This window comes from Centroberyx gerrardi, chromosome 14 (genome assembly GCF_048128805.1).
Source record: "Centroberyx gerrardi isolate f3 chromosome 14, fCenGer3.hap1.cur.20231027, whole genome shotgun sequence".
In the NCBI taxonomy this organism is placed as follows: domain Eukaryota; kingdom Metazoa; phylum Chordata; class Actinopteri; order Beryciformes; family Berycidae; genus Centroberyx; species Centroberyx gerrardi.
The window spans coordinates 29,449,406-29,592,162 of NC_136010.1; the positions used below are offsets into that span (position 1 = coordinate 29,449,406).

Genomic DNA, 142,757 nt, shown 5'->3' on the forward strand with positions numbered 1-142,757 from the left:
GGGCCTTGGGGTGGTGTCTGGGGGGGGGGCAGAAGAAGAAGGAGCCGCGAGACTTGAAAGGGAAGAGAAATACGCATTCTTGCCCCTCTTCCCACCCCTCCCTCCCTCCCTCTCTCTCTCCCTCTCTCTCTCTCTCTCTCTCTTGTTTCCACTTTGATATCTCTCTCTCTTTTCCCTCCCCACCTCTTTCTCCCTGCACCCCCCCCCCACCCTCCACCCCCCCCACCCACCCCACCCACCCTCCACACCCCCCCTCCACACCCCCCAATACACAAACACGTCCGCCGCGCCGTCTCCTTAAGCTGAGACCTGATTGGATTTTTGAACATTAAACAAAATCGTCTCTTACACAAGACGCACGCACACACACACACACACATAAGAACTGCACGCCCTGTTACATCACCCGATGTGCATGCGCCGCACAATACATATAATAGATTGATTTCCATTTAGTCAGTGATAAGGTAGCAGGTGGTGATAAAGGACTATCTTCCCACCAGAGCTCCACAGCATGTGAATAGGCGCTTGTTACACTTCCTGATTGGCATACAGAGGCTTTGGTCAGCGTGACACATCAACTAGCAGCAAGTCTTTTTCCCCAGTGTGTAAAACCCATTCAAGTCTTTATGCATGTGGGTTTTGAAGCCTTTCCCAGGTACGCTTCACCACTCCAAAGTTGGTGTCATGGTGATCATACAGGGTGGTCATCACTGTTTCTGTAATGGGGCGATAATTCAATATTATCGTGTATTGTCTTTCAGTGGAATCGTATTGTGATAATACGATGATATTGTGGTATCGTGATACACAATTCTGCTGTCTAAATTGATGACAACAAGCACATTTTATTTAAAAACTGACAAAATGAGGTATGAAACATTTTAAGGAATATTGTTTGAAGATTTCAGACTTTGGTTTGGCATCACACCTTAACATTACCATTCGGTTCAATGTGATGAACATCAATTTGATTATTTAACATGTGATTTTGCACCCGTAAGCCATATTGTGATATATATCGATATACTGTATATCTGTAATAGTTTGTCAGTCTTATGTATTACATTGCAATGCACTTCTACTCCTTGACTACAGTTTCAGGTTATACAAGAACATAGTATTGAAATCAACTGAAATATCAAGTTAGAAAGGCAGATTTTGTTCAAATTTTTTGTTCATTTAAATGTTTATTTTCATGATTAAGTCTAGGGAGAGGTCTAAAGGAAATCTGGTTCAACAGAAAGATGTGTCATACGTTTTGATTTAATTACACATTTTATTTTATTTTATGGTAATGACTAATGGCTGTGGGCCATTAGCAATAGCACGTCCCTGCAATAACAGCTGCCTGACTGGCCCGGTTATTTAGTAACCCAAACACAAATACTGCTGTATCATATCAGCAAAGTCATTTATTGGGCACTGAGTTGTGAGAGCTTTGAGGAAGGGGAAGGTGTAATATCAAAAGCACCTTTACCTGGAATTCGTAAACTTGGCCCCATAATAAACGTGTCACAGATTTACTGAGTGACTGGGTGAATAAGTAATAAGTGTCTATGGGTTTGGCTGATTTTCCCAAGCGGCTTTTTGTTCAGTTGGCGAGGAGGAATACACGTGAGCGGGGAAGCTGTGGGTGCGGCCAGGCCGTCCAAGAGCGGGCAATAAAAGGTTACAATATTTACTATCTCTCTGCTTGTCCCCACATTTGCTTAAACGACAGATAGGAAAGATGGCATTTTCTTCTATTGAACAGAAAGTGTCCTCAAGCCGTCAGGGCAAACGCTGTCGTCTTGCTTTATGTCAAGGTTAAATACAATGTTTTTATAACTCCTGAGGCAGTTGGTAGGAATGGACAATCGGGTTAGACTGATGTATTGGTTTGCCAATATTGGCCTTTTATTAAAAATCAGATATGGTCCAGTCAGTGTCATTGACCTCTGATATGATGGATATGATGCAGTTTGTTTGATTACATATTGTAGAACTGATCAATACTACACTGGTTATGTATGGGAAGCCCTGAACCTGAACTGATTCTAATGGGACATTTTGATCAGATTCCACGCAAGTATGCATGAATATGTTTATGATGATGATGATTAGTAGTAGTGGTAGTAGTAGCAGTAGTAATAGTGATAGTACTGGCAGTAGCAGTAATAGTAGTACCAGTAGTAGCAGTAGTAGCAGTAGTAGCAGTAGTAATGGTAGCAGTAATAATAGTGCTACTACTAGTAGTAATAGTGGAAGTAGTTATAGACAGTTTAAAATGATGTTGCAACAAATTATTGCTTTCACATTTGTCTTATTTCAAACCTCAGCTGTTGATGACATACATTTATATATTCTTTCTCTGATGGATTTATATGTAGAATATTAGATAAACCTACATACCAAATATGTAACATAACATAACAGGGGAACATGAAACTCAGGAGACATTGCTCCGACACTGTGCACACCCATGGCAGAGATGCTTCAGTCATGCATGTAAATTTTGAAAAACCCTTTGGATGGATGAATGAGTTCCAGGAGCAACAAAACCACCAAGCATGTCCACACTGCATCTGCATTCATTTGAGCTTTGCTTTTTTTCAGCTTATCACCGTCAACAGGCAGGGTGTCAGAGCTGTGAACAGTGTTGATGCTGGAAGAGGGAAGGCCACTGTTGAAGAACTTTGTCAAACTTACATACACCTCCGATACTAAGGGCAAGATGTGGAAGTTCAGGTTAGGTTGCAAAGGTAGGTTAGAAAGAAAAGCTAGAAAGTAAGAAGTTTTGGGTTTTTTAGGCTTTTGTAGGACTGAAGTACAAGTGGACAATGATTTACGAGCTCCAGCTATTTTACTGTTAGCATAAAAATCTCTCAGCTGTAGTTTGTACTCGGGCCTCTCTGTGCCAACTGCAATCAATCACAATGTAAATAATTGTCTTACAACTGCAAATAACACGCAGGCAATTAGACACATGCTGTACTCGTGCGAATGAGGTTTCGGCCCAGTATGTCAGCCATTTTTCACATTGGAGACGCACAGAAATCTGGACAAAATGCGGACTGAGATCGTTTGTCACCTCGGTCTGACAGGTGCTGTTGAAGTTCAAAATAAGTACACACAAGAAATATTGGTTTACACGTTTACAAGGGCCTGTTGCGCAGTTTCCTATTATCCAATTTAGGTCATCCGCCTATCTTTATGGCTGCAGACGGGAAAACGGTCACGTTCTTCTGTAAATAGTCTTTGGCCCTCCTCCCTTAGCAGTCTCTGTGTTTTGTTGTATTTTAGCCCACGGAAGAAGGAAGTATATCCTCTTACGATCCCTGTTAGTCCTGATCAATAGCCGTATTGTAAAGAGAAAAACAACAATGTTCTACAGAAAGCGTGTTAAAAGATGATTAGCAGGACTAAAACTGTTCTTGTCCTATAAACTAACATGAGTTAGAAACCAAGCAATGCTCACTGTTTTCCACAAGTAAAATAGTTTTTCCATCATTTTTCCATCCTCTGCATTGTGTTCAAGCAATATTCCAGTTTTTTTAATTTTTATGTTGACTCTTTTTATTCAGAAGTGTAGATGGACAATATTTCTCTTAGAAAAAGATGACAGAACATTGAAAAAAAACAACACTTTTTTTGTATAGCTATGTGTATGCATTGTAGAAATAATGGATACAAAGCAGAAGGCAGCGAGTGACAGATAAGCAGGACAGGTAATATTGGTGACTGACTACTTTTCATAAGGAGATATGGATCCTGAATACAAATGTTAGGACAAAATGAAATATTTGAAAGGAAAGAAGTTTGATAAAGTGGGCAATGATAAACACAGAGCACTGCCATAATAATTACAACCTGTCAATTGGGTATAATTTTAAATTTCAAATAAATGGACTGATTACTAATCAAACAGGGGGAGTCAATTATGTTACAACTACATCATAGAAGTAGCAGCAGTTATTTTCTTAACCTTCATGTTACCAGGGGAAGTTGTGCTTTGAAAACGCCCTGCTTCACATTCAACTGCTACACATTCACAGGTGTAAATGTGGAGCAGTTGGGGGTTGAGTGCCTTGTTGAAGGGCATCTTGATGGTTGTTGTTGAGGTAGTTTGTCATTCACACTTCACACCCAGGTTTGTCCAGTTGGTCTGGAATCCAGACTAGTCAACATCCATTCCCAAGCCCAGCTCTCTAACTACCACATCCACTAGTAGCAGTAGCAGTAGTGTCAGTAGTAGTAGTAGTATTATGTATTATAGTATTATTATGTTATTAATGTTTCCATGTCAGGCTGGGAGAACAAATTTCCTATCTATTTATCCAGCCACACCTTTCATCACTAATAAACAACGTAATTCAGTGGTGTTCCAAGAAAAGGAACAATCCATAACCTTGAGCAGCTTCAAGACAATTAAATATGTTAGAGACTGTTACAGTCAGTTGAATGTAGTAGTGAAATAGTTTAGAGGGAGTTTAGCTTATTTCTCCCATAAAATATATGAACTGGTCACATATTCTACTAGTATAAGACTTATTTTTAGCTCTTCAAAATTATTAATACCACATTTTTCCTCAGATGAAGGTTGCAAAGTATTTTCACAAATGGAATCCCGTGACTTTTATATTTCATACTGCTAAAATTCTATTATTTGGGTTGCTATAAGTCACATTACAGGCCTTGTGTAATTTGTTAAATCCATCCTCAAGGTAGACTGAAGTCATTAAGTATGCATTAAGTGAAACTAAAGAGAAGTAATGAGTAAGGGTCTGACTCTCAGGAGCATATGTTTACAGAGAAAATGTGTTTAAATTGCCACTGTCAACCAAACCTCTAAGACATTCATTCATTCTTCATATAATCTCTGCCAGGTCCGATCATCTCTCAATCCATATGTGAATCAGTGTGTACATTTTGAAACTGTAATTTCATCCTGTGATATAGTATCAGACACCTAAAAGCCAGCCTGTATGGAAATGGATAAATAAATGCATTTAAGTGTATTTTCTCCCTATATCACTCATCCTGTTGAGTAACTTCCACCACTTTATCATTATGCCCGGATGATAAATATCCTCAGTATTTTGGCAAATACCAGACATATTACATTTAAGATGCTGATGTTGATGCATGAAACAGAAAAGTTAGAGGGAGACTTGACAAAGTGCTTAGGAGTGAAAAACACTCTTTTCTGATCCTTCTCCATCAGCACAAACAGATGGAGACACTGCCCCCTTGTGGTCGTGGTCGGGACATACTGTACCTGGATGGCTTTGCTTGTTCAGGCCTGCAGAAGAACCTGCTCTGCCAGAATCCTCCATCCTCCATCGCTATACTCTCAGGGCATGTTTTAAGAGGGAACATTCAGTACATTCAGTATATGGATCACCCCAGGATCCATTCCTCTATAATCTCAGACATTATTTCCCAACTAAATGATTCAACAGGCTTCTGTTTTTGGTTAGTGGCTCCTAATTCCATGAATTACCAGAGGTGGATAAGGTGAAAGATCAGGGATACATGCTGGAGGTGTTTTACATCATGTGCTGAAAAAGGCAAATCAGCTGATTTGCAATTCAGTGAACATTAACCCCAATGGTGTTTCGTCTGGGAAAATGTAATGTTTGATCAACTCCACATCTGGAAACCCTCCTTCACTTTGACTCAGGATGTCCTGAGTGTTTAGATCACACACACACACACACACACACACACACACAGGTAATTTGTACAATACACTAGGGGGCACCAAGATAAAATATTTAGGACTTGAGACAAATCTGCATGAAGTTGATCATCATCAACTGATGATGCAACAAAAACAGGTTAGACATGATCTGCTCTTCAGACTATTCCAATATGAAGTCACTGCGCAAGTGTTTTTTCTACATACCAAAAATTAGTACTTAATGAGTTAAGTTTTATCTGTTCAAACACTTTTGGATACCCGGAAATGGAAAAGCCATGGTAAATAGCATTATATTAACATTTCACACCCAAATTAATACTGTACTTCACTGTTTCACTTACACAGTAATACATCTCAACATTCAAGGCATGTGCATTACAAGCAGTGTGAGCCGACTCATAATTCCTGTCCCTGGGAACACATTTATTTAAAAATGATGCTGGACACGTCATGCTTACAAAAATATTCAAAATACTGTACATTGGTTCTCAACATTGTGCAAAACGTAAAGTAGATATGAAAGTATTTACAACTCCAGTTGATAGGAAGAAAGTCGATTCAGGAGAAGACAGACTTACGGTGGGAAAACATCATTTGAGCTTCCTCAAAATTTATAGACATTAATTTTGGTCAACTGAAATGTTGGATACTTGATTTACTGTTAAGTGTTCTAACCAGAGCACAGAAACCTCAATCAATCTGAAATGCAAAAGAAATAGAAACACAGTAAACATTTTTTTTTTTACAGGATGTAGGAATGCAACAAAATTAGTGGAACTGTAATTCAACAAACATTATCGAAACATGCTTTTGGCTGGAACGGTATAAATTATTTTCTTTGTCAAAAGTACTTAAAATATTGAAAAATTAAACATATTGAAGTTGCATTCACATGCGCTATAAACTGTCAAATGCATTATTGTGTAGGTGGAGCTGAATCCAAGTCTGGAGTCCAAAATGTTACCGGTATCTTCTTCCAGCTAGACATGCTTACATTCAAAAACAAAAAAAAAACAAACCCATCTATTTCCATAATACTTTGACCAAACAGTTAAACTGACTGAAAAGGACTTAGCAAGATTAATAGTTAGGTACGACAATATGTGTTTCAAGTTAATAACTGAGGTTAAGTAGCTGAAATGCTTTCTGTAGATTCATAAGGACATAGTGCCTGGTCCTAATGTCTTCATAAAAAACAATGCTAGAAATAAAATATATATAAAAAAACAGAACATTTCCAGTTTTCTTCCAATGACAAGTGCACTGCTTTCCGAGTTTCCGACTTAAAACCTTGTACTCTGATCCACATTCGTTTCCTCAGCCAGTCCAGCAGCAAGAAAGTGTTTTTTTAAAAATCACAAAGATTCCAACCAGGGTGCTGGCCTTGCTCTCATTTAATTTGTAGGAACTTCATCTTGCTCCCTGGAAGAAAAAAAATGCACAAAATAAATAAAGGATTAGCCCTTGAAAAGTAACCTTTTATGGTGAACTTTTAAGAGTAGAGTAACACTAACCCAGTCCTTTGAGGAATTTGTTCACACCGCTCGGCTCTGGTTCAGGGTATGAATCCAAATACTCTGCCGCTCTGACTTCAAACAGACCTGAGAGATGGGCGGAAAGGTTTAGTTACCAAGACACAACTGGGGCAGAGGTAGATATCCAAGTAAAAAAAAAAAAAAAAGCAAAATTTTACATTTCTCTTTACAATCAATATGTTTCTATTCTTCCTGCGTGTGGCTTTGTTAACATGCATGGAGTAACCCAGTTACTCAAAGAACATTGACATGGGTCAACATCATAACTCATTCAGAATAACCCAGGTAAGATACCAGGTTTACTCCCATATTAAAACCGGTTACTGTTACCTCCTTTTTGGTTTTCTTTTTGGTTTTATTAGAAAGCTTGTTAAGATGATTGGCTTTCTCTGATATTAAAGGTCCAATTTCCAGTGTTTTATTCTCTGTCTTGAGGTCCATTCAAAGCTGTGTGTGGTGTCATGAACCAAAAACACTCTCAATCCATTTTTACATGTTCATTTTCCAGCATCTCTCTGAGCCTTACCAAGAACAGGCTGTATATGTTGCTGTGTCTTTAAGGCTCATTAATATTAACAACCCTCTGTTCTGATTGGCTAACCGTTTCAAGAGTGAAACGTGAGACGCCCCGGCCCGGCAGCTACAGGTAGGGAAAACTCTCCGGTAATAAACAATGACAACCGCTCAACCGCTTTGAAAAAAACACTTTGTTAGTCTATTATTTCTTACAAAAATGATAATGAGCGAACCTTTGTGATGCCACAAAGTTACGGAAGTCCAAACGGCTCGTTTAGAGGCTCGCTTTTCTAATATGGATTGTGTGGATTTAGTTGGCGACCGTGCGTTTTGATACTTTCACCATGTTTAGATAGCACATCCAACTCCTTTATAATCAAAGAGGCAAGGGAAATCCTGTTTTCCACAATATGGGACCTTTAAATATGTTACTGTGGCATGTAAACATCCTAGGGTGCTTTTTTCAAACTGCCAGCACTGTTTATACATGTCAGTAAATAAGTATGACCAACAGCCAGGTTATTCCGTGCATGTGAATGCAGCCACCAGCACACCGCACTTCTTACCGTTGCCGCCTCCCTTGCGCAGCTCCTTGTCCTGGATAAAGCCGGCGAACATCTGGGTGTCCATGAAGAGCTGCAGGAACTGGCGGACGCCACGGGAGGGGTGGGACTTGCGGAAGCTGTCACGCTGCAGCTCCCTGCCCCCGCCGGACGTGTCGGCCATGTGGAGGGGATAGTGGCCCACCAGCTCCACGAAGAACCGCACGAAGGCCTCCGACAGCAGGCAGCTCAGCTCCGCCTGCTGGCCTGCATGGGCCACAGGGGGATTGGGAGGGGAAAAGTGAATATGATGAATATTAGCACACCTTTACAATAAGATATATACAGGGTGTCTACATGTTTCATCAGGTTAAATTAAAGCATTTGTAAGACTACAGATTTATGAGAATACAGCATGACTGGGCTTGATTTCTCAGTGGAAAAACCCTAAAAAAAAAAAAGACCTACAACAATCCTATAGTAATATTTAGAAAGACATAAAGACATTTAAATATTCATTATAGTCACTATAAAACTCACTATTGACTACTGCAGACACACCAGTGCCTATAGGAATATTATATTGAATCTTTGTTTGGGAAAAAGCGCATTTAAGACTTTTAAAGACATTTTAATGCCTTGCTTTTGCATAATGTTATTTGAGATATTTTAACGTAATGTTTTCACTGGGGCGCACCGATAAACGTTCTAAATAGGTCATGGGTGATTGGCTGATCAAAGTTCCAGCTGCCAGATAAGAAAAGCGGTTGAATGTATGCCATAAAAACTATGAGGCAATTTGTGGCAGTCAGCAGAACGTTTATGTTTGTGTTTTGAATTTCACAGCCTGTGATCAGAGATTAGAACCACTTTAATATACTGGCTTTTCTTGTGACAGGTTCAACAGGTGAGTAAGCACCTCAGTCATCAAGCACAACATATAACATGTAATTATGTTTGGATAAAACCTGGGATTTATTTACACATGGATAGGCATCCATAGGAACAATCTGTTAATGCTCGATTCAAATTTGACTATTTATGCTTGTTGTCCACCTTTTCATGATGTGCCGTTAGGTGAAATGTATAATTTCAATCGGCGATCTGATTGGTGATAGGCTGATCACATTGTTAAAAAAAAATAATAATAATCACCAATTGGAATCTACCTCAATAAACCTGATGGATCCCTACTTTTTTATGACACTGCCACATCCTGGATTGCTATAATACACAATTACATTTTCAGGAAGAATGAGAAGAACAAGGACCTTCATCTGGAGCAGTAGCGACTGTAAGGGCCTTATAATTGATGACTAAAGGTACTGAAATATATCTGAGTGAGACATCTTGCTACTTGGCACAGGCGATGTGTGGTATACTGACCTCCGGACCCGTCTCCCTCCTCCTGTCTCAGGATGTCCTCCCTCTCCTCCAGGATCTGCTGCAGCGCTGCCTGCAGCTTGCTGGGCAGGATGCAGTCTTCATCGCCCAGCTGTGGTGTGTAAAATGTTATTCCTTTACTCAATCAATTCAAATAATGATGGACTTGATGATGTAGGCTGAGGAGGCAACTTATTTGTTATTTGCTTTACATTATAATTGCTTCACAAACTGAGCACTATTCAAATGACAGTATAATAGACAGCCAATATTGCAGCAGCAACTTAATCGAGGCTTGTTTCATTTGTTAATAGTTAATAGAGGAAGAGATTGTGCCTGAACAAAGATATGAAGCTCGCTAAATGAAATGTCAATCAGCCTATATATATACACAAAAAAGAAGTCCATTATAATTTGAATAGACTGAATGACCACTGTTAACTGCCAACCTGTGGCAACTCTGAAGCAGTGAATCAGCTGCAAAACAGCCTTCATGTTTGCACCATGTCACGACAGGAAGAGTTTCTGCTCAGTTTATGTCTTTGAGAGTTTCAGTCTCTACAGTGGTTGTGCATGTAGTGTCATTTTGTCTCTGTCACTTGTAAAAACATCTTGGGTACAAACGGACAAGTTCAGGCAAAGCCATCCCCGGCTCCTATTGGAACCGCACCTATCATCCCCATTATACAACGCTGTGTGTACACACCTGAACGACAAACTTGTCTGCACACAGATCCACTATGAGCACCTGGGAAGGAAGCAAAAGCATTGTTTGGTCTTAACAGTAAATGTCTACTTGAATGCCTTTTGTAAAAAAAAAAGTAAATCTATTCAAGAGAATTCAGCATGAGCATTACCCAATTTCCCCACAGGGATCATTAAAGTTTCATCTAATGAGAAACCCGCTGCACATAAGGAGGCTGAGATGCTTAGTTCATTATATTTACAAGAGTTACACAACAGTGAACTGCTCCTGGAGCCTCTTCAGGTTAACTACACCATGACACCACAGAGGAAGCTGCGCACTGCTGTGGAGCACCCACTGCTTTTGGCCTCATTCCAGAGAATACTGATTCATCGCAGCCATACGTTAGCGCTATAACCTCTCTATCAAAACATTTGCAGTCAGACCAGTCTATTTTAAACTGCAAGATGGAAAATCACGAGTTGATAAATCACTATATAACATAATATATTGTAACTGACCTCCTCGATGGGCAGCTCCAGCAGCGGGGGCAGGCAGGGTGCCAGCGCCCCCATGAGGAACGGGGTGGGGGAGCAGCTGATGTCCAGCATGCTGGCCGGCAGCACGGGCACAAAGGTGTGCTGCCAGGTGAACGGGTAGAGCAGTGCCAGCACTGCATGGCCACACCGGGACAACACACTGCAGAGAGGGAGAGAGGGAGAGAGAGAGAGGAGGGGAGGGGGGGGAGAAACACTAGCTATTAGTCAATAGTTCTCACAGCTCATATGACAAAAAGAGATCAATCACCATTGCCTAACACGGGTGTGTTCACATTATTCCTGTTTTTTTTTGACGCAACCACATTTCCATGGCAACTAGCTGCAGCAGCTGCCATTATCAGCAAACAGTGTTTCTGTACACTGCCACAACACAGCCAATGTGCGCCAGTACTGCCTCTATATTACCAGAGTAATAATTACTACCAACTTTTCCACTGCTGCTTTCTCTATTTTCACTCTGGTTGATATTGTCACACACTCTCAATTACCTATGTACGATCAAATGTCGCCTCTGCTTCCTTGCAATTGGTTGGCTCACAAAAAAAGGGGTCGACTTCATGTGCGCTCCTCTAAAAAGCTGAATTTTTTCCGCTTTAGAAAGCACTCTGCACCGCCTACAAGAAGCCAAGCTCAGCACTTCTTCCGAAGCAGATCCTTTCCATCCACCTTGCGGCTGCTCCCCATTATCTTTAATGTTAAAAAAAAGCCACTGGCAGTTTGAAAACAGCAGAAAAGTGTGAACACAGCCTAAAAGTTATTGTAGTATGTTATGTATTGTAGTATGTGCAAAATAGTTTGTGACCTACGTTATTGCTCCACTTTGTCCCAAGAAATTTAGTCAATATAAGCAGGATTTGGAGGTTTTGGTGGCAAATAATTGGTGGCAGGATTTAGTAAACTGACACCCCTGGGTTAAAGTACCTAGAGAGAGATGATACTGGCTCTGCAGTGTTTGGTGTGTTGTACCTGAGTTTGTCAGCGATGAAGATGACCCTCCGCTCCAGCAGCAGGGAGGCGAACACCTGCAGGAGTTTCCCGACGCTGAGACACTGCAGCAGACTCTGGAAGTCCACGTGCTCTAGTCTGGAGTCCACCGGCCGACACAGGGTCAGTACCTGGCAGAAGATGAACAAGACACCCCCAAGTGTAAATACAGTGTTATCCCCACAAGTCAAAAAGACAACAGCATTGTTCACAAAATAAGAGGACCGGCATCCAACTGACAATACTGACTGAACTAAATCTTGCTGTATTTACGTTTGTTTTTCTTCTTCTCTAGCTGTTATGCTTGTTAATCAGCTGAAAGTGAATTTATTAAGTTTCACTGTTTTGTGTTATCAGGTGTTCTGGAAAAACAGACTCTTTAGTTACATATAAGTATATATTGCTGAAGACAATGGACTGTTTGAAGGCTGGCGTTTAGAAACCCAGAAGTGCAAACTTATGCTGAATTTACGTGAACTCACTTCCTTATGGCCACCAGTCTGCTGTATTACAACAATAGTGAGATTAGTTGTGAAGCATTTCCTTGAATTTATTGTTAAGGGAAGGGTTCATTATTTCTTATATTTTGAGTTCCTCAGAAATGTTAATGACTAAGACTGACCGGACTGACATAAATCCCAGTCAACAACAGAACAACCTCCTCCCTTCTCCGGTCAGTTTAACTTCATTTTTATACAGCCCCAATCTTTTGTGCAAGCCGTTACAATATTTATAGCTGTCCCAACCCTGGAACAGCTATTCCTATTGTGTACACAGATAGCCGCTCATGTTGAGATGTTGAGTCATAGTCAGTAAGGAGTGGTTAGGAGGAACCGGACTAGTAATTAACAGTTCCTCTTTTCGTTGCGGTGTTACCTCATTCCCAGAGCCGGGGAGGAAGCTCTTGACTGTGATCGTGCGCCCCGGGGCCGGGAATGGGGCCTCCATGACGCTCCGCATGAAGGGGTGAACGAGCGCCGGCGAAATCTCCCTCCGCCTCTCCACCTCCTCCAAGATCTGGACAGAGGGACACAACTTATCAAGACTTGTTGAGAATGGGTACAGAAGCTGCTTTTTGTCTAGGCCATATTCACGCCTACTGTTTGTACATTTCTCTTGGCCAACTGGAAAATGGGTGGAACACCACCGCATGCAAATCCCTTCTTGAAAAAAAAGCACACCCATTGATTTGCTGAGGATTAGCTTTTAGTGTAGCCTCATTCCACCCTAAGATACACAAAGAGCTTCAAGACAGCAGCTGTCAAACACTTCGGGGGGATTACCGCTGAATCTCAACAAATATCAGTCCAGCTTGTTTCGCTGAACATTCCCTAAACTCTTGCATAGTTAGAAACAAGACGGCAGAGTTCATGCCCCTGGTCTGTGATATCATGTCTAATAAAAGTATTCGATATGTCAAATGTCTGGTTGTTTTACCTTTGCGAACAGGTTGAAACAGCCCAGTCTGCTGACGATGCAGTGCACCTCAGGAAGCCTCTTCCCCTTTCCACTGGGCTTAAAGACACATGTGGTTTGATAAAGTCATAAAGCAGGTATCAACACTGTTCATTTATGGCAAAACCCATTACTAAAATATATTAACAATGTTAACATTCAAATGAACTTACTGTACCATCATCAGGACAACAATATATCAATATAAGAGCTTGTTCCATAGAGCAGGTTGTCCCTTTTAGTACGAGTCTAACAGGTTTTTTCAATGGAAATTTGAATAGAGTGAAAAAAACAAAACAAATTAAGAGTCCAGCCATGTTTATGAAAGCAGCAGGGAGCTTATCTAACAAAACAGTACAGGCCTAGCTGCATGTTTAATAATACTAATACTGATATTACTACTAATAATGATAATAACCATCATTTATAGAACACTTGTCAAAACAGACTTACAAAGTGCTTTACAAGATAAATAAATATGTCAATAAATACAGAAAAAAAAGAATAAAATACAAAGACAAATGCACCAAATAATTAAAAAAGGGACAAAAAACATTCATACATACATACATACATACATACATAGTAAGTATTATCAAGCCTAAAAAAAAGTGTGTTTTGAAAAGTGTTGAAGTAGTTCTCCTTGTAAGGGGAAGCAGAGGGGAGAAATGCTGAAATTCCTCTTTCTCTCCGTCATTGATTCAGAGGTCGTTTATGGTCTGTGATTCACATGCACTGGTCCTCAGAGATGTTGAGTAAGCACTTGGCCCGCTGCCATGTCATCTCACACACACACACACACACACACTCAAGGCGATGACTCAGACACAAAAGTTAACACATCCACACTCACCAGGATCTTGCGACAGTAACAGAACCAGCGGCTGCCGTCTTCTCCCGTCAGGACAAAGGAGAAGGTCTCGCTACAGAGACAAAATCAATACATATATTAGGATCTAAGGAGAGATCATATATTATCTGCAATTTATATGATGTCATTTGATTTAACTTTGCCTCTATGCACATGTGCTCTTGAATAGTTTGATGTCTAGATGAAAGATGTACTTTTTTAGACTTGTTTACGAATACTGCAGATGTAAATTAGCCTTTTACGGCCTCAAAACACGTGTGCTTTCAAGCTGCAGACCATGTGCTTGAGTCTCTGGAGAAGTGAAAGATGGGCACTTGGTTTTCTGTTAGTTTGCACAACCACGGGAAACCCCTTCAAAAGGCGAGGAGGCAGCAGAGGGCAAACAGGAGGAGATGTGCCAGCGTAGCATGAGCGCAGATCAAAACCCACATTAGAACAATGGTCCAACGCCCCAGAGAGCCTCAAGACTAAATTAGATTAGATGGAACTTTAATGATCCCCGTGGGGAGCTTGGGCTGTTGCAGCAGCAAAATGACTGGATACAGCTGAGAAAGAAATAGGGTGTAAATAAGAATAGAGAAAATGGGGGTATTAAACCTAAGTCAAAATATATGAATGGAAAAAAAAAAAAAGGAAAATACACGAATTACAGCATATATGCAGGGTGTGCAAACTAACAGCAGAAGATACTGAGACGAAGATATGAATGGAAACTATATGAAAATGAGAATGCATGCATATGAAAACCAATGAATATATTACAAATGAGAAATTCAGAGAATATAACATATTGTATGTAGGTATTAGCTGACCTTGGCATGTCTGCAGAGGGCCTCCAGTCCTGCGAGTCCGGGAAGCAGAACTTGGGAATGGCCTTCAGGCGATCCTCGGCCTCTCTGGAGTGGCGACATGACTTCTCAAACTGGAAACAGAGGGACTCCAGTTAGCTATAGCGCTGGTTCCTAGGTCCAGCATTCACTAGAAATGATCCCAATTAGACAACAACTATAAGAATGGCCATATTCATCACAGGCTATTTATCTCCCTGCATACAGTTTAAACTGTTATACTAAATCAATATTAATCAGCAACAATAGATATTTTCCCATATGGGTCCCTGGGATAAAACCTCATCCAATGGGGATCCATGGTCTAATTTGTATCTATTTGGGCATCTGTGACATGAAAATGTTTGAGAGCCCCTTAACTATACAGATACAAAAACGTATAAAAAAACAAAAACAAAATCAAAAGCTCTCTCTCATGAGAACTCTGAAGTCTTTTTATGTTTTCATGCCTTATGTAAATGGGGTGAATTCCCCTTTAAGAGATTCCTTGCAATAAGTCAAGAATGCATCATCCATTCATTTTGTCAAACAAGATTAAAGTTTGGACAGAAAATTGTCCTCAAATATCACTCAGCTAAAGCAATATAATCAGAGTGGAGTTTTTTTTTCCTATGGGTAGAAGAAGGGTTGGGTCGTCTTAAGACCCTCTAACCATTTTGGGGAACTGCTGCGTGATCTCGGGGGAGTAGGCGTTTCCTGGGGAGCCCTTTCTCAGCGACACCACCACGAAGATCTGGAAGAGCTGCTGCTGCTGGAGCTGGATCAGGTCCCTCTCCAGGGTGCGGTAGCCCGGCCGGCGCTTCAGCGTCGACTGGACGTAGACCGACCGCCTGGAGCCTGCTGGACAATCCCGCAATGCAATGCCATAAAGCAATCTCCCTTTGTGCCGTAAAGCAATACAACAGATTTCCCGCCAAATCTGACCCAGTGGCACACAGTGTAAAATTTAAAATGCAATGTATCTGATGGTCACCTCCTGACACACGATGAAGTCACCACTAAAGACTTTCCCTTAAAAGTAATGAGATTTTGATATAAAAATACAAGAAAATATTTTTTTTGGTCATTTCTTTTGGCATAAATTGTCAAATAGGTGTATGGAATGATAATTAGAATGAGCTAAAAATGCAAAAAATTAAACATTTTTTTTATTTCAGTGTGACGTTAAATGGGCATTATTAATGATTCCATATTCCATATGAGAAGAATATACTTCTAACATTTGACCTGTAAAACCAGACTCAACAAAGAGGGGCAATACAGACAGATGAGTTCTACAGTGATACCTTTAGTGTTGTCCTCAGGGTCACTTTCTGTCCCGCTGGTCTCCTCTGTGGATAAGAATTAAGAGGAGGAAGAGATCAGGGAGGGGCAGAGGAATGGAAAAGATCGAGACAGCATAATCAGGCGCAGACAGTCAGCCTTTGTTTGATAATCAGCGGCTGGCCCTATGGCAGCTGGCCTTGTGTGTATCATCAAATGCAGGGGTATTTCCACCGAGAGGCTTAAACTTAATCTGGTTGAAGTGTTGATGTGTGTGACGTTTGGGCATCTGCGAGAGTGCGTGCGGTGCGTGTCATACCTCGCACCGAGTTGCCCTGGCTCTTCACTCTCTTCCTCCCTCGCTTCGCGTCGAAGATCGTCTCAATCTTGTTGACGTACTGCGTTGCAGAACACACACAAACCCGTCATTTTGCAGGCATCATAAAATGAATTACAGGGAATCATGATATAACAGCCTCTAAGTACATAATGATGTTATGGATTTCCAGCATTTTTTTACCATTACATTCCAGCATTCTTTTTTTTATTGCACTGAAAGTATGCTAGAATAGACCGTGAATTAATACACAGCCTGGGAAAGGAGTTAAACGCAGCAGTGGGCGCACACAGGAAGCTGAAACTTATCTTGCAGAGGGCACACAGAGTGCTGCCAGTTGTGTAGGTGAGCCTGGCTGGACTTTAACATGAGCGCCTATGGAAGTAGACCAAGCTGTCACGACTGAGATAATGGTTTACTATTCTTGAGCATAGAAATACACAGTTGAGATATTATTAAGTCTATGCTTCATTGTGGTAACAGCTAATTAACACCCTCAGTTTGTCAGTACCATAGGCTTCAGCCGGAAGATGTTTATTTTTATAGAAGATGTATATTTAAATGTTACATTTTAAGTCATAATCTGTGACATTTTCATCTAAATAAGTGTCCAGTTTGATATCCTCTATGGCCGATTGATACAACACAATAGTGATTCAACCTATATCCACTTCATGAAAGCTTTTACATTTGCTGTTCTAAACACCTGGTAGCTCTTTCCTGGGGAAAATCCTAAGTTTCCGGTTTGTATGGAATCAACAGAAGAAGAACTGGGTAGTTAGCATGAGCAGTGATAGCCACCATGGCTGAACAGACAAAGAAAAGAGAAACTCAAACTGCATCAACAGAAAATCCAAGGAAACAAGACGTCACAGCACTGGACACACTGTTTGATTGACAGGTGATCTCTGGGAAGTGTAGTGCAGAAACACCACAGCAATGATCGCTGAGCACCAGAGATGGAGACAAAAAAAACAAAACAAAACAAACAAACGCAGAGGCAAGATGTTGACCAATGGCCTTCAAACTATATAACAATGGTCTAGTTTGTGTAAAGGAATTTAAGAGACACACTCCTCCGATCAAAATACTATCCTTCATTAATTCAAGAATGCACTTGTGAAGCAGCTTGATTAGTATTCCAGCTGTCTCACATGCTGGCAGGCTCGAGTCTCACGGGTTCGAGACTGGGAAGAGACTACTGTTCGGAAGCTATAATCCTTTCTAGCGTGGATCATATCTGTAACATTAGCTGTGCCTGCGGCATCACAAGTCTCACATACACAGATGCACATGTACTTAATCCCTGGTTTATTACTGTACCTCGTCCTCAGAGTAACTCTCTCTCCACACACTTCCCACCTCCACGGGTTGTACATTTGAATTCATGTATTCTGCTTGCGTTCTCCAAGAAGCTTTTTCTGTCGCTCTCTACTATCTACTTCTTTCAGTCTTCTCTCCTTCCTGCTCACCAAGGCGCCGCCCTCGTCTTCCTCTCCGACACAACACAACAGGGAACGTACCACTTTCTGTTTCTTGAGTAAGGCAATACTCACGGTCAATCCAAACTTTGGGATGCAAGCTATGAGATCCCAGATGCAAGCATCGTTTACCTGAGGCAGCTTCTGTGTTTTCTGAGTGCTTGGGCGTCGGGGTGTGGCCGGTTTGGGAGTGTCTGCGAGGGTCGAGAGGCCGGGTGACGTCCTCTCCACTTTGCCGGCGTAGCCTCGCAAAGTCTGGGGCTTAGGAGGGAGCTGCAACACATCAACTGAGCAGTTATCACTTGCTTTTAGATAACTGCATGGTGGTGAATTGCATTACTCCCTCTTCCTTCTTGGTGAGAAATGTCAAGAGTCTCAAGTTGAGGAGGGACCATGCACCGCAACTATTTGTTACAACCACACAGGCCCAAAGAAAAATACTTCTGTATTGTGAAATGCAGATATAAATGTAATTAGTTACCTTTGGGGCGTGAGGGCTCTGTCTCTGAGAAATGGTCCAGGGTCGGGGCCTTGCAATAGGGAGACACGCAGGAGACAGCTTCACATCCTCGTAGGGGTTATCTCTGGTCACTTCACCTGAGGGAAGGTCAAAGGTAGGTTAGACATCAGGAGATTTAACGTTAGATATGGTCTATAGTGAAAAATTCCATACTTGTTGCTAGCTTTTAAGAACATGCACACAATTACTGTCAAACCAATTGACTTTTCCATGACTTTCCACAACTAAGTTGGAACACTTCCAAGACCTAAATATTTGATTCCTTCCTGGTCTGTTGATGTTGTTTTTCAGCTCAGAAAAGTTGTAAAGGAGTAAACAGTCTGGTTTCCACTATAGGTGGGCCTGATGTGGAGTAAAACAGCTGAAAACCACCATCTAATGCAGTGATTCTCAACCTTTCATATCAAGGACCCCTAATTTAGTCCACATTAGTGCCACAGACCCCAATTTGATGAGATTTTGTCTCTCAGACCCAAATCTGAGAATATTTTTATTGTTAGATATGATTTTGTCCAGAATTCCATGACTATCTGTACTGTAGATAGAGAGATGATCAAAATAGTCATTCTTCTACATTCTCTAATTGTGTTAACTTCTTGTAAATGAAATAATGCTGAAGTTTAACAATTCATCAATTTGCTGGGGACCCCCTGGAACCCCCTCAAGGACCCCTGGTGGACCCTGGACCTGTAAAATAAATTCTGGTATATTCCTGTAAAGGGACCCATTTGTAAAATTCCCTGATTTTCCCCGACTTCCCGAGAATTTATCAAATTAACTGACTTTTCCTGTCTGGAAAATATCTCAAAATTCCATGACCAGTGGGAAACCCTGATTAAGGAACAGGGTCTTAACCTGTGAAGGCTTTTCTGAAATGCTCTTCACTGATTAGGATATACATTTTCTTGATTAATGCATTGATTCCTGTAATACCATCAGCTACAGAAAGCTTTCTCTCTAGGTCCCCGCTGTAATAAAACAAACTGTAAATGGAGCTTTTTCAGCAGCGGAACTGTACGTTCAACAAATGACTAGCACCCAATGGTCTTTATGACTTCCTGTCTTTGTCTGTTTTCAACAAGACCCAGGCTAATTTGAGAGGTCTAAAAGTTGTGACCATGTTTACAACAAGCCCATAATGTCCTCTTCAGTTCAAGAGACTCACAGACGATGTCCTCGTAAATATTGTCATCAGAGAAGGCGTGGTAGAGGCCCGAGCGCCTGGCCTCGCCTCCCAGCGTGCCTTGCTTGTTCGTCAGCCGCGCCGCATCCTCGTACTCAAAGGACTTCCTGTGGGAGGGAGGGAGGGAAGGGAAGAGCAATGAGAAAGAGGAGTCTGGCTGTTGCCCTAAAGATAGCCAGCATACTAACCCTAACCCTAACCCAACCCTAACCCTAAACCCTAACCCTAACCCAAACCCTAACCCTAACCCTAACCCATGAATACTAGACAGTACCAGACACCAGTAGGAATAATGGAAAAGGAGAGAGAAGATAAAGAGAGAGAGAGAAGATGTATACAGAAGAGGTGACGTGAAACTGTCACAATGCAAACTGTCCATCCTGCCAAATCGTACCCGGGGACACACAGTAAATATATAGAAAGCAACACGAAATAAGAATGAAACAATTTTCACCGCAATGGCCTCATTTTTCTACAACCATTATACTATGCTATCAAAATTCATTGGAATATTGAGGTGAAATTCTACACGCAAGGGCTTTAAAAATATAACTGCAATGGTTCGGCACAATGAGCAATTTAAGGTTTGAGTTACTTTTCCTTTGAAGACTGGACGCTGTGCAGAATTCAGTAAAATAGGACTTAAACTCTACTTGAACAGATCCTAATGGTCTTTGTTAAGGTATTCTTTTACTCTAATTTTATTAAAAAAAATTGTTGGCACATATTTTCTTTAAAGGCTGCAAATGGAGAACTGTGCTGTGAAAACTGAGAACTGTATTGTGATACGATATTTTGTCACCAACCCCTAGACCCCTATTTAGATAACAATGATAGACGCTACAATTGGAAATTACATCTTAGAGAACTACATTTCTGGAAGTCAAATCGCCAAATAAGGCCTGAGCTGAATGTGTATATGGGTTATCGAGTTAGGTCTTGTTTTACTTAGCCTTGAGTGAGTGTGTGTGTGTATGTGTGCGTGTGAAAACATCCAAATGTGACCCCTAGACCCGTGGCTGCTGAGGAACTAGGCCACGTCCAGACAATAGTGCACAATGCTGCCAGATATCATGTGACATCGCACCTGGAGCCCGGCCAACAGCTTAGACAGACAGTTCCCTCCCTAAAGCTGCTCCCAAACACTCGCTTTCTACGCTTTTCAGTAAACACCACAATACTAAACAAAGGCCAGCGTATTTTTAGCCAGAGGAGGTCTTTCAATGTGTGTTTTCACAAAAGGCGTGCTTTCTTATTCCATCAGTAGGAGTTGTTTTCTTCACATAATTCAGATGAGAGAAAAGTCTGGGAGAAATTTCCCTCCCCTTTCAATTTACTTTATAGTGAAAGACATTTTTGGAAGGACCTGTTGAGAAAAAAACAATACAAAATGGTTACTTGTGCCCTACTTGCAGTGCATCACCTCACCTGTTCTTTTTATGCCTTGAAAGACCGTCGGTCTTAGCAGCAGGACACAGAGGAGGCGGGAAGCTAGGTGGGTGGCCTATCCCGCCGCTCTTTGAGTGGCTGTTATGAGGAGATCTGCTATCCCATCGAACCGGCTGCCCCGTAGCGTCGCCGGTTCCCCGATATCGGAATGTCCGCTGAGGTTTGGGTGGAGCCAGAGTCTCCCCTGAGGACTCTCGACCTTTCTCCCAGAGTAATTTGTCCCCCTCGAGCCTCCGCCAGAAACCCCTAGAGGTGTAGAAGTTCCCCGAGGGCATGTTGTCCTCTTGGTCATCGGTCGGTAGAGGTAGAGGTTTAGCAACAACCTCGACATCCAAGACGCAAGCGATTTTTTGGTTTCCATTGGTGGCGATGATTCGTTTACCTGGACAGCTAGTAGTGTTAGAATCCACTTTAGGAGATGCGAATATAGGTGCTACAACTGGCTTATTTCCCAGGGTTGTGGTTGAAAATTCATTGGAACAATTCCGCAGAGGTTCTGACTTTCTACCAGCCGCTGTAAGTCCAGCTCGTGCTTCAGTTTCCCGGAAATCTAAGCCCAGGCTCTTAGCTTTGGAGAGGCTGGCTTTGCCTTGAAGTTCCCCTCTCGAGCCGTCACTGCAAAATCCGTTCCCCAGGGCATCGCCAGACAGAGTTCGGGATAAGACCGGAGGGTGCGCTTTGACCCCAGCGTCCTGGTTGCTGCACTGGGTACTGCGGCCTTCCCACTGGGAGATCTTCTGCCTGATGTTAATGCCCTGCTCATGACAGAGGGGCCTCCCCGAGGAAGGGGCCTGCCAGGCCACGGTGGCCCGTTTCTGCAGGCCGCCGACCCCTCCGCCTGCTCGCCTGGCCTGCTCCAGCCCCAGAGCCAGCATGTTGAGAGGGGGCTAAGTGCCAGCTCGCCCTCAGTTCCCCATTGGTGAATGCATGAGGGTTTTCCTCCGCAAAGACGGATAGAGACACTGCTGACCCAGCGAGTCCGTCTGCTATTAATTAATCCAGAGCAGAATGTGAGGACAGAGGAGTAATTGTTCCTTTAGGTTTTTACGTTGTCTTCTTGCGCTAGCAGAGTGTCATTTTCCCCCTCGTCTCCTTTTACAAACAACCTAAAAAGTAGACAAGACACAAAAATTACACATCAATCACTCCGCACTTCAAACAAGTTCAGACGGCACACCGTGGGGCCAAAGAGAAAACAGAGCAATCTAGGGGGACACTAGTAGCACACTTCTGAAGCAGCGTACGGGATGTAAGCAGGACCACAGCGAAGGTCAGGAAGGATAGGCTCCTGTCAAGGTCGGGCGCTAAAAATAAAGCCAATAAGGGTAAGGAAAGACAGTGACAGGAACAAGGTTGCTGCAGCATTGTGCTGTGATGTGTGAGTCTGTGTGTGTGTGTGTGTCTTTAGCTGCCCAAAACCTCCTCTAGCCCCGGGGGAACTGGCCGCCCTGTAGCTGCTGACCACATAGCAGGCCAGCTATGAAATGCCAATGATACAGTAAAACATTTAATCTAATTTACTGTTCTCTCAAAGCTCTCTTTCACAGGACTGGGAAGAATGGACATTTCGAGCATTTTTACGGCGGCTTCAGAGGGCTTTAGAGGCAAGAAAACACATGAATCTCCAGGCACAACAGTGACAAACATTTCGGGGGATAATGGAAAACATCTCAGCCACACCTACCTACACAGTGGAATAAAAGCTCTTCAAGTGGTTGAGAGGCAAGATACAAACATACTGTAGACTCTGTTTGAGACTGCACTGAGGGCTACGCGAGAGAAACAGGATATGTACACTATGAAGCAATATTCCAAATCAAGGTCTTGTTCCCGCTCTTCAAATGTTATCATGAAAAACACTGAATGTGAAATTTTGCAACAGCATCTGCTCCGATTCATGTTCCCTGCCTCGACATCAATGTGGTTACTGTACGCTCTTGTACGGCGGCTCCTGGCTTGCTGGAACCGAACCATTTGGACACGTTGCATATTACGACGAAGGCTGAAAGCATTTAGAGAAGGGGAGACATGGTAAAATTCCACAGCGCAGCTCATGATCATAATAACTCTATGAGCTGCATTCCAGCAGAGCTGTCTAGGAGGGGGGGCTGGGGAATAAATTTAACTAGAGACAGTCGGTCAGTCAGGCCTGCAAATGATGCCTTTGTTTGGTTTGACCTAAATCGAACGCATTTGCACTGGAATGCCACTCAATCGCTGCTGGATCCCGCAATGACAATGCGGCTACTACACTGACCCACTTGCATTATTTGTCCATGTGTGCAGTGCGTTATACAGGAAGTCCTGACTTGCGTTTCCTGAGATGCAGGAAGAAGGATCAGCAGACTGTCCATAATTATGGTGCGGAGAGATTTGCACCCAGTTACAACCGCTGATTTGAGCTATGTTTAGGTCAGCTCATATCCCAGCCCTGTGACAATAATCAAACGTTCTCTTTGAAATACGTCCACAAATCCAGCTACTCCTGTGAACATGTCTGAAGCTGTCCCATTCCGTCTTTCCCATGTCATCCAGTTGACATCATATCTCCACATACTTTTACATAGGCTAGATATTGCCTATGAAGCAAACTGTGAGGTGCTGTGATATCAGATGACAACTCAGCCAGAGGGCAAGTCAGAGTGAACTATCATAGAGGTTCGTAAGGCTGTCAACTCCGGGGAGAGGCATCCTCGTATTTTCAGTGAAACTCACTGACTCATCCAGGTAGAAACCAGACACAGAAGGTTTGAATCCCCAATACCCTTTCATCACCTGGCAGCTAAATTAAACCTAATTGCACCTTCAAAAACAGCCACAAAACGCCCTCCCCAAGAATTGCGACATGACACAACTTGTCCTAGGTGGGGTATTCTACGAGTGTGGTTTACCGTAAACAGTGACAGTTAAAGCTATAATAAAGCAAAAGTGGGGGTTTGCTAAGTGCCAAAATAAAAGGAGACACCAACATAAAGAGTCTTAATGTGGTACTGGGCCAACAGAACAGCTTCAGTGCATCTGGCACAGATTTGACAGTGTCTGTGAATGGGTGCTACACCATTCTAACATGACAAATTCCATGACTTGGTGTCATTTGGTTGATGTTGGTGGAAATCTCTGTATTGGCCACCGCTCCGGATTCTCTAGGTTAAGACCTGGAGACTGAGACAGCAGTAATGGCAAATGGTTTACACTGGTTTCTTGCTAAAACTATTCAGTATCCAGACTGTTGATGGAGGCATGGTGATCCTGGAAGGCATCAGGACAGAAATGCTTCAACATAGGATAGCGACTTTATCTTGCTCTCTCTATCTATCTTAGTGGACAATGCACCCCAGCTGATTTCAATATTATGTGTATTATACATTTAGTCCAGTATTTCCTCTAAACTTGGCAACACCTACAGAAGGTTCTAGTTAGATAGTAAGATCCTCTCAGAATTAAGGTTCAACTGTCCATGACCTGGAGATAGTTGATTGAAAAATATTGAAAGAGCCTCCCATTTCACTGCTTACTACCGGGTATTGAGTTGTCAGACTCGTAGGTAATCACTGACTAAAATTAAAATGAGATAGATACAAGGAAGAGAGGGATCTAGAGGATAAGCCATAATACGTGGGTCAGTATGGAGAGAACATCACTCCAAGCCCCTTTCAAAACTATGGCAATTTAGTGTGGTCTCGCTTATCGGAAAAAGCACTTACCGCAAACAATATGACTCAAGACCTTTTCTAAACCAATAGGATTCATTCTCCAATTCGGCATACATATATTCAACCAAGCAGCACTTTACTTTGGTAAAATCTCAACTTTTCTAATTGGTTCGTACTGCTCGCCACCATCCACCACGGTGTATTTTGGTGGAAGAAGATTGTGCGAATCACAAGCGGACCAATCATAAAGGTTTGTTTGTTTGTTTGTTTTAAAGCGGTGCTTGGTGTATTGGATGTGTGCCGAACTGAATAATGGACCCTAACAATACAGAAAAGGTCTTGATGCAAATTTTATGAGGTGTACACTTTTACCGAGAAGCAAGGCAGTTTTAAATCGCCATATTTTTACATGCAGTTTGGGCATCCAATTCTCTTCATACTAGACAACGGCACGTATCGGGTCCACGTTACACCAAGGACACATTTTGACGGTAAGTCAGTAAATTAATTGAATGTAAAAAATAAATAAATAAATATATATATATATGTATATATATATATATATACATATATATATATATCACTCACCTCTTGAGTCACAGAGCAGACAAGATAGCGTTAGCTATCAAATGTAGAGCAAAATAATGCAGCCCAACAAAAGCAAACATGTCTCTCGTACCCCTAGTAGTTTGAAGTGAGGAGCAAAGTTCATTTTCCTTGCCCACAGCATCGATGCAAAGAAAAACACAAATAAAGTCCCAGTTCATTCGCTTCCATCGTTCTTCAATCTGGAGGAAACTAGCAGTCTGACTAGCTTCAGGCTAACGTTGGCTTCTTCAGCAAGTTATCAAAGATTAAAAGTTTAACTTTCTAGGGGATAATTGTACTCTTGCGGGGGAGAAAGGGCTCTACCAAACTAATAACGTCACACAACAAACAAAGTAAGCATGCAAAAGGCAGGCAGATCAGTATAAAGTCCTCGCCCTCCTCCGGACTACAAGTGTCAAGTCAGCCAGAATAATACATATAACTTCCGGTTGTAGCTTCCAAAATAAAACCCTCATTGACAAACGCAATGTTTCTCCAAGTATCACAAAGTACCAACGTGAAAATAAAGAATATGTTTAAGAAGGAATCTGCAGAAGCTACTTTTTTTGTATTTAAGTCATCAAATGTTAACATTTTTAGTTTAAAATTTCCCCGACCATAAGGTCTTTCAAATACCCTGCACCCTAATAGAATTTAATCTATTTAGTATCAATTTTACAGCTACAAATGGCAAGTATTCAGTATTTCCCCCAGAATTATATTCTTGGCAGAGGTGGGAAGGCTCTGTAATAGCATTTATACTATAGGACACTAAAACTCTCAATTGAAACCAGGGCTTAAAATAATATCAATAAATGTTAAAATGTTTTATTATGCTACTATTATCAGTATTGTTATTATTATTATTATTATTACTATTATTAGGCCCATTATTAGTCATACCTGTGTGAAATCCGATCTAAATGTCACCTTAGAATCAATTCAGGTTAAGGGCCTCCCACAGACAACCAGTGAAGTAGGCTATTGATCAATTATACAATAAATATGTAAATCAAACAAATTGCATTACATCCATCATATTGAAGGTGGTCGACACTGATTGGTCAATATCTGAATTTTAAAAGTAATATCGGTCTGATATATTGGCAAACGGATATATTGGTCTATTCCTCTTCTGTACACCCTGTACTTGTCTATATTCTTTTTTGTGACATTTCACGCTTTTACTTTGAAGGTAATACCGTCTAAGTTCCTGTTTTATTGTGGTTGATTCTGTGTAACTTGACGCAGCTATAACTGTGAGAAAGTTTGGTTGAATCGGGTTGAATCTTCCACAATGATCCAAGAGCTGTTGAGAGAGAAGACGTCATCACATCTCCTGCAGCTGTCAAGGATGACTGAATACTGCTGCCTTCAGGTGCTGTCGGAAATATAGAATTTACTAATTGAGATGCACACGAAAGACCCAACAAGTTAGTTGGTAAATATGGCAGGGAAAAGTGTGTGTGTAATGTGTGTTTAGGGAAAAGTAGTGGAGAGTGTGTAAACCGTGTAAAACAATTGATTGTAAAAGTGATTGGGTGCATGTGTATTATACAACAACTTTATGCTAATAAATTAATTAAAACATCAATTAAATGCCTGATGTGCATTTTCTCCTCTTCATTCTGCTGCTGCAGCAGTGTGTAGCTCTGTGCAGCTTGATTTCTAAAACAACAGCCACCAGACTACTTTTGTTACAGGGAGTATGTTGTTGTTACATCCCACCAAAAGTACCAAAAGATGAATGCACAAGTCTTATTGATGACTTCCGAAGCCAGAGCTTATGAGGAGCACCTGAAGGCAGCAGCACTGCCAAGTCACACAACCAGACAGGATCCTGCTGTGCAACACATCATTTAGTTTGCCAAACTGGTTTAGTTATGAACAACAAATGAATCAATGTAACACTGCCTTAGGCTAATGTCATGTCATGGAAAACTAACAAAGACATTTTATTTTATATTTTATTTTATTAGTTTCATTCCTATACATGATGTTCCTCCATATGACATATTACAATTGGACGATTGGACGAGATGTACAGATGCTATACAGTGACAAGAAGACAATTACCAACCAAGGAGAGAACATCAGTATGTTAGAAGGCTTTTTTCTTTAAACTTCACTTCACTACAGGTAAAAACTAAAACTCTGCTGTTATCTGGTATATTTCTGAGGATGAATACCCAGAGTATTTGACCAAGTGTGTGTTACGTGTGTGCATCTAGTCAGACTTCAGGCCCTCCTTGATCATGTTGAGCTCGTAGCACAGGGTCTCAAAGCGGTATGCCATGCGGATCTGGGCCACATTGGTCTTGCGGATGTCGTTGCCCTCTGGACCCTCCTTCAGGTAGTTGGTACCCAGGAAGTGAGCCTTTTCCTATAGCCAAGAAGAAAACCAGGAGCATGTTTTGGTGCCATAATAGTATAGTAGTAGTAGTAGTAGTAGTAATAGTATATAGTTACCTCATCTGACAGGCTGCTCTGCAACACGCTGTTCCTTGAGATCTCACACATGTCGCAGGTACTTAGCTTGAAGACCTGGGCTGCAATGGCATACTCCTCCATCAGGGGCTCCTGTGGACTCAGAGGCAAAGATTTACTCTGGCTGATATGGGATCAGTTCTACTTCCAGCTGCTGAGCTCTGCTGGGCTGAAAGACGGACCTTGCAGACACACAGCTGCAACCAGCAATTATACACTAACATGCAAGCAGTTCATGTAGGGAGCAACTGTAGAGAGCATCATTACCAGAGGCTACCTTGTGTCTGTGTGACAGGCATGTGGAGCAGACTTGTCTCTCCACTAGATGTTAGGCTAAACAGAGTCATTTTAAATGCAATGAATGTATGCATCTTGCTAAATGTAAAGTTTTTTGATAAGGTGAACAGCCACTAATGCACATATGCAAATCTGCATGTTCTATACATATGTTTGATAAGGAGAATACTGCTTTATAACACACATCTGCACACCCAGACTTTTTCTGTACATATGCATGGCCTTCTGTAGACCTGTTAATGTGAATACAATGCACATTTTGCATATATGCTGTAAAAAAAAAATTCCACATTGCACTTTTCTTTTCATATCTTTTCTCTGTCTCAGTATGTCTGTTCATAATGCTGTAATTAACATTTTTTCATATTGTCCTAAATGTTTTCATTACTACATAATATGTTTTTGATATATTGGAATTGTGGGTTGCACCACACCGACCTAATTATCCCACAGGGATTATTAAAGTTTCATCTTTTCTTGCTCAATGTAAGAACAATATGCCTCACCTGTAGAATAAGAATAGAGAGATTTGCAATGGAAACTAAAATGCACACTAGACACCGTACACAGCACAGTATGCAACATTGCCTGGCTGCAGTATGCGCTCTGACCTTGGTGTAGTGGAACTGCATGGGGTCGTCGGTGGACAGGGAGACCACCAGGCCTTTCTTGTGGAACTCCAGCAGAGGGTTCTTGGCGTATTCCAGGAACAGACTGTTGTTGCTGAGGGGGGACATGGCGATGGGGATCTGGGCCAGGAAGTACAGGTACTGCAGCACAGGACTCTGGTGGTGGAAGAGTGGTGGATAGAAACGATAAAGCGATATTTCAATTTGAACATTCACACTTCTTAACACTCACACATCCTTAATATGAGTTCATGATCAGTCAACCTTTGACATTAGCTGTCCCGTAATTTCCAATAATTCATAGTTTATATCACTGGCATCCAAGCCTTTTTTTTTCCTTGTGTTTTTGATAACTGCAAACAAAATGACTTTATTGATGACTATTGCCGACTAGTAGGAATTGTAACAACATCGATAAGGTGAATCTCAAATCCAAGAATGGCAAGTCGATACTTGTGTCCTTGTGGAGAACAATCTTCCCAAGTTGTCTTGGAGAAAACAAACTTCTCAAGAAAACAAGAACAGAGAAGCATCTTTACAGTTTGAGATGGTCTGTAAGATAGATGTCACGCAATCAATTTATACATACAGCTGTTCACTTTCCCAGCTGTTTCAACTGGCTCTGTACCATAGACTATACACTACTATAGACTGTACTATAGTGCTGTGGACATGATGCATCTTTCTCGCAATGAATCCATTCGTTCCCATCAGCCAAGTCATCATTTCATGCATCCTCACTGGCAAGTATCCAACCAAGGATGCAGGGATCTTTATCCGTCCTCCACGCTTGCATTCTTTTGTTTTGGAATCGTACTTGGGCCATTAGATATTACGTCAAAACGCGCCACAAGAACATAAGACACAAGAACGCACAAGAAGACATTTTGACTACTAAACAGAGTCCGGGCCAGAAAGTGAGTTCTATATCATCCTTCTCGCACACGCGCAGGTCGAGTTGTTTATACCAACAGAGTCACCCGTGACCCAGGATGACGTAGGGCGCTACCAGGCCCACCGTATAAATGGCTCTGTCATCCTGAGTTTTGTCCCTTCTGTCTTCTCGTACAAATTCGCGAATACAGGTGAGAAGTAGCACAAAGCTACAGACAAAGACTAGCTGGCGGTTTTTCATGTGGAAGCCTCGTAACCAAATAGGTTGGAGCTACGGGTTCCATCCTCCAGAGGCTGCGACCTGCCGACAGCTGTCTGTTCTATTTATTTTTTCGTCAGAGCAGTGTTTTCACGAGCTGACGATCGCTTCAGCGGCCAGCGCTAGCAGTGAGTTAGCCCTGGCACAGGTGGGTATTATAGCCAGTTAAGTTGCTTGATTCATACAGTAAGAACTGTTTTCGGTTCTCGTGTAGCGGAGGCTATCACCGGGCATAGAGCGTCCCGATCGCAGCCATATGATAGACATCAGCGGGCAGCTGTCGGCGGGTGCTTTTGCTTGCCTTGGCAGATGAATACCGGCTCTGTCTCGGCTACGCCGGAAAAAGAGAGAAAGAGAGAGAAGGCCGCTCTGATCCCGGAGGCGGCTAGCACTTATTGGAGCAGCACATATAGACGAAGTGTTTCCGTTCTGTTTTCTGTGTTGTTTTAATCTGTTCGATATCATGCTCGGGGCTCATTCTTGCAGTACCTGCATGACTCCTCTTCAGGCTGATGATGGCCATGATGAATGCCCCTCATGTCTGGGTGTGGAACACCTGAGGGAGGGGTTGTCAGAGAACCCATGCATGAATTGTAGCTTCATGCCTAGGGCTCTGAAGTTGTCCAGGCTAGCTGGGGTGGAGGCTCTTTTGCTCAATCCAAGTGAGCTATCCCCATCTGGTGTGGCGGTGGTACTGGGGCCAAGACGCCCCTCAGCTGAGGCAAAGGGGGGCCCCCCAAAGAAGAAGGCGAAAAGAGCGGACACTCTGGCTGCTAAGGTGGACACTTTGTCGTCTGAATTTTCCCAGATTAAGGCTCTGCTTCTTAATCTCCAGCCGGAGGACAGGGCCCCAGCGGACAGCCCTCCTGCTAGGTCTTCCCTTGCCCCTGAATGGGATGATGATGTTCTATCCACCAGAGCCTCCTGCAGTCAGTTCTGTGGGATGGGAACAGAGCAGGAAGAGGCAGAGACTCCCACACGTCTGAGGCCAATTCCCAGGGGACTGAGCACGGTTCCAGGGAGGGCTCGGAGGCCGGCCCAGCTGCAGTTAAGCCGGTAATACGTATGGCTCTAGCGCGCTTGGGGCTCGATGTGGCCCCAGTGGTGGCTACTTCCTCAAGTGCCTTCTTTAGGGGAGCTCCACAGCCTTCGGCCTTCGGGGTGCCACCCTCAGAGCCTTACATTGAGGAGCTTCGGAGGTGTTGGCCGGACCCTATCCCTCTCTCACCATACCAGTGACAGCAGGGCCCTTGCCGCCATGCGGGAAGCAGGCATCTATGGACTGGACCGCATGCCTGCTGTGGAACCATCGGTTGCTTCCCTAATTGTGTCGCCGGATGAGGCCTTGAGACCTGCAGCCCGCTGCCCCAGGCCGCAGTGTCGCATCACTGACGATCTGCTCACGAGGAGCTATGACATTGCTGCCCGCATGGGCCGCATGGGGAACTCAATGTCCCACCTCATATTGGCCCTTTCCCAGTCCTTGCAGGCCTCAGGGACTCCTCTACCCAGAGCATTAGTGACACTTCACTGCAGACATTTGCATTTATGACAAGAGAGCTTGGCAGGCTTATGTCAACATTAACACTGGCCCGCCGGCAGGTATGGCTAGCACAGTCTCTGCTGTCGGAGCCATGTAGGAGGGTCCTCCGCTCTCTCCCTGTGGTCCCAGGTGAGATGTTTGGTCCTGCACCCCCCCCTAGGACAGGATAGCCGTCACTTCCGTCCACCAGCTGCCCTGGTGGCTCCTATGGGGGCCCACGGTCCTCTGAGCGACCAGACCGGCACCAGCGTTTTCCCCGACCACCGGCACCTAGGGCCCAGAGGGGCCGCATGTTCAATCAGCACCCCCACGGGGTCAGGATGACTGTGGTCAACGATCCCGCAAAATCTCTGGCGCTCAGTCAAGAAATATCTGCCCTCCTGGAGAAGGATGCCATAGAGCCCGTAGATCATCGAACGCAGCAGGGCGGGTTCTACTCAATGTACTTTCTAATTCCAAAAAAAGACGGCGGTTTGCGGCCGATACTGAATCAAAGGGGGCTAAACCAGTTTCTGAAGGTTTTGCCCTTCCATATGTTGCGCACTGCAGACGTTCTCCAGGCGGTTATGCAGGGAGACTGGTTCACGTCCATCGATTTGAAGGACGCGTACTTTCATGTGCCAATGGCGCTGCATCACAGGCAGTTCCTGCGTTTTGCTTTCAAGGGCCAGGCGTATCAGTTCAAGGTGCTCCCATTCGGCCTCTCTTTATCCCCTCGGGTGTTCACGAGGTGCATGTGGGCAGCTCTGTCCCCGATGCAGGCCAAGGGCCTTCGTATCCTCCCGTACTTGGACGACTGGCTAATCTGTGCCCCGACTCCGGAGCGTGCAGTACAGGACACAGCAACCCTCCTTTCTCATGTGTCCCAGCTGGGCCTTACTGTCAACCTGACCAAGAGCTCCCTCACACCCAGCCAAAACGTGGTGTTCCTTGGATTGTTGCTGGACTCCCAAAGGATGAGGGCCTCCCCATCGCTACGGCGGGTGGAGGACATACTCAGTCTACTCCTTAGTTTTCAGAAGGGCAGGAAACTGACGTACAGCCTCTTCCTCAGGCTGACAGGCATGCTGACAGCTGCCTCAGCTGTAGTTCCGCTGGGCCTCCTACATTTGCGTCCTCTCCAAATGTGGTCAAATGGCCTGCATTTGGACCCCAGACGGGACAGGCACAAGAAGGTCCGGATATCCGGGCGGTGCATCCTTGCCCTTCGGCAATGGAGGAGCAGGGCGTATCTGACCAGGGGCGTCCCCTTGGGTGTGATCCCCTCCCGCCGGGAGGTGGTGGTGACAGACGCCTCCACTTCTGGCTGGGGGGCGGTGTGGCAGCACAGAATAGTAAGGGGGCTGTAGAGCACACGGCAGAGGCAGGAGCACATAAATGTGCTGGAACTCCGGGCCGTGTTTCTGGCGCTCAAACACTTCCTGCAACCTCTAAAGGGCAAGCATGTCCTCATTCGATCCGACAACACTTCGGCAGTCTTCCATATAAACCACCAGGGGGGCACCAGGTCTGTCCAGTCACTGCGGGTGGCACGGCGGCTCCTGTTATGGGCCTTCCCTCGACTGGCGAGTATCAGGGCCATCTATCTACCAGGCTTACAGAACACTATGGCAGATTTCCTCTCTCACCACAAACCTCCTGCAGGGGAATGGAGGCTCCACCCAGAGGTTGTGGACACGCTCTGGGGCAAATACGGCAGGGCGGAGGTCGACCTCTATGCGTCGGAGGCCGACACATTGCCCCCTCTGGTTCTCCTTGGCGGAGACTACAAGCCCACTAAGACAGGACGCGTTGGGCCATCCCTGGCCGAACCGCCCCCTTTATGCTTTTCCACCAGTTCCCCTGATATTGGAGACGCTACACAGAATCCAAAGGGGCAACCACAGACTGTTGTTGGTGGCCCCGTATCGGCCCGGGAGACCCTGGTTTCCCATGCTACACAGGCTCCTCGATGGGGAGCCGTGGCCCCTGCCGAGGAGGCAGGACTTGCTGTCTCAGCTGGGGGGATGCATTTGGCATCCGAACCCAGAGCGTCTAAAGATGTATGTTTGGCCTCTAAGGGGGCGGACCCGCTTCTGAATGACTGCGACCAGGCGGTGGTTCAGACGATCTTGGACTCCAGGGCACCTTCCACCAGGCTGCTTTATGCAAATAGGTGGAAGTTATTTAGCGAGTGGTGTAGGGCTCAAGAGGTGGTCCCTGAGCGTTGCTCCGTGCCCATGGTGTTAAGGTTCTTGCAGTCCCTGTTGGAGGGCAATCGGTCGGTCTCGACCCTGAAGGTGTATGTAGCTGCGATCTCAGCTCGGCATGTAGGGGTGGGGAACCAGACTGTTGGAGCCCACAGCCTTGTTGGTCGTTTTTTAAAATGGGGCTCTGCGACAGAAGCCCCCACAGTTGATGAGAGTTCCCTCATGAGATTTGCCGTTGGTACTTGAAGGCCTTTGCCAACCCCCTTTTGAGCCCGGGGGGCAGTTGGAGTTGAAATGGCTGTCTGCTAAGACAGCATTTCTGCTGGCTATAGTTTCAGCAAAACGGGTGAGTGAGCTTCATGCCCTGTCTGTGAGTCAGGCATGCATGCGCTGGAACTCTGATGGTTTGGGGGTGGTCCTGTGGCCTAACCCCTCCTTTTTGTCAAAGACGCTGTCTACTTCCTATGCCAATCGGGGCATTGAGCTAGTGGCATATGATCCTGGGCACATGCAAGATGACGCAAGTGAGAGAGCAGTGCTGCTCTGCCTAGTAAGGGTCCTTAAGCAGTATTTGGAGGTGACAGCTAGCTTTCGCCAGTCTGATGGGCTGTTCGTCTGCTGCGGTGGGCACAGGAAGGGTCACGCCTTGTCTAAATAGAGGCTTTCCAGCTGGATTGTGGAAGCTATCGCTCAGGCATACAGATCAAAGAGCCTGCCTGTACCCTTTAATGTTAGGGGCCATTCCACCAGGAGTGTCTCCACATCCTGGGCAGCACTAAGGGGTGTGCCTCTAGGTGACATATGCGCGGTGGCCACCTGGGCTTCGCCGTGCACCTTTGCCAGATTCTACAGGGTCAATGTCGCTGCTCCCCAAGCGATTGCGACTGCTGTTCTACCTCAGCCCGCAGCCTGCTCTCAGTGAGGTGGGTGAGGGATTCCTCGTGACCTTGTTGGTAATAGTCATCCAGTGTTAAGCACCGCCTCTGGCGGTCAGGAAGAATGATATAGAACGAAAGTTACGCATGTAACTACGGCTCTATGAATTCTGGATGACCGCCAGAGTTCCTTGTCACTCAGAATCCTGACGAGAAGATTCTGTAGGGACAAAACTCAGGATGATGGAGCCATTTATACGGTGGGGCTGGTAGCGCCCTACGTCATCCTGGGTCACGGGTGACTCTGTTGGTATAAACAACTCGACCTGCGCGTGCACGAGAAGGATGATATCCAGTGTTAAGCACCGCCTCTGGCGGTCATCCAGAATTCATAGAACCGTAGTTACATGCGTAACTTTTGTTTTGAAAGCCAGAAATCTCGGCACCTGGCCAAGTAATCACTGATAATCATTGGTATTAATAAACAACCCTATCAACCACCACAGGTCTTTTTGTGCTATGGGGCAGTAAAAATCTTACTTATTGCCCCTTAAAGTTGACACAGAGCTCAGAAAACTATGATATGGGTTATGTTGCCAGAATTCATGTATGTGTTAGAAGTGTGACGTAGTTTTACAAACTGAAAGCAAGTGAGTGACACTGTTACAGATAACTGGGGTAGCTAGTATTGGTGGTTTGTAAATGAGTGTATATATGAATGCTAAATTACAATGTTCTACTAATGCTGCATCCAAGCTGGCATTTTATATACTCAGAAGGAGATTTGACCTTCTTGAGGTTGAGGCCGTGAGAGATGTTGTCGGCAGTCATGAAGGAGGCCAGCAGATGGGTGACAGCACCAGCCTCGCCACAGTGAGGCCTGAACATAAATGTGTTCATCCCCCTCTGTCTGGAAAGCAGAAGATAAACACAGTGAGCAGAGTGAGACTTTTATAATATATTGAGTTTTAGAATACAAAAAGGGACAGTATCAGCGATGTGAACACAAATTAGCAGTACTCACTTGCGGAGCTGGTTGAGCATAGCGATGTTGGCATACATGTAGTAGATGTAGTAGGTGTAGGAGGGGTTCTTGACAATGTCCCACTCCTCCGGCTTGGGGCTTTTAGTGCAGAACATGTGACCGCTGTGCTTGGACTCATCGTCCACGCTGTCGAAACCTGTCACCTGCAGACCAGAAGAGGTTGGGTTGGGGTAATCTAACACAACACCTCAAAAATTCAAAAAGACCTAGTCTGGAGTCTGGAGAGCAAAATAAGAGAGTTTGGGGGACCACTTCTCCTCTCCTTAGGCATACTGTTATTTACAGGCAGTTACAAAGTGGGATAGAGGGCTTTCAGTTGACGTAACACTCTGGCGGCCATATTGGAGGTCCTTAGCTCATGGGCATTAATGGCTGTGAAAAGCTGGTTGTGTTTCCAAATGTATGACTTTGCAGTGTCAGCAGAACTGAATAGACATGGTTAATTGTGGTACTATTTTTGACTGGGAACTAATCATTTTGCCACTGATATACAGTACATGATTGATTTTGTGTTTCGATAATGTCAGCTTGTTAGCTAGCTAACATCTGGTTAGTTAAGTATAACTGTCACACTAGCTAATGTATCTAGTAGAACCTAGTGTTAGCAGTGGCTAGTAGGTGCATGTTAACATTAACATTGGTTGCTTTGCTAAGTGAGCCAGTTTGTTTCATGTTAACTGAGCTGACTCTTCTTGGCTAGAGTGTTTTGTAGAGACAAGACAAGACAGTTTACTCTGTCACAGACAGTAAAGTTGGGCATAAATACCATATCAGACTATTCACTTGTTACTGAATGGATCTACAGCCACACCACAGCCATCTCTTTTGGGTAGCTCTCTTTTTTTCGTGCCCAGTATTTAGCATTATTTGCTTACAGCCATTTCTCCAGTGGGCCATAATGGAACCAGCCGTGGTTGCTGGGAGATATGATGCAACTCTGCAAATCAGTATTTCCATACCAGCCCAAATTGCACAAATACAAAATATACATTCAAAAAGCATTTGAAAAAGCACCTGCATGGCTAGGCAATTGACTGGAAAACACTGAGCATCTCCCTTATCTAATATCTGGCTTAAATATGTTTTAACTAATCTTGTATCCTAGTGCTTATCAGTGGTAGATCACCTTTAAGGGATGACTCACACCTGTTGAATTTCTCGAAATATTAATGTTTATCATGTTGTACTGTCTTGTGATGTCAGCTGTGTTCATGTTAACTTTTATGTAGGCAGGAGGAAGATTTGTTGTCACCTTTTGTATAATTGCTAAAATTTCTTCTACCTTTGGCCTGTTACCGTGGTTCCTTTTCTGCTTGTGACTCACGTGCTTGAGGAAGATGCTGAGCTCGGGGTTGGACTGTGGGTCGATGGTGGCCTGGAACACAGGCAGGAAGATGTTCTCCAGCATCTTACCAAAGTGGGGCACGAAGTTCCTGCCTCTGAAGATGTCGCTGAGATAGAAGACGGACACAACAAATGAATCTTATACCATAAAGTAGGCCCAGTTATTGAGTGAACAATAGGTAGGAGCTATAATGCATCCACAACATGATTAATAGCCCCTAATAGAACAGAGGATGAAAACTTACTAGATCCTGGGTATTTGAATCATCCATTTGAGGTTAGGGGAGAAGACTCTGTGCTTGACAAACCACCCAGAGAGCTTGGTCCACTCGTCGGGTTTGCAGCCGTAGATGGACAGACGAGGCTCAGCGTACTGGTACTTGGCGTCCTCCAGGTCGCTGGCTACTTCCTGGTTCATGCAAAGGTCAAATCAGGCTCAACTCACATTATGTCCAATGTATGATAGATGGTTTATTTTGCAGATCAACGCTAGGCTGGTAACTAGATGGATACGTGCATTCTGTCTGTGCATTCTTGTCTTTTTTTAAAATCTTGTTTTACCCTCTTGTTCTTCTTGGTTTTAATTTATTGTATGGGTGTGTTGTTTGCTTTTACTTGAGCCTTCACTTTGTAGACTCTGCCTTAAAAAGGTACCAAAAATTTTATTATTATATAGAATCTGACCTTGATGATGGTGGCGAAGTACTCTCCGTTGATGTGGTTCTCTGTCTTCATGTACAGGTCACGCAGCTCACTGGCTCCTACTGGGTTGTACTTGGCATTGAACTTATCGAAACGCTGGAAGGTTTGCCGGCCCTTCAGAGAGATGACAGAGACAAGAGAAGACATTCGGATCAGAGAAGGTTCACTTAGGGGATGAGAAGTCAATTAGAGTGTAATTTTGCCCTAAATGTTGCAATAAGGCCAGTTTATGAAGAAGAGGAAATGAAAGAAAATGGAGTGAATGAGGAATTACATTTTTAAAGATTTCCTTTAGATGTTTATATTTTTCTTGACTATAAGATGGGATTTTATATCCTTAAGGGTTTGTAACGCTATGGTGCCTCCTACAGCAGGTGACAGCAATGTTTTTTTAAATACTGGCATCTGATTGGTCTGTGGGCCCTGGCTATTTTGCATGTCACAGAATATATTTATTGTGTTGACTATGTATGCAATCCTGTAACCCTGACGAATTGCAGACAAAACACATTGGTTTTTAATATTAAATTTTTGACTGATTTGTTTCATTCTTTAAGCTCTACATCATGAAACAAGATGAAACATTGTTTCAGTGTAGTGGTCAGTTTATTATGGAACAAAAAAATCGAAATCAGTGTGTGTACTTGTATACTTTCAGCTAACGCAGGTGACTGTAGGATGGCAATGCTGTCGCCATTTCTCATCTTCCTTAAACATGGTAATTGTAAGTGTTGGTGTGCAGGTTTTGTATTTTTTGAAGATTATTTTTTATGCTATTTCTGCTTTGTGGGATGGTACAGTTGAGAGAGACAGGAAAGAGGAAGAGAGAGGGATGACATGCGACAAAGGTCCCAGGCTGGTTCGAACCCAGGATGTCGCAGTTAGATGTATGCGACCACCAGAACGCCCCAGGTTTTGTATTTTTTGTCTGAGGAAACCATATCTGTTTACTTCTAATGACCCATGGGCAGCATGTAACGTACGGCGTGCACGTCCAGGGAGTCGACGGTGAGGTCGTAGGGATGCAGGTGGAGGGACTGGAAGAGCTCCTTCATGGTGACCTCCCTGTCTTTGAGCTTGTGCACGACACGGTCGGCATCCACGCGGTACGACCTCTTGATGAAGCGCAGGAGGTGCTTCTGGTTCATGCAGGCAGCGGCGTGGATGTGGGTGTCAACCTGGAATGGCAGAGAGGTAGAGAGATGCATCACAGAGGTTGCTGGGTTGATGTTGCTGCGGTGTAAAAACTGGGCTTGGCCAAAAGAGGGAGCCGAACACACACAATGTGCCTGAGATTTTAGAATCATTTATGTTCCCCCTTTCTATTCACATTCTAACACAAGTCTCAAGTTAAAATGTTTTGTCATGTCACATCATTTATGTCCATCCATATTAATATATTTAAAATGAACATGACAAACATTTAAGTCAGGTAATGCTTGCTTTAATGAACTCTATTCTATTTCTGTTGTAGTATGTTGTAGTAGTGTGCTTAAAGGGAAAAAAAAACTATAGGTGCTGGTTATCAACAGCACAATTTTAAGATAGCTCAATTTTAGTTTCAATGTTTCTATTAGTATTCTTTTTTTTATTTCACACATATCCAACCAGGTTGTCTGTCAATCTGATTATGTTACTTAAACTTCTAAGATTCATTTTGCCCCACTTCCATTTGATCCAATGTAAAGACATTCTCATTGAGAACTATTGTTGCAGACAAAGTGCAAAGAAACTACTTCTTTTAAAAAAAAAATTAAAAAAATTTCTCATCCTCTAAAATCGATTAAAATAGACTTTGTGGAAACTGGAACAATGCATGTATTTGTGCAATAGTGATATTCCACCATTCCACAATGAAATGTCCAGAAATCTAACTCAGATTTATTTTTCCTTTTGTTTTGAAGCAAATGAAGTAGCACTAACATCATATGCTTTTCATGCTGACCTTCCTGCAGTTGTAGAAGTCCCTGTGGGGGTTCAGCTTCAGCTCCTTCAGCTCCTCCATCTCGTTCAGCATCTCATGCACGTTGAACTTGGACATGAGGAACTTCAGACGGCGGTGAGTGTAAGTCTTGCTGCAAAGCCAGAGAGAAGCATGAACTGTACTGTGAGGTGCTATACATGCAGCACTCGATAGCATGGGTTAATTATCTCTGCACTAAGCTATGAAAGACATTTTAAATGTTTGTATCTATAAAACATGTTACTAATGCAGCAGAGATGTTATTGATATAAATCAGGGGTTCTGAAAACATTGATTTAGTATTGAATTGTATGAGTGTCTACACTGTCAATGATGCAGATAATAGTGCTGACAGTGAAACATTACATTAGAATAATCACTCTTATACATGATGTAATTAGAGTAACTTTTAGTGAATAAAATTGTAGCAGAATTCCTCATTTCCTCATATTCCTCATTTTGCTGTCGACAGCCTGGAATCCCCTCAAGGACCTCCGGGTGTCCCCACACCCCACTTTGAGAACCAGTGATATAAATTAGAAATCACATATATATTCTATAGATACAAACAAATATATAAATTACATTGACTTAACAGTAGAAAGGCCAGTGGATTTGAGGGGTGTATGAGAAGACCAATAAGCCATGTTGATTGAAAGGGCTAAATATAATGATAAATACTATTTCTTGCCATGATTTTTGAACATCTTACAACACTTGATTTTATAGAAATTGGATCTAGGGGAAATCATGGAGGGACATTTTGAAAGCTGAGACATTTCAACTTTAAAATTCAAAACAGCTGCCAGTTGACCCCGGCTTGGCCTTTCCAGTGTTAACAATGAGGAACTTACGTTGGCCCCTGTGCGATGAGAGCGATGAGGAAGTTCATGTCGTCGATGAAGGTGTCGTAGTCGGGGCAGGGCATGTCTTTGGGCTGGTGCTTGTTGGCGGCCGCGGCGTCGTTGTACACGTAGATGACGCCATCCTTCATGCGGGCGATGTAGCCCAGGTTGTTAGGCAGGTCCTTGGTGTCGAAGGGGTCGTCCCCGTTCTTTGGAGGAGGTGTGAACACTGAGGATTGATGTTACACATGCAATATATATGCATTCATGTCATTTTTCAACATTTAAAACAAGGGTGTTGATTCATTAAACCCTATGGAATGACCCTGCATCTAATATGATTTGCCATTAAAACTTCCAAACTTGCTATTGGTTACATTTCTAGAGACAAAGAGACTGACCAGACATTATTATTTGGTCAATGTGATAAATTATTAAACATAGGTCACCAAACTTTCTGCTTAGAGGGAACATTGGTCCTGAATGCTCTCCTGGTGTGATCTTACTTTAGATATCGCAAATACATTTCTGGTGAGTTTGCTGGATGTTGTTTGATGGCCATGATTTACCTGGCTGCACTTGATCCTCAGGCTTGAAGGACTCTCCCTCCATCTCACGCAGGTACTGGGAGGCGGTGCGTGGGAAGCGCTGGTAGGCCAGCCTCATGTACTTCTCCCTGATGGTCATGGCACGGTACACACCTTTGCAGGACAGCTCAAAGTCATCCATGGTCACCTGAATTATAGATGTGGCCATTTTGAGTTGGGCTCTTTAAGTCTTTGCAACATGAAAAACACACAGGTTGATCACAAAGAAAAAAAACATTTAAACTTGAGATTTTTTTGTGGAAAAGTTAAAATTTAGGGCATGAAGATGAAACACCAGCTCTACACTCATGCAAAGACCAATGGCAACAGGAGTGAGTAAAATATGAGCTTCAGAAAAATCAACCAGAATCCATGTAAAACAAGGCTGCAAAAACTATTATAGCTGACAGTTTTCTGTACAGAATATTGTCTCTAGTCTTTTGTGGAAGTTGTTTTTTGTTTTTGGGACTTGACATGTTGCATCACAAGGGAAGCTGTTCTATGATATTATGCAATATGTTGCTATGAGGTAAGCACACTCATATTTTACTTTGACAAACGTGAGGTTGAGTGTAACTGAGATAACGCCCCTCCAAATGATTTCTCCCTCTTTAAATGTCAAACCCACATTCTTGAAACCTAAACCCGACCTGCTCTCAGCTCTCAGTTACTGTGAGGTCAGTGACCCACAGACTCATATGGTCGTTAGAGTGAAATTCAAGGATGCATCTAGTCATGTAAGGCCACCTCCTGCATCCACATCAGCTTGACCCAAGTGTAGGTTAGGAACTATTGTATAACATGCAGTGATGTAGTGGTAAACAAAAACACATGCAAAGTATGACAACCAGTCGGTGGTTATCATAAGGCAGACAGCCACCAATATGAAGAAGAAAAAATTAGATTTTCAGAAAAGCAATGATGTGCTGATATGCTTTTTTCCTTTAAAAGACCCTATCTTCATTTGACTGAAATCAGTTTGACGCTACTTACTATGATGATAAAGATTTATGTCAGCCTAAAAAGGTAGGTAAACTCTTCTGCAAATAAAATGGCATGGCACTAATAGCACTAAATGCTGGGACAAGTAACCTAATGAACCTCAAAATTCTCAGTTTAGTCACCCATTGAATCCAATTTCAACCGGGAACCCACAATAACATGGAAGGAAAATGGAGGATACCCCAGAGGCGTAGTCTCCCATGATGGCCACTCTCTGGAAATCAGGCACTTCCAGGTAGGTGGGGGTGTCCACCTCCACTGTCATGACAGTGGAAGTAGCCGCCTGGGTGGTAGCCACAGGTACAGCCATGGTGCGGCTGCGCTGGTGCCTCTTCTTACTATGGATGAGGAGTGGTGACAGACTCTCAGTATTTTTAAATTGTGTTTGTTGAGAATACCAAGCATAGTAAAATGAAATATTTGTACTGTTCTTGCAGAGTATCTGCAGGTCCTTACATAGCCTGAAAAAAATCTTGCATTAACGATCTAAATATAAGGCATTAAAAAGTATTAAAAAGTGGTCTTAGGTTTTTTTTTTCAACATGCAATGACAGATTTTGTTGCGCTGCACGTCTGCTTGAAAAGTCCTAAATTTGGCTTCCTCAAACCTGCAGAACCTGCCTGTCTTAATTCTCCAGTCTTGATGTTTAGGTATTCTAAAGTCCCAAGCACACTGTTCCCATCTCACCGTTTCTCAGCATCATCGTCCGTGTGCAGATGGTGGGCCATCTCATGGTGGAGGATGGGACAGTCCTCAGCCACGTCGAACATGGAGATCTCGTCGCGGGTGTCCTCGTCTTTGGCGTCAGACGCAAAGACCTGCTCCGCGAAGGCCCGCATCTTATCATCGGTCTCTGTCAGGCACCGACAAACGTGTCACGTGTTAAGGAATTGCCGTTTTCTAAATGGTCGGTCAAAATATGTTCTGCAGAGCCCTACAGATGCATAGGACAATAACATGCAGCACTAACCCAAAGGCCATGGGGCAAACCACAAACAAAGTCTTATTATTAATCTACTGAATAAATATGATGCACGGTGTATATTTGAAATTCATGGCGAATGAAATAATTGGTGGACAAACAATTCTACATTCTACATCTAGAACATAAAAGCTCAAAGGCATATATATACCTTACCTAAACTGATGTATACAGACTCCAGCACATGCGTTGTATACATGACCAAAGATAGACTCAGCCACTACAACTCTGCAACTCTGACCTCCAGTTTGGGCTGCAAACACAAAGTCCCATGCATATAGAGGAGCTACAGTGATGGAGCACCGACACACAGAATACACAGAAGGCTTTGACTCATATGGACACAAGACGGCAGGGTCTTCAAGGATAAATCCGGCCATTTTCAACCTGGACCCGATTTTCCCATCTTTTTCCATCATACTGATTGATTCTGACCAAAATCATTTGACACGAATTGACACGTCAGAATCGATTGATGTGATGGAAACTGATGGGAAAATAGGGTCAAGGTTCAATATGTCCAGAGTTATGCTTTACGCGACAAGCAATAGTGCTTGACGCATTCAAGTTCCACAAGAAAGACAATGACACCGCACAGCATTATCAGCACCACTTCAGGACTTTTTCCTCGTTCCAAGCTAACTGAGTCTCTAGATCAAACTCTACATGTTGCATGCACTTCCTACACAAGCAACATCCTGGGCCAATGATGGCCATCTGGTTCCCCTATTCACCGATTCATGTATTTGCCATTATTAGCATGTGTAGCAAGTTGTAATCAACAACAAATACATGAATGGATGAATGGTGGAGGAGTCGACAACAACTCGAGTATAGAGCCTATGACTAAAGTGAGTTTTGGTTTCCCATTCTCACCCTCCATACTTACTCTGTTGACCTGAGTACGCCCAGCAAGGGAGTAGGACCAACCAAAATGGAACCCAAAAAAAGAAAGTGTTAGGTTAGGAAAGCATGGGTTAAGTGGTGTTAAACACGAAGATGACATGTAAACCTCACCCCACTGCTGTCATCTATTTGAGTAACAGCAATAAGCCATTACCCCCATATTGGGACGCAACATATGAATATAGTATGAGATTTTAGGAACAGAAAATGTATCAATGATGTGACAAAATGAGAAAATGTAAAAACAATTACATATATCTAGAATATAAAAAGTAAATACATGCAATGGTAGATGTTTACTGAGGTTACCAATGCAAGCAAACATTAAATGATACACAGGACCAATACATACACTTCATAGTAAATGGATAAGTGGTTAAGATAGCATACAATGTGAGGATGGGTAATAAAGGAAGAGAGGACACATGACTGTTAAACTGCATTTACAGTTACTTTTTTAACATAATCAGACACAGTAGTTGGATAAAGTCATGGCTATTTGCATCTTGAGAGCACATGCAGAGATGATTTCCTGGTCTCAGTCCTCCCAATGGACCAACAGCTTTTTAAAGTACAGAGATGATCAAAACAACACAGGATCCAATTCCATGCCTCTGCTGTGTTTCCCTGGCATTCACAGAGGAATAAGATGTGTGCCCATCCATTGAGGGTTCAAACAAGTCAAAGGTCAAAGAAGTCTTGTTTGTGTACTTCTCTTCTAATTGTCAAGCATTCAGATGTACATTCAGGCATGGTGGAAGAGATAGCAAGCCACCTGGCCATTTATTAAATTAATATGTTCACTTTCAGTTCAGTTTTGATGGCTGATATGTCCAAAAAACGATAAGATGAACCAGAAAACCGATATTGAATGTGAAGTGAACAATAACTCAATAAATGGTGTCCATTTCCATCATATTCCTTTACATTCCACTTCATATAGAATAGACTTTAAATTTGCCAGGATCCAAGTTGCTAGACTGCATTCAAATGCACTTGATCACGGATGGAGAAAGGTTATATGGCGATGTGAATCTCTCACATCCAGAGAGTAAACCATGCGTTTGAAATGCTTCACATCTTTGCCCAACCTCCTTAGGTATAGTTTCTCGGCTCCATACTTACTGCCTCCCTCTGTTGAGTTAAGTCAGGCAGGGACAGTCCAGGTTAGAGGGAAACAAAACAAGTGTGGTTATCTCAAAAAGGGCAGCAATAGCCAGGAAGCAGGTGATCTGCTAAAAACTCCCCTCAACAACAGCTGAACTAGTTGCAACCTCCGATACAGTTTCTTCTGGTATAGATCAATTTCAACACTAAGACGATGTGGTTTCCGTCTTCACACCTGTTTTGGCTGATCCTAAACCTTGCCTGTAAAGACTGAATGACAGCATAGGTGGGAAACCTCACACCCGCTGTAAGCAGACTGAGAATGACATGTATGTTTACATGGGTCTCAAACGCATTCTCCACCCATACTTTACCCAACAGTAAACCATTACAACAGCCCCATTAGTTCTGATATCCAAATCAATGAGCTCCTCCGAGAGCAGCTGGTTGAACCATAGCATTTCTATTTTTTGCCTGTCAAAAAACTCTTGATGACATCAGTGTGTGATAACTCTTGCCTGTTGCTAGTTTCCCTGTGTCTGTTGGAGGTGGGCTTATACTTAGTAACCCATTACAATGGCCATTTAGAATGGCACTTAAGTCATATCTTTTAAAGAAATTTAAACTGTGCATTTTAGTTTTTTGCCCAATGTGTTTAATAAAAGTGTGTAATAACTTCCACAGGATTGCATCGTATAGCAAAATTCTTTACAAGCTTCTAAACCATTTTATACGGGCAATCTGTGCGACTACAGAAGGAATGTGATAAAAACTTAAAACTGCAGTATAAACTGAACATGAACATGACCTGAACTGATGACACTTGACCTGGGAGAATTCGCTGACAAGCCACAGCCATCAAACTGACTGCTGTGCATCAGCTTGTAACACGGTAACACATATCCAGGTTTCAGATGCTTGATACACAGCCCTAGGATGATTCTCAAGCACAGATTTAATGCTTATGACCAAATGCAAGCCCAAGTTGTGACTTGTGAAAAGTAAATTTGATGTTCGAAATCAGCTGTTTACATTGATATATGAAAAACTAAAACCGGTCAGTAATTTCCCAAGGTGTAAACGCTGATCATAGAGCGGAATCAAGGATAAAGGCAAAGCCTGAGAAGGTGATGATATGTCCCCCTTCCTTAGTCATTATGGACTTCATATTGGAACTATATGCATCTTACCCCAAGTAAGCTTGCTACTAAAGCTGTCAGGCCAATTCTCTGTGCCATCCATTAAAGTGTCAAAGTAGCACTGGCAAACAGATGGGAAGTCATCACCTGAACAAGTGCTGATGACCCCATCAACAAATGAAAATATGACAAAGTGAGGGGATTCAATCAGTACTCACTTCCATCCAAGGACAGTCTTTAAAAATATCTTAATAAGGGTGGTATTTTGGCAAAAGGGATAATATTTGCTAAATGAAAATTGAGCAACAGATTCCACACAAAAGCATGAGAATAATAAACTGCAATACATGGTGAAGAGTTAGCTGTTAAGGTAGAAATAGCCCTTTAACCATGACTATTGTTACCAAAACATAATCACTTCTGGAACAATCTCTATTCTGACCTTCCTTTAGGAGAAACTCCATTCTCCGACACGGTGTCACTCTGCCTATACTCACCTGGCACTAAGACTTTAGGCATGGTGACGCTCTTCCACAAACGCTCCCTGAGGACTGGCAAAGGCTGATGAGCCACTGGACCACTGTAGTGGGGAAGTGTGGAGCCCTGAGCCTGGCCTCTGCAATATTAAGCTCTCTCTGCCTCCCGTGTAACCGGAGCCCGCTGTGCCCACACGGGACACGCCTCAACGCAGCAGGGGATTCGTATGTGTGCAACTCTATTTTAAGTCGTTAACGTGCACCGCGGGCTCGATGACAGGCACAGCGTGTAGAGAAAGAGAGGGGTCTGGTATTATATAAGACCCTGATAGCTGTACAAGTGCCTCAGCACATGGAAGTTGGGTGTCTAGAAGGGTGGCCATGTGGAAAAATGAATGGAAACAACTTCTTGGGGAGGATACCCCAAAAACCACCTTTCTATCCAATGCTTGCTCAGCTTCAAGAGATGTCAGAACATATGCAGCTTTAATAAAGGTGCCCAAGTGTTGTTAGAGTGTTGTTACTAACAACACACCCTGAGCTTCATGCTGCTAATCCACAAACAGTGACACACATGGAAATTTGCACTGAGACGTGGAGTGAAAAAACACATTGGTCACATTTCTGATCCAGTGAACGCCCTTCTTATTATTAGAGTTTAAGTGGATATTTTGGGGCTGTGGATAGAGAACACGATGGTGGGGTACGTGTGTAGTAGGTCTAGCTCTGTTAAGCCTGACAGCCCAATTTTAAGAACTCTAGAAATGTTGGACTACCTTGCTGTCTTGTTCCTACAACACTAATGACAAATGTCCTTGGTGACACATTTATGGAAACGTATAGCCACCTGATACCTAGTGGACCTAGTGGACAGGTGAGGTATCATCCTCAGATTTCAGCCGCCCTGATTTACTAGGGGGTATCAACATCTTGAGGGAGAAAATGGCTAGAGGAAACTGAAAATAGCCTGAAAATACATGAATTACCCCGACTGGTTTTTGCTCTGGCCCAAGTTTTGACTTATTTGTCATTCCCTGCAATTCTCTGCTTGTTCAGACAAGCTTATCACTTGCTATCTGACTGGCTCAGATAATGACTATGTTGGTTACTCAGCAGGACAAAATCCCTGTTTTCTTGGCCCAAACTATCGTTCATGCCCACTTATCTACTAGACACTGCTCCTCAGTTCATCCTAAGACGCTGTGCAGCCTGAAGACACTTAACAAGCCATCTATTTTTAGGGAATGTGATCCTAAATGTCAAAGTTCCTCTTACGGTACAACTAGTTAAACAGATCAGTGATGGATGATAGGTGGCAGGGACACTGATGTGGCAGATTAGACGCGACCTATTAAAATGATGCCAGATCAGCTTCTGTAACGTCTGAGAAGCTATTGGTAAAACTGGACTTTTACGAAGCACTAGAACTTGCTGCTGAAACTACTTTCAGATTGAACAAGTCCCTTTTGCTTGGTGAATACAAATTCAATGCTACATCTCAGTCCTCGACCACAACCTTTGTCCAGCACTCACAGCTGCTGAAGTGAACTCCAGGAACAAACTATTCAAGACTAGTGCCAACAAATGCATAGGCCTGCATGAATGCAACACTCTCTCTGAACACTTTCTCCAGACAGGTCTGACTGTTCCTCACCTTAGAGCTAAGAGACCATGGGCAGCTGGACATGTGATTTACATGGACAGCAGGGAGCATGGAGTCCAAGTTCCCCTCTCATATTACCCCTATCATTATCACCTCTTGGGAGGAGGGACTGTCAGACACTACCAAATTACAACAGGTGCTCCCCTGTCCTGCTTTAACTCTGGCAGTTGTCTGGGTAGTATTTGGGCATACAGACAGCTTCCCAAGTTTTTATCCTTTCTAATCAATTTCAAGGATCATTAAGATAACCTAGGAGGAACACTAAAACATTGATAAAATGAACACTGAAACTGTGGACACCAGATTTGTCTGATTTTCAGAATCAGACAAATCATCCAACAGCATTTTTTCAACAGCAAACATGTATAAATGTTTCCAATTGGTGTCATGATGCAATGCCACCTAACAATGATTTGTTTGGTATCAAATAGAACTGGTGTCAAGTTCACTGGTGACTACAGATCCACCAAGTGCAAGATGGAAAAAATCTGAACCCTCTGCTCCCCCACTGTGGAGTAGCCCAACATAATCCAAGTTTATGTTTCACTGCAGCATTACTGTACATACAGCTTTAAGTACTGAATGTAAGTGTTGACTGTCCAGTATATTAAGCACAGAAGAGAATGGTTTTAGGGATATGAGCAGGACAGCACAAAAGACAAGAAACAATGAGCAAATAGACAAATCAGAAATAGGAGAAACTCTCCATTAGAAATGAATGGGAGGTGCTGTGTTCTTAAAAATACTAAATCCAGAGAAAAACCTGCATAATTCCATCTGAGTCTGTGCTTGATAGTGATGGCTCTGTTTTGGACAGTTTACAATACCAGCATGTTTACATGTTCTGTTTTGACTGAAATCACTCTTCCTGTTAGAAAGATAAAGAGGAACACCCAGGTCAAAAAAAAAAGCATACATACATAAACCTAACTAGTCACCACGTGTATACAGTATAGTTTTCAGGCAAAACAAGTTTATTAGGACCATTGAGGTTTCATTCCTGCTGCAAAGCCCCCACCTCCTCTCCGCAGCATGAAAACACACAGAACATCCCACAGACTCCATGTTTGCTCAAACTATACCTGCACATTCAACTGGCCTATTGTAAAAGTAGAAATTACAGTTCAAAATACAGTGTCACAGCTTATAAAAAGAGAATATATTGGAAATTGGATTGATCTTTTCCCCCGTCTTCCCATGCATATGCTGGGTCTCTTAACACTTGCAACTAAATTTAAATAATAAAATGAGGCTCCCAATGTATTAGCGGAAGACACTGTTTTTATAATGTAGCACACAAAAGTCTTGAGACATAATTGTTTGGACACTGCTTTTCACACCAAAGACAGTAAAATAAAAGCTGACTTAATGCATCCTCTCTGACTCTTGCACCCTGGCTATCTTTTTTTAATGAAAAAACAAAACAAAAACATTACAAACATTTTGAATGAAATTGCATAAGAATTTGTACTAATGTTAATGGCGTACCTTCACGACACGACATACTGCCGTGGCATTTCGTCTGTATAAGTTAACAGTCTGATTTATCATTGGTCATTTATCATGGTCATTTATGTACAGAGAGAGAGGTAGAGATAGAGATACAATTAAATGCATAAATGCTTTAAAGAGACAATGACAGTCTGGTGATTATAGATGTTGCATGGTCTCAGGCAGAAAATTACTTAATTGACTGTAATCTTAATTTGTCCAAATACTTAAAAGTGCCCTGAAATGAAGGTACAATGAGCAACAAAGGGCTGTAGCTCTTTGTACTTAAATTATTTTTGCTGTCATTCAAATTTCATATAAATTCATGTTAGTTCTACTTTGTTACTGAACTTTGCATAGTTCAAATAGGGATCTATGCAAGAGGGGTGGTCTCATACACTGTCCTCCAGTGGTAGATGCCTTTAGGAATTTTAATTGGTCTTAATTGCTCCACTGTTGCTCCCAACCAGACAGTTCCCCGTAACAGAGCAGTCGTGCAGACAGGTCCCACCATCTCTCCACAAAAAGGTAAAACTTTTTGCATATTTATTATTGAAAGAAATTCCTGATTTGAGAATTCTGTTACGTTGAGAGCTTGTTTTATGTTTCAGTACCATGAAGGGTTATTGTGGGTTTTTTTTTAAGTATTACTAGCCATCTTACAACAATGTGGTTTCAACTGCCCTCAAGCCTGACCAAGACATAGTGGGCAGACAGATAACAGTGAATGTTAATGAGGGTCATTTGGCTGTCTCCACCACTTCCCTTGTGGAGAGAGTATATACCCTTAGACAAAAAGACAAATATTTACAGAACTTTGCATTTTCTTATCACAGATTAGCTGCACAATGGAAGTGAAGGTATCTGTGGCTGGCGTCCCACGCGTGGTCTGTGGTGTTACCGAGAAAACAACCTGTCAAGAAGTGGTCATAGTGTTGGCTCAAGCCCTCGGTGTGTATGTCAGGGTTTCAACATGCTGACAAATTGATCAGATTTCTGGTTTTGAAATGATGACCAAACTGACGACTATACTGACTTCATTCTGTGTAGGTCAGCCAGGACGTTACACATTACGAGAGAAGTTCAAAGACTTTGAGCGGAGCATGATGCCCAATGAACGCCTTCTGGAGTCGCTTGAGAAGTACGGTCAGCAGGCCAGGGAGGTCCAGCTCACTCTGCTTCACAACGGACCCTCTCTCTGGGAAGGAATGAGCAGAGCAAAAGGCGGCAGATACCAGGCTTGCCCGCAGATGAGAAAGAAAGATGCAGGGGCAAGAATGCGGAGGGGTAGTGGGTCACTAAGTTTGCAGCGGCAAAGCTTGCCACCATTGTCCCGTTTGCGACATGGAGCTGAGCAGCCACCAGAGGACCAGAAAAGACCTAAAAGAAAATCTCTGACACTCATGGAGGAGGCCTGGGGATGGCTGGAGAGTCTAAGTAAAGGCAAAGTTCACCATTCTGCCTGTGATAAAGAGAGCAGTAAGAAGAGTGATAAAAGGAATCGTAGCTCCGTGGATGTTTCTGTCACTGTTGACAAGGATACCTCAGCTCCAGGTAGTTTTTTGAGCAGAGTCAGAGGTCAAAAAAGTTTAAAATCAAACTCGGATCATCAAACGTCCTGCTGCATGGGAAATCAGACAAGGGATAAGGAAAGCAAACGTTCCAAGAAAACTCCAGGAGCAAAATCTGATCATCTGCCCATTTCAAGCTGTGCTAAGAAGATTGAAGATGAGAAAAATAGTCTACGAGAAACCATAATGTGCCAACTCACTCGTTTGCAAGATTTACAGGTCCAGATAGAATATGTAGACAACCAGATTAGGGAGCTTGAGGGACAACAGAAGGCCAGGAAAGCTGAGCAGGAGGCCCACCAGAAAATTATTGAAGAAGAGACTGAACAGATCCAGTTTTGGGAGAATGAATTAAAGGCAGAGGAAGGGTATGAGAAAGATTTGCAGCATCAGTTCCTGGAGATGAGGGAGAAGGCTGTTGAGTGCAAAGCCAAATTGGAGGAGTACAAACGCAAAATGCCAGGGCTTGATTTCTCTGGGGCTCAAAAAGTTGCGCAAGAGGATTCAGAAATGATTCCAAGAAATGGCGGTGCAAATGCTGCCACTGAGATTCTGACTGTTTCAACTAAGGTCCTCAATCAGCAAAGATCTGATCCAGACGGTGATGTAAATATTGACAGGAAGTTCCCGCCCAGAGAGGACTCCAATGTTCCTCATGCTCTAGTTCCTCCCAACCAGATAAAGGAACGACGGCCCACAGGGCCCACTGAACTCAGGGAATGGTGGGCACGCTGGTCTGAAGCCCAAAGCTCCAAATCAGAGACCAGAAGGAAGGTGATGCATCGATCTGAGCTCACAATATATCTGGGCAGTACCAAGGTTTAAATGATGGCAGAGCAAAGAACCAACACAGGAAATGTCACAAATATAACCAAGTATTATCCATGGCTCATGGTACTACTGTTGCGTGGTAATGATTTAATCATAGTCAGAGGCATATTCCTCACAATGCAAAAACAGACCCTCCTGATTCAACTTGTGTCAAATGATGATACTTTATTTGGTGCATGCCATAGGGCACCACAATAAGCGCTGGGCTCTGCGTGCCTGCCTAGCCCCAATGAGACTCGATGAGATTGGACATGCAAGCATGTGTATATTTACTGTTGCCCTATTCCACTGCGTAATCACGCATATGCCCCAAGCACCTGAAGGGCACTAGCACACTTGTTTGTGAACTCCAATTGAAGCATTCATTATAAAGGCGTGGGACTGAAGGTGTTGACTGAGCTTCGCCTCTAGTATATGGGTCAACCTAACAAATTCACCAGTTACCACAAGTAAGTGACATGTTGCAAATTTTCTTATCTGCATAGGAAGCTTGATCTACTAGGTAATGTGTGTTGCTCTTGATGGAGCACTGAGTGTGAAGCAACTTTGCTGTTCTAGACCTTTTTTACCCTTGTGTTTTTCACTGTCTTTTTGTAACTAAATGTGATTTAGCTAGATTTTTGCCTAGCTAATTTTTGGTAGTGTGCAGAATATGCCTTTTGCTTGAGTGGTTTTCTTGCCAGTGCACCTACAATGTCATTGGAGTGCAACAGCATGCACCTAGAATATTATAATCAAGTCAGACAAAGATTTATGTTTTCACACTTGTTTTTTTATGCAGTGTAAGAAATTATATTTACTTGCATGCTTTTTCTAAAATAAAGAAAACAAGATGTTCATGATTTTCATAAAACTTTAATTCAATTGTTTCATTCAAGACCATTAACAAAAGTACATAGAACCTCTGTATGTGGTTCAACTGGAACCCCGTGATCTCCAAAGTTGAAATTAATTTTGACTGTAACTGTGCAGAGGCACAACAGTTCACCCACCAATGTCTCTAGAGCACAATAGTAGATATCTTGATTCTTATGCTTTTTTTTTTTTTTTAAACGCAATTATTTCTAATACTTTGTTACCGTTCCCCTTCTTTAAGTTAAATTTGTTTTGTTATATCTTGAAGTTTGAATCTTTCACTAAGAAAAAAAGCACACATTACATACAGTATATTTCAACCCACAGGTATTTGGGATGCATACCAGTATTATTTTCTACTAGGAAAAAAAAAAAAAAGAAAGAAAAAAAAAAAAAAAAAGCCACCCTAAGATTGTTCTGAATATTTTGGCGGTTGGCTGGGGACAGAGGATACATCTAATTTTTTTGTTTTGCTTGTAGTTTTTAGGCACCTTATTCTTACTTTATTCATTATTAGCAGATTGAGTTTCAATGAAAAAAAAGCAAAAATATGTGCAAGAAAAAAAAAAAAAAAAAAAAAAAAAAAATGTATAAAAGAACTGCGGATACAAGATGCCACAAGGAATTCTGCACCTGGGAAAATTGCTTAAGTGGAGCATGTGAATACCAAAAAGGTATCTAAAGGCTCCAGATTGGTAAAAGTAAATCCCATTAGATTATCTACTTTGACATTCACATACATCGCACACACACACACCATGCTTTCACTTCAGCTCTTGAATAAAGCATTTTAAAAACTGCTCAAAAAACCGAGCAGAGAAGTATCCTCAGTTTAAGCTCGCACATATGAGAAATATGATCCTCCTTATGGAGGGAACTTCGCTTTGCTTTATGTGTTTTGTAGGAAAGCATACAGTAGTGGAAACTTGACAATGAAACCATGTTAAGTTTCCATGAGTAAAGGAGCAAAACTATACGGGAAAAAACAAGAGCAGATGCTCAAAATACATGCCAACAATCACACTCATACGCCCACGCAAACTAAAGGACAGATTGCAGGTGCAGAATTCCAGACAAAGCAGATTCAAACGATAGGGACAAAGACAGCCACACAACCGTCACTCTGATTTAGAGGGACAGGGCCCTCAAAAACAAATACCTCCATTACACACTATAACCAATTCTAGGATACGTCACACACGCACACACTCAGAGATCCCATGTATACTGCAGTGCGGAACTCTGTATCAAGAACATCATACATGGGAAGCAGGGAACTGTGGAATGAGATAGTTCCCTTGCAGGTGTAGACAGGGACAAAGGTTACACATGCCGATTACTGTATGTGTGCGCATGTTTTATGTATATGAATTTGTGTGTGTACAAGCATGTGTCAAATCAAAAATCCCTTTTCCCCTGCTGTTGCCCACTGGGATAGAATTCCTTAATTTGAGCCCACCAACACCAAATGGGGTGGGGGCGATATTGCTCAATCAATGACACCGGGTTGGCGAGTCTTCCGCTCCACATTGAAGCCCTGTACAAGAAAGGATGGATTTCATTAGTTTATGTTTACATAAGATGCAAAATCCAAGTATTACCAGGGTATCTGCAGGTTTGAGAAAGGCACATTTAAGACCTGTTTAATGCTACCTGGAATTGAATTAAAGATCAATTTAAAAAGCAAAATGAAGAAACAAAGCTGGCAAAACCAGCCAATTTCACCAGGAGCGCTACTCAATACACATCCAGGAGGCCAATGCAATCTTCAACAGTCAAAGCCAAAAAGAGATTTAAAAACACGCTCTTTCAACAAAATAACACTCACACTGCAGTTAAAACATGTCTTTGAATAGCTGTGGGTGAATAACTACCACAGAATTTCAGTTATAATAGTCCATTTGATACTTTAGCATTTCTCACATATTTCCTTGTTTAAACTGCTGGCTTTGTCTTCTGCTACATTCACTTTGAGAAAAAATGGAAGAACGGGATTTTGTTGCTTCAGCTTGAAAGCGTTTATATGCTTTACCACATCCAAAATAATTTGTATATAAATTTAGAATCAACCATAAACAAACTGCAGCAGATATTTCTCGCTTTAGTGTGAACTGCTAATTTTGATTTGTAATACCTTGGACTACCAACATCAGTGGATTTGCCATTTACCACTTGTGCTGACACACTATATGCGAATTTCAGAGAGCAGACAAACAGAAAATCGGACGTGAGTGTTACTGTGTTGAAAGGTTGTTTTTTTTGGGTTCGACTGTTGGAGATTGCATTGACCCTCTGGATGTGTATTGAGAGCAGCTCTCCCTTGCGAACCTGAGGTATGTAAAGCTCTACAGTGAAGTAGGTGACAAAATATTGATATTAACACAATCAATTGTCCTGATGGCAAAAAACTAGGAAAATAAGGCCCAGGTTGAAAGTAACTAATTATTATTAAGTACCTGTGAATACCCCGATTCCATCCCAAACAATTTGCATTAAAAAAGAAAGCTACACTTCATTAGACATTTACATCATTCATCAACCCAAAGTCAAATGTAATATTATCTGAAAATGGTAAATTGCACCAGATGTTAATTTCATTATAATTCTGATAAAAGGTGACAATGACACAGCACTGGTGTACCTTTGAATTATCAGGACCGCGGGGCTGCCTCACAATGACCAAGCGGGGGGCACTGGCATCGTCGAGGGTGATGCTCTTCAGTCGGTTCACTAGACGGTCGGGACGTGGGGTCACCACCGGCTTAGGCCCTTCACTATAAAGGACAAGTGCATGATATGGTTGTAACTCTGACATGTACGGCCCTAACATGATTCATTTCCCCTCATACCATTTGGGAAAAGTTATTTGCAGCCTATGAATTGTGCCCCGCTTTAAACTGCAATTCCACTAATATGACTAAAGCATACAGCACTATCATGTCCATGGCCCCTGACTACTTAACAGAAAGTAGTATCGCAGTCACTTGGTCTTCTGGTGTGCTTACCTGACTCTGCGTACATTGCAGGCACTACATTTTCCTGTGCGTTGATTGAGGATAACCGAGAACTCCACCTCATCCCCGGTCTGGAGCTCGAGGCCATCCTGCACTTCTTTTACGTGGAAGAACAGCTTCTTGCTCTCACCAACTTCATATGTGATGAAACCAAACTGGGGGCAGCAAAACATAGCAACTTCAGCATACTAATCATTCCAAATTGGTAGCCTTTCACCACTGCAAAACCAGAGTCTGTTCTATGATGATTGGTAACTGTAATACTGAGGTTTCCAATACATACGATTCAAGATCACTGCTTATAAAAATTTAACTGATCACTACCTGGTCTTTGACACACTCCACCAAGGCTCTTCGCTGGGGGACAACAATACAGGCCATCTTCTGTCCAGTCTGGGCTACAGTGCACAACTGGAACTTCACCAGTTCTCCTTTCTGCAGACAATCAGCCTTGTTTGCCATGCCCATGATGCCAAAGGGATAACTCTGGCCTTTCGTTCCAACTGAATGTGCAAAGAGAGGAGGTAGAGTCATATGAGTGCACCCGGGTTTCCCCAATAAGAAAGCTCTAAATATGCAAGTACTCAATTCATGTCACAACTGAGACGCACCTTCCTCCGTGATCTCAATAAGCCCTTGGTACTCTGTCTGGGAGGGATCCACGCTGCGCAGAGGACGGACCACTTTCCCCAGCATCACTGTCGTACCAACATCCTCACCAGCGCCATTCACTAACAGAGGAAAACAGTGGATATCATACACCAACTGCCGTATGAGGAAGCTGAATGTCAACAAATACTGCATCAAATATGAGTCATGTATATGAAAAATAGTTGGAATTAAAATCCATCCTACCTGCTGCCACTTTGGTAACCTTCTCAGCACTGACTTTGTTGCCTTTACCCTTAGAGAGGGTGTACTCCACAGTGTCACCCAGCTCCAAGTTCTCCAAGTCTCCACACAGCTCACTGGGGATCACAAAAATGAGAAATCTACACATTATACAATGGACTTGATCAATAGACACTAAGCAATAAATTGCCCCAAGTTTTCATGGATATCTATGAATGCCAAAAAACTAAAACCACCACAACAGTTATTAACAATTTATCCATAGCCAGCTTGGAACCCACAACTGTACCTGTAGTGAAAGAAAATCTCTTGGTCGTGATTGGCTGTCTCAATGAAGCCAAAGTTGTCCTTCAGTGTGGCGACAAATCCCTGCAGTCTCTTGGTGTTGGTGGCGTTGCGGTTGAGGACTTTGATGGAGACTGCGCTCTGCTGGCCAGTCCTCTTCACTTCGTTGATAGAGAACTCCACCTAGAGGACGAACACAGATTGACACAAGTCACATAACCATTTTCCTTCAGTTCTCAAGCAAAATGATCTAGTGTATTAGGGCACTAAAATCGTGTACAGGAAACAAACTCCCTTAAGTGTTTTTTAAAACCAACCCAAGCAGAGCTACAGACTTTTTCCACTGGTGGCGCATGTGCTACCAACTTAAAATTTGAGTGCTGCAATCATATCTTTTAGTGGTGTACTGTCACCAAACATGTCAGCATAAATGTACAATAAATTCAACATTTTTACCTCAAAATTGCACTTACAGATATCCTATTTGTTTTGGTAATGAAATACAAAGACCTACATGCACTGAAGTAGATATTTTATTTTATAATTTCAATATTTGCTATCCATTCTTTAATTATCACAGAACAATACAGGAAAAACAACAAGTGACATGAAGTGCTTTTAAAATGATACAGTGGCAAGGCCAACAACAGAACAGCAATCAGACCCCTTATCTCAGAATTGGGCCAAATTCTCTCTCCTTCCTCTCTTTAGTTTGTAGTGACTCATCTCCCTGTACCTGGCTCCTCCTCCAACATCAATGTTTTGTAGCACAGGTGACACGTGGTCCGGGGCATTTCTCTTCTTGAAAAAAAATGTATCTATCATCTATGATTTAGTTTTGTTTCTCACAACATGTGTAATGATTATCCATAAATAACCCATCAAAAGCTGTTTTTTCAAATGACCCAACAGTGATGTAGATCTATATACAATGTACGAAAACAAAAATTAATACCCATCATTCTCACTATCAATCTTAACCCTTACTCCATGAATTATACAAATTCTGTGAGACTAAACCATGCAAGGAAATCACAACAGCAGAGATGTAATTTCAATACATTTTGTATTTGAAACCCTTTGAATCTGTTTGTTTTCCATTCTTCCATTATTTATTTTGACAAAGCCAAATTACTGAAAAGTGTGATGTCACCCAGTCACTTTCTGGTCCGTGGTGGCAGCATTTGAATGGATACAGATCTTAGATTTTAAGCCTTAATTTACATATTAAGAGATGGGCACGTGAATCGTGCGTAGTATTGACAAGTGAGAAGAAGTCCTCGGTAATAGTTCTGCATACATTAGGCGAGTGTAGACTCCACTGTTTCCCCCCTATTTTGCTTATAGTGGCGAGGGTGTGTTTCTCCAGACAGAAAAGAATAACCGCTCTGTATGCCAATACACTCACGCCACTAGATACACACACACACACACAACGCGCAAAGTCTAAATGCAACCAAATGGTCGTACGCCAGAGCACTGCCAAGTTTGACTCAAACTGTAGTCTTATTTTTGTCGGCACACTCCATATTTGAAAGTTTGAGTAAAAAGGACCTTCATATCTAGAACAAAGGAAATATTAAATACCTTATCTCCAGCCTGTGGGAGGCAGGCTCCCTCCAGGTCCTTGGTATGGTATAACACAGTCAGCTTCACTCCACAATCTTCATATGTGATCAATCCCTCCTCAGCTTCCTACAGAGAGTGCAACAAATCAGCAAAAGAAAAGAATTACATAACCGTTCCAATACTGATGAGGAGGATAAGCGCCCATCACCAACACTTGATGTAGCTGACCCTGGTCAGGTATACAGTAGCAAAAGGAAGCTCTAAGGTTTTGGTTTCAAGTGCTCAACCCTGTTGAAAAACTTAACCGCTATATCACTCCTAACTCCGGCTGAGTAATCTGGCTGGACTCTGCTAGAATACCAATACAGGCGTTTCATTGCAATGTCTCAATCAAAAAGGTGTACATTAAGATTATGCGTCTTAGCAGCAAGTAGTGTATTAGATATAAGGTGGTGTACATTTAGGCTACACAAGCATATGAAAGACACCAATGTGTGCAATGCCACATTCTGGGGCACCCAAGTCAGTTAGCATTAGCTTAGTCTACTACAACAGCTCTGCTGCTAAATGGAATGAGTTAGAGCCTACAATGTAAGGCTGCACAATTACTTGTAAATATTTTAGTTTCAATAATTAATAGTGAACAGTTCTGCAATCCTGCAATAATGAAGTATTTGATTTTATTTAGAATGCACCTTGTATCAAATTATCAGATCAAGCACTCTGATTTTCCTTCCACAGCAGCTTATTGGTATAATGATGTCAGGCATGTCACCTGACAAAAACATGCTAAGATGTAGTACAAATTAAGGCCACATCCACACTAATATGTTTTCGTTTTAAAACGCATAACTTTTGCTACGTTTACGCCTAGCGTCCACACTACTCTGCGTTTTCGGACCCCTAAAACGGAGACTTTTGAAAACGCTGCTGACCCCGTTTTAGTTTGAAAACTCCGGGATTGCGTTTTTGTCTGGACGGGCGGAAACGGAGACTTTTGAAAACGATGACACAGACACCCACGTTCGCTTCCTGATTGGGTCTTATCAGTCACGACGTCCGCCTTGACCGCCTTATAGTTGTGTGTTACTTTCAGTAACAGCTCCACCTCGTCGTCGGTCCAAGCAAAGGAATCTCTGGTCGTACTTTTCGCCATTGCTGTTCTTACTCTGCAGTTGGTTGCTTAGTTGCAGAAAATACTACAGAGTAGACAATCTGCTTCCCGTTTACACCGGCACACGCATGCCCAGTGTACGTGAATGGTCATGTGATATGCGTTTTCAGGCGTGTTAGTATAGACGGAGATTATTTCTGAAACGCTCGTGTGGACGGAGATCGTTTTCGTTTTAAAACGCCGCTTTAAAACGAAAACGTATTAGTGTGGATGTGGCCTAAGCTGACCGGGCTGCCTGCTAGAGAAACAAGTAGCTTTGTGCTTGAACTTATGATCAGGGACAATAGACTGATTATTTGGCATTTAATCAGTCTGAACCTTGCATTGAAAAATAAATAAATAAAAATCTGGCCAAACCAAATGATAATTAAGAGGCAAATCTGTCCTGTCATGCCTGAATGAAAAAAAGTTTCAAGAAAGACAGATCCATCTTTTAGAAATGTTTTTGTGACAATCCAGATGATGCCAACAACAAAATAAAGCAACATTTGCCTTGGGGGTTTTGCTGTACCTCCAGTCAATTAAAAGGTTTGATGAGTGCAAAAAACACTAAATAAATGGGAACCTTGTGCAGTGCATCTCCCTATCCATCAGGCTATTGAAAGTAAAGCACAGTCACAGCAGGTACCACAAGGTAGAGTACAGGTCTACGATGAATCTCATTTTTATGGAAGCAAATTATACTTAACTTTCCTCTTTACAAAAGAGCAAAATATGTACTGATAAACTACATACATGGCTACAGCTACCTTCTATATTTTCAAAAATCTGATTAGTCTAGTAATCAGTAGACACAACCCTCAGTTTAGATAATCAGTAAATATGACCCAATTGAACGTTAAAACAAAGCTTTACCTCTCACACTTAATTCTGAAAACAAGCATAATACTATGGGGAGAATATAAGTAACAGTAGGTCAATTAAAAAGACTGACCATATTGCTTGTGGTACACTTCCATAACCTTATAAAATGAAAAAGAACTCTGTCTTCTTATGATACATACAATAATTTAGAAGGACCAAAGGAAAACGTTGGATATCGAATGCCAATTTATGCTGCAAAACAATGACATAATTGCTACCAAAAATCATAGCAATAATCAGGACATAATTGTGCAGCCCTACCAATATCAAATCTGCATTGAATCACGAACATGGAATCAATGTTTGCATCACTAAGGTTAATTGGTGACACCAAGACCATGCTGTCAACTAAAGGAGGTAAGGAGGCATTCAGTGGGCCAGAGGCCTGCAAACACTGACCTTTTCTACAACTTTACCCTTGAGAAATGAAAGAAACAGACAGCCATTAGACAGCGTCTCGTTAACTTTTGGATTGGTCATGTGAGAGTGGTTAGGTCTAGGTATTGAGTATAATCATTTCTTAGACCAAATGTTAGTGTCATGTACACACTATAACAGTATACACTCGCCAACACAGTTGAGATTTTCTCTACAACATGTGCATCGTTTTCATTTATCTCTGAGCGATGGCTTCATGCAAAAGACCCCAGTCCTACCTTGTCTTTTTTCTAATGAAGAGAAGGAGCATGAAGGGGAGGAGGTTCGGAGGAGAAAGCAAAAAGGAATATTAGAACTAAAACAAACCCAAAAGTTGGTGTGTGTGTGTGTTGCATTGTGGAGAATGTTGTATTCGAGTGCATCAGGGATCCATCAAGGGATTTAGGTACAGTGATGCTTTGGTGTCATAATAGAACTATGGGAAACAAAAAAGACCAGAGGACAGGAAAGGAAAAGGTAGAATACTTAATAGATTGTGTACTATGGTACCTTCTCCTTGCTCTTGCTGGGACTGGCATTTTTGGTGGCTGGCACTTCCTTTTCCACCACACCCACAAAGCGCTGCTCAGACTGGGTATGGAAAGACACGGTGCCCTTGGGCAGCTTCTTGATGCGCACTGCATGGTTCCTCTGGGCTGACAGCATGTCCTTGCAAGGACAGGAGATATCTTAGTTTGTTATCCACAAATATCAATGTTGACAAAAAGCCTGCTTAAGTAATAAGTTGAATGAAAATCTGTCAAAAAAGGCTGAGATTATATGAAGAGAACTTACAGGCACGACTGTAAACTCCACTTCATCGGAGATGTGCAGCTGACTCTCTTCCAGGACCTCGCTGAAGTGAAAGAACATCCTGGCGTCCCGATCCACACACTTGATGAAGCCGAAACCATCGCGCATAGCAGCAATCACCCCCTAAGACAGAAAATAGGGCGAGACAAGGTTGAGGTGCAATTGTCTGCATAGATATTCACACTTCAGTTTCACAATCAATGTGGACATCCATTCAAATCATGCATGCAAATTTCATCTTTACAATCATGCCATACATAACCTAGATAGATAGATAGATGGATAGATGGATAGATATAAAAAAAAATCACATTAAGTAATTTCTTGCTCCTCACCATCTCACGGGTCTCCTTGGTGAAGCTGAAGGTGTCTGAGAGGATGTCGATGTTGGTGGCCCGCTCCAGCTTGTCTCTGCGGTCGGTGGAGATGTTGAACTGCACATGGTCTCCCTCCAGGAGTGTCACCTTAGACTTTGTGTCCTTCTCCCCAAACAGCAGTTCCTTGTCAGTGAAGCCGATCCTGGCACTGATACGACCTGGTAGTGGGTCGTTCTGCAAGGGGGTGGAGGGGGTGTTGAGTTGAATGTTACATTGTTAAATGGTGGGAGCACCACCGATTCAGATGCTTAAATACAAGCAGAGATTAGAGCCAAAGCCTCTCTAACATTTGAGCAAATCTAATTCTCATGTCTTTTAAACTACTTACCTGGTTTTTGGTGGGAACTTTGGGGATGACCTTGGTGACTGTGCCTTCAAACTGCTCAATGCTAATATCCTCAAAGATGACTGTCCCTTGGGGGAGCAGCCTCACATCTGTGGCCACTTCTTTACCCTATGGCGAAATGATGGCAAGACATTTCAGTAATTTTGTTACAGACGAGGTCATTAAAGAGTGATTATTGAACTTGTGATATGGGTGGTCAAAGATCAGACTGACCCACAACCCCTTGAATGGCAAAGCTACCTACATTTCTGTCTTTGATGGTGAACTCCACGTCATCTCCAGCCTGCAGAGCCTCCAGATCACCCTTGAACTCACTGTAGTGAAAGAAGATCTCCTTCACCACGTCAGCCCTCTCAATGAATCCAAAGGCCTCCTACAAGACAACATTGTTCAACACAACAGGTACATCAAACAAAAACGTCTCCAACAACCACTGATAACAGTGGACCTGTACTGGTATATACGACCCATACCTTTGTGGCGCACACCACACCCTGGCACCTCATTTGCTTTTTCTTCACTAGATGAATGTTATGAGCACTGACTGCACCAGTACTGAAATACAAAAGAAATAAACACAATCAAACCAGTGCAACCCCAGAATTATTGAAATGATACTGACATTATGAATTAAGGACTCACTGCTTGTTGGTCTCCATGTAAAAGCTGACTTTATCTCCTGTGTCCAGGTGCATGTTGCCCTCCACATCATCAGGGGTGTAGGTAAGGTAGAACACTTCCTGTGGGAAATCATACCAGTTTCAAGCTTTGTCAAGGGGGTTAGGACACACCCATTAACCCCAACCCCAATTCATATTCAGGACTAACAAGACAGAATAAGAGAGACCCAAATTATGTACACCAGGCATGGCCAACCATATGCCATGGAGGGCCGAGAGTATGCAGGTTTTCATTCCAACTCTGGTTGAAAATGTGTTAATCAGTGAAATCACCTAGTGTAGTCTTTGGTTGGAATGAAAACTTGCAGACTCTTGGCCCTCCATGGAACATGGTTGGCCACCCCTGATGTACACCATCATGATGTGGATCCAGATGTTAGTGAGAATTTACAAAACCAAGCCAAGCACAGAACAGATAATGGATTAGAGTGTCATCTCCAGTAAGAGTGACGTCAAGAGTGAAATCTCACTTTATCTTTATCAATGTCCACATTTTGCATTTAATCAACCAGACTTTCTGTAATGAAATCTCTGTCTATGCCACTTCTCTTACCCCATTTCTCTCGTAACAAACACTGCCAGTGGGCACCTGGCCAGGAGCCGACTTTCCATCCAAGTGTGTTGGGATTGCTGAGACAACCTACAGGACAGAGGAAAACCAAATGGTGGACATTGTTAAAAAATGGCCACTGGAGTTATTCAACACAACACATAGTGATTACTTTGCCAGTCTTAGATTGAATGCTAATTGTAATTACATATCCAAATTAAAATAATCACAGAGAAGACATGGATGAAATGGCTGATTTTCAAATGCTTGATGAATCTAAAAAGTCAGATTTATTTTGTGTGCCCCAAGTTACAGGAAAACCGTGAAACTTTTACATTATGCACTGTAGAAGGCCAAATAGGTGAGAACAACTGTAACCAGTCAATGTTTTTAATTTTGGAATGATATCATGTTCATTTAAAAATCAGCCTTTACAAAGAAATTAATACAATGCTGGACAACCAACCCACTGAGTTACATCTGATCACTAGACTGTATTTATATTTGCTGCAGACACACTCTTGGCAAACATACACATCAACGAAATTCAAGCCCATTGTAAATCCTGATGAAAACAGAATACACTGGTCTTTCTAAATTTTACAGATTGAATGCCAAAAATTATGATAATTGGAATATATTTATGATAAACTGCATAGGAGAAATTTACAATGTGCTTGGAAAAAAAAAAACCCTCACCCCAAAACAAACTGAACATACTCAAACAAGCGGGCGACACCAACGTTTATGTGACAGACAACAGAACCAAAAGTAAAATGGTGTTCCTTAACTGGATGAATATAACCATGCAGCACAGTAAAGGGAGAGGCGTGCGAGTCTGGCCCCACCTGGCCCGAGATGCGCTCCTCTGGCAGTACCTCTGGCTTAATCTTTAGCAGCTTCACTGCTATGGGCTTGCCAGTGCGCCTGTCTGAGGACACCTCAAACTCCACATCATCTGGGGAGAGACAGACACAGAGAAGAAAACCAAACACTCTAGTTAGTTTAGCACCCTTAAAATGATACTAAGGCAACTTAGGTTTAAACAATGTCGAACAACTTAGACACTAGGGTTGTGCCAATGTACGATGTCATTGGACATAGACAATGGGCTGTGTCAGCACCAATGTGACTTTTTCAAGTGGCAATGTTGAGTTTTATTTCTTCAGTTTAGTATTATGAAATTAGTATTTCACTTTTGCAATGTAGTCGAAACAACACAACCATTGAATAAGAGGTGTTGAGACAACGCCCAGGCGACTCGGCGGAGGAAGCGACGAGACACACACAGCCCTACAGCTCACACACCGTTATCAAGAGGCAGTGAGTGAAGTAGTTTCTCCTCACTTCGAACTTGTTTTCAGTCAGTAAAAAGTGTGGCGAGGCCACGTTATCCTGTGTTTTTGAGTGCAGCCATGGGCAAAAAAACGTTTCTGAAAGCAATGTTTTCATCAAAATGCTAACAAAAATGGAAAATGATACTCATTACTGAGACAGGGCCGGTCTGCCGACAGCCTCTAGGGTTGTTCACTGCCCAACATTTACACATTGTCACATCGCCCAATCAAACATCTGACATTGGCCATCAGAGATGTTTGATTGGGCGATGTGACAATGTGTAAACGTTGGGCATTGAACAACCCTATTAGACACTACCTCAGGATGTCCAAGAAGTGTTCTTCATTTTAACAGGCAAAGTTCCACAAGTTATATGGATTTAAGCAGTACATGCAAATCAATGACTGGCTCACAAGCCAGATTGGATCTCACCTCCTATTTTAAGCTCCTGCAGGTTGCCATTGTACTGGGAGCAGTGGAAGAAGAGACGTGCCTGTCGCTCTGAGCACTGGATGAACCCATAGGAGGTCAGGAGCTTCTCCACCACACCAGTCTCCCTGATGCCCGGCCCTGTGCCGTTGGCATATGCAGTGTGCCCATTGTTATGGAGCATGCCCGGGTCAAAACTCATCTGGGGAAGGGGAGAAGAAAGTGTTAAATGCAGCCCGTAACACATCAACATGGAGCAGACAAAAGGATGAAGGCCAGAGTTTAATGCAGCCTCTGATGTCAACCTTTAACAAAAAAACACTTCAAAACATGCAGGCACACATCCGGTGAAGGGGAAAAAAAAACAAAAAAAAACACAAACAAAATAAATATCTTTCACAAAGCTCTATTAGAGCCTTCTGGGGCTATCTGGCCATCACCACTTGTGAATAGAGGTGAGCACAGTTCGACAACGCCTAGATGGAATTTCACCATGATTCAGACCATTCACTTCCAATAAAAGACCAGACTGTATGGTCATTTCTAGTTTGCTTAGAAGAATCATGCACTAGCCTACATTTCACTCCACTTTGCCATGAGTGATTTTAGTCCCACTAGTCCCCCTGTAAGAACTGACAAAACTTGATATAGATTTCATGCAATTCTTGTTAAGGACAAGATTAAATATTTAACAAAAACTCACACCTTTTTCTATCAACTAACCTATCAGTCAGTATAATGGGATACCACTAAAAACCTGACTTAACAAAATCTTGTCAATAGGCCTTGATTAAAGTTACTGTAAAACTGCAAACCATGCTGTTAGCATAAGTCACATAACACCATACCAGCACACAGGGCTGTTGCGTCAGTGTGGGCACAACTGAACATGCCCACTTACTGATCTTTGATACAAGGGAGTCCGCTTGTGTTTTTTGCTTCCTGGGTGGGGGTGGCCAGAAACAGAGGAGGAGCGGGGGATAGGCATAGGACCAGTGGCGGTAGATGGGGCAGGGACAGTGTTGCGGGCCACTGGAGGTTCAGAGCAGCCTCTTTCCATTTCTGACACTGGGGCTAGGACTTGGATACGCTGTTGGGAGGGGGCAACAGCTTTGAAAAAGAGGCTCTTTATAGAACTAACAGAGACGGTTCGTAGGGAATTTTACTCACTTTTTAAAATTTGGTTAAAATCCTTTCCTTTGCGAAGTGTCTAAAGTCACTGAGTGCTTCCTATCCAACAAAAACAGGTTGTGATCCAATGTGATGGTAAACAAAATATCTTGTACTTGACCCCACTACGTAATCTCGCAGATTTTCCATATAGAACCCAGTGTTCCCCCAAACACCAAGTGACACAGCAATGTACATGTGGTTCTTGTGTACAAAGTCTTCTCCACTACTATATGTATATTACCAACTCTAACCTACCACAACCAGCACTCTAAAATCCTGTGGGAAATACTGGCAACAAAACACCAAACAGAAAATCCAACAGGCCACTGAGTGATGTGGGGTCCACTTGAAATAGTGACACCCCGACAGGGTGACATTTGCAATGTCAACCAATAGCACTACCGATAAGGGCTCTGAGTAAAAAAACAAAACAAAAACAAAAGAAAACAAAACCTAATGCATTCAGACAGGAATGGCTTCAAACAGTAGGCAGATTGAGGAACTAAAGGAATGACTGACCAAGTTCTTCGTGCAGCCAGGTAAGGTGAAATGGTAAAAGTGCAATGTTGCTAATATTATTGCCCAAGGTAAAGTAAGGCCAAACTACAAAGAGTGGAGAGAATCAGAAAATGCAGATGACAGGTCAAATAGCGGTGTATCTACAGTGGACAGTGAGTTGGTGATGGGTTATGGGTTATGAGGGGTGGGGTGGGGGGTGGGGGGGTGTCCCAGAGCAGCCTCCTCTGTTAGGTCAGACCTGTACTAACATACTTAACTAACATAGGACCTAACAGATACTTGGTCTGTTACCCTTTCATGTACTCTATTACAAGACCTAAAGGCAAGAGTTAAGGCCAACATGCCTAAGCATTCGATTTTGGTCATCTATAAGCCATTACTATAAAAACACAAGATGTCAAAGCTTGTTCAGTTTCTGCCATAACAAATGGCTAGAGGGTATTAAGCAAAACAGATGGAATTATGATAAATACTGTGCACCTTCAAGTTATTCAGTACCCTCCCCCCCAAAAACCCATTGTGTAGTTTAGCTTACATTTTTGTGAATTTGACATTAAAGTCACATTGAAATGGAAAATAACTTGCCTTTTCATCTCATTCTAACCATCATACATACCCCCATTTGACAATTTTTGCCAAAAAATGACAAATTCTATTTTCTTGCATTTTATCTCAAAATCTCATTACTTTTACTTCAGGGTTCCCACACTCACTTGGACATCAAGTTTAAGGATTTATCAATGACTTTCACTTTTTTTTTTTTTTGGCATGTTTTGGGTGAAACTTGACGTTGGTCTGACTTACACATCATAGAGTCTTCATTTTTTACTCCTGAGGTTGTCAAGAAATAATTTAAAAAATGCTTCTGTATCAACACAAATCTCCATCCCAGGGTTTTTAGGGTGTGAAGTGTTGATCCTAGGATGGAGAGAGCCGAGGCATATTGATGAATTTGATTGCTTAAGTAAGTACTTTCAAGGCTATCCATTCATTTTCAGAAACTTTTAAGGACTTATTTTTTCTAAAATCCACAAACTCTCAAGGGCCATGGGAACCCCGTTACTTACTGAAAAATGGAAAATCTTTAGCAGTGACTTCATGTACCGGTAGGCGTAAAAAATTCCAACCAATAAAACCCATCACAGATTTTTGAACAATCCGGCCCCTCCCATCAAATAAAACCGTCTCTCTCTCCCCCTAACTGATATCCCATTGGTTTACACTTTTGAATGAGCCCTCTCCGCATTATGGCCTGCCACAATTTCCTGTTTCAATTGGAAACATCTCATTAAGGAAGCAAGATACTCCCAAAACGCCATTTCATTGTGACTTTAAATGTAGCCTGATATGAAGTATACTTTTCCAGTGTTGTTGCTTTCCTAGGCCGCTGAGTGTGACAAACACAAAAAAATATAAATAAATTAAAAAAGGCAATTCAAGGCTTTTAAAATGAAAGCCAAATTCCTAAAACCTTGTAAGAACACCCTTCACCCTGCAACACTGCACTTGAGCAGAGGCTAGTCTCGGGAGCCCAAAAGGGATGAAAGAGGTTAGGCCAGTCATAGCAGAGAGATGCAGGGCAAGGTGGGTGGATGGGTGTTCGATGGGGTGGGGTGGGGGCACGTAGGAAAGAGGTGGGAAGGTGGAACTTACGGATCGGCCGTACGGTGACAGGCTGAGTCCGACGGGGGAGGTGCTGCTCAGGTCAGCGCTAACGAACGCGGTGGGTGGCGACGCAGGCAAGGTAAACTCGACAAAGCCTTTCCAGGGGCTGCCCATATTTTCCCATAAACTCGGACCAAACTTGAGCCCTTGTTGAACTTGATTACTTGTTTGAATTTTTGTTTGACTGTTATATAATATTTTTATGTAACCACCCAATGATACACCGCTGGATGTCTGCAAGGGTGAAGAGAGGGACAAAAATAACGGGTAAGGCAGATAGGTCAGCCAGTGTGCCAAGTGTCACAATCACAGGGAAAGGGCTGTGAGCTTTTTTTTCAGGGAGTGGTTGAAAGGGCAACAAGAGGAGGAATGACTTAAGACGACAGGGTAGGAAAAAGGTGCGGGGTGGGTGTGGGCAGGCTGTTAAATAGCCCCAAAAATAAATTGAACAACAGGTTTTACTGTTTGGAGATGGCGGCAATTCAGTTTGAGGAATGCCCAGTTGGCCAACGGAAAGTTAAGTAAAGATTCATCAAAGTGTAGGTCAATGGAATGACGGTCAGAATCCAATCGTTTGAACTCCGCATCAGTCATCACAGTCACTGTAGATTAGGGCTAGGCAAACATGTGCCATAGAGGGCCAACAGTCTGCAGGTTTTCATTCCAAACAAATACTGCAGCAGCTAATTTCCCTGATTAATTCCCCCCCCTCTCTGGTTGAAGGTGTGCCAATCAGTGAAATCAGCTGCTGCAAACAAACACACTGAGTGGAGTTTCTGCCATTTGAAATTTGAGAACCCCAAACCTTACTGATAAGGCCACAAATCCAAATAGTTTAAATAAAAGCCATGTTAAAAACAGTTGTGTGTGTGTATGTAAAAGTTGCATCTTGTTTAGTCTAGCTAAAAGGACAATTGCAAATTGTTATTTGTGTCCAGTGATTACAAACAACCTCCGTATTGCTGCCTCATTCAGCACAGCCGGACAACTGGATCAGATTTGAGAGCATTCCCCAATCTGTGTTTGCACATCTGAGTACTACGTCAATACAAACGCCATGTCAAGTTCACCATTTCAAATCTATGAATTCCACCCAACCTGCCCTTTGCCCTAGTAATGTTTCTCTTTGCTGCAGGGCAATATGATAATTTCTATATAGAAATTCTAAAATTCCTTGTGGGGATAAGGAAGACAATTCAGCATACTTGGGAGGGCCTTCTGAAGACACTGAAATCATTCAAAAACATAATGGCAAACCAGAAAGGATAAATGATTCACCTAGTCAGAATTCCAGGACAGTACAGTTAACCCACCTTTAATTGCCGTCTTGAATCTTGCAGATGTCGGGATCTCAATGACTATACAGTTGCTGCAGATCTCTTCACGCACACAGTTGCGCACACACACTTATTTGTTACAGGTTTCCTGGCACGAGTTCTAGATGGTTGCATAAAGCAAAAAAGGGGGAGAAATCTAGCGCAAAAAAGGCAAACGCAGGTGCAATAACACTGCTTAGAAAAAAAAAATACAATGAAAACAGTGGGAGGAGAAAAGGAGGCGGGAGAGATGGGGAGACTATAGGGGAAAAAAAAAAAACTAGCAGATAGCAGCCCACTCCGCACCCCGGGGTGAGTCGGTGGTGCGGTGAGGATGAGGAGGGCTAGGAGCAGCGTTGGGACGTGTGCTTTGTCAAAGCTGTTGAGTAGGCACAAACTTCTGGTTTCAGATCAGTTATCGTCTTCTCAGTATTTGCGTAGGCATAGGATTGCTTCTTTTCAGCGTGTTTCAATTGGGCTGCTGTGCGTCTTCGTCTTTGGTCGTTTCAGCGTTTGGTTGCTTCTTTTGTTTTAAATCCTTGAAGTGATCCTTTTTTTTCCTCTGTTCTTGAGAGTTGCAACTTTTTGCTTGTTTTGGGATGTTTCTCTTTAGTTTCTTCGTTATGATCTGAACTTGAAGCAGTTGCGGATGGTACAAAAATTCTGTTCTGTTTCACTTCATACTGTTGAGAAAAGGTAGATATGGTTAGTTATTAGGCCAAGCTGGACAGAATTAATGGCTTCAATTACACCAAACAATGACGACTGAGTACAATTATATAGCCTAGACCAAAGTTTTGGACTAACTAAGGACAAAGGGGTGAAGGGCTGCTGGTAGAGACCAGAAATATTGCACTAGCGTATACCATCAACTGACAATGAGAGTTTCATATTTTGTGTCATATGAAAACAGTATCAGCACTGAGAACCAGTAGCCCTTAGTGGTTTTTGTGAACCCTAGATTCTTTGCCCCCAGACTCACAAGTATAAAAATAGGTTTTCCTCAGATGCCTCTGGACACAGCCCACAATGCCAGGCAGCTGACTAGATGCAGCAGGCAAGGGCTGTGGATCAACAAGTCCTTGTGCATACCTCCAGCTCAGGCCGTGATATTTATGGCACGATTTCTGACCATGGACCTCTGTTTCAGTCATACAACTTGCGCTTTCAATGGTTTTGCACACTTTACTATACACATGTTCACAGTGAGTAGGTAAGGTCAACCAAGGTGAAAAAAAACATAGGCCTGTATATATATGCTTAATTTTATTAGAAATGCAGTAACCAATCTCTACGGAAGCTTAGAGAAGATGAGTGTTGCTGACCTGAATACAGTGCCTTCAAAACAAGTTGGATGAGCAGACCAGGGAAACATGATATGCATTTTGCTGCAACTGTGTTGCAATGACTCCCATCCCACGTGATTCCCAGAGGGTTCAAATATAATGTTGTAAAAAATATATATGCTCAAATGAAATTCCTAGCAGTAGAGGGGGGTTTGTTCTGTAAGGGGACATGTTGGTATTCAGACTGGCAATTTGTGGAGAAAAAATAAACTTAGATAAGGTAGACATGGCACCCTACTCACGCAATGTATTGCCTACCTGAAGGTCCAACCCAGAATAACAAATCTGTTTTTGTTTATATTTGTAGTACTTGGATGAACACTATGCCCTCGTGACTTGCAGTTTATTACATGTCCTTTAGCAAGACGACTGAGTTCATTGTACAGCCTAGTAATAGTGCAAAACAAAGAGTCAACAGTCATCACAAGATGGATTGGTTAAGTGGGTTAAAGGTTATAAGAAAAAAAGGAACAGAGACAACTCTTCTATGAAAACAACCTTGGGAGGACACGAGCTCCTCAGCTCCCCCCTTTTCAGCTGCTGGTGACGCAGAAAATGAAAAACACCGTCCACCCACGAAACCACCAACACTGATTGGCCGTTTCAGCACTTTCTAATGGGTATTAAACTACAGCTTAGCTCGGTAATAATTAAACGGGTCAAACTGGCAACACTTCAGGCATTCACAGTAACGATAAAAGAGGTTATAAACCCCATGACACGGTTCCTAGCCCCGCTACCCCGGCCTGGCGCTGAACAACAACCGCCCTGACAGAAGTAGCCATGTGACTTCCTAACAATTCACCATCCTCAGCTGTAGCTGCTAACGCGGCCCGATCCAACACGTTGCGGCATGCCCAATACAGGATCAACAACGCTAAGGAAAACGTCGCATCCAGACTAGCCAGAAAATTAAGCGACGACAGTATGTTAAACTCACGAATATATAACGTTACCCAGCGAGCGAATATGGTCAACTTTTCACACTGAGAGCTTCTTGGTCAACGTACATAATTAACAGTTAAGCATAAATGATTCTCATGATGTTAACGGCCTTGCGTGGACAAATACAAGGAAGCAGATTAGCATTGTAGCTAACGTCAATTTGCTAATGCCATGACAGTTAATGCCTTCGGGCCTTAACACGACTATCTCACTGTATTAATTACCTTTGACGGTATGCAAACACCATGGGTTAGTTATCGAAGCCATTTTGACTTATTCAGCTGCTAGATAATAACACAAATCAAACGGGTTATGTGGATTGGAGTCTCTGTTCGGAGAGCTCGCGGCAAGTTGTTCTCGTATATAGAGACTCTAGCGCCAAACTCCATTCCAAAACACAACAGTTTATTGTTTTCTTGCTTATCATCAAAGTATATAGCTCATAGAACGTGACTTGTGGCCTTTCATTAATCGTTAGTGTCTTCTGGTAAACCCGGCATACAAATAATGAACCAAGCGGCACTACATTTCAATAAAATCTCAACTTGTACAACTGCCTCACACTGCTCGGTCCCGTCATCCACAGTGTGTTTTGATGGAAGAAGATTGTAGGGATAACACATGACATGAAGGTGGATATTAAATTGAGTGCTGCTAGGTGTTATTAGATGCATGCCGAATTTGAGAGTAGATCCTCACAATTCGTAAAACGTCTTAAGTCGTATGTACGTTTGCGAACAACCAAGGTCACGTGAAATTGTCAGAATTTTAATGGAGTTGGCGTGACATTGTTTCCATCCAAGAGAGACAGAACGTTATCAGGGGGTTCTGGGCTAACGGCACGAGGACAGGACAACAAAGAAGCTGCGACAGACATTGGGAAACTTGTGCTCGTCATATTCGGTCAGCTCGCGTGTCACTCATCCTTTCAGCCGTCATTTCACGGAAGTGCAGTTCAACTATTTATCACAATAGATTGGAAAAAGGTATTAGAAATTGATAAATTGCCAAAAGGTTGTTCCTTTCTTTCCGCCGCCGACAATGTAGCTAGGCCGTTCACCATGCTAACTGGCTAATAGCAGCTACTGTTCGCTAGCATGCTGCCTGGTCCGTGTATGTCGGTGATTTATGGTGAGGAAAAACACCGCTGCCCCCACCCAGGCCCAAGCCTCGCATATTGACGTTTACTAAGAACTCAGTTGCAGATTCAATTCTAAAGAGCCCCGGGACGAGAAAAGAGGAAAAAATGTCATACTTTTCAAACAAATGTTTAAAGAGTTAGTTTAAATTGTTAAATTAATAAAAACTCACCCCAACAGCTTTCAGCACTGTCACCAGCGCCGCTAGAAGCAGCACGGCACATTACGTAGTGATTAGGGAGGCGGCTACCGCGATATTTCACCACGTTCAGGAGGACAACCAAAGAGCCTTAAAGGAAAGAGTTGCCAAGCAGCTGCTGGCCGTAACGCCATTGCAGTAGATCGCATTCGGTCTATGGACTTGCACAATCATGCATGGGAGAGTTGGCGCATCACTGCTACGTATTGCTCGAAAACAGAAAATTGGAGGTCACACTGGTGTTTTTTCTTTATGTGTTTTTCTAAAATAACGACCTTCTTTAGCTATCAGCAAATGTCATTCACTAGTTTAAGAGAAACTGGCAAGCGCACACACGCTTTTGCACAATTTGTGCAGTTTTCGTGCGCATGTGTAATCTGTCCCTTATTTCAATGTTTCATGTTTTTTCTCCAGTCCCCGTACTAGAGAAAAAATGTGCAATGCAGGTGGGCCTTGAGGACTGAGTAGACAAATAATGCCTTTTAGCTGCACTTACATCCCTGATGATGACCATCTCCTCTTATAATACAGTTTCTGGGACAACACGTTGCAACTTGGGGTGCATTCAAGGACGAACCGTTTGCGGTTAATGAAAAGCCCATCAGCATGAATAATACCCAGAAGTCGTTTATCTCCAAATCCTACATATTCCTTGTAGGGAAATGTAATTTTGCCATAAATTACGCTCATTTCAACCATTCATTAATATGATGTTAGCAATAGGGAAGACATTTTTGAGAAAGCTTCATTTTATGTCATGACGGGAAACAGACTATAGACTTAAAACATTTAAAACAGGCATTTAATCCCACTTAACAGTAAACTAAAAATTTCACAAGATAAAAAATAATAGTGAACGCCCTGAAATATACTATGTTGCTCATTTATTAGATTTTAGGTGACTGAAGAAAATTGTAAGCCTATTCACTAGTTTGTTATATAGTGGGTGTTACACAGCTATAAGAAGGAAAAAGACTAACAGATAAAAACAAAAAGAAGAGAGAGAGAGAGGGAGACAAAGAGAGAAAGAGAGACATTTTATTACATTTTATTCTTGAACGCCCCCCTTTTTTGCAGAACTGCGGAAGTGACGCCACACTGTGCTTCACGGAAATTGTTATCGCAGTTTGCACAGACTTAATAACACAACGTTAGCTCGGCTCCTTGTTTATCTGTATTTTATCCTCTGTCTGCAAGCATATACTTACTTCCGACGGCCTCCCATAGTTTGCAGTCGTATTCATACGTTGCAATAAAGACTTCGGGGCTGTCTAGTCTAGCTAAGGCTAGCTAGTCGGCGTTAGTTAACGTTGCGGGGTGTTTTCACCTAGCTATCTTATTTACGCGACCCTCAGGAGGTCTCAATTACCAGTCAATGGCCTGCACTTTAGAGAAAGTGTTGGGCGATGCGCGGACCCTTCTTGAGAGGCTGAAAGAGCACGACACGGCCGCCGAGGGACTGATAGAGCAGTCCGGGGCCCTCAGCCAGAGAGTACAGGGCATGAGAGAGGTGGGAAATGCTCTTCCAGACAAGGTAACTTAACGTCAAGCAAGACGGTTACATATGAAGCTATCCTCGATATGTTCCATTCAAAGATCTGACAAATTGTTTTAAAAGTAATACCGGTATGTTGAAATTCAAGATTTCAGCAAAATACAAATCCCAATAGCATTCAACGACAGGGAAGAACAAGAGAGCAGGAAAAAACACATACATTCACACACATAGGCCGGTTTAGCTGCAGGGTAAGATAGGTAGGATAGGCAGGGTGCAGTCCAGTGCTGACAAGGTACTAACAGAGAGGGGGTAGAATTCATAACAGCACTGCCAGAATTTGTCTGCCTTTGAATGCACTATACAAGTAAGATATTATGTGTCAATATTTTGTGCCAACATCTGACAGTTGGGATCTTGTCAGTGATCCACTGTCATAAAATATTCTTCCTTCCTGCAAATTTAAATATATTTTATAACCCATGTTACTTGATGAGGTTACGTTTCCACTGGGGAGCCCCAAAATCAAGGACAGAGGAGGATCTAAATCTGTTTCAGCCTCCAGGATTTTCTCAATTTCATGAACAATTTGTATATACCTCCCTCTTGCACTTTTGCACACAGGCATAGAGGTGAGGAAGTGTTGCTAAAGTTAAATCTATGGTTTATGGTTGTTTTTAATCATGAAAAGTCTTTGCATTCCTTGTCATCGGTTTCCACTTGCCTTTATTTCTCTCCTATCAGCACACAGAGGATAACACAGAGATTCAGGAGCTGACCAAATACAAGCCTCACGTCCTTCTGACTCAGGAGAACACTCAAATTAAGGAACTACAGCAGGAGAATAAAGGTAAAAAAACAAACCCACTCACTCCCATCTGTTTGTCGGCTGGTTTGTTGTGTTCGTGCCAACCCACTGAGGTTCCTTTCTAACTGTCTCTACAGAACTATGGCTGTCTCTAGAAGAACACCAGTACGCACTAGAGTTGATCATGGGTCGGTACCGCAAGAAGATGCTCCAGCTCATGATGGGGAAGAAGGAGCTGGACACCAAACCTGTGCTCAGCCTGCACGAGGACCACGCCAAAGTATGATTCAATTGTTATTCAGATGAAATCGATGTAAAGTGACTGTGCATTAAAACTGTACTAGGCAAGATTTTTATGTAAAAATCCACCCATCATGCCGGCCTAAATCACAAAGTGGGGCTACAATTGATAGGCAGGAAATCTTAAAGGACAATTCCAGCATGATTGAGAAGTTTTGCTCATTTCCTGCATTCCCTTACTGTTCACCCTTACTCTTACATCACTATAGTTTTCCAGTGCTTTTATCACGTTACAAGATATTTGCTGTTTTTCTTTAGTCTTGGTTGTTTTTCAGATTACATATTTTGAAACACACACTGTCTAAATATTACAAGTTACTTACAGTAAAGAAGAAGACAGCAATTTGAAGCAGTAATTGTATAAAATCAAGGTTTTATTTCTGTTTGATTTTACGGACTGTAGCTGGCGGAAGCGTCTTGCTTTGGTTTGTCTGTTGGCTTGGCTGGGTTATGATTGACAGGAGGCGGGTCCTAACGTAACCGCAGAGAACGTTAGCTGTTGGTTGAAATGACCGGGAAGCAGTATGTTTGTTTACAAGCAGAAAGTGGAAGCAAGACACCCCTCCTGTCTCATCTCGGCTCTAGCAGTGTTTCCGAATGCGCGCATTAATATGAAACAGTTCACAGAACTTATTTGAAAATGTAAAAGTTTGTAGGTTGATATTAGTGTTCTGATGCATCTTTGCAAAACACAATTGCTGGCTTCTCATTGACAGTGATGGATTACCTTTACTGACTGAATTAGAAGTCTTGCGGGTTGTTTTCTATGCCGCTTGGAATACAATAGGAGTGAATGAGCCCAGGAGGTTTGCAAAACTGATTTAAAAATATCTTTAGTCGTGGTGCACGCACATAAAATCAGTCAGAATTATCATTAAAGGGATGGAAAATGTAAAAAAAATGAGCAAAAACTCAAGTCATGCCACCAATGTGCGAAGTTGCCTAGTGCAGCTTTAACTCCCAGCTTCATTTTGTGCACAGTATCGCTAGTTGATGCTGTCTTGTCTCCTCTCCTCTCGTCCAGGAGGTGCAGAGCCAGGTGGAGCGGATATGTGAGATGGGCCAGGTGATGAGAAGAGCAGTGCAGGTGGACGATCAGCACTACTGCTCTGTCCGAGAGAGGCTGGCTCAACTAGAGGTGAGCACAAGGCTGTTAGTCAAGGAAGAGGTCCGCTTTGCTAGTTCCAGGAACAACAATCTGTCTGAATAATACATATTTCTGCATATGAGTGATCCATATTAATGTGGATATGACACACTTTGCCCATCATGTATATACACCGTTTTTTTTAAATAGTTTTCATCTATTTTCATACTGAAGAGAATTTTATATTTAGTACATATTTTTCATTCATTCTTTGTCTCAGCATGCTGTTATCAGGGGCCCCACGGGTCCTTGAAATCCTTGAAAGTTTGTGAATTTGAGAAAAAAAAATCAAGGCCTTGAAAGTTTTTGAAAATAGACATAAATAGACATGGGTCATTGAAAGTGCTTGAATTTATATATTTGTGTTAGAGAAAGCAAGAGACCACATAGTCTGCCTTCACTGTAACACAGTTGAGAAGTGTTCACACATTCAAGCCTCTCTCTCTTTTTAATTGTTGTCTGTGAGCTTCTGTAAAGCCTGCTAGTTCTCATTATAAAAATTCTGTGTTGTAACAGTAATTAACCTTGATCCGTGTCTCAAACTATGCCATGTTGGGTCCTTGAATTTGAGGGAATTGGGCCTGGAAAGTCCTTGAAAAGTCCTTGAATTTGATGTTTAAGAAGGTGTGGGAACCCTGTGTTATTTCACACACCCTGCATACAAGCTGTAACTCATATGTTTTCATACTATTCATTCATATATATTTACTTAATACGTTCTAGTGTTATAATTTCTAATTGTTATAATTAGTCGGTTGTGTTATATTGTTATATATCTGCGTCCGGTATTTTCAAAACTACATTGATTTGGCCTTCCATGAAGTGGCTATGCATCTTCTGAGACTTTAAGTAGACTATTTATTCATACTGTTGATGCAAAAAATCCACAATAAGCATTGAATATTACATTTCAAAAACTTAAATACAAAATCTGATACTGGCCCTCATTCATCAAGCTATTGTACAGCTTGATGAATGAGGACATGTTTATTGTTTTTTAATCGTATGGTCTTCTCCATCACGTTCAGATTGAGAACAAGGAGCTGCGCGACCTCCTGACCATCAGCAAGAGCTCCGTGAAGATGGCGAGGGAGGAGTCCAGCCAGCCAGCAGCAGCAGAACCAGCACAAGAAGAAGAGCAAACCCCCCAGCCGGAGTCCAATGAGTGATCAGAACGGCGTCAGTGTGAGCTGTAGCCGGGGCAACAATGCGTCCTTCAGGACCACGAGACAGGGTCGATTGTGTCTTTCACCACCTTATTTTTCTACATAGGCTGGGATTCAGTCAAAACCACAGCATCACAGGCCACATCAACGTGTCATTCTGGATTTTGGAAAACATGTTTTCAGATAGGAAAGCGAAGGGGAAATCCTAGTTTTCGGCCAAAGAGGCACACATTTGCGTTTAAGGACACAGTTTCTACCTCTTCGGTGTCCCCTCTGCTGTTCACACACACATTCGAAAATGTGTAAATTCCTCATCATCACCCCTGCTGTGAGTTCACTAGAAGTACAGCGACAACCCGACACTTGGTCCACGGCATTTTAGAGGAGGTTGAGTAGAGTGCGAGCCTTATAATCACTCCGGATTCAAGATGAGGCTGTTTCACACAAATGTGTCCATCTCACTCGCCCGTCGAGGAGTGGCAGTGGATTATTTGTATGTAATCGTCTGTAATTTTATGTATTTGATACGTTTTGTCGAAATCTGTTTGTAGAGTTCATACGTTTTCCATGTTAAGTACTTTGGTAATGTATGTCTAACACCATTTTTCTAGTTTTCAGATTTGGATGCAGGGTGGTCAAGTGCATCGCAGCTGGTGACACATTTTTACTTAATTTATGGTAACCACAATTTTAAAGTATGCCAAGTTTTTTGTCTAATAAACAGCAAACATTTGGGCACTGTATGTAGTTGTATGTATATTGTCATCTCAGGAAATCAGTGTTAATAAGGTGAACATGCTGTAATGACTTCATGACAGTATATTGATTTGTGTCAAATGAAATTTCATTTAAACACTTTAAAATAAAATTGCATTGAAATGTTGTGCGTGTCTGAAAGGTTTTCTTTGGTTTTATATGTTCACTGTAGATGGTTTGTAATGCAAAGCTACATTGCTACTAGGGCCCATCATTTTAATTCTTTCCCAACTTTACCACTTGATGGCGACGTTGTTCCTCTTTGTTCTCTAAGTCACACATATCGCGAGATTTTCAATGGTGGTAAGTTCACATGCTGCCTTCAGGTGCTCCTGGTAAGGTCTTAAAGTACGTCTTGACGCGGTGCTTTTGGTCGGAAATGGTAACAAACTGGACCCTGTTACAAAATTTGTTTTTCGGCACCTGTTTTATTTTAGATATCAAGCGGCACAGTGCTATATTGTGCTGCAGTGGCAGAATGAACAAAGAAAATGAACATTTAGCATGTAATTGATGGATTCATTTCTTAGACAAATGTTGTAGCGCACGTCCCTTTTAACACCAATTGTTGACACGACTTATTACATTTTTGCAGCTCGGACATCAGAAAATTCTCACTCTCCCAGTCGTATTAACCTCATTGTTGGGTCGTTTATGTGCGCTCAAGTTGTCACTTTGTATTTCCCACAGCACCTGAAGGCAGCTATAGAGCTGCATTTGACATTTCTAGCCAGCCTCAAGCTAACGTTAAGCATGTCTGAGAAGGAGCTTGGGAAAAAGTGGAACCGATGCCTCGCAGACTGTGCCGTCAAAGTCGGTAAATAGTCCAAAATGTTCTGCGTGTAACGAGACTGCAGTATCCGAGAATAAGGACAAGAGATTGTGTCAGTAGATATGCTGCTGTCATTACGTTAGTCCACAGTTGTCATTGACTTGGGCGTGAAGCTACCTAGCTAGCCATTCAAAGGTCTAGTAAAGGACAATTGAATGACCAGTCAGATAGTTTTAAATTAATCCTACCCTGGCAGGTAAACCGTGGGTTCATTCTGTTACAGCATGCAGTTTCACTAAAGAAGGCAACCCTCTTCTTAACTATTTCTGCGGTAACGGTACTCATCATGGACTGTGAATTATTAGCGCTGGCTTTAGTTTTGTATGGAAAGAACGTAAGGACAAACTACATTAAAAATTCTAATGTTTCAGTGTTTACGGCAAACGTCAACGTTTCGTAGAACACAACTTAAGATGTTTTACGAAACAGTAGCGTCCACTCTTCAATTCGGCACACATCCAATAGTCCAAGCAGCATATATTTCATACAATTTACATTTTTAGTATTGGTTCGCCTGATACCACTATAATCTTCTTACATCAAAATAGACCGTAGTGGGCGGTAGCGAGTGTGAACGAATTATAAAAGTAGCGTTTTGAATTGAAATAAAGTACTGGTTGATGAATCACTTGTATGCAGAATTTACCAGGGGATCCTGCAAATTCGTAAAATGTCTGAAGTCATGTTACACGAGTGCTTTTGCTAATAAGCAAGGCAGCATTAAATTGTCAGATTTTTGAATGGAGTTTGGTGTGAAGCTGTTTCCAGGAGATGACAACCAGTTAACCAGAGAGTTTCAGAGAAAAATGATGGAGAAACAACATTCTACCTCCCATCCCACTTTATGAAATAGAGCAAATTGTAAACTCATGTGCTGTTTTACACCACCTAGCTTTTGTATAATATTTTGAGAGCAGTTTTTATGTTTCTTCTCCTTTTTCAGGTGCTGGCCTGGGGTTAGGAATCGTGTTTTCTGTTGTGTTCTTCAAACGTAAGTAGTCTGAAAGGGGTTGATGCTGCACTGCTTATTACTTAGTACAAAAAGGACCATGTGACCTTTAAAGTCAAGTAAACACAAAAATTAAAAACAGACTGGAGTGGGAAAAGGATTTTAACACAACAGCTATGTTTTGTTCGTTTTAGTTCAAATCACATTGTGAAGTGCTATTTGTGTACTTTGAGTACGGGAAGAGATTAAGTACCTTTCTTTTGTAGGACACACATGGCCGATTTCATTTGGCTTAGGAACGGGCCTTGGCATGGCATATTCCAACTGTCAGAATGACCTGAGATCACATTATTTGCTGCACAGAAGCATGAAGGTTGGTTTGTATATCTGTTTATCTTGCACAAACACTTAAATGGAACTCGAATAGAGAAATTATTCCTTATTTTCAAATGAGAATAGTGAAAGTGTCATTGTTTTTGTAAATGAAGAGTTACTGTAACTGATTCCTGTTTATCTTTCTTAACAGGAACAGTAGCCGGATGTCATCGAGGGACTGTCTTTTTTTTATTTTGTCGACCTGTTTTTTTTTTTGTTTTTTTTTGTTGGGATGTTCACCATTTGCACTGTTCTCCAGTTAGATTTTGTCTCTGTTGGACGATTCTCCCCTAGTATGATTCGGTATGCTTTGTATGTGCCTAAACAGGACAGTCTGTGTTTGTTTAATAAAATAACCATAAGGACAAAAGATGATGTCCTGGTTGTTTATTCACAAGTTGAGTATTTGAAAGGCCTATAAAAATGCTAGATTGCTCAAAAATGTACATTATTAGTGTGCTTGCTTCAGCAAGCAAACTATTGTTATCCATCTTACTTATTATTCAACTACTTATTTTTCTTCTGGACGCTTTTTTTAGACTGTATCTCCTCTTGAACCGTTTGAGCTATCGACGCGGTTCAAACTTTAAAATGTTCAGCATGTTCGGGAATCGAGCGCTTGTATTTGGATAAGCGTTCCGATGTTTACTTTTTCCGCTATTTACGTTTAAACGGGAATTTTTTCTCCATTGAAATGAATGGTGGAATGTTCAGCTCACTAGAGTGTGTGATGTCATCCCCACTAGCCACTCTTCAGACATCAGATGCTGTGATTTTTAACTAAATATTCAAATTTCTTAAACTGTCATGACTCCCACAATTTTCACACTACATATACATATTATATATCAAACTGTTCAGCTACTCTTTCTGTCACTCACAATGTAAATATCTAAATCATAGCTTTTATACTTTTTGAGCTATGATGGTTTGTTCAACACTAGTGCAAAACTGTGTTTTACGGCCCCTTTCTAACTTTTAAACAGCTTTGTCATTTCCACATTCTTAAACTGTCACTATTCCCACAATTTTCATACTACATACATATATTTTACAGCAAACTGTTCAGCTATTCCTTCTGTCACTCACGATGTAAATATCTAAGTCATGGTGTTTATACTTTTTGAGCTATGATGGTTTGTTCAACACTAGTGCTTTACAGTAATTTTGCCTACTTTAAACAGCTTTTTCTTTCTGCATATGCAGTATTTGAACTGTAGTAGTTCCCACAATTTTCACACTACTTACATATATATCAAACTGTTCACACACTTCTTCTCTCTCTCACAATTTAAATATCTAAGTAATAGCACTTGTAGTTTTTGAGCTATGATGGTTTGTTCAACACCAATGCTGTTCAGTTTTTGGCTCCTATGAGCAGATTTTTTCTGCTTACACATATTTGAACTATCACAATGTCCAGAACTTTAAGACTACATGCATATATTACACATTAAAATGTTCAGCCAGTCCTGCTCTTTTTCACAATGTAAATATCTAAGTGCTGGGATTTGTAGTTTTTCAGTTAGGTACGTTTGTTCAACATTAGTGCTCCAATTCAACTTTTTCACTTCATTTTACTACAGTTCAACTTCTTCAACTTTCTTTCAACTGTAATAATTTCCACAAATTTGAACAGTTCATTCACATATTACACATCAAACTGTTCAGCTGTATGGAGGACCGGAACTGCCAAAATCAAAAATAAATAAAGAAATAAATAAATGACTCAATAAAGAAATAAATTTCCCTATTTATTTATATTTCTGTTTTAATTTGCTTCTGTATTTATTTACCTTTGTATTAATTCCCCTATTTATTTATACTTCTGTTTTAATTTGCTTCTGTATTTATTTACCTTTGTATTAATTCCCCTATTTATTTATACTTCTGTTTTAATTTTCCATTTTATTTATTAATTCTTTTCATTTTATTTATTTCTGTATTTATGTCTGTATTATATTTTCCCTTTGCATTTTCCCCCTATTTATTTCCCCAAACGTATTTATTTCTGTGTTTTATTTTTACATTTACATTTCTTTATGCGTTTCTGCTTCATTATGCAAATGAGGGGGCTGTGTCTCATGGGGTCAACTTTTCGCCTATTGGTTGATCGACATCAGAGTGCCTAGATCGACTATACATGCCTTGCTCCCACACTGGTGGCCAGCAGGTGGCCAGGCTAGGAAGGAGAAGTGTTAACCAACATGGCAGCTCCTTGTAGAAGAAAACTCTGTGACAGAACATGTAAAACCGTACATTTTTGAGGCGGAATCTGTCAACCGAGCAAGAGGAGGCAACTGCCGAAGTTTTACAGACACGGTTACAGCAGGATGTCTCTGAAAGGTAGGTTGAAATTTCAGTGTGTTGTCCGTACTTTCTCACCGTGCGTGTGTATGTGGTTGCGTCAGCTATGTGGTATTTCTGGATAGCCATAGCGGACAAATTTGTATCCCATAAAAACGATATCTAACGTTACCGGCCGGAGTGTCTCGCAAGGTAACTGTACTGTATGGTTTGTTTGATTCATTTTTAGCCTGACGTTCACCGGTGCCAGTGGTTTGAGGCTGTCTAGTCAACACAATAGGTGTTGGTAGCTTTTCGCTGGCTAACTTTACTTGGATAGCTGCTGTAATGTTATTCCATGAAGTGTCTTACAATTGCCGTTGTACTGGCTAGCGATACACACCAGACATTATGTAGTTATTACGTTCAAATACATCAAATTGATGTGTGATGTGTGCGAAAGAAGAACTCCTCTTCAGGGGATACAAATATAGTCACGACACCGGCAAACATATGGTTATGCCCCATGCTGTCTACCATTTGGACATATGACTGTCGTAATTTATGCCAATGTTATTCAGCTATAACGCTAGCTCAACAGTTTTAGAACTATAGCTGAAATATTCAAACATTGCATCTCATGGAGGCCTGCTGGTCATTCCCCCTGTACATAACATCTTACCTCTTTTAGAGTTGACACCTTTGTTTGTCCTGTACATTAGTTTGTACAGTACTCACATCTACTCTAAATTGTCTGTGCTAAATAATAAACATATAATATAGATAAACGTAATTATCAGTGTAATGTTCCTATAAAGCTTGCAAAATTCAATAAGTTACCCTTTCTCATTCCCTAGGTTACCAGAAGAATAAATTAGCTTCAGGATCCACCTACATGCATGTTGATCATCCTGGTCTGCAGCCTGTATGATTGAATGTGTTCTCACTACAGAATGCAATGAACATTTATAAAACAGACTATGGGCCCTTACAGCTTAGAAGTATAGAGCAGTAAGTTTCTTTTATGCATTCTGTGCATGAATTGATTTGAACGTGACTTTGGATAATACTTTACATGACAATAAATTTGAGTAAAATAACTGTGTTGTTATACTTTATTACACATCTATGTAGAAACAACTTCAGCACACTTAAAAGTCTTTTAGTGACAGGGGCATAGGACAAAAGTTACTGAATAAGTAATATAATCCCACACACTGTCTACACTTGCATGGTGCTTTATTACATTTCAGTCATTGAAATGTAATAAAGCACCATATAAGTGTAGACAGTGTGTGTGGTATTATATACGTTTTTCCCTTTACACACCCATGTAAAGTAAATGTGAAACCAATAAGTAACCACAGCACTGACTGTTCATACAGAATACAATTATTTTATTTTAGAAAAGGCATAAAAAAGGCACATGTAGAAACATAACACTGCTGCAGGACCATAATGGGGTGCTGTTATGTTACAAAATCTACATCTGTGAGTTTACACAGGGGAGTGTTCCACTGTAGCAGTTACTGCAGTGCAGTATCAATCACAAAATGATTTATAATTTGATGTTTTTAGTTATCTGTTATGTATTCGTGGAAAACACCCAACTACAACCTGACCTCATGCCAGATAACCAAAACAACAAAAGAAGAGACTAAGTATTCAAATGAAATATATTGACAGTATGTGTACCCTCTTCTCAGTGTCTAGCCTACAGATCCTTTGTCAGCTAGTGCTGGGGCTTTCTAGGTTGCAGGGTCAGAGTAGTGATACCAGTGTGTGTGGTGCTGTGCAGATGCTGTGAGCTCCCTGATGCTGCCAGCTACGTCAGGTTCAGACTGCCTCTTGATTGAACCGAGACACGTGGCTGCAATGACGGCCTGTCAGACTGGGTGCATGGGTCTTCTGGGATGGGGATCTTCAAAACCTGGCTCACATAAGGTGCAGGGTCCTGGAAGACGTGATCAAAGATGAGGTCCATCAACTCATCGATGTAATCTGTGGAGTAACAGAAACACAGAAGTCATCAGTTGTTCCATTACAAAAGAATATACATTGGTAAGTAGCAAAATGTGCAATTCTGATTCATAAATTATTTTATACTATAGTTTATACTTTGTTATAACATTTGTATATTTATTTAATGACTGTCTGAGATGTGCTGGCCTCATAGCAGGGAATAGCAATGTTTAATGCAACCAATTATCTCAAATATTTTTTAGGATATTGCATCATGAGTAATACCTACACCTTACAATATAACGTTACTGCAATCCAGTAACATTACCACAGACTACAGCCTCAATAATTACTATGTAGTTGATTCTAAACACAGTCTCAAGAAAAAATAGGACATTACAACCTTGAGAAAGGTAGCGTTTATTGTAGTCTCGTTGTTCAGGTTTTCTAGTTATTTTTTGCCACAACCCCAGCTGATTACAAGACTAGAGTTACCAGACTAGGTGCAAAGACAGAACATGAAATGTTACATCTCATCAGCCAGTAACTCCCTTCCATTCATTTGGCGTTAGAAGTGAAATGTTTGCGGTGACCAGAGTCCCCGATAAACAAAGTACTGTTCGAGTTTTGCCACGTTAGAGATGTGTCCGCAAAGTGAGCCAGAGGAGCTAACCTTAGCTAACGCTAACGCTAACGCTAACGCTAACGCTAACGCTAGATTAGCATGCCACTAACGGCACTAACTTAGCCCCTAACCTCGATCATAGTAGGTTTGTCCTTTCGGGACCTGGTTAACTAGACGATTGCTAACTGTTGTCGTTGTGGCCAACAGGCTTCCTCGTATTCACAGGCCCGCATCAAACACTTTCTCATTGGGACTGGAGCTAAATCATTAACGTTACCCGATGCTAATTGGACTGAAATACCATAAACTACTGTATCCATTTCTCATTCTCATGCTACGTTAGCGGACACGTTTTGACGGCACACAGATTTCAGTTTAACACCAGTTGCTATAATTTTAAATTCTTACAGACAAATACATAAAATCCTGTAACTTACCGCAACAGCAATCCACCCCGAGACCTCACATGCACACTCACCTCATGCCATACTCTGCCATCCGACGGTGAATTGTTCTTTCACCAACCCCAAAAAGCCTTGCAATGTCACCGACAGACAAACCCGCAAGCAAAAAACTTTCCTTTCTCTAGCAATCTCCTGACTGGGAGTAGCCATTTCTGTAGTGAGTGAGCCTGGCCACCGGTGTGGGAGCAAGGCATGTATAGTCGATCTAGGCACTCTGATGTCGATCAACCAATAGGCGAAAAGTTGACCCCATGAGACACAGCCCCCTCATTTGCGTAATGAAGCAGAAACGCATAAAGAAATGTAAATGTAAAAATAAAACACAGAAATAAATACGTTTGGGGAAATAAATAGGGGGAAAATGCAAAGGAAATATAATACAGACATAAATACAGAAATAAATAAAATGAAAAGAATTAATAAATAAAATGGAAAATTAAAACAGAAGTATAAATAAATAGGGGAATGAATACAAAGGTAAATAAATACAGAAGCAAATTAAAACAGAAATATAAATAAATAGGGGAATTTATTTCTTTATTGAGTCATTTATTTATTTATTTATTTATTTATTTTTGATTTTGGCAGTTCCGGTCCTCCATACAGCTGTTCCTGCTTTAACTTATGTGTAAATATCTAAGTGATAGCATTTGTAGTTTTTGAGTTAGGGACGTTTGTTCAACACTAGTGCTTTACAGTCATTTTGCCTACTTTAAACAGCCTTTTCTTCTTGCACATTCAGTATTTGAACTGTAGTAGTTTCCACTATTTTCACACTACATACATATATTATATATCAAACTGTTCAGCTACTTCTTCTGTCACTGACAATGTAAATATCTAAGTGGTAGCATTTGTAGTTTTTGAGCTATGATGGTTTGTTCAACATTAGTTATTATTAGCTGTACTGTTTTTGGCTCTTATGAACAGATTTTTCCTGTTTACACATATTTGAACTGTCACAATTTCCACAATTGTAACACTATATACATATATTACACATTAAAATGTTCAGCCAGTCCTGCTCTTTCTCACAATGTAAATATCTAAATGGGGATTTGTAGTTTTTGAATTATGAACGTTTGAGCTCCACTTGCGCCTCTGCTGCTCTCCTAATGCAGCTCTCCTAATGCTGCTGTCTGCACTTCTCCACTTTCATACACACATAGGGGGCCACACACACACACACACACACACACACACTCTCTCTCTCTCTCTCTCTCTCTCTGTTAATACTGCTACTACTGCTACTGCTTCTACTTCTACTTCTAATAGCCTACTACTACTACTGCTTCTAATACTGCTACTATTACTACTGCTACTTCTTCTAATACTACTACTATTACTACTGCTACTACTTCTAATACTGCTACTACTTCTAATACTGTTACTACTACTGCTACTAGTACTACTACTACTGTTACTACTACTACTATTTCTAATGCTGCTACTACTACTGCCACTACTACTGCTACTGCAGCTACTACTACTACTACTTCTAATACTGCTACTACTTCTACTGCTACTACTGCTACTTCTACTACTACTGCTACTACTACTACCTCTAATACTACTACTGCTACTGCTATCACTACTACTGCTAATAGTACTACTACTGCTACTTCTACTACTACTACTACTTCTAATACTACTACTATTACTACTGCTACTACTTCTAATACTACTACTACTTCTAATACTACTACTATTACTACTGCTACTACTTCTAATGCTGCTACTATTACTACTGCTACTACTTCTAATACTACTACTATTACTACTGCTACTACTTCTAATACTACTACTATTACTACTGCTACTACTTCTAATACTACTACTACTAATACTGTTACTACTACTGCTATTTCTAATACTACTACTACTAATACTGCTACTATTACTACTGCTACTACTTCTAATACTACTACTACTTCTAATACTGCTACTATTACTACTGCTACTACTTCTAATACTACTACTACTACTACTACTGCTACTATGACTACTGCTACTACTTCTAATATTACTACTATTACTACTGCTACTACTTCCAATACTACTACTACTTCTAATACTGCTACTACTTCTAATACTACTAATACTTCTAATACTGTTACTACTACTGCTACTGCTGCTACTGCTACTAGTATTACTACTACTGTTACTACTACTACTATTTCTAATGCTGCTACTACTACTGCCACTACTACTGCTACTGCAGCTACTACTACTGCTACTACTACTACTTCTAATACTGCTACTACTTCTACTGCTACTACTACTACTTCTACTACTACTGCTACTACTACTACTACCTCTAATACTACTACTACTACTACTACTGCTACTACTGCTACTGCTATCACTACTACTGCTAATAGTACTACTACTGCTACTTCTACTACTACTACTACTTCTAATACTGCTACTTCTAACACTGCTACTACTACAACTATTACTTCAGCTAAGTACTGCTTCAAACACCAGATCGAAATACTCAAAATGTACAAACATTTAAACTCTTTGTAATGAAATTCAACTGTCTTCAGCCTTCTCTTGCTGAAGCAAGCACACAAATTTTCTTCAGAAAATTTAACCTTTTCTAGTTTAGCACTGAAGTGCTCCTAGTGGGAGGTGAATACTTAGCCTTGTTACAGAGGCCATTGGAATTTTATCTCAATCTGCATAACTATTGAAACTCTAATTTTCTAGTAAGCCTTGATTTTGTCTTAGGTCTTTTGTGTGTGTTATCATTCAAAACCCTAAGCATACTTCTTGTTTTTGATTATGCCATTGTTGGTTTGGCTTGAGAATAGTCTAAGAGCCAGGTGAAGTGTTTGCATGGTTACCTGGTAATTGCTGCAAAATCAACTTAATATAGCCGCTAATGGTAAACTAATGTGAGTCTTGGAAACATTTTTCTTAATTTGTTGTCAAGTATCCTTAATTTTCCATTCATTTAGCAACTGTGGTGGCTAAATTTTACTTATGTATCTGTGGCTATTACTTGGATCTTCATGTATTACCTATGATTACCTGGATATTTCTGCTCTTAAACAAAAGAACCATGTCACCATTACATGAAAAACATGCATCCTTTGATAGATCTTGCATTAGAATCTACAATGCACATTAAACACTCACTAGGTCCTTAATTGCACACATAGCATCAAAGCTAAATGCAAATAAAATGTACAACTTCAGATAAAACCCTTCATCATATAGGTCTCACTTCTAAGAAGAAGTTAGTTCAAATATTTATAATGCAATACAAAGACACCATGGTGGTTATACACTAATAATTAAAAATACCACGATCAAACATGGAAAAAAAGCCCACCCACACCAGTTCCTATGATGTAGAATTAGCATTTCTTGGCTGTGATTGTGCATGGTTATGCATTAACAGCTCAATGCTTTGACACGATCCTTCTCAAAAGCTGTGCGCTCTGGCTGGGAGGCGCGCTGGAGTGGCCGACACAGGGATTAACAAGAGCGAGGGATATAAAGACAGCGTTACAACCATAGTACCTGTACAGCACTTATGAACAGAGCCTGGCTTACAAATGAGAGCCGCACAATAGTAATTGTTCGTTTCTGCTCCCCAACACTCAAGACATCTGCCCTATTTCCCAGAATAAAAGGACTTGTGAAAGACTGTACACCTCCAACGCGGCAAAGGACCCGCTGAAGTTGTATAATGCCACTTCTGTGAGGTGAGCTATAATTCTGAGAACTGGTCCTTGTTCTCTGCATCTTCAATAGTTTCTCTTTCACTGGCACTGCTCTTATACGCCTGGTCGAAGGCTACCTCTCTGTTTTCCCTCCCCCAGTGACTGTCATCATCGTGACACGCCGCTTTGAAACCCACTGTCAGCCACCGAATGGCTCACTCTGGCTCTTAGCTGTGGATGAGACAGGGACGTGCTTGGCAGGATGGAGAGATGGAGCAAACGGTGTTGGTAATTTTGTTCGCTATACTGGTGGCAGCGGAGGCGACTGCGGGGCACCGGGAGGTATTCACGCCACGGGGAGATGGCTCTAATGACCTATGGAGAACAGTCCTGTTAACCTTGACAGGGAGAGGGGTAGATGCCTTCTCAACACAAGACCTCAGTGGCTTTGCTTTATTTCACATTCTCCCTGAAGTGAGAGCTTTGGCTGCATTGACTGGAAGCAGAACTGGCATTCTTTGCTGTGGTCCGTAACATTTGGTGGTGAGTTTCACAGCCTCAGAGAAGAAGCAGAGGGCTGACTGGCTGACTGAAGAGGGACATCAGGAACTGGCTTATTGTTGCCAACCAGCACCATGGGCGACTCTCCGTTGCCTGGCTTGGATGGAGCAAGGGCAGGTCTAGATGGTGTCAACCCATTAGGGAGCTCTAACAGCAGTTCTCCCACCACCAGTGCCTGGGACATCACTGGCAGCGGGCCGTGGTTGTTGGCATTCATGCTGACCGTTATCATCCTCATGACGGCCTGTGGCAACATGCTGCTCATCGCTTTGGTGTTTGCCCATCGCTCCCTGCGTTGCACCTCAAACTGCTTCTTGGTGTCACTGTTCCTGTCAGACCTGATGGTGGCTCTGGTGGTCATGCCCCCGGCCATGCTCAATGTGCTGTGCGGGGCCTGGGTGCTGTGGCCCGGCTTCTGCCCCGTTTGGCTTTGCTTTGACGTCATGTGCTGCAGCGCCTCCATCCTCAACCTCTGCGTGATCAGCCTGGATCGTTACCTGCTCATCATCTCACCGCTGCGCTACAAGCAGAGGATGACCCCGCCCAGGGCTTTGCTCCTGGTGGGGGCTGCTTGGGGGCTGGCAGCGCTGGCCTCCTTCCTTCCCATTGAGATGAAATGGCACAGCTTAGGCCATGGGGTCAGTGGTGCCAACGTCAGCTCCTATTCGGATGCGCTGCACCCAGCATCCTACTTTCAGCTGTCGCCCTCTGGAGGCCTTTCCTTCCAGTGCCGCCTGCGGGTCACGTTGCCCTTCGCCCTGGTGGCGTCTGTCCTCACCTTCTTTCTGCCCTCCAGCGCCATCTGCTTCACCTACTGTCGGATCCTTCTGGCAGCCCGGCGGCAGGCGAGGAGGGTGGCGGCGCTCAGCCACCCGCCGTACCCGCATCCCTCTCTTGGGGAACCTTCCCGCCCTCCTTCACCTGGGGCTGCGGTGGGGCAGGCTCAACAGGACGGAGACGACTACAGCCACCAGGAGCCTCCTGTATCACGCAACATACCGGTAAGGAAGAGAGAGCAAATAGTAAACGAGAAACGTTGATCATTCAGGCCTTCCCAACCATGTCTTAACTATAAAGCTACACTGAAATGCTTGATAAACATTACCGGTGACATTAATGTTGAAATAGTAGATTGCCCTTTTAAGAGGAGCAGACCATAATGAGAGTTGGAGATGAAAAAATAAGTGATGTCAATAGGTATGTGATTGGGAACAGGTAGCACAAAGACAATAACTGAAACACAGCTGTCTTTTTATTATAAGAGTTCACAGCCTTTTTTGTCTTTTTCCTTGCAATTTTTGAGGTTTCATATAAAACTTCATAATTACACCCCATGCCATTGCCTTAAAATGGCAATTATACCTTTAAAATCTCATCTTGGATTATGGTTACATCATTTTAATCAATTCATCATGTCAATTCTCCTCGGATATAATGTCATGAAGAAAATGCAATGGGTCAACAAGGAGAACTGAAGCGTGGCCGTTAATTGAGAAGGGGATTCAAAGGGTTGAAATAAGAATTGAAGGATGAGAAAAGCCACTTAAAGAGGAGGTAACCCCTATGAAAATCTGTAGGGTGGTAGAAATCTATTTATACTTGAAGTGTTTGTGTATTTGTCTGAGGTTAACCTTGTCACATTGCCACTTGAACATTATATGTCCCTTCTATTAAAATGTAGGACCTTAGGGACTGGCATGTTTAATTATGATACAAAACTGACCTTCACTCGCTCAGGAAAAAAGAGAGAGGTTACTGATATTTTCAATGAAAATGACTAGCAATGAGATTGAATTAGATTTAAATCAAAATGAAAGCCTTTCAAATGAGTCCCTTTAGTAAAACAAAAAAAAGTCAATAAGTGGGTGATGGCTGACAGCCTGTTAATTCAAATTTGTTTGTTGATATGGCAATAAAGGCTGAAGCTAACAGCAACTCATAACAAGGATACAACATTGGGACGGCTTCCTCAGTGCAATATCTCATGTCATTCAACATGAACCCCTGCAGAGCAAGAATTAAAAGTAAGGGAAGGAAGGAATGCTATATAAAGGTTTCCCACAAAGTAAATACTGCTTGAAAAATATGTGTGCTCACGTTCACTGGCTGTGTTTGCAAGGATGGGTAACAAAGTATTCTTACACTTTTCATCAAATGAAAGCTGAAGCTTTATTATTAGGCTGTAAAAGGATCCAGTCATACTGTAGAAGCCATCTTTTTGATTTTAGTCGTTTTAATTAAAATGGTCAAGGAGGCCATGCCAATGGTCCTGGATTAGCTTCCCCATGGTGAAAAATATTGAAAAATACTGGTCTAGGTGAAGGAACTACAAGTGATCTTAAATTATTCAATGTATGAGCAATCTACAGTATATTGTATCTATCTATAACTGTGGGATTAACTCTTTCTATTGGGCGGTGTCCTCTACTGTCCACAGTTGTCAGTGAACAGTGAGCGTCGTCTGGCTCACAGACAGGGTCGGAGGGCATTGAAGGCCAGTCTGACACTGGGAGTCCTGCTAGGGCTCTTCTTCAGTGCCTGGCTACCCTTTTTCATCACCAACATGGCTCAGGTCAGTACAGGCAGCAGACACCGACTCTACCGCAAGTACAACATGGAGCTTTAGTGGAGTAGAATTATACTTGTAGTTCAGGATGAAGAGTTCCCAGTAATTAATGGACCATGTCCCACTGGAAAAATCTGGACACGGTCCAGATTTTCAGATAATCTGTTTTATTGGTTCTCAGTGAAAATGAAACATGAGGTGATTTATGCTGTTAACTGTATTTGTGCAAAATAAGTGTTTGCATTGTTTTTCCTGTATTCTAAGAATGTTGTTTGATAATTGCAACACAGTGTTCCTTTCTTCACCATAAACATTTGCAATCATTCCCTTCATCACTTTTTGAGGTTGTTGTTTGCCTCATTTGGAATAGCTTTCCTATTTCATATATCTCAGTGATTCAGAGGTACAGTAGTTTTGCCAATTTTCACACTTAATGTATCTGTGCTGCAGCGCTGTTATGTGGCTGGGCACTAAAACGGTGTGAAATAAATGGGAAAAAAAAGAGACTTGGATACCGGTCTATTTTAGCATTGACCAGCCCTGGCGTCACTGCCTTGCCAAGCTATCCAACGAGGAAATAGACTGGCATTTCAGATGTGTGTGGATGACTCATTCCAAGACTCGGTTGGAAAACAACACATACAATTACCATTTATAACTGAGGTCAGGTATTTAGAGTTTCTTTTTGTGTTGTTGATTTTGATTCGATTAGACAGAAGACAGACTCATTACGCAAATGGTGAAAAGCATTTAAGACCACAAAGAAAAAAACTCCATGAGTAAATGAATGTCAGAAAATAGCTTAATCTAAATTGGTAATTACACTTGTCCTGCTTTTCAAGCTTTCAATGATCCAGTCATTTTGATTTCCCATCTGTGCCCCAGCGCTTCTCCCCTGCACAACATAGAGCACATAGAGACTTGACTGTGTCTTCGCTCTCCTTCCTTTTCACACTCAATGTGGTGTGTGAATGCACCCCTCCCTTCTTTCCTATTCCCACCGCCTCCCTGTCTCATCTTGATAGTATTGGAAGCTCTCCTCTAACAGCTGTCTCCTCCTTCACTGTCCCTCTCTACTCAACCTACTAGTTATGTTCCAGATCAATGATTTAAACATTCAGTCCCAAATATATATAGAGGTTCTATTCCGGGAAAATTAGATGATCTACCAGTGAAAAAAAGTGATGCACAGCTTGCTGTGATCAGTGAGAGAAATTCTGTCATGTTTCTATATTGCTATTTACACTTGAATTTGATGGACAAAATCATGAGTTTCTCATTAGCTGGAGTCAATGTTAAATGACTTTGCATTTAAACCCCTGAGTTAATTATTATTTTTTTTAACAAATTACCAAACACTGTCCTTTTTGTAATCCCACTGTGATGATTCCACAACTCCACTTGAATGCAAGATGAATTGTACAGTAAATTTTCCTTTTGATACATTAATGCCGGCCATGCCCTTTGCTATCTTCTACCAGGCGGTGTGCGAGTGCGTCCCCCCTGCACTCTTCGACGCCATCACCTGGCTGGGCTACTGCAACAGCACTATGAACCCCATCATCTACCCCCTGTTCATGAGAGACTTCAAGCGAGCTCTGGGGAAGCTCTTGCCCTGCTGTTCTTCTCGCTCGCCCAGAAGACCCTCGCCGGCGCTCTCCCTCTCCCTCCGCAACTCAGGAGAGCCGAACATAGCCAGCGATCCTCCCTCTCCGCTGGTCTCTGATCCCACCCATCCCCCTGCCACCGCCACGGATGCCGTCAACCTGTTGGATGCCGAGCATGCCAGGATTGAGCTGCCTTTGCTTCTGCCCAATCAGGTGGACACGCTGGACTGAGCATTGCATGCAACAGTGAGGGGGGAAAAAAATTAAACTGAGCTGTTGTTCCATACGTCAGGATTCGAGCTGGAAGTTTGATTAAAGAGAACTGCTGAGAGAGATAAGAATTCATGATTTACTCACTATGGTGTAAGAGGTTTAAGCGAGATAAAACAATCTGTTATGAAGAGATAGAGTCAAAGAGTGTAGAAAACATAGTTCACTTGCATCCCTTTGTGTCCCCAATTAAATTAAACTGATTGCTTACTGCGAGGGACTTAAAAATGGTCAAAAAAATGTCTGTGGAAAGAGACAAATTTAGAGGCAATTTTAGAAATCTCCACTCTTGTTCTACATAGAATTTTGCATGTTTCTACCATGTTATTAAATCCAGCTGGAAAACCCATATGGGTGCATCCCAAAAACGCAGTGGTAAAAGTTAAGACTCGCTGTGGGTGCCAATATACAGTGTAAATAAGGACTCCCCATCCACCTGAGCACGATGTCACATCATCTCATTAAGGTGACACAGATATGGCATCCTACATGTCAGAGCAAGTATATGCCATAGGAATTGGCTTTCCCTTTGGTATGGATAGAATAGAGAAAACAAGGGACTTAGAGACCTAAGCCTCACACACGAACGAGTTGATTGCCACTGGCCTGATGGAAATCAAATTACTGCGATAATATATCCATGGCAACCAAGCCAACAGATGGAAGTAAGAGGATGAAAGGAATGGAGATGAAACCTGCTTTGTTGCATCCTCTGAAATCTGCAAAACATGAGTAATATTTACAATTTTTTGAACTCACAACCTAGTTTACAGGGTAATGGACAATACTGTAATAAATTATGCAACACTATTCTCTTCACAGTTTGTAAAAATTCTAATTAATTTATAAAAATCTAAATCATGTTAAGAGTAAATTGATAGAATATTCCAAAAACATGGCGTTGAACAGATGAGTTTAACATGAGTTCATTTAGGCACTTTTCTTCACTCAAAGTTGCCATTTGTGTCCACTGATGCCTTAGCTGTGTCTGGCATGTCACTGTGTTGATACTGGAGTGGATGTCTTCTCCCATGATCCTCTGATGCTGAAAGTTCAAGTTTAGAGGAGGAGAGTTTACAAGGAGGCAGCTGATCCTGTAACACATGCTCTTTACAAGTTTGGTCGCCTTTGTTGATGTGTGTGTGCTCAGTGGTCCAATGTGTATCGTCCCAGCTCCAGGACACGTGTTCATTTTCTGGGTCGGCCTCCTCTGCACCACCACATTGAGTATTAAAAGCAGTAAATGTGTCATTATTAGTGGCATTCTCCTCAGAGCTATGTGGCAAATTATACCCAACTCCTTTTTCAGCTGCGCCGTCTGCATCATTCAGGGAGTCCAGCAGATCTGAAATATCAGGGATATCCCAACCGTCGCCCAGCTCCTCTGTCTCTACCACCTCTCGTGTGCAAGTCTCATCTTTCCCAGTTGAGCTACATTCAAGGTTTTGCCTCTGGGTCACTTGCTCTTTAGGGGTTTGATCAGGGATGTCCTCTGTCCCCTTGGTTATTGTTACAGGTTGAAGAGGAGCAATGGAGGCTCCTGGGACTTCTCTGGTGGGCACTCCTACTGCTACCAAGATGGTGTCCATCTGACGCATGTAGTCCAAGTGACCTTTCACCTGGGAAGCAGAAACACTTGAAATTTCCTGGACAAACAGAAGGGTACATATTTCGGTGTAAATTACAATGTTCAAATTCTTTTTACGGGATTTCTACTTTGTATGATTCTATTATTTTAATCAGATTTTTTTGCTACAGGTTTCCCTGTTCCTCATGTTACAAGTGTATATGGTGCTTCAGACATGTCAAACATTTTCTTACTGTTCTTTTTTTTTACTTCAGTGCCACATTAAATCTCTGATGCTTTACCTGGGTCAACTGAATGGCCATCAAGCAGCTACCATGATATTTAGTTTCATGTGGAATCACATGGTTTTATGGGGGGCAGAAAGGCTAAGCATTGCTGTAAACTTAAATGGAACCAGCAGTGGCCTTATTATAAATATACATAATTTTTTCTTTGACCTTTTATTGTTATTCAAATAATGGAATTGTCTCTTTTGGTGCACTAATAAAATTCAACATTTGACAATATTACATCAGAAAATATCTCTTTGGTGTAATATTTTAATCAGTTATTATCAACACTGAATTTTATATTAATTACTAAAATACTTTCACCATAAACAGCTCCAGCTGGCTAAGTTTGTATGCTTCACACTGTAGACAGACATCACAAAATTCAATTAACTATCAAGAATAACACAATGAGGCGACAGCTTATTTCTATTGTGGTCCTTAGCTCAATTCCAAAATCTAGTGAGAAACCACAGCTGACTGACATCCATTAAATCCAATAAACATCGACTCACAAGCAATAAATTAGGTTGAAAAATTCCTCATACGTTTTGATCTAAACCTTTATGAGCAATTTGGACACCAAGGGCAGGAAGCAAGACACGGAAGGTTTTACAGAACTGGGTGTTGTCAGTGGTGTTGTATAGGGATGTGTGAATTCTCTCTGTTCACACCAATTAGTTATTGACCCCTAGTAATTATTCTGCAGACTCCAATCTCCTAACAAACAAATGTGTTATTTTGTACAAGAATTGTGTCAATTTGAGGCAACTACAACCTGTGGTATTTTTTTTGGAAAGTGGAGACCTAGAGTTTTAAAAATTAGCCTAGAGCTGACTCACCACAGATGATAGATCCACATTGATTATGCGCCGATCGTTGACATTGATTGGCTGTAGCCCAGCAACAGATAGCTGTGCAGCTGAGCTTCGGTACAAGAACCCCAGGAGCCAGTCTCCTCTGATAGGTGGACAGTTCAGAAAATCATTACATTCATGTATCACTTAAAACACACATAGGAAATCCTGCACTCAAGACGTGGCCAAACACTTTCCATTTCAACTCAGACTTAAAGTGAAAACATTTTTTTTTGAGTTGTTAAGTGATTGACCCAATTAGAAAACAAATAAAATAAAACAAATAAATAAGAAAAATGTTAAGATATTTGCACCCATTCTCCATTCTTCTTGTAAATGTAGTGTGACTGTCAAGGTTGAACATTTAGTGTATCATACAATAAAACAATTGGTGATATTTCACTGCATGCTACAAGGATAGATCTCTCCTAGATTACCTGCAATATCCGTTCACTATCTTGCCAGCCACTACTTTTGTCATTCTCTCCCAGGCTTTCTCAGAGCCATCCACAGGGGCCCCCAGGAGGACCACATCCTCCACTACCCCTTCACTGCCTGAGGAACGAAAGATGGGGGGGAAAAAAATCAGATCCAACTAGTTTGCCAGAATTGCATAGAAACATTTGGACATGGCCGTTTATGGCCATCATCATAACAAGTCTACTCTACCTCACCTAGGACTTAGTAGAGAACATGATGGTTAGTTCAAAAGCTTTAGCTCATAAAACAGTCACGACTTGGTACTATTGAACAAATCATAACCATTCAAAAGCATTTACTCATCCACTGCAACCCAGGAATCTCAAATCTGATATCGAAAGCATTTTGAAAATCAAATTGAGTCGGCTATATTGGTGGACTTAAAGACGTGCGCAATGAAAACGCATGCATGAATGTGTTCCTTTTCCAATGTATATTACCAGTAAGGTTTTTCCATGGAAATGACAAAAAGTATTCCTTTCTAATAATGTATTTGTGCAATAGTCATACCTTGGTCGTTGGCAAGCTCCTGTAGACAGTAGTAGATAACTCTGGCCCCTAGACTGAAGCCTATGAGACTGACAGGGCGCTTCCCCTTTAAATACACAAAGATAGAGAGAGTCAAAGAGATGCACCACTTTGGAGAACAACCTACATTTCATCCTCCTACTATTTGCTCCACATAGACAAACTATTCATCTCTAAGCTGCTGGCAATATTTTAGGTCAATGTGCAAAAACATACTGCATTTCCTAATGTGCTGTTTCATGTTTCTAGGAAGGCAATCCAAGCTGAGTCAACACAGATCAGAAATATAGATGCCAAATCTTTTCCTGCGCACACAAACTACTACAGTGGTACACTACAGTAGACTCTGTTCTTGCATAGGTTAGATGAAATACGGTGATACCTGCTGTCTGCTTCTCAAAACTTGTGCCAGGTGTTTCCCCACCTCTGCTGAGCGGCTAAGACAAACAGACCAGGGGTTATCGATGACACTGGCTGCTGCCAGCAGAGATGCGGGCCACGTCAGAGCTGCCAAGATGCCTGGACGGCGACAAGGTGTACAACACAGCGATTCAGTAACAACAAACACCCAGCACAGCCAGGGGTCAATACAACTCAAAGACAATGACTAGATGAGATAGCTGGGATTGGTTGACAGAGATAACTCTTTACAGTCAATCACCAGAATGACTTTTGATCCCAGAGGAGGTTTTGCCGGTCAGGTGAGGTCGCTCTTGAGGCCTTCTTTCCTAATATAGATCCAATAAATAGACTGGCTGCCTCACCATCCTCCTACCTGAGAGGACGGTGTACTTCAGAGCCTCCTGTGCCACTATGCTGACCAGCCCGTCCAACAGAGAGGCCATGGCTGAGCCCAGATCCCTGAGGAAGCGTGACTCCCACACCAGGCAGTACTGCTCCCCGCACTCCCCCAGGCTGCACCATGGGGCCTGGAACGAACCTGGAAGGCAGCAGTGGTGTTGGGGGTGAGGTAGTACCAGGCAGTTGAGGAACAGACTAAGTACCACTTGTACCTGAAGTGTTTTGTATCCATTGTATTTGAAGGGGACACTGCTTGAAACTGACAATGTTTTGTTGGGGGAAGAGCATTGCTATTACACCGATTTATGTAAAAGCAAGTAAGTGGTTTGTTTGCAGAATCTAAACAGGACTCTCTCCTGGTATAGTTTGAAAACAGTGTCCAGAAATTTGCATTTTTGCATGTTTTAATTGATTTGCATTTAATGTACAACTCAATATGTTCAAAAACAATCAGACAATATGCCAACACTTATAAAGACACCCCTCTTCCCACAAACAAACTCACAATAAAGGAAGAAATAACAAAAGATGGGAAGGAAACTGAAGTAATGTGAAGGTCTTTTACATTTTTAATGGCTACAGTGCATGAGCCTAAGGTTCAGGTGTTATCACTTCATGATTTTTGCATGCAAAGGTGTTAATCCTTTGCATGCAAAATATTATGCTTACGCAAAAAAATGTAAATGTACTAGAACATTAACACAGACCATAATTGTAATCCAGTGGTTCTAGTGAGAGAGCATGAGGCTGGCCTACTGTATTTGCCGCTGCAGAGCCAGCCGGTCACTGCTATGGTCAGGTGAAGATGTTTCCCAGAACTCAGTGGCAGGAATTCAAATTCCTCTATTGCTCCAACACACTTGTTCATCTTATAGCCTGGAGAGAGAAAGTAAGAAAATGAGAGAGGAGTAGAGAAGACCAATAACCAAGGAGAAGAAGAGAAATGCTACAGACATGGGTAGGTAAAATAGCGAAAGCAAGACAAAAAATGTGTACTTATCAAATTTTGGCAAAATTTTGAAGGTGACAACTTCACCACAAAATCTTCTGTCATCCAGTGTTCCTACCAGTCAATCCAGCCCCTGCTGCTCCAAACAGGGAGGCCATGATGGCAATGCCAGTGGCTGAGCCCAGAGCTGCAGCCCCTCCTGCCCCCAGCACAGCGCTGGCCCCTGCTGCCACCAAAGGTGCTGCCAGCCCACCTGTCACACCTGGCAAAGACACACACAGAAACTAATTTGAAACAGCGCACATATTTAAAAGGGACAGTGTTATGGACAAAGGTTAAGCCTACGGTAGGAAAAATACAGCTCCTGAATGTGTGTGGTAGAGAGAATTGGTGCAACCTCAGTTTGCATGAGTGTAAGCCCAAGGTACAAATTAAATTCAATGAGCATCAATTTAAGGAACACAATGGAAGTAAGACATGCAATCTTTATGTGTCATCCTGATAGCCGTAACATTGTATGCTAACACTGTACATTATATTTTACTAGACTAGTCTTTCTAGTCAAAAGATTAAATGTTCAGATGAAAGAAAATACTTTGTCATTGTATCATTGCAGGCCATTGCTTACACATAAGATAGGTGTTACAGACGTCCAAGTAAATTATTCAAAAGCAAGTCAGTGTCCAAGGCAATAACAGACTAACCAATCACAGTTCCCCCGCCCACAGTGGCTAGGCCAATCAGGAGGTAGCGTCTTAATTTCCGTCCTCTCTCCTTCTTCAGCCGCCGAGATGACTCCTCTCTAATAGATGCAGAGCCAGACAGACAATCTGTGAGTTGCAATAGTCTTATATTTATTTGTTCTAAAAATAAAGCTTCAAATGCCTCTTCAGCTAGTGCACTGAGGGTGGTTTCTTGGACAAAAAGAGCTGCTTGATTATACCATAGTACCATCTTTCTGCTGTCATCGTTTTGGATACGAGAGTGAGACTCACTGCAATGCTCAATAAGTCTAAGTGTTTCTGTTGTTAAATCAACCTTACAAGGTTGAGCAAAGGAGTACTAGCAAATATTAAGAGGGCAGAACATAAAATGAAGACCTTTTCCATCACATGTTGGAAGAGGCTGCTGGAAACTAAAGGCTTGATGAGAATCTAGTATTAAGTATCATGTAGGACCTGATAGCCTTAAAGCTGCACTAGGCAAGATTTTTATGTAAAAATTCACCCCTCTCAGCAGCCGACATCACAAGGTGGGGCTGCAACAGAGATAAGTGTCTCATCCCCTCGAACAGAGATGCTGTAGATCAGCCCTATTTGTCAAAATGTTAGGTATGGACATTGGGGGAAAATCTTCTTGGTGCACAGGGAGTGACGAATCAAAACTTAAGAGCAAAATGCAAAAGGGTCTCCTGCAGGCGCTCTGTCCAGAGAAAGCTGGATTCACCAATGATGGCTGAACCTCTTCACCATCTCCACCCCCACCAGCCACTAAGAAGACACGAAAGTCCAAAGAGTACGCAGTTTACTGACAGAACGTCAATGAAGTGAATGTTAATGGGTAATGGAGTCCTTCAAACTTCAAGCAAAATTTCAAGCAGTTATCTCTTACTGCCACTTGGGGCTGCCAAAGTGCAAAGTTGCCTTGTGCAGCTTTAAATGAAAAGCATGCTGACAAAAGATGTCATTTTGTGCAATGACAAAACCAACAATATGCAGAAACATTTTAACCACAAACAAACAGACTTACAGTTGGAGCCAGTCCTGAATGAAGGCAGTGACATAAAGAGACACACGTTATGCACCAATCAATGCAAAAACTTCACTCTCTCACATGCATAAATACTAATTGTCATTTCGTACCTATTCCATGTCCTTTTTACGCCCATCACTACACCCATTCCCAAACTCAGACACTCCAGATTCCTTCACTCCCTCACGGTCACAGACACATCCATACATTCATCCATCCATCCTACCATCCATCCATAGCTTACTCGCTCTCCTCTCCTCCTTCCCTCAGCCTCTCTCCCAGCGTCTCCTCAAACTCCTCCAGCTGCTGAAGAGAGACTCGTAGCAGACAGCTGACATGACGGATGAGAACCCTTGCTCTGGCATCATACTGGCCTGAGCAGGAAGAACAAGACAGTTTTATGGTAATAGGTTTATACAGTTTAACACCAAACTCAGAAGTAGAATTCTTAAATTCTACTAAATTCTTAAAAAAGGATTTTTACCGTCTTTGACAGCAAAAGACACCAGGTCCTGTAAAACAATGCGAGAGCCAGGTACAATGAGTATGTTTGGAACAATCCAGACTCAAAATTAGTAACCAGTAATCCATTACAAAGCAAAAAGGCTCCTCTAAACCTGATAATGCCAAACTACAAAATCAGCAAGAACTACTTGTATGATGGGGGTGGCCCCTGCTGCTAGCAGTGGTTCAGCCTTGAGGATGGAGAGGAAGGTGTCTGAGCCCTCAAAGCCCAGGCCTGACAGGAAAGCCCCCATGACTGGCATCACCGACTCATCCAGGTCCAGCCAGCAGACCAAGCCCTCCAGGTACTGCTCCCTGAACGCCCTGGAAAAACACACTTAATTTACTCAACCCAAATGACAGTTTAGTAAAAGCATTATTATTAAGCCATGTGTACAGGTGTCAGTTTGGGAAAGCAAGGTGTGGCACCTGATCCCTAATGCAAAGCGCAAACTACACAACCGTGACAAACTTAAGATCTCTAAGATTTTGTGCTGACAAAATTAAGTATGTTTGAAAAACACCAGATGTTTGAGCAAGCACTGTTCGAAATGGGGACTACACAGATGTTACAAGGAAGAACATCCATTACTAGTCTAGTCAGTACCAAATGCTCTGATGAGACACTTGTTACCTGTTTTCAGGCCCAGTAAACAGCTGGCCCAAGGAAACTCCACACAGCCCCGCATAAGCAAAGCGGCCTGGTTCAGTCAGCTGTCTGCCAATCATTTCCTCTGGGTTTTGGTCACATGGGGCAGCTTGTGTTGTTCCTTCCCCCCCGGGGTCTAAGGTGATAAATGCAGATTGATTATTAACTTACTAGCAGTCTGATTCAGACACATAATACAAGAAACTAGATATGTGACACATAAGGTTCAAAGACACAGGGAGCAGTGTGAAAAGTAAAGAAAAGTGGAAAGTTGAAAGGTTTATTGAGATAAAGTGCTGCTTGGTAGAGAATCTACCCTCCGAATTTGCCAAAAGACCCAAACTATTCGAATGAAGTCAAGTCATCTTCTACCAGTTATGTTAACGTTAACGTTTGCCGATGAGCAAGGCATCAAACTGCCAGATTTTTAAATATATTTTGGTGTGACGTCTTCTCCTTGCACGAGAGAATGTGGGGCTAAATGGATTCGAACATTGTCCACTTCCTTGTCTTTTAATGGACTGAGATAACTTTACCTTCAAGAGGCTGCTACACGTTACCGAAACAGACCGACGTGATTTTTAACTTCCTCTTACTTGAGCGAAGTCCCAAATAGAGGAATTCTGACTAACGTAACGTTACAGCATATCCCAAGTGCCCTGACGTTAGCTGCGTATGACAGCTGGCTGTTGTTAGCCGTGCTATGCTAGCTAGCCAGTTAGCGAACAGTTCAAATGTAATGTAACATTTACGTTGCCGGTTTATTTACTTACTATACAGCTGTACTGGAGAAAATAACGCAAAATTCATGATGTACCTGGGGTAAACTTGGTGTCCGCACTTCTCTGTTTTTTCTCCATTGCTACTGTCACAACTCTGTAGTCTGAACTTTTGCTGCCTTCAAGTGTTGCTCGTAAGCTCCCGCCTCTGAAAACGAAACATGTAAACGCTGTCGCATATTCATGTGCATTTGATGGGAAATAATAACAATAACGACAACATAACAAAATGTATTGTTATTGGTGGGTGTTGTTTGATTTTTAGAACAACTGGCACAGAACCGCTTTGTGCTGCAGCGGCAAAATGAAGAGGGAAAATGTACATCAGGCGTACATTTAATGTTCTAATTAATTTAAAAGTCAAACGTTGTTGTATGCATCATTGTCACCATCAGTCGACAGCATGGCTTCTAAAATTCAACTTTCCCAGTCGTGATTACCACTTTGTTGGCTCCTTCATGTGCGCTGAGGTTATAATCCAAATATTTTTACGGCACCTGAAGGCATCACTTGTTTGCAACTTTTGCGTGACGTGAGGTCCACGTACGCTCCTTGGGGATGTTTGCATGGATGTATTAAACTAGGATGTTTGGGACAGGGCAGGAGCAGGAGTGTGTTCAAGATTGAAACGTTTGGGAAAACGTGTTTGTTGGGAGAAACTCCTGATAGGGGTGCATATCTTTTTAGATCATGGATGGGCAACCAAGTGCCGTGGAGGGGCGAGAGTCTGCAGGTTTTTATTCCAGCCAAAGACTACAGCGGCTGATTTCACTGATTAGTACAACTTAAACCAGAGAAGATGAACCAATCAGTGAAATCACAGGTCACAAAAGATCTAAATTCAGAGCTAGTACCATCATTGGCCAGTAGGTGTGAGTGTAACATCCATTATTTAGCATACGCTTCATATCCTTGTGGAACACTGATGTCTTCCCATCCCTCTGCAAAGACCTGGATACACTAGTTTTTATTATAGTTCATACATAGTTATTCACTTCAATGAGCTGAATGAGTACTCTTTTTTACTGCATGTTATTTTGAGACTTGGGTATTTCCCCTGTACGCTATGAAATAAATGCACTTATTCATGCTTTGATATGCTTTGTTTCTATTCACAGAACTTCACTTAGTTTAGCATTGTTACAAGGCCTGTCTGTCTGTCTGCCACCCCCAACATGCTTTCTCTCCTCCCTCCTCGGCTGTTCAGATATATAGTCTGAGGGCGATTGCCTGCCAACAACTCCAAAAAACAGCTTCACCCACGGACACCATGCAAGGAAACACATTGAAATCATTTGACCTGATGTTGCCGATGGCTGCGAATGCAACAGAAAACTCCATTGTTCAGTGATGTGCATTGGAGGAATGGATTATAACGGTGTGGGGTCACAAGCATAGAGAGAAAAAACCTACAATAGAGCAGTTCCTATGAATAATATGAGGAATGGGTAGCATTTGATGGGACACTGAGATGATCCTATTTTTGTGCAAGGGAGATATATCTCCCTCGCTCCCCCTTAGAAATGAAGTATTAGAATGAGGTCATAGCATGAGGTTAGCTTGTCTCCACATCCACATAAGGGGAAATCCACCCTGAAACACATAAAAATAACAGCTATATGTGATGTATCTTGCATTTCTGGGTCTAAATTACAACACTTCCTCACAAAATAACTCCTGAAATACACTGAACATCATAAATTGATTATATATAACAGTGTAAGAGTATCTGAGGGTGGATTTTCCCTTTAAGTGCATTTTTTCATGGTCTGATTCAATGCATAGTGATGAATCCTCTTCTCCTACATACACCAGCTTTTTCAATAGTTCACCCTTAATTCCTATTGATCTGTGACTTTTGCTTGGGTATTTTCAGTCTGTCCCTCTCCCACCCTCTTTCCCGTCTGCTCCATCAGCTCCCGCTTCACTACTTGGCACCAGTCGTGTTCCCCCTTCTCATCTTCCAGTCTGCATTCTGTACTATTGCGGAGAGAGAGAGAGCAAGGCAAACACAGGAAAAGCATGTGGGGGCGGATGAAACTTCCACTAGGCCTTCATGTGGAGGGACTGTTAGTACAACCTGGACACTTTGTCAACATAATATCCTGGCCTTGTCAGGGAGGAATCTCTTACGTGTGTGCTGTATTTGTCTGTCTCAGCGAGGCATCCTGTTTATACAACCTCCTGTTCACAATCTCTAGTGTATCATAAACACTTCTTTATATGAAGAAAAGGTGCAGTTTAATTGCGAACGGGATGCGGTATAGTGCCTCTTTAGCTGGGATTCCTGTCTTCTTGTGTACCATAAAGAGTTATTAATGCAGCAAATACAGCAAGTACAACATACACAATTCACAATTATATGTACATGAGAAGGAGAATATTGAGTGGAGTATTGTTGGAAAACGCCCCTATGAGTTTTCCCTTTGCAGACTTGACCTTTTTCATCTTGCCTAGACTTGCGATCGGGGAAGCATAAAAGCTCGGCGTCTGACTTTGAGGACCTCGATGAAAAGCAGTGATAGAAGAGATCATTCAAGGTATTCCCCCTGCTGTCTCTTGCGTAAAATTCAGCCTATGTATTTGTACACCTGTGTACAATAATACCCCATAGGCAAACAGTACTATTTCTACAGTTACCAGTGGATCGGCTTTACTTTCTATAGCTCCGTTTGCAGTGAAAAATTTGGTATCATCAGCAAAATTAGAAGTTTGGTTAATCCAAAATGTCCTCTAACACTATTACAGTTTGATTTACCAGTACCTCACATAATTCAATGTTGCTTGTGTTTCCACATTTGCAAAATAATTCTACAGATTCTGCTATCCAATGCAGTTGTACCTTTGCTTGCCATCTTTGCGGTTTGTTTTGAGGTTTGGTTTGAGGTTGGTGTATCATTGTGTTTCATCACTTTGTGTTTCTATGTTTTATTGCTGTGAAATTAAACTTGAATCAATCATCCATCTATTATTTCCCCAACACACACAAATAATATAACCTTTAGCTCGACGGTGTCTCCAGTGCTCAAGCAACTTCAAATGTCTTGCAGTTATTGAAAGACAGATTAAAGATTGTATGCGTGTAACTGTGTGGCATTTCACAACTCACTGAGGCAATCAAAATTTGCAAGACTGTGACATTTTGATGATTTACGGTTGTGAATGCAACAGTACAAAAAATGTTTTGCAAAATACACAGTCGATGTTGGTTGAAAACTTTGTATCTCCAAAATGTCAACTTTTTAGGAACTCAGAAAAACAGCCATGAGCACCTTTTTCAATTCATCCAGTGGGTTTTAGAAGCCCAAAAGGTCAGAAAATCTTCTCAGCTCATAGAGAACCATGGAATTCTTCAACTGAAGTTAAAACAGGAAAATCACCATTTTTCTTTTCACATCATAGCAGGGAAGAAATATGGAAAAACTAGGGCAGGAGACTGATAAACAACGTGTGTGATCTCTTTACTGTTTTAGGTTTATAATACTCCCTCACAGCTTATATTGATACTGTTTCTGTTCCATATACACTTGTATTCCACAGAAGCTTCAGGGGAAAAAGAAAAAAAAGACAAGCTCTCACCAGCAGCCTCCAAGTCTAACCCATTGCCCATCGATCTCCTCGGGGCTAAAAAACGCCTCTTCCCCCCCTTGTACTTGAGCTATGTCACACAACCTGCCACAGTGTGTGTGTGTATGTGTGTGTGCTCAGTCTTACAATGGATTACTCATTGAAAAACAGACAGGCAGACAGGCAGAGCTCACGGCAGACATGTTCAAACAACCCCTCCCCCCTCCATACCATATCACTAACAGACAATGTCAGGTTTCTTCTCATTTCTGTCACCTTGACACTTGACGAGACGGGGAATATAAGACAGAGTGGACTGTCTGACCTCTGGGGCACTTGGGGAGAGTGGGAGTGTGTGTGTGTAGGGTAAAAGAAAGGGCAGGAAGTAGGAAACAGATAAAGGGAGAAGTTGTGTGTGTGTGTGTGTGTGTGTGTGTGTGTGTGTGTGTGCATGGAAGTGAAAGGCATAGAGTGGAACGGGGGTGAGGCAGCGGAATCTGGATGACAGGTGATTGTGTTAACAGGCAGGATGGGCCGGGCAGCAAGGCTGTCATCTGTCTGTCAGTAAAAGAACAGTGGGCTGTTCATCACATCTAGAGGTGCTTGAGTAAAAGCTCTGCAACCATAGAACACACACACATGCATGCACACACACACACACACACACACACACACACAGTTTGTAGCTATACCTGGCCCAACAGGTCGACAGCGCAAACATCAGCATTGATAATCAGATTGGGCCAGGTGCCGAGAGTGCAGCTCCCCGAACAGTATATGAATCTTTGTCTTTGTGTACATTCTCCTTCTATTTGTGCACTTCTTTAGAGCGAGTAGATACAAGAGAGGGGGGGTGGGTTGACTTACTGATAGCTTTGATAGGTTGCCAGGTCGCCCCCCCCGCCATCCCAACCCCCCCCCCCCCCGACTCAACCTGCCCTAACAGATTCCACTGCGGATGCACTTATAATTACAACACATCCCCGCTTCTTTAAACCCTTCAGACATACCACAAAAGTGACTTCAGCTACCTTTTGTGTGTGTGTGTGTGTGTGTGTGTGTGTGTGTGTGTGTGTGTGCGCGGCCTGTGTGTGTGTGTGTGTTTTTTTTTATGTGTGCGTGCACGTATCATGTGTACATGCAAGGACTTGCGTATGTGCACGTGTCTGCGTGTGTTTGTATAGTATACATGAGTGTTACTAAGGGTGGAAGGCAGCTGGATCTGCCAAGGGAGTGTGTGGGGTAAAGAGCAACGAGGGTCGCGGAATCACAAAGGGAGGAGTGAACGGAGAATCCAGCTGCTATCCGCCGAGGCCAAAACGCACTGGAGGACCAGCTGAAGAGAGGAAGGGAGGGGAGAGAGGAATCGATATTAAAAATAAGGAGAAGGAGAAAGGATAATGTGAATGAAAAGAAAATATGGGTGGATAAGTAGCAAAGAGGCAAATGTGGAAAAGATGAGGCAGGAAAGAAAGGACATGGAGGCTTATTGGAATCCTTGCAATGTGAACGCTGATACAAACACCCTGCAGCACAGTACTGGACTGTGTGTGTGTGTGTGTGTGTGTATGTTACATCCAGCCAACTGTACCAGCCTCTTTCCCACAGGCTGCATGAGCGGAGCCAGAACTGGGAGATCTCTGACATCGATGAGTCACTGCCAGTGACCTTTCTCTTGTGGTTACTGAATAAGTGGGATTTAGTATTGCTCGGCTTTACAAGGCATGTGAGGTTCTTTGAGGAGTTTATGATTTTGGATGCAAGTCCTTCGATTCATGCGGCATGAGAGAACATTCGGAGCACAGTGAGGCTGCGAATGGAATTTCCTTTTGACATTGGTGAACTGTAGTCAACAATGCAGAAATAAATCATTCCTACAGACAGATCTGTTCTTTTGTTTTAAGCTGACAAACTGTGTCAATGTAAAATATAACAATAACAACAACAATAATAATAATAACAATAATAATAATAATAATAATAATAATAATAATAATAATAAACTGTATTACTTTATTTAGAACTCTTCCAAACAACTGCTACAAAGTGCATTACAGAACAAAGATAGGTCAACAAACAGAAGGAAGCAAACACAAATGACAAAAAAATGGCCTCAGCCTGTGCTCCGAGCCAAACTCTGCTGTGCCTTAAAAGTTATCAGAGAAAGTCAATAATATTTGTCACTGTGTATCACTGTGTGCTCATTCAGTGAGCCTCTTTATTTTGTAAATTGCGTGACTCTTTTCCTCAGTTCGTAAATGCAATTAAATCTTTGCAGCAAATGAACCAGCTATCCTGTGTTGTATGTCATTTCAAAGTAAATTATATCCAATTTGTCCCAATCGGTTTGTGCTCTTAATGAGCCAAAAAGATGAGGACATTTATCCTCTATCTATAAAGATAACCCCCCTACTATTCCTTCACACAGTGAGACCATTGTCTGAGTATAGCCATCTCAAGAGGAGCCAAGGCAGCCAGAGAGAGAACTTCCATCGACCCGACTTGGCAAAACCAGAAGCTGTGACATTTCACTGTGGAAACTTGCAGTGGGTGTTGGCCTCACCAATGCGGAGACTCCAATGCAGATTATTGCAAAACAGATGTTTTAACTGGTGCGATGGATCTAGCTGTACCCGTTTATCCCAAGACAGTGAGCAGATGCGGGTGCTTTTGTCCAAAGTTAAATATACATTTCCTTTGATTTATCTGTGAAAATGCGATCCTGGGTTTAACTGGACAGTTGGCTGTGTTTAGTGTAACTTGTCATATTTGTTTAGGAAAACCAGAGATAGAGTGTGTTCCCTGGTTGCAATTAGGTCTTGGGCTCCCCAAACATGGTGGGATATCATGCACTTCGTCAACCATTTTGTGCAGAGGAATTTAAAAAAACATCCAGAAAATAACCACTTTACTGTACATTCTATGAGTCTCGGGTTGGAGTTCCTCAATGATACCCTTTGGACCAGCTTGCTAACACATTGGGAGCACACAGGAAACTGTAAAAGTTTAGGCAATGACTTTACAGGCCTTGTAACAAAGCTCGCAAGACAAGATCCACCATGAATATACATAGGATGCTGACCATGGGAGATCAGGAAAACACCGCTGACGCAGGAACGGAAGAGCGGGAGTTGGTCAGGAAGGCAGTGGGCACTCGGTGATGGGAAATCCCTCTGACTTCCCCCCCCGCTCTGTATTTTTAGTTTACTTTAATGGCTTTTATTTATGTCTGGTGTCAAAATCCAAAGTGCAGGAGGCAAAGAGCGTTCTTGGCACTTGCCTCGGAGTTCGAGCAGTTTGCCTCAAACAGTCCAAAAATGAATTTTAGTATTTTGTCTGTATTCCCCTCATATCCAGCATCCCTTAGAATTTATCTCACTATTTTATCACCCTCACCCACATGTCCCTCGTTCTTCCTCCTAATCTCTTTCATCGGGAGGAAGGTTCAATCTCTGCTCTCCTTCATCTTCTCTCCTTTATCTTGATGACGCAGTTTGGGTTTCCGTTCACCGAGACCCGGAGAGAGCCAACGTTTTTGTCCTTTCCTTCCTCAAATCTCTACAAACGCATGTTACACGATAAACCAAACCTCGGATACCATAGACTGGCAGAAGGGATGAAAAACACTGGCAAATATAGAACTGTGGAATTCACTTAACCATACTGTGTTCCAATATGGTGCCAAATCCTCTGCAGCCAAGGTTTTAATGGGTAATTACAGCTAGGCCGCTGCTATGTGGCAAAAAGTTACAAGAAACTATATAACAGCCTATTATCCTGGCTGCTAAACAGTTTCAGAATTCATCCAAAAACCTACCTCTCCTCCCAAATGATTTTTCCTGTTTTTCTATATTTCCATGTTATCACACCCTGAATGTTGTGATGAACAAAATGTCGTAAACTCTTCCACCCCTTCAACGCCCTATTTCTGTTTTTGCCTCTCCTCGCGCTCCTCCTACTCCCTTTGCTGCCTTGCCCCATGCCAAAATGCTCTAGTTTATAATGTCTTTCCACCTTTTCCCTCCTTGGCTTCCAAGGAGCTCAACTAGAATCTGGCATCTCAAAGGAGTATTAATTGGCATTCCGCAAGGACTGTGATGGTATGTGAGAATAAGTAGAAACAGATCACCGTTTAGGTTGCATAATGTGATGTACAGATTGAGGGAGTTGTGCTGACATGACGTTGCGCTGGATGGAAACCACTGGCAATCTCTATGAAGGATTTCATCACAATGTCAAATGCGAAGGCAAGCTGCAGTACGTGTGCTGACACAGTTCAGTCAGTGACACATAATCTATCATTGGAAAACTCATACGATTGCAGATGTGAATAAATACAAACAGAAATGGGTTCATGTGCATGCACACACCCAAACACACACACACTCATGCACTGAATGTATTCAAATGTCTGCATATGCATGTAAGACTATGTACTGCTCTCTCTCTCTCTCTCTCTCTCTCTCTCCCTCTCTCATACACACACACCAAGTTGTCCCAGGTGGGGGTATACCATGTGTATCTAACTGATTTACAGCTGACTGACTGGAGTGTAATAAAGCACAGGAAGAGAACTCCCATCTGTAATATCCACAACAGCACAGTGTGGGTGACCACGGCCTTCGGAGGCCACAAGTCTGCATGTCAAAGCATGTTCAGTCGCTGGAGGAGGGCGCACACAGCGAAACAAAAAATGTATGTTGCATGTCCAGCATGCAGTGAGGTTGTTAATGGATCATGAAGCAGCAGGCAATTGATGACTTCCCAGACATTTTGAATTAGATTTAAGCACCAGGAAACAACATTTTTCATTAACCAGACACAGATTTTAATTTCATAGCAGCCAAAGTAGTTTTTACAGTAGAAAATACTGATTGAATAAAAGGTTGGCTTCCTAGAATTAAAAGACTTACCAGCCACAATCATAATATCAGTGCTTGTGCTTGTGTAGGTCTGTTTGGCAACTATCTCTGTTTCAGTCATTGATCATTATATGGAATATATAGGTCAGAGAGAACCATCATAATGCTCCCCAATCCACTGACTGTAGTACAGTCTCAGTGTTTAGTTACTAGGTGTGTGTATTGGGAAGGGTGTGTTTATTGTCAATGTCTCACTGGAACAATAGAAGTATTTGGACACGATGCGTCACAGAGGAATCCAGACCTTTGTTCGGTCCCACTTGAATTCCTACTTCCTCTCCCATCCAATTATTCCCTCCTACCCCCATGTTCTTTCTTTGTTTCTCTCTCTTCTCTCTCTCTCTCTCTCTCTCTCTCTCTCTCTCTCTCTCTCTCTCTCTCTCTCGCACACACACACACACACACACACACACACACACACACACAATATCAGTAACCCCCCATGCTGAACAGTAGGTCCTGTACGACTCTGTACCATGCAGCCCGATTCTGAAACTGTCCACTCGCTGTATTTTCCACATGTAAATCATGCTTTATCTTACAAGGCTGTAAGTGGTTGGCCTCAGAGAATGGCTGACATGCAAGCGGTTGGCCTTTCACTCTCTACGCCTACTGTATCATTTCAAAGATGCACTCCCATTGGTTTGAGCGCTGCAAGTATTTGTGGTCCTTCTTGGTGAGCCTGATGTTCCTTAAATTCTTGGTTATCTTTAATAGGATAAGTGTCCAGAGAATTGGTTGAGTGCAAAGATAATCGCTATGAACTTTTTTTTTAAAATGTTTGTATCTGAAGTTTATTTAAAAACTTTTTCCAGGAATTCCTATGTGGAAAAATATAGTTAGGACACAGGATATATCTAGGAAACAGTGATGTAGCAGTAAATTAAATGGGTGGGAAAGCTGTGACTTCCAGTTGAGGATCACCATAAGGCAAACAACCATCACTATACTAAAAAAAGTCAATTATGTTTTCAGAAAGGCATTCATTTAGGCTTTTATCCCTTTGTAAGACCCTATCGTTATAAAACCTAAAGCAGTTGATCCTACTTACTGTGATGTAGGCTATACTATGAATTCATCTCATAAGGAGTTATGTTAGGCAAAAATATGGGTAAAGTGAGTTTTAGGTGGGTTCACCCTCCACTATATCCCTGCTAATAAGATGACTTGAAGACTTAAAGCTCATTTTGGCTTAAGTCCAAGGAGTTGACGCCTGCATGGTGGACTCAGCCCTATTTACTATTCTGAGTTACTGGGGAGACTGGAGAGAAAGGGGAGGAGTGAGGTACACAGGAGAGAGAGTTGTGTCAAGGCAGCCAGAAATACCCGGAGTAAGTTAAAGCGATTTATGCCTTCAAAATAAAAGTGCAAAATTTTAAAATAGACTCAAGTCAGAAGACATTCTTCTAAGCTGTGTGGTGTTTGTTTTGTGACTGAGTCTTTCTTTGTGTCAGGTGTGTCGGTCCACTAAACCCTAAGCTATTGCAGTCACTGCATCTAATATAATTTGCCATCAACTAAACTTCTGGGGACAAAGTGGAACAATGGCTGATGACAAGATATTATTGTTATTATTATTATTGTCGGTGTTATTGTTGTTATTATTATAACTTGGTCAATGTGATAAATTATTTTATGTAGGTCACCAAACTCTCAGGGAACATTGGTTCTGAATGCTCCCCCAATGTGAATTTTCATTTGGTTTCCAAATTTGGAGTTCAGTCCAGATTTCTGGCAATTTTTGATCGACCTTTACTCTCTGTTATCATAATAAAAAATTACAAAATCAAAATTGGACTCTCTGATGCTAAGGTATGGAGAGTGCCACACTTTAGCATACCTAATTGATGCCCATTTGTCTATAGCAGCCCTGTCTATACATAGTGTATATAGACATACTGCATTTTTCACAGGCCTATATGGCTATGAATATATGATGGGAAAATTACTTTTTTTGGGGAAAAAAAGTGTTTTAATTTAGATTCATCCTTAAATATAGGCCAAAATATAGGCTACTGAAAAAACAAAACAAAACAAAACAAAACAACGCCATGCACGTCAATAAGGTTTTTATTTTGAAAGTTGTGACAGGAAGTCTTATATTTTATTCTGGCTAGCTTGACAATTGGTGTCCTGAGCGCTACAAGCGGAGCCGCACTTTCATTGACGGGGAGCGTCCCGACTTTGCGCACACGGACTGAAGTTACACAGCCTGTCCAGAAAGTTGCTCTATCGACTTACACCGGCACCAGTGACCAAGACGCCTATAATGCTCAAGAGAGAGAACAAACAAAGCAAAAAGACCGTCTGGATGTGAAGCTTATGAATTATGGTTTTGACTGTTATTCGCTGACTGGGAGTGCGCTCCTCCGGGCTATGGTGGATATATGGTTGACTCAAGACCCTGTAACGTTTTAGTGTTATAATTTGCGTCGGTGGAATTGGTTCATAGCCATTGCTTGCAGTGATGGAAAGTCGCATTTTGTTGGCCTGGGTGCTGGTGTGTTCGCTCCTGCGGCCGTCGGCTACACAGAACCCCTTACCTGAAGGAGGTAAGCCCTGCAGGTGGAGGTCATGGGCGTCAGATGGGTATGGCAAGGCATGGTCACTCTCCATACCTTAGCCTGAGCGAGTCCAAATATGATCTTGTATAGATTTTTTTTTTTTTATCATTATAGTCTAATAGAGAGAAATGTGTTTGGAAGCCATGACTGGAAAAAGTCACATCTGGAGAGCATTCAGGACCAATGTTCCCTCTGAGCTGATAGTTTGATGAGCTTCATTCAATAATTTATCCCATTGACCAAATAATAATATCTGGTTAGTCATCAGTCATTGCTCCACTTTGTCCCCAGAAATGCAGCCAGTATAAAGTGAATTTGGACGTTTTGGAGGCAAATTATATTAGATGCAGGGACTTGGCCATATATTATGGTTTAGTGAACTGATGCCGCTGGCTGTCTGGGATTAGGGTGGATCAGGGCGGGGTTGATACTGCACCAGTGTTCTCACTGAAATGGCATGACTCCAGGTATTGCATTGTCAGTGATGAAATCCCATAGCCTGCAGCAGTGGTTCCCAAAACGGGGGCCAGGGACCACCCAGGGGTCCTGTAGAGGGCTCCAGGTGGTCCCCAGGTTAATAAGTAATAGGTAGATTTTATTATTTCATTCATTAGAATATTAGTCCAATGAGAGAACAGAAGAATGGCCAAGTGTGACTGTTTTGATCAGAAGTTTCTGTCTTCCCTACCTACAGTTTAAATTATGTTCTAAATCATAATTATATAATAAAAATCCTCTCATATTGGGAGTCACTGGGACAAAATTTGATCGAACAAGAATCTATAACTATGACATTTAGGGTACCTTGAAAAGGCATGGGAACCCCTGGCTTACAGTAACTGTTAAGACTGAAGTTCCTTCATCTCACACTTATGAATAGTTGACTGACATTTGGGGATCGCACCTTAAAATGTACTCACTGAATATTTATTCTGTTTTTGATACTAATACAGATTTGGTCAGTTGTCATCACAGCAATGCCTATGCATGCAATAGATCTGTCTGAGAGGCTAAACTTGGTGGTGACACCACTGAGTCTGTTAGTGGGAGCTGATCTTCATGACTGTGATAACATGCTAGCGAGTGCATTGCTGTCACTCTGCCATTTCCATGAATAGGAACCTGATGAGAAGCAACCAACTTAGTTTACAGTAATTGTGCCTCTTAAACATAGACTTGCTTTGATGCTATGATGTCCTAGTAAATCAAAGAACCCCCCCCCCCCAACCCAGTCCCGCAAAATAAGCAGGCTCATGCTCATGAAGAGGCATTGGTAATAAGACTGTGTGTGGGTCAGAGGATTGTCCTAACTCATCTTGTGTGTTTGACCAAAAAAAAAAAATCTCTCCTATTGTATTTCTTTTCCCAGCACTTCACTCTTATATTATCATTCTATGGTCACAGGGATATTGTAAGGACACTAAGGCCCTGACCTTTCCCTTCCTTAATATCGGCTGCTTGTAATTTTGATCATGTAGGAATTGAAGGTCATTCTAAGTTCTGGATAAGAGCAGAGCTAAATGCCTAAAATGTAAATGATATGTCTGATCCTCTGCAGCACATCACGTGTGTGTGTGTGTGTGTGTGTGTGTGTGTGTGTGTGTGTGTTCACATTTGCACATGTAGCTTTACAATGTTTTAGTGTGAACAGTACAAAAAACATACTTTGTGTGGGCTTCATTCTGTATGTGTCATGTGTAGTGTCAGACTCATAAAATGTGTGTGCACATGTGTTAGACAGGTTGCAAGACCTGCTGGAGTGTTTTACTAAGGCCATATGAGGTTTCACACTTCATTTGTTCACCATCACATCATTCACTGGTACACGGTACTAATAGTATACCAATCAATCTTATTAATCGTGTTTACAAGAACAACAGATTGCATTTAAAAGCAGATACCTTTCTAGATAACAGTGTACCAGCTACCTCCAGACCTAAACATGTGGTGTAAGATAAACAAATACCTACACACAGGCAGCGGTAGGGGCTGCATGGAGGCCATATGTGACATGGAGCAGCCCCCTCGCTCCAAAGGAGCTGCTGTGCAAAGTCCAAACAAGACAGATGTAAGAAATTCTTTAGGTGGAGAGAGAGAAAGGCAGTGTGTGTGCATTTGCGCGTGTATGTGTTTGTTTTGTGTGTGTGTGTGTGTGTGTGTGTGTACACGCCTCACTTCCCTCTCAGCTTTCAACACCTTTAACTCTTATCAAAACCTGATCTCACGTGTTAAACATTCAGATATTGAAGGGGAAGTACCCAAAGGAAATAATTGTTCCAATACTGTCAAGTCTCAACAGCATGGATTCATAACTGAGTCAGTGCCTCTAATTGCGCTAATATTTAAAGGTCACAATGTACTGGAGGCAATATTAGGTCATCATCTCTGTCTGTCTGTCTGTCTCGCACTCTCTCGCACATATTCTTTTTTTTCATCTCTCCTGAAACGTTGCTCTCGACAACTGAAGATCGTTTTCTCCAGTCAAATACTATCTCTCTTGCTGCTGCTTCTTTCTTCCCCTGTCTCTCTCTCTGCTCTGAGCGTATATGGCCATCCAGCATTCCTCCTCATCTCTCAAATGGAACTGCCAATACACTGCCCCCCCCCTACTCTTTCTCTCTTTCACGCCCTTTATTCCCTCTTGTCCCACCTCCTGCCTCCCCTCCTTCTCTTTCTACCACTAATACCCAGCAGCTACTGTTTTCCCTCCCTCCTATCCTTCACCCTTGGCATTCATTTGCAACTTTGCTTCTGTTACAAACTATGGAAAATTGGCAAAAAATCTTCTGTTTTGCTCAGTGCATGAATGTTTTGCCTTTTATCCACCCACTGCTTCTTAAGTTATCATGACGCTGCCATCTCTCCTTCAAGTTTATGTTTGTTTTGATCTATTATCGCCACTGTAATTACTCGTTTCTCACTCGCTTCCCCCCTTACACCCATTCGAATCTCGCCTCTCATTTTTCTCCGCTGCTTTCATGCTGAAAACATTCCCTATAAAGGTTTTAATGACTGTGTGACTGTGTTGTTCCAAGGAGGTGGATGCTGAAAGGGAGGGAGATTCCAAGTGTGTGCCTGTCTGTGTGCAGCATGAGAGGGGACCTGTGGAAAAAGTTGAGGCAGGGAAAGGAATCAGAGAGTGAGAAAAGTGGATAAGTGTCTTGTTCAGTGAATTTTTCCCACATCAGCATCACAAGGTTGTAACTACTGGAATTGTACTTATCCTTTTATGTGTGGGTGGCTTTTATAAATAATGACTTTGACACTTCTTACTGGCTGTTTGTAGGTGTACCAAAAATACCACAATGTTTCCTATTCACCCAAATAATTATCCCATTTCTGTCGAGAGTATCTCGCAGTGGAATGATGCAACGTGTTTTTCAATGCTTGATCTGTAGGGATGGGACAATATATCGAAATTCAATATATCGTGATACAGAAATGTGACAATACGTATCGTGGAGCAGAAAAATGTATCGCGATATTAGTTCCATTTTATTCTGCTGTAGTAATCACAAATGAGACGCTTGCCCATCACATTTTCACAAGCTGTCCATCCAAATTATATCATTTGCACTTTGTAATGACATTTTTAAATTGTTGTTTACAGTCTAGCAAGCCAATGTCATTGCTAGAAAGATTTGTGGCTCAGAAATAAACATAATTCTGTACATAACTTTTATTACATCGTATTTTGTATTGTTGTATCGAATCCCTATTGATCTGCATAGTAATAATCTCATTGATGATGCCCACATGTTTTGTTAACAATTCTTTATTCTTTCCCACAGTGCTGAACTGTTGTGAGGGTGACGTCCTCTTCTTACTGGATTCCTCAGGGAGCGTCTCCTCCTATGAGCACTCCCGTATGCTCACCTTCCTGTCTGAGCTTCTCCTCCCCTTCTCATTGGAAGAGGACCAGGTGAGAGTGGGACTTCTGCAGGTGGGCACCCAACCACGCCTGGAGTTCGGGTTTGAAACCCACAATACCCAAAGTGGCCTCCAGGGGGCTTTGAGGAACACCAAACCTCTCAGAGGGGACACCAACACAGAAGAAGCTCTGAGAATGGCTAAGGACTGGGTGCTGAGACCCGGGGCGGCGGGTGGGGCCAGGGCGGAGCTACCGCGAGTGCTGGTGTGGTTGACGGATGGGGTGAAACCGGGCGATGTGATTGGACCAATGGCCGAGTTGCGTGAGGAGGGTGTGGCCGTGCTGGTGGTGTCCACTGGGCACAGCAACTACCAGGTGTTGCGGCAGGTGGTGAGCCCACCCGTGGAGGACCACCTGTACTTTGTGGACATCGATGATATGAGTATCATCACAGATGACTTACGGGATGCCATCATTGGTGAGTATGAGCACTGGTATGTGTGGGTGGGGGCATGGGTGGTGGTGGTTAACTGGTGAATCTTGAGGTTTATATTAGTCACCTCCCAAAATGACGTAGTCCACATGATGCCATCATTGGTGTATTTTCAGGGCACCCCCTGTCTGACATACTTGTCAATGTTGCTCTAAGTACTTGGTATTAAGACAACTTACACTATGTATCATGTCAAATTCCTGGCCAGTTTCAGCTCAATATAATTTAGGTTCAAGAAATAAAGTTCACGATGGAGATAGATAAAAGATAAATTAAGCTGCATTATGCATGTGTTCCATTCGATTCCATTCAGACAGCTACAATCCCACTACTTGCCTGCCACTCATACCCAAAAGTATGTGTCTGTGCTTCTCCCTAATTCCACACATGCTCCTGAAGACAGTAGGGCTAAAAAGGAAGTTGGCGCAGTAACAGGTTGTGTGTGTGTGTGTGCGCGAGAGTAAGATTCACTGTAATGAGATAGGGGGATCTATTAATGGATTAATGATTCAACTTCCCCTTCTGCATCTCCCCCACTATGTCAGACATTGATATATATATATATCTATATATATATATAGATATATATATATATAGACCAGGGGGGTAGCCTATTTCTCTGGCCAGATTGGGTAACAGCCATAACACTCACAAGGGGCACTTCAGAAATAATATAGTATATAGCTATATGACATGATGCATAAAGTAAATATGGGTTGTTTACAGCATAGGAGAAATGAACTAATCCTTTTGCTGAGTGCCTAAGGATCCTATCACAGACATCAATACCTCTCTTGGGTTTGTTAGTTTGTTGCAGGGCCTAACTGGGTTAGCTATTTCAAGTTGTCTTATTGCAGGGGTTATGAATGCATTCGGAAACCCAAGGCTGTCTGTGTCTGTCTACGTGGGTGGCTGTCTGAAGCCGAGGCATTTTTAGCGCTCTGTCTAGTGTTCTTCCCTCCTCCCTTTCTGTCTTTCTTTGCAAGAACTTTTTGCTTCATCTTGTCATGTTAAGCCCCAGATGCATGCCGTCTTCACATTAGCCTTCACATTAGTTGCAGTAACTTCATCCTTCTTCATCCTGCCTCACCCCAATAGAGATCATCCGGGCTGAGCGACTCCAAATCCAAGACGTCTCCACCAACTCTGCCACGCTCCAGTGGCGACCGGTTCTGTCTGGTTTGACAGGCTACTATGTGGTCCGGTATGGGCCACTTCCGACAGGAGGAGCGGGAGGCGGTGGAGTAGGTGGAACTGGTACCAGTCCAAGCACCAGTGGTAGTCAATACCAGAGACTAGCCCGACCTGCAGATTCCAGTACTGCCAAGCTGACGGGCCTGAAGCCTGATACCACCTATATTGCCACACTGACCCCAGAGTCAAATGAACAAGTGTTGAACACTCTCTCTGTCACCTTCTCAACAAAGCCAGGTTGGTTTAGATACCATTCGCACATTTGGTCATAATCCATAACTATGTGCTTATTTTGCTGTATACTCTTAGCAAATCTTTTCATCCATTGACAAAATTGAAATGAAAGAAATATAACCCAGCAACTAATGGTTGCTATTCTTCTCTACTCAGATTATCTTTTGTTGCATTACTTGCTCAATGTTTTTTTCATCTCCCCAATCTCCTACCAGAGGTGCTGAGCCCAGCTGTGGTAACTGTCTCTGAGTCAGGGCTAACCAGTGTGAGAGTGAGCTGGGGTCCTCTCCAGCCAGAGTCGGTCAGAAGTTACCACATTGAATACTCTGCCCTGCCCAGCGGCGAACTCCACACTGTCACAGTGGGGCGAGGGCAAAACTCCACACTCCTCAAGAACCTCCAACCAGATACCACTTACTTGGTCACCGTTAGTGCCCAGCACTCCTCTGGCAAGGAAAGGGCCATGTCTGTGAAAGTGTGCACTCGGGAAGGTGAGTTGCATGGTGGTAAATGCGGTCTAAGATGGAAAACAGGGATCCGTTTACTAGACACTAATACTAATCCTTAACCGAAATAGGGTGGGGTACACAGCCTAATCCTTTTTTTGGATCTTAAATTTCAGCTTGTTACTGTCATTCCAGACTTGAGTAACCTAAGGGGTTTGAGTACAATCGCACTATTATATTCTTTATGCTTTACTTTACCAAGCCATACCAGTGAGTTCTATTACAGCGATTCTGTTTTCCTTTAGCTTCCACTTTTTTCCTCTTCTTCATACGCATTTCCTTTTATTTTTTCTCTCATTCTCTTTCCTTCTGAAATTCATTCTGCCTCCTTCCTCTCTGCTCTCTCTCCAACCTGTTCCTTCATTTCCAGTGATGCCTGCCTTGGCGGACCTCCAGCTGACTACAGTTGGTAGCGACTCAGTCCAGGTTGATTGGAAGGGTGGTGTGGCCGGTCTGAGGGGCTACTGGCTCACCTGGGAGGGACAGGAAGGCCAACGTGGGTCTCTCTCCAGCCAGCGCTCCTCCCTCTATTTGCCCCCCAACTCCCTGTCAACTCGCCTCACACACCTTCCCCCTTCCACCAGAGTGTGTGTGTCACCTGTCTACCAGACAGCGCGGGGAGAGGGACTGTGTTGCACAGCACAGTTTCACTCAGGTTGGTGGTGACAGGGCATGTGGTCATTTCAGTTCAGACTGTGACATTTCTGTGTTGTAGCTGAGCGCAAACAGTGGTAAAACGTGGTTTTCTGACCACCAGGAGCAACTCTTTGAACTCTGATCCAATTTAAAAACAGAAACACATTTTATATTTGAGTGCAAAGTATCTCCAAACTAATGGCATGTGTTGTCTACTGGTAGTTTCCATGGATACAAGATAATACATAACATAATATGATATTGCCATGCCTTTTGACGTGTCGTATAAATGTGAATGACTCAATAGCTGTTTTCTCCCTCTGTCCTCTAGATGCATTAGTATATGGCTACAGATCATAGCACCACTGGACTGAAGGTGCACCATACCAAACATGGAGGGATGATGAAGAGAAGAATGCAGACTTTCATCCATAATTCTTTTTCATGCTCTATGGATATCATCCAGAGGAGATGTGTGGTTTGGCTTACTGAGCACTCATGTGGAAGCCATAGACACTTATGAGTGGTCTGGGACAAAATGGCCAAATGCCGATTGCTACAACCTGCAACACAGAGAGGACTATATGCTTTCCCCATTTACATTGTCTCATATGTTTTACACATAATCAAGTTGTACAATGCTTTAGTTTGTTTAAGATACAAGCTTAAGATATAAGCTTAAGATAAAGCAAGAGAATTCTTAGGTCTGCTTTGCAGAACCAAAGTAGAGCACGCTGGGAATGTTGGAGGGTTTATGTGGCTTGTTTTGGAGAAAAGCTTTGCACCATATGTGGTTCTCATGCCTAAATCAGCATTTTTTTTCAAATCCACTAACACGCAAAGAACATCTGATTTACATTTATAATGAATAATATAACTTTGAATACTTATGACTTCTCTTTTGTGACACATGCTTGGTACCATTACTTGTGTGTGCAGAGTGAAGTGCTACTGTACAACGGGGCAAATGAACACACAATCCCTAATAACAGAGGATCTTCAGGATTGCTTTGAACTTTTGAAAAATTACAAACAGACCAACCACACTCAAACTACAGAGAGATGCTACATTTGGTGCAGATGTTTGTAACTGAAGTTGTCTTGCAATGGTCTCTGGATATAGATCCATAATTCATATATACTAATCAATGGACATGTAAGTTAAAGGATTAATAGGTTACACTTTTTACAGACATGCTGTTTTCATCAAAACACTGAGTCTGTTTTTAAACAAGTCTTTGCTGCCCCCCTATGGAAACTGTCCTCCCAAGCTTGTAGCTGATCTCTGTTTGTTGATATCCTCCCAGAGCAAATGTATTTTATGGTTGTAAACCACTACTGAAATTTAACATGAATTTGCAATAAAGACCATTATAACAATTTGATTATACTTACTGTAGTTTGCCTAATTAGTAAGACCTAACATCACTGACTGAGACTCCATCTTGTTACACAAATTCAAGTTAAAGCTGCAATCCAGCCTTGTATTCACCATGCAAATCTGGGGGATCTACACTTAGTGTATAAAATATTAAAACCACCTTCCTAACATTGAGTTGCCCAATCTATTTTGCAATTGCCACAAAAACATTTTTTTTAAAATGTTAAACTGTCTCCTTCCTTTGATGTACATTTCCCATTCGTGACTGAAGTGGATTAAATAAGTGAAATCGTTAATGCATTATCAGCTTTCACCTAGATTTACTTGGTTAGTATATTTTATGGAAAGAGCCAGTGGTCCTAACATTTTGTACACAGTATACTGTATATAGGTATTTTCTGTAAGGGCTACCTGTTTATTAATGTTTGCCACAGATTAGGCCTTTTAACTACACTATCAGAAAATCAACACAAATATCTAATTTTTTATACTATACTATTTGATTTTCATGGAAGAGAATCAACAATCCATCTTAACTATTTGATGCATGTTGATGTGCTCTCATTTTAGTCGACTGCATAACATAAGGTATTCATCATCAATTAATCAGCAAACACTGAACTCAAATTTTCTTATAATGTAAAGTGAGCAATGGATGGGCTGACAATCTGTGAAAATACAACACTTTGATCAATATAGGCCTACTTGCAATAGCAACAGGCGTTGCCATACAATTAACAATGAACACTCATTTGCTGTAACCAGTATTGATTTTCAACTTGCATACATCTTAGTGAAATTGATTAGTGCATTGAGGGGAGCCTCCTCATCAAATGTCTCCTCAATAGAGATCTTATGTCTAATAGGGCTGCACGATTATGGCAAAAATCATAATCACGATTATTTTGATTGATATTGAGATCACGATTATTTAACACGATTACTCATTGACTTTGGGAACATCATGCATTTATTGAACTTTTAAAAAAACCCCACTGGATTTCTTTGAACTTTAAATATAATTGAACTGAAAAACAAAGAAATAAATGCAAATAAATAAATAAAAGTAAAAAAAATGAGATAAATAAATAACTAAAATAAATAATATATAAAAAATAAATAACACTGACTATGTTGTTGTGCACTGTCACAACCTACTGCAAAATATTCAACATATTGGTAAACTATATCTCTATATTCTTTCAGTCACTTAGTCAGTCAGGTAACAGAGGCACCTGACTGACTGATGTCGCATCACATCACGTCTGTAATTTCGGGTCTCGCGGTGTGAAAACAAAAGTGAAACTTAACATTCCACAGTCAGTAACGGGGATTTGCCGGCAGTCGTTTTCGCTGCCCTACTGACTTTAACGGTAGGTGACTTTAACGTTACCTTGCGGTATTTAAGTAACGTTAGTGGAATTAGGTAATTTAACCGTGTCGCAGTGCTTCAGTGCAATTGAACACGCACCATGGGTCTGTACAGTGTTTCCACACCAATGATTTTTTTTTTACCTTTCCTGTCGACCAACGGCTCTCTTTCTGTCATCTTCTACCAAGGAAGGTTTAAAAATAAACTGAGAAACGCGCCGGCCTATGGGGCCATTATTGTAGCAAAACTATTTGCAAATGTGTGTGGAGAGTTGTGTAACTGTATCTTAATCCGTGTGTGCGTAATCAGATTTGTAAATGTGTAAAAGAATCTCTAAATGCATACCGAGATTTGTGAATGTGTACAGGAATCTGCAAATGTGTATTCAGAATCCGTGTGTGCGTAATCAGATTTGTAAATGTGTAAAAACATCTCCAAATCTGTATTCAGATTTGCAAGTGTATTGAGATTTGTAAATGTGTAGACAAATCTGTAAATGCATACATAAATCTGTAAATGTGTAGACAAATCTGTAAATGCGTACATAAATCTGTAAATGCGTACATCAATCTGTAAATGCGTACATAGATATTAATGGCTGAAAAGTTTAAGTATTTTGCTCCAAGAGCTGGAAATACAGACAAGTCATCAGTTACAACTCAGGCAGGCCTCTCAATTGGCTGTGCTTTTACACGTGACTTTTGCTACACTTCTGCCGTGGCAGAGATCTGCAAATGTGTGTGGAGATTTGTCTGTACCGCTCTGCCCACACTGTGCCTCAGTAGCTATACAGCCTACATACCACCAGGCGGCGGTAGCACCCAATGATTTTAAGCGTGACATTGCTGGGCTGGGTAGTTTATGGCTGCAGTTGTGCCGATGCAAGGCAGACTATAGGGCCACTGTAAAGTAAAAAAAAAATCTAAGATTTCGAGAATAAAGTCAAAATATTACGAGAATAAAGTCGTAATTTTGAGAATAAAAGTCAAAATATTACGAGAATAAAAGTCGAAATATTACGAGAATAATATCGTAATATTTCGAGAATAAAGTCGTAACATTTCAAGAATAAAGTCAGAATATTTCGAGAAAAAAGTCGAAATATACTATCAGCAGTAAGGACCTGACAGAGAGAGAAGAGGAGCAGTTCACTCCGAAGAGTTTGGGGAGTTGTCAAAGTTGTCAGTTTATAAATAAATACGGGAATTAAAACAAAGGTAAATAAATACAGAAGCAAATTAAAACAGAAATATAAATTTATGTCACATTTTATCAATGAATTAATGCCTACATTTATTTTTAATATTATTTTTGGTGCATTTAATGGCATATTAATTTATTTATTGAGTCATTTATTTATTTATTTATTTATTTTTGATTTTGGCAGTTACGGTCCTCCATACAGATATGTCTGGCAGTACTTATGATTAAAAGTTTTGTTTTTAATCTACTGTCTTGTTTAACTAAATGCTTAATGCTCCTTGTAGGTTTATGAATTATGGCAGAGAGCATTTAACAGTGCCTAAAAGTAGATTAATCCCAAGACAATAGCCTACGTACAGTATATTTGAACTGAATAAAAAAAATATATATATTATGTAGGAAACACTAGAGTATAGCCCCCTGTAGCAGCAAGTATTTAAGTTTTATCTACTGTGGAGTGCGATTATTCTGGGAGGACTTGTGTGTTTTCATTTGGGATGGAATGCAGTTGGTTAACTGTCCAGTCCGGCCTGGCGTGCTCGTGTTTGGCCTGCTCCTCAGCAGAAGAAATGACATGACATTTATCATAAGGTAAAATTATATAGCCTATTCCATATTTAAACTAACTAAAACACCCTAACTATAATCAACTAAAACACCCTAACTATAATCAACTAACTAATTAACTAACCTATATATTTATTGTTTTCAGTTATACAACAACAGGTACTAACCAGGCACAGTAGGTGGTGGTAATGTTTTCATGAAATTTTTGTTGGTTAATGATTATGGTTGATTATGTAATGCTTTACACTTCTGTAAGACAACAAGAGATTACTGAAATGTTTGTGGATTTCACACTTGAAATATAACTTCAATTAAATGTACAAGCAAGCAGATGTAGACATGTTTCCGATGTGAAGATATTTAAATACATATCTAAAAAGGACATTAGCATCTCTCTCTCTCTCTCTCTCTCTCTCTCTCTCTCTCTCTCTCTCTTTCTCTCTCTCAGGTATCCCCCACGGCTCCACAGGTTCCTCCTGCTGACACCAAGCACTGCTGGCCAGAGCACAACTCCATCCACTAGTGATGTGTCAAGTCCTGCAAAGAGGACCAAGCTGACTATGTCAATGGTAAATATAAAAATGGTAAACTGTAAAGCAATACTACCAAGCTACTGATATTCTCTAATTTATCACAGAAGTGTTTTAATTATCTTATAATATATTGTAGTAATGCAATGTTTTGTCTGTATTTCCCAAAAAATGTGATTGCTGGTAATATTTCCCTCTTGATTCTATCTATCTATCTATCTATCTATCTATCTATCTATCTATCTATCTATCTCATCTATTTCAGTTTGAAAAATCAAGGTTTGGTGGCTCCCATGTGGCAGCAGCAAAACCAAACCTGGATGTCCCGAGAACAGCTTCTCAGGTTAGTATAAAAGACTATGACTTAAGGTTCACAAAAACCCATTGTGTTGCTTTGTATTGCTAATCATATTTGTCTACACAGACACAAACTGACCCTGGTTTTGCTGCTGCCACACCCCCATCACCGTCTCCATCTCCACGCCATTCTCCATCTCCCCGCCCTCGTACCCCTGTTTGCCCATCCCCATCTTCCTTCTTCCTTGCTCCACCGCAACTGTCTGTGCAAAGACCAGCACCACCTCCACCTGTGCCAGTGCCTGCTGCTGTGATGAAACCAGTAAACTGCTATTTCAATCCTGAACATACTTACACTATTTTATGCTTCTATACCGCTTCTATTCATACCTATGCTCATATTTTATCTCAGCAGATCCCCTTTCAGCCAGAGGGTCCCGCGGAGCTCCCACTCTTGTGGCCAGAGACCCTACCAAAACAGGACCACAAGTGGGTGTCTGCAGCTCTCTTTAGGGTTGGGGCAAGTGGAAAGCTGGAGCTGCGTGACAACCTGCAGCTCTGGTACTACCCTCCACCACCAGCCCTGTTGTACCACCAGGCTCCCACCCCAGATAGGTTTTTCTCACAGTTTTTGGTACCATATTTCTCAATATATCAATTGAGGCATTCTACACAATACTTCTTCTCCATTCCTACAGTCAGAAAAACAATTGGAAAGAGCATTTATGTTTAAGGCTCCTTCAGACTGGAATAACTTACCTTCAAACATACAATCCTTGACATCATTTCTTCATGTCATCATGTCTTCTTATTTTGAGATAAATTGTACATGTTTCAGATGATGCTATACCTATATACAATATACAATACACTGTATATTCTATATTCTTTATTCTCTATTATATTTTTACTGGGCAAGCATTTGTTCACAGCCTCTCTGTGGCCATCTAGTGGTTGTGTTCACCAATGTACTCATCTTTCTGATGTTTGTGTGTTGATTGTCTTAGTTGGGTTAGGGTTAGGGCGTTCACTTGGACAACACCTTTAGCTGGAAGGCCCATGTTGAAAGTTTGTGTTCTCATTTACAGCAGAGATTATACTTTTTACGCAGACTCAGGGTGCATGGGGTGGATCAGAGGATTATGTTTTTATTCTACCAGGCTGTATTAGAGAGCATAGTCAGGTATGGGATGTCAGCATGGTATGGCAATCTCACTGTACAGTTGAAGTCTAAGCTTGCTCGTCTGGTACAGACTGCCATGAGGGTTATGGGGAGGAATGAACACCAGTCCCTCCAGTCAATATATGAGCAGTCTGTTCTCAGGCAAGCACAGAGAATATTGTCTGACCCATCTCATATTCTCCACGCCGAGTATGAGCTCTTACCCTCTGGCAGACGATATAGAGTACCCCAATGTAAACTCAACCGTTTTAAAAACTCATTTGTGCCTACCTCAATTAAAATTTTAAATAATGTTGCTTGAGGCTGTTGTGCGATAGCGTCATGGTGTTCTTATCAGTGGTTGTGTAATATGTGCAATATGTGTAATATGTGCAATATGCGTAATGTGCAATATGTGTAATTTGTGGTTGTGATTTGCTACAGTATGTGTTGCTTTGTTATATGTTGTTGTTTTTTACTATTTCTACTATGGAGGCAGTTATATGTGTGCAGCATTTGAGTCCAAGACAAATTTCCCCACGGGGACAATAAAGTATATTGTATTGTATTGTATTGTATATCAGGTATGTACATATGTCAGGTAAGTGTATACCCATTTCGTTTTCACAGCTATATCAGGTAAGTATGTCAGCTAAGGGTATACCCGTTTTGTTTCCACAGCTATAACAGGTAAGTATGTCAGGTAAGTGTGTACCAGTCAGCCAGTCAGGGATACTATGTACCCTGTGCAATAGTCTGGAACTATCCAAATTGCATTTATTATTTGCATTTATTTGCATTATTTGCATCTCTATTGTCTCTATTGTTGTATATTATGCTCACTACCTTTATTCCATGTTAGTAGCTATTTCCTTTATTTCTTTATTACCAATACTTGACATACTTTACTTCTTTGATATTGTCCATCAATTGCTGCTGTGGCACCTGAATTTCCCCAAGGGGATCAATAAAGTGCTATCTTATCTTAAACGGAATATCAAGCCATGCGCAGAGCCAGTTCAATGAGCATGCGTGGCGTGCAAGGTTTTATGTAACTGCTCGCGCAGGACTTGTCCAATCGTTGTGCGCGGGAACGGTACAATGCGCCATGGAGGGCCAAGCGTACGCAGGTGTTCATTGCGTCAAAGCAATTCAGCAGGTGACTTCACTGATTTGTTCCTCCTCTCTGGCTGCACGTTTTCTAGTCACTGAAATCACTTGTTGTAGTGTTTGGTTGAAACGAAAACATGCATAGTCTCACGCTCCATGGTACATAATTGTCCAACCCCTGCTTTAAGGTAGCTGTTGCTCTTTAACACAGGATTGGTAGGACTGGTGAGGAGCGTTAGACAAAGTGATGAGGCGCTGGTGATTTTACATTGTTTAATCTCTTACACTGTAATCCGAAGCCCTGTCTGCATTGATGAAAAAGCAGCGCCATAATACCATAGCTCCGGAAAATTTCAACAAGAGGTAGCATGTAAATGGAGAAAAGCAAAGGTCCTAGCACAGAGCCCTGTGGTACGCCAAAGTTAACTTTAGAGTGTGCAGATATAATATTTTTGTGTGAGACACAATGCATTCTATTGGATAAGTAAGAATTGAACCAGGAAAGCGCAGAGTCGCGTTTAATCAGTATAATGTTGTATACTATCTGCTTTAGTTGACTCACAGTGATTCCCAAGGGAACAGGCCCTCATTTGCATGGTACCACACTGCCCCCTTGTGGTCATTTATAGCTACACTCTGTCAGTATAATATCGAGCAAATTTGATTGTATTAAATTGTTAAATTGTTTTCTTACATTAGTCACATAGTTAGGAATATAAAGTTTAGACATCTGAGCTAACTTGTTGAAGAATGTAGCTCATAGCCAAAGAGTAGACCCTGAAGGTTTTATCTGATGTTCTTATGATTAATGTGTTATACAATCCATAATTGTATGTTCACAGGTTTTAATATACACATCGACTGACAACAGTAATTGGTGGAATATGTGAAATACTGGTGCACTATCTTAAAAGAAATCCTTATTAGACTGTCGCTTGTCAGCTCTGCAATCCAAAGCCCTGTCTTCATTGATGAAAAAGCAGTGCCCTCCCCAACCGCTGCCTAGAAAGGAGAAAAAGCGTACAGCACCTGTTATTCCCAGGCGGTCTCCCATCCAAGTACTAACCAGGCCAGAACCTGCTTTGCTGCCGAGATCTGACGAGATTGAGCGCACACAGGGTGGTGCAGCCGTAAGCAACAGACAGGCCAACAGAAAGTCCTTTTATAGATGGCAAGACCAACCTTTAACAAAAAGTAGAAAAGAGAGCGCAAAGGCCAGGCTCCCAAACAACAAGCAGAGGCAACATCTTGACGATTTGCCACAACTTGCAGCTAACAAGCGTTGTCGCTTGTCAGCTTTGCAATCCTAAACCCTGTCTCCATTGACGAAAAAGCAGCGCCACAACACACTACATCTGGCTACAGGCCGTTGATTGGTGTGAAAGTTTTTCCCTCTCCTCCTCATTTTTCCATTTACCATGCACGCCATTACGCATTGGCTCACAAGATATAGCTGTGCATAAGCACAGCTATATCTTGTGAGCCATAAAAGCTTATTGATTGATCACATATGAGTAGGTCTAATTTATGATCCGATATGTGCGTTATTCTAACTTCCACATTGCTGTACAATTTGGTGACATTATGTGAAGCTGTTTACTTGCGCTAGAATATAAATTCTGCTTAGAGAAAGAAGGATAAGGAGGAAGATGAACTTGGAGCTTTCGCAGCAGGAATAGGAAGGGGAAGTTATTCCAGACAGGACATTTGATAAGTAAAATGGTCCTTGAATATATTTTCGATCAGAAATATTATTATGTTATGTGTTATTATTGAATTTACAGCGCTTCCCTCTTGGCCCCTCGTTCCTGTGTCTCACTCTCCAGGCCTCCGTGGTGCTGAAAAGGCGCACAGCGCTATATGCGGACTTGTAGCGCGGTGGATACTCCTCAGTACCAAACATAAGGATCTCGTTCCCACACGTTAGCTACTAAGTCGTGGCCACGCATTATTTTATTAACATGAGATATCACCAGGACATGAAATAGTCTGTGTACATGGGAGAGCCTGTCTGTGGATAAATGGAAAGATTCATTGCGCAATATTGCGCTTGTATTTCTATGGAATATCCAAACATGAATATTGACAGCTACACTTTTTTCAGACAAAGCAGGCCAAGGAGCCGCTTCAGAGAAATACTGTGGGATTGTGTTTGACTGTGGATCGGAAGAATAGGAGGACAGAAGAAAGGCAAGTGCGTGCGTCAGAGCACGTTCCCAAACAGGACAGAGCTCATTATAAATGTATAAATATTTAGCAAACATTTAGCAAATGTTATTCAAACTGTTTATTTTATTTTATACTATAGAACACTGTAAGGTAGGCTACAGGAAATGTCAGGTAAGTCGTAAGTCATACAGTGCTGCGCCCTGAAGGGCAAGGTCTAAAAAAAAAAAATGCAGTCAGTGTAGGCCAAAACCTAAGTTCATCTCATACGTACGAGATACTATCTCATACTTACGAGTTAGTAACTAACTCGTACGAGTAGGACTCGTACTCGTACGAGTTAGTATCTCGTACCGCTTTTTTTTTTTTGAGGTACGTACGAGATAGAATCTCACACGTACGAGATAAACATTGACCGCAAACCTTTGTTTTTTAAACCTTCAGGGCTTCCGTATGTATATATCCCACTGTTTTGTTATGTTTGTTATGTTTTGTTATCACTTTTCGCTAATAAAAAAATTAAAAAAAAATCGACGTGGGGTTTGAATATCTATGTGGTGGTGCTTTTGAAAACTTTACTAACTGGTGTTATTTGCACACTTACATCAGACATTACTATTACATTCTCTGTCATTTTACTACCCAAGATGACTGATTCAGACAACTCACAAATTCACCATTCTCCGTCAGTCTCTCTGGAGATAGATTGTCCTGATATTCATACCCCCTTACCAACTTATGATGTGCCAAGGGGATATGACCCTCGCCTTCCAACTTACTTTCAAACTCCAACACAGCTTCTACCAGCAAGACCAGGAGCCTGTGCACCATATGTTCATCCGCCACTGGTGGTAGTTCCTATACACCCACTCAGTCTCTAACATGGACAAATGAAACCCATGTTCAACAAGTTTGACCATCCTTCAATATGCCTGGGAAGGCTAACAGTGCAAGCACTTCTTCCTCAGCATCTGAATCCGTATCACAGCAGGAATTACCAGGAACTATTGCTAATCCTGCAAGGGAATTAAACCAACTTGCTGTGAAAACTCAGGATAACTGGTTGAATTTATATGAAACACTGGATAAACAAAACAAGGTAATAAATGAAATGGCCAAAAATGTGAAGGAAAACCAAACTCGTTTTGAGATCCAACTCAAAGCTCTTGCTGACCAGTCAAATGCCAATTATTGTAAACGTAAGTCATACATCACTTCCAGCAAAGAAAGTGTTGAAATGGAAATGGATAAGATTGTCAAAGCAGTCAAAACTGTTGTAGCAGAGGAGGTGAAAAACTCTGAACTTTCCCTTAACTCAGAGATTTGGTTCATGATGGAACAGATCGAAGAGGAATTGCAAGGAGAAATCCAAACTTTTAAACAACCCACGCAAGAAAGCTTGAAGAGTGTATCCAAAGGTGTGGATTACGGCATTGCACAGTTAACAAAGTTACACACCAACATTGAGCAAGTGAGAACTGATATGAAGGAACAAACTGATGAAGCATGAAAAGAGAACACATCCCCTCTTCCTTCACCCTCCTCCATTCTCTCCTCTGACCCTCCAGCAGTGCCAGTAACTACTATTACTACTACCTCTGCCATGTCAAAAAGTGACCATATCAAATTGAGAAAATTGAAAAATTTCCAATATATGGTAGGCCTAGTGATGATCCTGACCCCCTTACGTACTTGTCAAAATACCATGACATGGCATTTGACGTACGCCATGACTTTCTAGCTCTGCAACCTTTATCTTTATCTGACTCTAACCTTCTTGCAACCCTCAGAACTGTGCTTCATGGAACTGCCCGGGACTGGTGGGAGATTGCCAGGTCCTATGTAACTACATGGACCCAATTTGAATCTGCCTTCCTGTCTGCTTTCCTTGCTGAAGATTATGAGGAGGAATTGGCAGAAAGGGTCAGAACCAGAAAACAAGGAGAACAGGAAACTATAAGAGATTTTGCTTTCTCTTATAGGGTGCTTTGTATGAGGTGGAAACCCTCTTTGACTGAATCGAACATAGTGAAAATGATTTTGTAAAATATCAAACCTCATCTTACCAGTCAGCTCCAAGGTAGAGTTGATAATGTGGAAGACTTAGTACGTCTTGGTAACCAGCTTGAAAAGGATCATGAGCAACAACTGGAATATAATCAAAGAACCAGTGTCAAAAATCTTCCTCCACCTAAGGTGGCTGCCAATCCTGTTCGACAAATAGATAAACCCCCGTGCTGTGCTGGAGTGGTAAAGGACAACACCCTCCTGGTGCTTGTCTATATTACAATTCATCTGTTAACTCCAGCCCCGCCAGCAACCAGCAACTCAAGCAATCATCTAAATCCAGTGGTTGACCCAGTAATAGTTCTTGTCAACTGCAAGAACTAAGAAACCGATCAAACAGACTTCCCCGGAGGACCCCTCTACTGTTACTGGTCCAAAGACAAAAGGCCCTTCTCCTGTTTCTTTGACTATTCCACAACAACTAGTAGTGCCTATCACCATTGGAACCTGGCGTGGGAAGGCCATAGTGGATACAGGAGCAAGCTACATCCTCATCCACGAGTATCTGTGGGTGAAACTCAGAAGGTCAAGAGAAGACCTTAAATCTTGGACAGGCGGTCCTTTGTATCTCGCTATTGGCGAGGCGGAGACCCCACTTGGATGGGTAGAATTGGAAATTGATCTGCATGGAAATACATTCACCTCACCAACTGCTGTATTTGGTCCAGAAGCCCTGGCTTACGGTGTTGTCCTTGGGCTTGACTTCCTGTCAATTAGTGAGATGCAAATCCATGTGGCTGACAGAGAGTACAGTTTCAAATCCAATCCAAATGTTGTATGTTGTAATGATGTATCCATTTCACCCAGGAAAAATACACCAAACAAGCAAAATGGTCCGAGCCTTTCTTTAATAAGTGCTGATGTGTGTGCCATCAGATATACACTACTAACAATGCCCCGATCAAACAAAAACTTTAGAAGACAGAATGTCTCCTGGTAAACAAGCCATTGTTGAAGAGCAGCTTGGGGATATGCTGAGTAATGGTATCATTGAGCCATCACATTCAGGATGGGCCTCACCAGTTGTCTTGCCACCAAAGAAAGATGGTGGTCATAGATTTTGTGTGGACTTCCGAAAAGTCAATGACGTCATGGAAACTGATGCATATCCTCTGCCTAATATCAATGAAATCCTTGAGTCACTCTCTGGATCAGTAATTTTCTCCACTATAGATCTAAATAGCAATTATTAGCAAGTTCCTATGGACCCAGAGCGTAAAGCAAAAACGGCTTTCATTACTCCATTCGGTCTATACCACTTCAACGTCATGCCCTTTGGGTTAAAAAATGCCCCTGCGACCTTTCAGAGACTAATGGAGACTGTCTTGGGAAATCTTCATGGTCAGTTCTGCTTAGTCTATTTAGATGATATCATTGACTACGTTTACATAGACTGCAATATTCCGATATTAACCCGATTAAGACAATAGTCTGAATAAGACACTGCCATGTAAACAGCAGTTTCTGATTACCTTAACCCGAATAAGGTCATAGTCAGAGTAAGCAATAGTCGAATTAAGACATGTGGAGTATTCCGATCTTAGTCGCATTATTGAAGTGCATTGTGGACATGTATACACCTTAATCGCACTATGACGTCCTATCGGAGTTTTCACAGCATTTTGCGACATGTACGGCAATCCAACTGCTTGACGACGCATGCTCTAGCTTCCAGCGAGTGTTGCGCAACTTGTTTACAGAAGAAAAGATGACTGCCACCGGTAAAAAGAAGTCCCAACATTTTGTCCCTACCACGGTAGCAACATGACAGAAAGGGTTTCAGGTTAAATTACGGAGGGAAGAGATTTGACTTCATTGTCGAGTATAGGAAAGGAAAACTTAATGTTGCCCCAGATGCTCTTTCCAGAATTCCTGTCCGTGCTGGATACAACCTGTACTCAGGAAAAAAAGATTCTGTGAATCCTCCTGTATCACTTGAGTCTATTTGGGAAGCAAAGATCTGGCAGAAAACAGCGATTCTGTTGTACAGGACTATATAGTCTTGGAAGATAAAGTCTACCGTAAATCCCAACTTTCAGACAATCAATTTCACTATCGTATCTACATTCCGAAGAGTCTGATGCTCAAAGCATACCATGAAAACCCTCTATGTGGCCATGGTGGAATATTTAAAACCTATAAAAGGCTCCATAAAGTGGCTTTCTGGCCTGGAATGTGGACGGATGTAAAACATTTAATCAAATGCTGTGTGAAATGTCAGAGTCTGAAGGCAGACAATAGAAAACCTGCAGGAAAGATGCAGCAATACTCTAATACTAAAAGGCCCGACTGAGAGACATAATGGGTCCCCTGCCCAGCAGTTCGGAACAAAATGAATTTATTCTGGTATTTGTGGATTATTTCACAAAATGGGTAGAACTCTTCCTCATGCGAAATGCCTCCTCCCAGACCATTGCCCGCATCCTCAGAAAATAAATCTTCACAAGATGGAGTGTACCAGATTTTGTACTCTCAGGATCCCAATTCATATCATCTGTATTCAAGGAAATCTGTGACAAATGGACTGTAACACCCAACTTTACCACTGCCTATCACCCTCAGACCAATATGACTGAACAAGTTAATCACACATTAAAATGTATGATCTCCTCCTATGTGGAAGACAACCACAAGAAATGGGACCAATACCTGCCAGAATTTAGGTTTGCCTTAAATTCTGCAGTACAAGAAACCACAAGTACAAGAAATGCACCTGCAGCATCTTGTTCGGAACGCTGATTGCCAGTGTCATTAGCAGCCATCGCTGCTATCTTACCAGCCAGCGTGTTGGCCCGCTTTGCAGGTGGTCCTTGAGTGCCGGCTTGGTTCTGTTTTGAATTGCTCATTCCGTATTTCATATTCCACTTTGTTATATTTGTTAGTTGCTTGTTAGTTGCTCGTTGTAAAACTCGGTGTGCTAAAGATTAGATAAGGTTTTAAAGTTAATTAGTCAGGAGAGGCTCTCAAGCGTGTCGTTTCACCTACATCACAAACCGGAAGAGTAACCAACTGTCTAGCAAGGGAGTGGTCACTTGTTATTTATCATGCTTTGGTCTAGTAGCCTATGTATGTGTCCTAAAAATCAATGTCCCAGTGTGGGACATTGTTTTTTTTGTTTTTTTTTAGAAAAGCCTGTGTGTGTGTGTGTGTGTGTGTGTGTGTGTGTGTGTGTGTGTGTAATCAAAAGTGACAAAGTGACACTAACAATAAATATCAGCCAAAGAGGTACCACTAACAGCCTGGAGAATTCAAACACCAGTATTTTCATGGGCTGACGCAAATGGGCGTGCAACTGTTGTCCTGCCATGACTTTTCCTATATAGCCTAGTATTTGGACATTAAACGCCTGTGTTGATGGGTCAATCCGAAACCCGCGGCTCCCACAGCTTTCTCTGCAGGTGGGGCTAGTTAGGGTCGACTGAATATAATATTGAGAATGGGTCGAGCGGGTGCGGGTTAAATAGGCTACATACAGTCTACACACACAATGCAATTATAGACTACATTTCAATGAAGAAACAAACATGAAATTCATGAATTCCAATCTTGAACCTCAGACTAGGAACATATTATCTTATTGTACTTACTTATTGTACTTACTGTACTTGTTTTCCATGGTACTGTCTACCAGTTGCTGCTGTGGCACCTGAATTTCCCCAAGGGGATTAATAAAGTGCTATCTTATTTTATCTTAATTATTCAAAGTTGCAGTTGCAGTTACAGTAACACACTGGCAACACTGTTGCCAGCAAATGACTGTAAAACTGTAAGGGCATAGTTACAGTACATTACTGTAAATAAGTTACAACACAATTACAGTTAACAATTACTGTTAGAGCCTGTTTTGTTTTGAAGACAATGATGCTACCTATAGGTGAAAGGTTGGCAAAGGAATATAGGAGCAAATAGCTTATGGCACCCCAGCCAATTAATTGAATCAGGTGTGCAAGCAGTAGCTGGAAGACGCTGGCGAGCCACAGTTCTCAACCGCAACAAACAATTAGAGAGAGAGAAGAACATTTTATTTGAGTTTTTGCTCCTTTTTGATTTAATTTGACTTGTAAAGGCCTGTTTTATTTTTATGAATGTATATGAGTTATTCTTTGTTTGGAACAAGCCAAGTAAGCCAAGCCAACAAGAACACAAAATCAACAAACTGTGAGTACCTGTGCGTTGGAACTTTACGGCGTATAGTGGCTAGTTGTAGATAAAAGAAGCCACGACAATTACAATTACCGATACTGTAAAGGGCTGGTTACATTCGGTTATAATTCTCATTTACTTATGTTTTATTACCACTGTTTTCTTCTTTTACTTGTTTCTTCTTTTACTGTTGTTACAGTTGTCATTGTTTTTTGAGGTTAATATTTTTATTGGACTTTCACTTTGTCACTTTGGAAACCTGCTATCTTTGTAAACGAGATTGCATTTAAACTGCAGCTTTTTATGCGCCAAGATAGCAACTCCCCTACTATTGCTAGACCCAACAGAAAAAAAAACATGTCCAACACAGTCTCTACAGAGCTTCTTACATTCGGCTTCAGAGAGGTGAGCGTCTTGTAATAGTACAATATCACACTTCCTTGATTTGACTGTACACAGCAGGTCCGTGCACAGACTTTTAGGAGGGCAGGTGCTCAACTGTACAAAAAAGTAGCTAACAATTCTGTGCTAACTAGCTAGTTAGCTCCAAATATAATTGACATAGCATTAGCCATTGCGTGGGGAACAGTATTTTACATTGGGCACATTTAAATTTCAAGGGCGTTTTTCCGAGTTCGACCACTGGATTTCAACTGGGAACTTCTGACATCCGACTTTGAATGGAACGCAGAATTAGGTCCAAGGAGTGGGCTGATGTCGACGAGAAAGATACATTTCACAGATTGTGAAATTGAAATGCTTGCTGGGAGGTCGAGGCGAAGCCAGAGGTATTATTTGGTGGCCTTAGTTCGGGTATCACCAAAATAAATAAATAAATAAACAACTGTTTGCCAAAAAGTGCAGTGTCAGTGCCACTGGCGGGGGTGAGGGAGCTCTCTGCCCTTGACTGACGTCTCATCTCGATAATGGGGGAAACCCAAATTAGTGTCATTATGCCAGAAAAAGAGGGTGACAACGATATGACATCAGAGCAAGATGAGACCGCGGGCAGCAGGCAAGTATATCCTAAATATGCCTTTTCTTTTTTGAAAGAGTGAACGTAACCACGCATTCAACATTTCACACTCTTAGCCTATTTGACTAATAAAACCCATAACAGATGTAGGAATAGACTTGACAAGTGTGTAATTCTCATTTTCTGACTCGGGGTATCAGATCAGTGCGATCGTTGGTGAAGAGCTGGCTGTAGAGGACGGCTGTTCGCCTGGCCACAGCGTCTCCATGTGCCCTGTGCACCATGAAAGCAGCCATAATGCGTCATTACGCACCATCATTGCAAGCTCTTTAATAACCCTGTGACAGTCAGTCCAGTTGCTTAACATCTTGAGTTTATCCCAATTAAATGGGACATGAAAATTATGAGGCCGTATTGACAGTTTGTTATAAATAAAGATGCGTGCTGTTTGGGTTAACTTGACGGTGTGTAAAGGCAACAAATAAATGATTAAGGTCAGGATGTTCCTCTGGGATATTATTATTAGAGGTCTGTTTGATCCTATGGAGCATAAAGAGCCGATTGAAAGTGTCATAATAACATTTTACTTGATTTCACTGCTTGGCCATCAGAGTCTCCATTTCACAGCGTGTCCAAAATGTGCGTACGGATGGGTCAAAGTTACCATAGAGGTGCGCACTTTCTCACATCACGTTTATTTTTTATAAATCCCGAAATGTGCGTGGAAAGTGGCGTACGCACCGTTTATAAATGAGGCCCCTGGTATATTTGGTTGTTTGGCTTTTTCTTTTCCGCCACGTAACAACACCCCTTCACCACACACCCTTGGTGTGTTCCATTTGGTAACGATTTCTCCTCGTCTGCTCGCCTCGCGTCTCCTCCACGACTGCTCGGTGAAAGGTCACGGGAAACAATGAGAAGATGTGAGGACGAGAGGAAGCGAGTGAACTGGGTCCTGTCAATTGGTACATCCTCCCTGACTATTGCATCCTACACCAGCCCGACACACTGATACTTACTACACACCCCATTTGTTTTGTTTTGCTTTGAATTATAATAAAACATTTAGTTAACATACCTTTTACCGTGTGGACTCCATCCTTTGGTTATGATCTTCATGAGCAGTCAAAACAATAGCACATACAGTATGTAGCATATATATATATCTGGAGTCAACATTCTCTGCGGGTCTGCTACAGGTATGTAAGAGACAAATTATATATAGATCCAAAAAAGGTAAAAATAAATAAATAAATAAATAAATAAAAAACGCTACATGTGAACACAGCCTCACACACTTGCAGTAATCTTGCATTGATGCCCTATTTTCCTGTCTCAGTTGACAAGCATGCTTTTGGCACAACTCCAGATTGTGTAGAATTCTGTGTTTCACAATTTTAATGCCAGAAATACTTTTGTAAGATCAGGTGTCAAATTATTCAAATCGTGAATATGTTATTTTGAAACCAAACTTTTCTAATACAGTTCTTTTGATTCAAATATTTTGGAAGGTATCAAATTATTTGGGGTTTTTATTCTCAGAATTCGTCCAACACTGAACATTTACTGTATTCCTCAAACGTAATAGCAGGTGAAAATGCAGCAAAAGCCCATATACAATTTATCACTCCATACAGAATACTACATCCGTGCCTCCTTGTTGCCTACAATCATCATCATCAATGAATAGCCCAGTATCCTTTGCCCAGTCATAGTCTCTGATGCACACAGGTTTCATTACTCACACTGGACAAAACAGCCTTAATTGCAGTCGTTGAAGAAAATAAATGCTGATATGAACTCGATGGAAGTGATCTGAAAACTAAGATTCAAACTTAGACAATTTCAAAAACTATTTGTATTTTAAAGGACTTTTAGTTACCCATAGGTATTGTGAAACCTAACCACTGGTCTCTGGCTGAGAAATTAGAAACAGAGAGTGTTAGCTACTGCTACAATCCAAATAACTATCTAGAATTTTGCTACAGAATCAGATAAAAAAAGATTCTATTTCATGCACCTTCACAATCAGGGAAAAGACTCCTTTGTGTACATTAATATACTGTACATCTGTAACATCTCTTGCAGACAACAGGAAGTCTGCATTGCAAATGATACAACTACTTACAAATGGTACGTGTTTCTAAATCATTTGTGAATTATGGTTTACTAGCAAACATTTGTACTGACAAACAGGACAAACAAGACATTAAATAACAAGGCTGACACTGATTCTTCTCTTCGTTCCTTGACATCAACTACTACTTCAAAGGAAAAACCGCTAATGTAATAACTGCTGGATAATGTAATAATTTGTTTTAATGTATCAAAATGTCACTCCAAATGGGTCAAAAATGTAATAAAACTTAATGAAATAAATTGCCAGATAATGTAATAATGCCTTAGTTAATTAATAATATGTGATATTATAATATTTTTTCCTGATAATACATTAACTGGAGATTGGTGGGGGTGTAGATTTTAATAATAATGAAATAATTCCTACTTATAACTCCCCACAACAGAAAACTAATCAAATCATGTTGCTTCTTTAAATGTTTTGCT

General features: G+C 41.8%; 9 protein-coding genes and 1 pseudogene across 16 annotated transcripts; 5 read left to right on the plus strand and 5 right to left on the minus strand.

Annotated features, from left to right (window-relative positions):
- Positions 1-6,098: 6,098 nt before the first annotated feature.
- On the minus strand, positions 6,099-25,942 carry dennd2c (DENN/MADD domain containing 2C). 3 transcript variants are annotated; one of them, XM_078288377.1, is made up of 19 exons: positions 25,631-25,942; positions 21,278-22,404; positions 19,832-19,956; positions 18,628-18,743; positions 18,279-18,419; positions 16,648-16,726; positions 16,352-16,396; positions 15,718-15,905; positions 15,030-15,139; positions 14,200-14,269; positions 13,329-13,406; positions 12,768-12,908; positions 11,874-12,022; positions 10,869-11,046; positions 10,369-10,410; positions 9,666-9,774; positions 8,304-8,546; positions 7,201-7,287; positions 6,099-7,108 (listed from the first exon to the last, which is right to left on the minus strand). In XM_078288377.1, the coding sequence occupies exons 2-19, from the start codon at positions 22,171-22,173 to the stop codon at positions 7,077-7,079; spliced, it is 2,829 nt and encodes a 942-aa protein (XP_078144503.1). In that variant the 5' UTR covers positions 22,174-22,404; positions 25,631-25,942; the 3' UTR covers positions 6,099-7,076. The 3 variants fall into 3 exon arrangements, with proteins under 3 accessions (XP_078144503.1, XP_078144504.1, XP_078144502.1); XM_078288378.1 differs by having other exon boundaries at positions 15,718-15,902; positions 25,540-25,942; XM_078288376.1 differs by having other exon boundaries at positions 25,540-25,942.
- Positions 25,943-27,546: 1,604 nt separating this feature from the next.
- On the minus strand, positions 27,547-46,877 carry ampd1 (adenosine monophosphate deaminase 1 (isoform M)). Its single transcript, XM_071912365.2, has 15 exons — positions 46,833-46,877; positions 42,889-43,054; positions 42,382-42,538; positions 41,181-41,346; positions 40,621-40,840; positions 39,749-39,878; positions 38,787-38,981; positions 37,786-37,917; positions 37,347-37,510; positions 37,082-37,208; positions 35,737-35,900; positions 35,502-35,622; positions 28,935-29,108; positions 28,009-28,119; positions 27,547-27,922 (listed from the first exon to the last, which is right to left on the minus strand). Exons 1-15 carry the CDS (start codon positions 46,852-46,854, stop codon positions 27,767-27,769), a joined length of 2,205 nt encoding a protein of 734 aa, XP_071768466.2. The 5' UTR covers positions 46,855-46,877; the 3' UTR covers positions 27,547-27,766.
- A 3,579-nt stretch (positions 46,878-50,456) lies between these two features.
- On the plus strand, positions 50,457-53,414 carry rassf11 (Ras association domain family member 11). Its single transcript, XM_071912373.2, has 3 exons — positions 50,457-50,493; positions 50,802-50,916; positions 51,016-53,414. The coding sequence occupies exons 2-3, from the start codon at positions 50,814-50,816 to the stop codon at positions 52,359-52,361; spliced, it is 1,449 nt and encodes a 482-aa protein (XP_071768474.2). The 5' UTR covers positions 50,457-50,493; positions 50,802-50,813; the 3' UTR covers positions 52,362-53,414.
- On the minus strand, positions 53,207-74,278 carry csde1 (cold shock domain containing E1, RNA-binding). 5 transcript variants are annotated; one of them, XM_078288382.1, is made up of 21 exons: positions 74,206-74,278; positions 70,601-71,286; positions 69,276-69,521; positions 65,934-66,132; positions 65,042-65,121; positions 64,167-64,253; positions 63,576-63,673; positions 63,407-63,488; positions 63,178-63,306; positions 62,916-63,041; positions 62,546-62,761; positions 62,193-62,333; positions 61,908-62,066; positions 58,961-59,068; positions 57,378-57,556; positions 57,092-57,204; positions 56,848-56,967; positions 56,561-56,739; positions 56,228-56,391; positions 55,864-55,996; positions 53,207-54,759 (listed from the first exon to the last, which is right to left on the minus strand). In XM_078288382.1, exons 3-21 carry the CDS (start codon positions 69,399-69,401, stop codon positions 54,712-54,714), a joined length of 2,487 nt encoding a protein of 828 aa, XP_078144508.1. In that variant the 5' UTR covers positions 69,402-69,521; positions 70,601-71,286; positions 74,206-74,278; the 3' UTR covers positions 53,207-54,711. The 5 variants fall into 5 exon arrangements, with proteins under 5 accessions (XP_078144508.1, XP_078144507.1, XP_078144506.1 ...); XM_078288381.1 differs by having other exon boundaries at positions 65,012-65,121; XM_078288380.1 differs by having other exon boundaries at positions 61,908-62,048; positions 64,955-65,121.
- Positions 74,279-75,327: 1,049 nt separating this feature from the next.
- sike1 (suppressor of IKBKE 1) lies at positions 75,328-80,030 on the plus strand. The gene is made up of 5 exons (XM_071912371.2): positions 75,328-75,766; positions 76,472-76,577; positions 76,673-76,815; positions 77,860-77,973; positions 79,011-80,030. The coding sequence occupies exons 1-5, from the start codon at positions 75,608-75,610 to the stop codon at positions 79,149-79,151; spliced, it is 663 nt and encodes a 220-aa protein (XP_071768472.1). The 5' UTR covers positions 75,328-75,607; the 3' UTR covers positions 79,152-80,030.
- Positions 80,031-80,604: 574 nt separating this feature from the next.
- Positions 80,605-82,408, plus strand: micos10 (mitochondrial contact site and cristae organizing system subunit 10). The gene is made up of 4 exons (XM_071912372.2): positions 80,605-80,721; positions 81,680-81,727; positions 81,952-82,058; positions 82,212-82,408. The coding sequence occupies exons 1-4, from the start codon at positions 80,658-80,660 to the stop codon at positions 82,218-82,220; spliced, it is 228 nt and encodes a 75-aa protein (XP_071768473.1). The 5' UTR covers positions 80,605-80,657; the 3' UTR covers positions 82,221-82,408.
- A 9,298-nt stretch (positions 82,409-91,706) lies between these two features.
- htr6 (5-hydroxytryptamine (serotonin) receptor 6) lies at positions 91,707-96,036 on the plus strand. The gene is made up of 3 exons (XM_071927355.1): positions 91,707-92,633; positions 94,070-94,204; positions 95,680-96,036. Exons 1-3 carry the CDS (start codon positions 91,707-91,709, stop codon positions 96,034-96,036), a joined length of 1,419 nt encoding a protein of 472 aa, XP_071783456.1.
- tmco4 (transmembrane and coiled-coil domains 4) lies at positions 95,545-105,352 on the minus strand. 2 transcript variants are annotated; one of them, XM_071927352.2, is made up of 14 exons: positions 105,270-105,352; positions 104,438-104,588; positions 103,953-104,127; positions 103,784-103,811; positions 103,544-103,673; positions 102,252-102,349; positions 101,666-101,809; positions 101,355-101,474; positions 100,573-100,737; positions 100,180-100,316; positions 99,780-99,864; positions 99,227-99,344; positions 98,775-98,892; positions 95,545-97,694 (listed from the first exon to the last, which is right to left on the minus strand). In XM_071927352.2, exons 1-14 carry the CDS (start codon positions 105,310-105,312, stop codon positions 97,020-97,022), a joined length of 2,187 nt encoding a protein of 728 aa, XP_071783453.1. In that variant the 5' UTR covers positions 105,313-105,352; the 3' UTR covers positions 95,545-97,019. The 2 variants fall into 2 exon arrangements, with proteins under 2 accessions (XP_071783453.1, XP_078144462.1); XM_078288336.1 differs by having other exon boundaries at positions 95,545-97,721.
- Positions 105,353-115,901: 10,549 nt separating this feature from the next.
- Positions 115,902-124,774, plus strand: vwa1 (von Willebrand factor A domain containing 1). Its single transcript, XM_071927353.2, has 6 exons — positions 115,902-116,272; positions 120,076-120,633; positions 121,747-122,079; positions 122,292-122,567; positions 122,953-123,237; positions 123,550-124,774. Exons 1-6 carry the CDS (start codon positions 116,188-116,190, stop codon positions 123,576-123,578), a joined length of 1,566 nt encoding a protein of 521 aa, XP_071783454.1. The 5' UTR covers positions 115,902-116,187; the 3' UTR covers positions 123,579-124,774.
- A 7,083-nt stretch (positions 124,775-131,857) lies between these two features.
- Positions 131,858-131,976, minus strand: LOC139933293 (5S ribosomal RNA; annotated as a pseudogene).
- Positions 131,977-142,757: the final 10,781 nt, after the last annotated feature.

What these genes read in the sequence shown, in the direction of transcription:
- dennd2c (XM_078288377.1), bottom strand. Translation starts at nt 22,173, where the DNA reads ATGCTGGCTCTGGGGCTGGAGCAGGCCAGGCGAGCAGGCGGAGGGGTC. An exon ending in GTTTCAACCTGTTCGCAAAG is followed by an intron (nt 12,909 to 13,328) that starts GTAAAACAACCA and finishes CCCTCTGTCCAG; the next exon opens with ATCTTGGAGGAGGTGGAGAG. An exon ending in TGGAGCTGCCCATCGAGGAG is followed by an intron (nt 10,411 to 10,868) that starts GTCAGTTACAAT and finishes CTTCCTTCCCAG; the next exon opens with GTGCTCATAGTGGATCTGTG.
- ampd1 (XM_071912365.2), bottom strand. Translation starts at nt 46,854, where the DNA reads ATGCCTAAAGTCTTAGTGCCAG. An exon ending in TGAGGATCAAGTGCAGCCAG is followed by an intron (nt 40,841 to 41,180) that starts GTAAATCATGGC and finishes ATCAATCCTCAG; the next exon opens with TGTTCACACCTCCTCCAAAG. An exon ending in ACGGCCTCAACCTCAAGAAG is followed by an intron (nt 29,109 to 35,501) that starts GTCAAATCTCCT and finishes TTCCACCACCAG; the next exon opens with AGTCCTGTGCTGCAGTACCT.
- rassf11 (XM_071912373.2), top strand. Translation starts at nt 50,814, where the DNA reads ATGGAAGTGAAGGTATCTGTGGCTGGCGTCCCACGCGTGGTCTGTGGT. An exon ending in AGTGTTGGCTCAAGCCCTCG is followed by an intron (nt 50,917 to 51,015) that starts GTGTGTATGTCA and finishes CATTCTGTGTAG; the next exon opens with GTCAGCCAGGACGTTACACA.
- csde1 (XM_078288379.1), bottom strand. Translation starts at nt 69,401, where the DNA reads ATGGGCAGCCCCTGGAAAGGCTTTGTCGAGTTTACCTTGCCTGCGTCG. An exon ending in TCCCACAGGCTGGAGATAAG is followed by an intron (nt 57,557 to 58,960) that starts GTATTTAATATT and finishes TTCGTCCTCTAG; the next exon opens with GTGGAGTTCTCTATCAACGA. An exon ending in GGTTACCAAAGTGGCAGCAG is followed by an intron (nt 56,968 to 57,091) that starts GTAGGATGGATT and finishes TTCCTCTGTTAG; the next exon opens with TGAATGGCGCTGGTGAGGAT.
- sike1 (XM_071912371.2), top strand. Translation starts at nt 75,608, where the DNA reads ATGGCCTGCACTTTAGAGAAAGTGTTGGGCGATGCGCGGACCCTTCTT. An exon ending in GAAATGCTCTTCCAGACAAG is followed by an intron (nt 75,767 to 76,471) that starts GTAACTTAACGT and finishes CTCTCCTATCAG; the next exon opens with CACACAGAGGATAACACAGA. An exon ending in ACTACAGCAGGAGAATAAAG is followed by an intron (nt 76,578 to 76,672) that starts GTAAAAAAACAA and finishes CTGTCTCTACAG; the next exon opens with AACTATGGCTGTCTCTAGAA.
- micos10 (XM_071912372.2), top strand. Translation starts at nt 80,658, where the DNA reads ATGTCTGAGAAGGAGCTTGGGAAAAAGTGGAACCGATGCCTCGCAGAC. An exon ending in AGACTGTGCCGTCAAAGTCG is followed by an intron (nt 80,722 to 81,679) that starts GTAAATAGTCCA and finishes CTCCTTTTTCAG; the next exon opens with GTGCTGGCCTGGGGTTAGGA. An exon ending in TTCTGTTGTGTTCTTCAAAC is followed by an intron (nt 81,728 to 81,951) that starts GTAAGTAGTCTG and finishes TTTCTTTTGTAG; the next exon opens with GACACACATGGCCGATTTCA.
- htr6 (XM_071927355.1), top strand. Translation starts at nt 91,707, where the DNA reads ATGGGCGACTCTCCGTTGCCTGGCTTGGATGGAGCAAGGGCAGGTCTA. An exon ending in CTGTATCACGCAACATACCG is followed by an intron (nt 92,634 to 94,069) that starts GTAAGGAAGAGA and finishes TACTGTCCACAG; the next exon opens with TTGTCAGTGAACAGTGAGCG. An exon ending in TCATCACCAACATGGCTCAG is followed by an intron (nt 94,205 to 95,679) that starts GTCAGTACAGGC and finishes ATCTTCTACCAG; the next exon opens with GCGGTGTGCGAGTGCGTCCC.
- tmco4 (XM_078288336.1), bottom strand. Translation starts at nt 105,312, where the DNA reads ATGGAGAAAAAACAGAGAAGTGCGGACACCAAGTTTACCCCAG. An exon ending in GGACACCAAGTTTACCCCAG is followed by an intron (nt 104,589 to 105,269) that starts GTACATCATGAA and finishes TTATCACCTTAG; the next exon opens with ACCCCGGGGGGGAAGGAACA. An exon ending in ATGTGGATCTATCATCTGTG is followed by an intron (nt 97,722 to 98,774) that starts GTGAGTCAGCTC and finishes CTGTTTGTCCAG; the next exon opens with GAAATTTCAAGTGTTTCTGC.
- vwa1 (XM_071927353.2), top strand. Translation starts at nt 116,188, where the DNA reads ATGGAAAGTCGCATTTTGTTGGCCTGGGTGCTGGTGTGTTCGCTCCTG. An exon ending in CACCTTCTCAACAAAGCCAG is followed by an intron (nt 122,080 to 122,291) that starts GTTGGTTTAGAT and finishes ATCTCCTACCAG; the next exon opens with AGGTGCTGAGCCCAGCTGTG. An exon ending in CACAGCACAGTTTCACTCAG is followed by an intron (nt 123,238 to 123,549) that starts GTTGGTGGTGAC and finishes TCTGTCCTCTAG; the next exon opens with ATGCATTAGTATATGGCTAC.